The sequence below is a fragment of the Acomys russatus genome, chromosome 29, assembly GCF_903995435.1.
Source record: "Acomys russatus chromosome 29, mAcoRus1.1, whole genome shotgun sequence".
Classification (NCBI taxonomy): Eukaryota; Metazoa; Chordata; class Mammalia; order Rodentia; family Muridae; genus Acomys; species Acomys russatus.
This window is the reverse complement of record NC_067165.1, coordinates 43,829,077-43,972,105: the sequence shown is the minus strand read 5'-3', so window position 1 is coordinate 43,972,105 and position 143,029 is coordinate 43,829,077. Positions and strand designations below refer to the sequence as shown.

Here is a 143,029-nt window from a genome sequence, read left to right as displayed (position 1 = left end):
GACTGTGGCCAGGCAGGTCCCCTGGAGCAGGGGGAATCAAATGTGTTCTGACACGGTACCTGGCTTGCTTGGTGTTGGAGAGGAAACCGTATATGGAAGACTTTACTGGGGCTCGAACACTCTCCTGGCTGGGTTCCAAATCAACTCAAATCAAGACAGCAATCAGGCTATGTGTGCGAGGGAGAAACAGCACCGTCGCTTTGAAAGGCCTGGACTGGGGCCTCCAAATGCCGACCCTCCTGAGGTGGGTAACCCAGGAGCTGGGGAGCCATGAAGAGGGGAAGAGAGGAAGAGGGGAAGGGACTCTCTCTCCTTCCAAACCTCAGGTGTCACTAGGTCATAGGTCACTAGGTCATAGGTCACTAGGTCATAGCCTACCCCATGGGCTGGACTTCCCCTGGTGAACAGAGCTGCCTGTGGCAGGGCCTCTCCGTGGCCAGGCTGTGTGCCAGGCGGCCCAGCAGCAGCCAAACATCTCCCCACAGAACCCAGGCAGAGGGCAGCATGTATCTTGGGCAGAGGAAGGGTGGTGGGCAGGCTGAGAAGCAGTAAGCCTCATCAGAACCCCAAAGACTACAACAGCCTGACTCCCTACCCCAGAGCCACAGGGCCCTGGGAAGCTGGGAGCAGCGGATGTCCTGTTCGGTCTACAGCTTCAAAAGTGCGTCTTGCTGATGGAGGGCTGGTCAGAGGAACCCTCTGAGACTGTTCACTGGTCCAGGAGAGTAGTGGCCTCGAGAGGTATCAGGGAGGCATCTGAGATGCACACCTAAGCGAGAGTGAGCCAGTACACAGCATCACAAGGACGTGCACAGCCCCGTGAGCTCCCACCTCAAAAGCCAGCATCCCACAACACGAGCATGTAGCCGACTGTTGGATGCAAGGCAGGCGGGGGGAGGGGGGGAGCGAGGGAAGGTTGCCGTGTCAGGGAGAACCACGGGGCTCCTCTGGTGAGCAGGCAAGAACAGGGTAGAAGTTTTCAGCAGCTAGTTTCAGTGGGTTTTGTACCACCAGATCTAGGAACAAACCTCTGAGATCTCTGTGTCACACATGGGAGAGTCGGAGCCAGGACACACCCAACAGTCTCTCAGAGAGGGAAATAGAGGGAAAACAGCCTTTCCTGGGAGTACGAACAGTGGTCCTGGGCTGTCCAAAGCGGCTGGGGAATCTGGAAGGTGTTTAGCCCTGACAGCGTGAAATGTTCTGTTAAATTACTAAAAGGAAAGATGCAGGTTTCTTTGAACCTGAAAGATACAGTAATTACTGAACCACTACTCACAGCAGGAGATGCTTTATGGAACCTAATTAAAGCAGAACAGGAGGCAAGTCATCACATCTGTGGGAAGGAATCCATCACCAGGAGGTGAGCTGACAGAGCAGTGAGTGAGCAGCAGCCTCGGCCCGTGAGCTTGGGGCAGTCCCAAAAGATGCGAGATCATCAATGCCTTCCCAAGCTGGCCTTTCTGTGGGTGTGCCATCTGTACATACACACTTGTGCACAAGTACATACGCGTATGTACACATGTGATAAAAGTATATGTGCATAGGCCAGGCACAGTGGTGCACACCTTTAATCCCAGAACTCGGGAGGCAGAGGCAGGAGGATTGCTGTGAGTTCAAGGCCAGCCTGGTCTACAAAGGGAGTCCAGGACAGCCAAGGCTACACAGAGAAACCCTGTCGTGAAACAAAAAAAAAAAAAAAAAAAGTATATGTGCATTTATGTTTGTGCAAGATCAAGCATCATGTCACAGGGGTGCACATATATGCGACCATAACATGCACACACATATTCATATGTCTACAGAAGTGTGTCACTAGCACACCTGGATAGATAGGTGTGTGTACATGTGTGTAGCTACACATAGGCATGGTGTGTACAGGCACAGTCAGAAGGAACACCTGTTCTTCAGCTGGATGGAGAGAATGTGTCCCTCCACCTTCCTGGACCCTCAGCAAGACTCTTAGGCGTGAACATGGTCCTCCTTGGCACCAAGCCCTCCAGTGGGGGCCTGACTGGTGCCTCACATCAGCTGATACCAGGAAAAGCCAGAGCAAAGCCAAACCGTCCAGCCAGCCAGCCAGCTGGAAGCAATGATCCTGGTGTGGATGTCCTAGCAAACCAGCCAAGCCCAGGACTAACGAGCAGCCGGGTGAAAGGGGGCCGCCGTGAGGGAGGTTGAAGCTAGGCAGAGCTGCCCGGGCTGCCTGCTGCTTCCGGACCCACGCCACCCCCGCACCTGCACCTTGGCAGGCCAGCCCAGCGGGTGAGCCACCCTGGCGTGTGGTGAGTACCCATCCAGGTTTCCAGGAGAACGCGAGTTTGCAATAGTCTCCTATCAAGGAGGGAGGAGGAGTGATGGGCCTGCTGGGGTGTCTAGCTCCTTTTTAGCAGAAGACCAGCCCTGCAGGGCACACTCCATGCTCTGAGGTGTCTGTGGTGGTGCCATCCCAGGCGTGAGAGGTAGAAGGACCGTCTGGAGCCCATCTGATTGGCCTGACTGGTGGACACCGCCAGAGAGGAGAGGCTGGCACAGCCCAGCAGCAGCGACAGGGTAGGCCTCAAACACAGCAGCAAGGTGTAGCCTAATGTCCCCGAGGGAATCCAAGGGTCCTGCCACCAGTGTGTTTGCTCAGTACAGCCAATTACACTGATTAAACAGAAGGAGGGTGTGGGGGGCCATGGATGTAAAAAGAGGAAGGGGGCATGCCATGCTCAGAAGACTGTGTAGGACAGGAAGAGGCCACCTGCTCCTCGTCCTGGTCATCTGTGGCAGCCTGTGTCCTTGGCCAGGAGAGAGGTGACCATCCCAGACAGAGTAGGAAGATAAAGTAGTTAGCCACAGCGGCCACAGGGACTCCACCACCTGCCCCATTTCTTCTCCAGGGAGAATCTAAAGCCTCCAGGAAAATTCTTTACTGCCCTGCCCCCACCCTCCCCCTCCCTGAGGCCAGTGCTCACCCTACTTCAGGTCAGGGTCCCCTCAAGGCTTCCCTCACAGTAAGTAGGTTCTATCAGAGCAGCCAGGCACACTGACTACACTCTAGGAAAACCGGAGACTGTGGACTGAGGGAGAACACCCCTGCTCTATTTTTTCCATTAGACCCAGAGTCGTTTTTTTATTCCCACCATGCTTGGGAGACCGGGGTCCAGTTAGCTGTCTAACCTCCATTTACCTGGTCTCCCTAGCAGCTGCCAGCAGTAGGACACAGGGCATCTCAGAGCCAGCCCAAGGCTCCTAGGCCAGCACACCTCCATCCCTGGCCGGCTGTGTGGCCCAGAACTTGCAGACAGGGCCCTCCTGTTTGCATGTGATGACTGCTTCCTCGCTGGTAGGTATCTGCTCCACAGGGTCAGAAGCTGCCCAGTCCCCTGTGACCTCTCCCAGCGCTGATGCCAAGACTCTCCTTGCCAGTCCCTACCTAGCTATGGATCTATGGCCAGGGAGGCTCCTGTCTTGAAGGTTGTACCCCTGAATCCACTTCCTTCTCATTCTGAAAGCCAGAGAAGGCTCAGCCAGAGCCTGGGGAAGGACTAGGCTTTGGGAGGGGTGGACAGGCATGGTGGGCAGAGACGTCCCAGTGCTCTGTTGGGAACACAGAACTGGCACGTGATGCAGGCTCTCGGGTCCTCCCGGCCACAGTAGAGATGAGCTCAACCCAGCCAAGTCTGCAAGGTCAATGACGAAGGCAGCACTAACATTTCCATACACGGTGGATTCCCAGCACCCTGGGGATGCAGGGAGATACAGGGTGGACCACAAGACCCAGAGCAGGACCAAAAGGAGTGGGTGAAGACAAAGCGAGCCAGAGAACACCCAAGAGAGAGAGAGAGAGAGAGCACCAGGAGCTCTGACACCGTCTCTAGCTCTGTGTAGAGTGTACACGTTCACTGGGGCGTTCATGAACTTAAAGTAAATCTTTGTTAAGTAGTGGAAACCCAGGTGCTTTAAACGTTTCGTGTTTTTATCCATAACAGTATGGTTCACTGTGAAGGGGAGATATAAGCCAGTCTCCAGGAGGCAACAAATGAGCAAGCAGGGCTGTGAAGCTTTATTAGACCCATAAATAGTTGAGGAAGTTTGGGGACCTGCTACATCATGGACCGAAGCCAGGTACAAGAGACCGCGTTTCATTTATAGGAAATATCCAGAGTAGAGTCGGTAGGCGGAGGGGCTGCTACCAGGAAGTGAGAGCATTTATGCTTCAGTCCCCACTAAGCCCCAGAAATCTCCCGCTTTCTCAGCCTTCTATCTATTCCCACCCCAAGAAGGCAGGCTGCTTCTCCTGGACCCTATGCAGCTGGTACCAAAGTCTATGAGAAGAAGGCATCCTCTGTCTAGGGGAACTCTCTCAGCCAGCCTACACACACACACACACACACACACACACACACTCACACACACACACGCACACACATACACACACATGCACACACACGCACATGCTCACACACATACACACACATACATACATGCATGCATGCATACACATGTGCACACACATATACATATACACACATACATGCATACACAAATACACACACACTCGCACACACGCACACAAGCATGCGCACAGAGCCCCAGAATGGCACAGGAATAATTAGAGCAATGGTCTTTCTCTCACTCCTGCCACCACCACGTGCCACCTGGGCCACTGACCCTTTCCAGGAGACTGCTCTCAGCAGTGACGAGCACTTAGACATCACGCTACGGCAGTCTCCTGCACATGTCAGGATTATCGGGTCCAGTGTGGGCAATTGAAGAGACGCTGACAGGCCTCTGCTCTCCCAGAGCCTCAGTGACCAACTGGATAATGACACCGGCCCCTCGCAGACGGAGGCCAGCTTGGCAACGGGGCCTCCTCGCAGACCACTGTGGATTGTATGGGAGTCTAACTAACCAAGTGATGGGGTGGGTAAGAGCAGACCCCGTGTTCTTACCCAGAGCCCGAGGGAACAAGGTTAAGATGATTAGTACAGTCCAAGTGCCAAGAGAGGACGTCTGTCCATTTGTCCTTCTGTCCACCTATGCCCCCCTTGTCTATTTTCCATCCTTTCATCATCCACCATACTTAGCCTTTTCTTCCCTCTTTTTTTTTTTTTTTTTTTTTTTTTTTTTTTTGGTTTTTTTTTTTTGTTTTTTTTTTTTTTTTTTTGAGACAGGGTTTCTCTGTGTAGCCTTGGCTGTCCTGGACTCCCTTTGTAGACCAGGCTGGCCTTGAACCCACAGCAATCCACCTGCCTCTGCCTCCTGAGTGCTGGGATTAAAGGCGTGCGCCACCACCTGCCCTTTGTCCATCCTCACCATCTAGCCATCTCTTTGACTTGGATGCAGTCTGCAAATTTCCCTAGCAACTTAGTCCTTGCAGGAGCATCCAAGACACAACCAGCAGAACCAACTCAAGCTATAAGTGATTCCAGAAGATAGAAGTTCCAAGCTGTGCTTTCTTTGCATCGAGAACCGTGGGAACGTTCCACATGCCAGCTCCGAGAAGGCTGTGCAGGCCAGCCCTCACGATAGGGCAGATGATAAAAACCAAAGCTAATATCTGCAAAACTGAGGGACACTGCTGGCCTCCACTCACTAGGATCCTGCTCACTGCCTCCCTAAATGGGATTACTCCAAGCCTTGGACTTAAAGTGCCAACACCCCATTCCTTCAAAGCAGACATCTTACCAGCACCCATTGCTTCCTGCCAGACCTTGACCCAGCAGTCAGCTGACCATCACTGAGAAGGACACACTGTCACAGGTCCCCCGACCCCAGGATGGCAGTAATCCTAAGGCCGACTAAAGAGAGAGACAGTAACTGTATCTGAACGGTCAGTTTTAAATATGAGGCTAGGTGACCAAACTACTGCAACTTTTAATGGAAACAAGATAAATGTGTCTCGGGCTGCTGGTCAGGCTGAGAGTCTGAGGGAGAGCCTCTGAGGCCTCCTCCAGGTGTCACCTGAAGAGCGAGTGGCCCTTAGGAAAAGCCAGAATCATTGGAGCCAGCCATTGTGAGTCATTGTGAGTCACACCCTCTCCCAAACACAGCAACACATAACTGCTGTGATATTTCGCCTGCCTCCATCCCTGTCTGCAACTTGGACCAGAGTCAAGAGGCTCTCAGGCTGATCTAAGGCAGCGTCACTGTTCCACTATCGATTTCTCCTCCTGCGGAAAAGAGAAGTTTATGTCCACACTTAGCACATAAGTGCTGCATGCTGTCTAAATATTACCCCTCACTGTCACGGCGGGGCATGAAAGCAGAAACAGAGTTCTCACTGCCTTCAGACGCCTTTAGACAGCACCTTCACCCACTGGGCTGGACTCTCCTGCCTTCAGAACACAGGCAGGGACTCCAGCTGTGTGAGCTCCGACAAACAAAAAGAGGGATGGCTGGGAGAGTAAAGGTCAGGCGACATGGTCGTGAGGACCAGAATGTGGGTCCCTGAAACCCACATAGAAGCTGGGTGTGGTAACACAGTCAGTACTCCCAGCAGTCCCTAGGGCAAGTAGGAGGTGGAGACAGAAGTTCACATCCACAGCATGTACAGAAGCAAACAGCAAGAGACCATTTCAAACAAGGTGGGAGGTGAGGACTGATGCCTAAGTGTGTCTTCTGAGCTTTATACACACACACACACCACAGCACAGGCGTGTGTGTACACACACACACCAAAAAAATGAAAACACACACATATACGCTCACATTCACACTCACACAGACACAGACACGCACACACACTTTTATTTTTAAAACAAAAGTGTAGGCGGGTTTGGCGGTGCACGCCTTTAATCCCAGCACTCGGGAGGCAGAGGCAGGTGGATGGCTGTGAGTTCCAGGCCAGCCAGGTCTACAGAGTGAGTTCAGGACAGCCAAGGCTGCACAGAGAAACCCTGTCTCGAAAAACAAAACAAAACAAAAATGTATGAAACCCTTCTCCCTCAGAGGAATGTGGTAGAAGTCCTCACAGGTAGCCCTGTGGCAGATGGTGGATGGTCATTCCCACCCACCCTGAACTCCTTTTCCTCTCTTAGAATGAGCTAGGATTTTAATGAGTGGCAGCCATGCACGCATAGTCCCACACAGAGCCTGATTTCACCATCCATCCAGTCTACCAATGGAGAAGACAGTTACCTCAGGGTTAGGGTTAGCTTAGGATCCATCCACTCCCTCACAGGAAAAAAAAAGGGGGTGGGGGAGGAGAAGAAGTAAAGGGAGTAAGTGGAGTCGGAGGAAAGTCTATTTCTCATGTCTGAGCTTTAAACCATCAGTCAGTAGCTTCCTCTGAAAGGACCGGGTGTGTTTTGGACTTTGTAGATAGATCACCATAGTGTCTCTTGAAACCTGCAAGGTAGCTGGTATGCAAATGAGTGGGCGTGGCTCTGCGTTGCAATGAAACCCAGTTCAGGAGCACCAAGCCACGGCCCTCTTTGGTCTGCCCTCCTGCCTTGAGAGTTCTGAGCTTTGGGTGGAGTCAGGGGAGAGGAGAGAGGAGCCCCACACTTCTGAGTTTACAAAGACAGTTTTACATCCAGGCAATGACCCAACTGAAAGCTTTCCTTCCCTAACTCTCGGGTCTCAGCAAAGCCCTATCAATAAAGATTTTCAGTGTCTCCTGCAATTCAGCTCCCTCGAGCTTTGCTCGGCAACATCCACAGCTACAAGCAGAGATGGAGAGCGAAGATGCCTCCACAAAGGCTGGCACTCCTGTGGCCTGGAGCCCTTGGGAGGAAGTCAGCCTGTGCTGGCCCCTCAGGAGCACCCAGGGCCACGCTCACCTGGGAAACGCTCACCTGGGAAACGGCACAAGCTTGGACTCAAGGTGTGAAGGGAGGCTCTGTGGGGAGGGCAAGGGAGAGGAGGCAGAGATGGCTGGCCAAGGTCTTCAGAAGAAAGGCGCCACTCGCCTGCAGATCTCAGTCTCTCTCCCGTAATTAAACACTTTCTCAGCTAATTGGCTTCAGCAATTTAAAAAAGACTCGATTCAATTTCCACTCCTTTAAAATGCAATCTAGACAATTTATGAAAAGAAACTAAATATACTGCAGCTTTGAATAGGCTTTCTCTTGCCATCTCCCTCCTTAACGGCACTTGGCGAGGTAAAAATACACTTAAATCAAAAGAAACGTCATCCTTAATAAGATGAGAGTCGGCGTGATGAACTCTGCCGCTCCTTAGTCACGACAAAGCACGAGCGAAGGCTGCGTCCCACCTGTTGGATGTCCTCCCAGAGGATGGCATGCAGGATGCTAAATTAAAAACGAAGACAAATCAAGCCACCAAAGAGGTCCTCAGGGCCAGGGAAGGGGCAGGTAGGCAGGGTGGTGCAGAGTGCAGTCACTAGAAAAGTCAGTCGTCTTAGGCCTCTGGCTTCCAGGGGTGTACACACACACAGCACACACACACCACAATGCACACCACACACAGCACACACACACCACATGCACACCACACACAGCACACACACACCACAGGCATACCACATGCACACATGCACACCACACAAACACACCACATACACACCACACACAGCACACGCACACCACATAAACACAAACACACACACCACACAAACATCACACACATACCACAGGCATACCACACGCACACATGCACACCACACAAACACACCACATACACACCACACACAGCACACGCACACCACATAAACACAAACACACACACCACACAAACATCACACACATACCACAGGCATACCACATGCACACATGCACACCACACAAACACACCACACACACACCACACACACACACACACACATCACAGATACCACATTCCCACCATACAAACACTCACACCACACACATACCACAGGCATATATCACACACACACACACACACACACACACACACACACACACACACACACAGAGAGCACACAGAGCAAGGGACAAATCTCAGTGTACAGTTGGGGTGAAGGCAGATGGTGATTAACTGTGACCAGGATTTGTCGAGTCAGGTGCAAGGTTGAGACAACGATTCTTCAAGCTGTCTCAAGAAACATGAAAGAAAACAGGAGGCAGTAACAGGTCCCAGACGAGGCTGCAAGAGAGACACTGAGAGGTGGACACTGAGAGGTGGACACTGGGAGGTGGACACTGAGAGGTGGACACTGAGGTGGACACTGGGAGGTGGACACTGAGGTAGACACTGAGAGATGGACACTGAGGTGGACACTGAGAGGTGGACACTGAGAGGTGGACACTGGGAGGTGGACACTGGGAGGTGGACACTGAGAGGTGGACACTGAGAGGTGGACACTGAGGTGGGTTGTTGGGAGTCATGAACGGACACACAACTGCACGGCAAGGAACCTGAGAATTCAGGCCCCGCACCTGAGTCAGGCAGCATGGATGTGTCTGAAGAGAGGAGCCAGAGCCCACTAGGAGAAGAGAGGCTCTCTTCTTTTAGCTTCCTCAAGATGATGGATGCTTCACAGCACACATGCCTGTGGCGGGCCCTCCGATTCGCAGGAAGGCAGGAGGAAATGGGGTGGGGAACAGGCTGTGTGGCCACCAATATCTGCTTTGAGGTAAACTCACTCCCCAGGTGAGAGATCCCGGCAGCAGGAAGTCTGTTACGTGGGGACCGATGACTGTATCTCAGTGACAGTGAGAGGGAAAGGCTCCACGGTGACGCCCAGTCTGTTTTCTGGTCATGATGTCGAGGTTAAAACAGAAGGCAAGAGGTGTGTGCGGCAAAGCAGCCCTGATTGAGGTACGACTCTGCTCATCGTCACTGTCTCAGTTCCACTCTCTACAAGGTGGTCTGAAAGGCTGTCAGAACTGTGTGGAATGTCTTTCCAGGACACAAGTTACATTCTCTGCCTAGCTCCTCACTTCAGCCTTTTCCTTCTCCCAGCATAAAATTCCTGGGTAAATTCCAATCTCCTGGGGCCCATTGTCTCAATAGTGTCAGAGCCCAAGTGGGAAAGACACAAGTGTCTCTTTAAGACATATATCTTCCGTCCCGCCAGGATGGTCTGTCACCTCACATGCAAAATACAGGTGAATACACGTGTCCACACACAAAGAGACAGCCAATCTACCCATGCCAACTCACATGCATGGGACAACCGGCGTGCACACACAGGAGCCCTGCACAGGCGCCCACCACACGCCGAGACACAGGCACAGACAGTTCCATGGCTTGGATGCTCAGTGTCCCCAGAGGGCCATCTGGTGACGGTTTTGCCCCATGCCTGAAGCACTACTGGGGCAAGAACACATCCTTCAGGAGGTTCAAGGATGAGAAGGTCCCCGGAAGCTGGCTTGGAAAGGGGTGTTGGTATCCCAGCCCTTTTGTTTCTTGCTTCCCAGACACTATGAAGTGGTCAGGGTTCCTCAGCCACACCCACCGTGTTGCCAGGGGCTGGGAGCACCAGGCTCTGTGACCATAGTCTGAACCCAGGAGCTAACATAAACCTTTCTCATTGTTAAGAGGACTTAAGTGTTTTGTTATAGCGTGAAAAGCTGACTGATACAACCACAGCCACACTCACTGAGGCTCAGATGCCAACAGAGGCACACATACCTCTCACGGTTCCAGACATCCAGAGTCATGTATCAGCAAAGCATGGGTAGGAACACACAGCTTCAAAATGCACATATGTGTGCACACATACACACGGAGTACAGAGTGGGTGACGCGAGGCCTTTCCCTCCTTGTTGGCATGCTGTTCTGGGGAAAGAAACCTAAAATGTGGGACACACAAGGCTAAGAGAGGATGGAGAAGGAGGTGGGCTGCAAGGAAAGGAAAGGAAACAGGTCTGGGCTGGTAGGAGCCAGGATGTGCAGCAGTTAAAGGGCATAGTTTTATTGTCGCTGCATTAATTCTTACAGTTGCATTTTATTCCTAGAGAAGACATCTGCTGTGTCATTAGGGACCTTAACGCAACGCACATACATTTCTCTTTTGGAAGGTTTGTAGTTCACTTAAAAGCTGGGTCTATTTAAATGATGACAACAGTGGTGCAGGCGTTAAGGTGGACAACAATGGTGCAGGTGTTAAGGTGGACAACAGTGCTATAGGCGTTAAGGTGGACAACAGTGGCGCAGGCATTAAGGTGGACAACAGTAGTGCAGGTGTTAAGGTGGACAACAGTGCTGTAGGCATTAAGGTGGATGTAAGCTTCGCTAGCTTGCATAGTGCAGAGGTAGAGTGACCAGTGACTCAGTTGGGCAACTTCAGGGAAAGGATGTTCCCTCCCCACACACCTTTTCAGCCTGTGGATGAGGACAACGATCTGATTGATTATAGCCTGGGTATTCAGGATCCCCTAAACCTGGGCAGTATGAGATTCCTTCCAGGAGAATGCCTCCTTCTGCCCTGACCCACAGTGTGGGGAGCTGTACATGGGCTTGGTGCTAACGTTCGAGTCTCAGTCAAGGATTGGGGGCAGGCATTCTCATGGTCAGCTGATGAGACACTGTTCACTTTCCTCGGTTTCTTCAGCCTCTTCCTGGGCTGTACCAGAGGGACCTGAGCCCCAGCTCTCGCTGAAAGACTGCTCTGTTTTTTAAGGAAATTGTGTCCCCAGGAAGCATGTGCAATTTTCGGTCAGGGACCTTGGCTCTAACCCTGAGTAGTAAGAAGGATCCGGTTGGTTGGGAAACTAACCACACAGAGAGAAAATTGAACATTGCGCCTCCTCTTCTGCCAAGATGTCTATTGGCCCTCTCTTCATAATAAGAGCGCTGGAGCCCTCCCTTCACAGTAAGAGCACTGGAGTAGTGAAATCATGTCCATTTCTCTTAGGACTTGACAAAGCTGGGCATCAACCTAGAATGGCAGGTGCACCGACTGAGCACAGGAGCCAGTAGTTACAGCGCTAACACACGACCTGGCTGAGTAACCAGGAAGGCACAGTCTTACACACACACACACACACACACACACACACACACACACACACACACCTGGGCTCTTCCCCTCTGATGTCAGGTCATCTCCATCTTTGTTTGTTTCAGAGCTCACCAGGCACATGACCGCGCCTGCAGGTTGTTAGGCAAACCTGCTAGTTAGTGGTTCTAGCCTTCATTTCTTGTGCATGTGTGTACATGAGTGCATGTGTGCATGCGTGTGTGTGCACTCAAATGTGCAGATCTAGTGGAGGGATAGCTGGATTAATGTACTCTACCTGGGTCTGGTATTTTGTTTTCATTTGTATTTGGGTCTGAGCTGGATAAGAGCACTTTTGAAAATGAATCATCTGATTTTGTTTCTTACAATGCACTTTGCCATGAGGGAGTGGCCGACACAGCTGCTCCACTGTCCTTGCTCTGTGACCCCCTGAGACCCAGGGCTTCCTGAGGATGGGGTGGGGGCTGAGTGTCAGTGACAGGCAGGCAGGTGGAGTGGCATCTTTGCAGAAGCCTGTTTTTCCAGCGTCCCTGGGACCCTGTGCTGAAGGCCTGGAGGAAGGAGGGTTATTCTAAAGACAGACACTATGCCCCTCCTTGTGGCCATGAGAAATGTACCCTAAAGTATTAAAAACTTCCTGGAAACCCCCTGTGTCGGGAGAGAAGGTCTAAAGAGCCCTGGTGCAGCCGAGGAGGAACTGTCAAGCAAAAGATTACGTGCATCTCTGCCAGCTCGCTTCACAGGTAAATTAACACATTCTGCTTCCTGGCTTCCACTTAGTCTTTTGTATAAAACTGTCACTGGTATGAAAAAAAAACCTGAGAGAAGCAAAATATATTTTTCCACTGTGCCAAACTCTAAGTAAATCCAGCATCTTTTACCAATTTACGTTTCCTAAATTGCTTTAAAATAGAAAGTGGGCCTAGAGAGACGGCTCAGCAGTTAAGAGCACGGGCTACTCTTGCAGAGGACCAGGGTTTGGTCTCCATATGGTAGCTCACAACTATCTGTAACTCCAGTTCCAGGACAACCGACATCCTCTTCTGACTTCTGCAGGGGCCCAAGCACACACCCAGCACACATACCTACGTGCAGGCAAAACACATAAAATGAAATAATATTTAAAATTAATGCAGAGAAACCAAGGCAGTGGACAAAAGTGGCGTAACAGAAATAACCGCTCTACCTTCCAGGGAATAGCTGACCCAGCATTGAACCCATAGCCAAGGGCTGTCTTTGAGGAAATCAAAACCAGCGGTCACCTACAGAGTGTCTCCTGTGCCCTGGTTGTTGCTAGGACCTTAGTGTGCACTCCCCTTAGGTCCCCAGTCCTTGTGAGCGCTGTTGAAAGAATTGGGAGGAGACACACAGGGTAGAGACAGGACAGGCAGTTTATTAGAATGAACTGAAGCAGCCTGTAAGGAGTGAGAGTGAGCAGCCAGCAGCCAGGCAGGCCACCATACTGTCCCCTACACAAGACAGGCTTCGTCTTATTTTCTTTTAATCTTTCCTTCGTATTTTTATTCATTCATTTATTTATTTGATGTATGAATATTGGAGGAGAGAGAGAGAGCATATGAACACACAAGTGATTTCTGTATGGTGTGTCTATGTGTGTGTTTGAATGTGTCTGTATGTGTGGTGTGTGTATGTGTGGTGTGTGTGTCTGTATGTGTGGTGTGTGTTTGTGTGTGTGTGTGTGTGTGTGTGTATGTAGGTGTGTGTGTATATGTGTGTATGTAGGTGTGTGTATGTTTGTGTATGATTGTGTGTGGTGTGTGTGTCTGTATGTGTGGTGTGTGTTTGTGTGTGTGTATGTACGTGTGTGTACGTTTATGTATGATTGTGTGTGTGTGTGTGTGTGGCATGTGTAGGCATATGTAAAGGCCAAAGGAGGATATTATATCTCCTTCTCTATGTCTCTCCACCTCGGTTTTTGAGGCAGGGTCTCTCACTGAATTTGAGCTTGCCATTTTGTTTAGACTGACTGATCACCTGCACACATGGCCGTTCCCAGGTTTTATGTGGGTTCTGGGGCGGACAGCTGAACACGAGGTCCTCTTGCCTGCATAGCAAACACTCTTACCCATCGAGCCATCTTCCCAAATCCCTAGATTCTATAAAACCTTTTATAAACGCCTTAAGAGCAAGCAGCTTCACTGGAGAGACTTGGTCCTAGTGGTTGACAGACTCATTTGGATTGACTCTTACAGGAAGGGGAGACACATGTCACACGCCCCTGTTCTTCATTAGATTGCCTCCTGATACACAGTCACAAAGTCAGAGCTCCTGGATCCAGGACTAATGAGTACCATGTTAGTGACCACCACTCGGATGTCCTGTCTCCTCCCAGGGCCTGTGGCAGGGCTCAGGTCCCAGTTCTCTGGCCAGTAAAGAGTGCTGCAGCCTTGCTTAGTGGTTTTATAACTTTTGGCTATGAGAGTCCACTAAGCTATTAATAACCTAGGATTAGGGTGACCAGAGCATCACATGGTCACTTTATCAGTAACTTTGCCCCAAGCATGGAAAAAACCAACGACGGAGATCTGCCTGGCTGGTGTTTGGTTGGAGAAACTTCTAGTAAGCCCTCCTTACTGGAAGGCAGTACCTCTTGGTAATTATTTAGCCAACAGTTCCCTGTGGCCTTAAGCTCAGGCCTTCTGCATCCTGAAAGGTTAGAGATTCGTTCTACAGACACAGAAAGAAGGGGATAGTTCCATAGCCCAGCAGAGAAGACAGGCCCAAGGTGATGGTTTCACTGTCATGTGTCCCACTAGGCAGGTTCCAAACAACACTGCAAAGACACCTGGCCTCTCCCATTGAACTTGGAGCCCGGGGCCTGGCTTGTTCTTCAAACCTGCAGCTCCCCACCTCCTGATGCTTCATTTGCTTATTCGTGAATAAATTAAACTCTCATTCACTTTTGTTACTAATTTGTAAGATTTGGGGTTTCAGCAAAACATTGGTGAAGAGTTACTTATAAGATTGATACATTGCCAGTAACCATAGTAATGGTAGGAGATAGATAGATGGATAGATAGATGGATAGATAGATAGATAGATGGATAGATAGATAGATAGATGGATAGATAGATAGATGGATAGATAGATAGATGGATGGATGGATAGATAGATAGATAGATAGATAGATAGATAGATAGATGATGTAGATTATTAATATATAGATGATAGATTAAATAATAATGCTTGACAGATGATTATTATATAGATGGTAGGTGATACATGGACAATGATATCTGATAGATTAAATAGTTAATAATTACTGATTGATGGATGGATGATAGATGGTAGGTGATACATAAATAAGTGAATAGTGATAGATGATTAATAGATAACATATAAGTAATGATGTATGATTAACATGTGATCAATACTAGATAGATAGATAGATAGATAGATAGATGATAATTATGTACACAGTGCTCTGCCTACATATACTCCTACAGCCCAGAAGAGGGCACCAGATCACATTACAGATGGTTGTGAACTACTATGTGGTTGCTGGGAATTCAACTCAGGACCTCTGGAAGAGCAGTCAATGCTCTTAACCACTGAGCCATCTCTCCAGCCCATCTTCTGTGATATTTAGAGACAAGAGATCCCATTGTCATTGCTGGAGCTTGAGTAGACCCGTTTCAGAATCCTGACTCTATCCATGGGAGCCTTCGTCACCCCGGCATCCCATAGGACAATGTGCTGTTCCACATACGAGAGACACCACAGTGACAGAATCAGAGCGAGAAATCAAGGGCAGACCGTCTACCTTTCAAGACCTAGTATATCGAAGACTCCATACACCCTCTTGAAGACCCAGGATCCTGATCCAGGACCTGCTAAGGCGTCTCCTTCAAAGGCTAAAAACAAGCTGGCATTCCTCCTCCTTGCAACTATGCCTGGAACGAAGACACAAGGCCCCAAACCCTACTCAAGGAACCCCTAGTGGCACACACTGAGATCTGAGAGGAGGGCCACTGGCTGGCTGGGGCAGCAGGATAAACATCTGGCCTCCGGAAACTCATGGTCCTCGGGCTCCAGCAGGGCCCACGATGCCTGTGGCAGATGGGAGTCTCTGTGGAGCCTGTGCTGAACTGCAATGGAAAAATCTGAGACAAGTCCCTTGGGCTCCTGGGCAAAGCCACAGGCCCCCTTGGGCTAGATACCTAGCCCCTTTAGAGACAGCTCCGCAACTGCTCCTAGGCCCCATTGTGACAATTGTCACAACCTCCACTGTCAGAGTGATGAGATGTACCGTCGCCTGGGAGACACAGGTCTGCATGTGTCTGTGGCGTCACTTCCAGTAGGTGGGAGGAGACATGTCCTAAGTGTGAGCAGCACCAACTCATGCGCCAAGGTCTCCCACTGAAGAAAAAGGATGAGCGAACTGAGCGCCAGGCCTCCCCTGTCTCTGCTTCCTGCCTGTGGACACAGTGTAACAGCTTCCTCGAGCTCCTGTCACCCTGCCGTGTGACCATGATGGCTGTGGTCCAGACACACTTTTCCTCATTTTGGATGCTTCTCGTCAGGTATTTGGTCAGTGCGACAAGAAGGGTAGCTAACATACCACAGAGATCGTGTGTTCAGGGATCCTTAAGGAATGTATGGCACCAAGTGTAACTGACGTCTGCTGGACTAAGCCCAGGGATGTGGCACATAGTGCCCCATACATGAGATGATCGTCAGAGAGCCAGGTGGGTCCTGAAGACAGGCACGCGGGGTGAAGCAACGGGGGAGAGAGATGAGGGCCAAATCCCAGAGCACAAGCTCAGCAGGAGACCAGAGGCTCGCCCTTAAAGAAGCTTTAGCTTCGGAGAAAATGACCCAGAATTTACCAGAGCAAGTAAGTCTAGTGTTGAGTGTCATCAGATGAACCCTGCAGAGGCTGTTCAACTGTTAAAATGGAGCAATGAAGGCTCCAGATGGCCCCAAGTCCCCACAGGGAGGAGAATGGTCTTTCCAGGCAAGATGATCCTCTCAGCCTGCTGGTGAGAGGCCCCCCCCTCTGCCTACATCTGCCAGGAGTGCACATGGCCAAGGCCTCAGACAGCCACATGCTCCCATCCACCCTGTTTGAGTTCCAGAGCGCAGGAGCAATCCCCGAATCAGGGCAGCACAGGTCACACACGGTCTCGTCTACACGCAGCAATGGAGGGTGGAGGGGACACTTTCATCCCTGGAGGGTCCCAAGTTGGTCCTTGGGGAAAGAGATTAAAAAGTCGTAAGTCAGGCTGCTTCCAGACAGCCTGTAGCAAATTATCGTGTGCTGTGAGTGGAAGCAGGTCTTCGTCTCTGGAGCGAACATCTCTTTCTCCAGTGAGACTTCCTCCTAGTACAAAAAAAAAGCATCATTAAGAAGCAATACTGTGTACCGACTGTGAAGAAATTTTGTTTTGTTTTTTGAGACAGGGTCTCTCTGTGTAGCCTTGGCTGTCCTTGACTCACTTTGTAGACCAGGCTGGCCTCGAACTCACAGCGATCCGCCTGCCTCTGCCTCCCGAGTGCTGGGATTAAAGGCGTGTGCCACAACTGTGAAGAACTTTTATATCACTTGAAGCGTAGTTGTGGTGATGGTTGTGGTCTTGCACAGTCACGGTCAAGGTAAGGTTGTGAGGGGTGATGGTTTAAGACCTTGAGGCAATGGCTGAGGAGGCGATGGTGTGGGGGTGGCTGGGCATGATGGGTGATGTGGTGACAACATGGTGACATCGGTGGGCAGTAATGGTGGCTGATAGTGATCCTGTTGGCTGTAGTGATACCTGAAGTGTGGTGATGGTGGTAGTAGGATGGAGAAGAGGAAGAGGAAGAAGAAGGAAGAGGATGAGGAGGAGGATGAGGAGGACGAGGAGAAGGAGGAAAAAAGATAATGGTGATGATGATGGTGTTTACAGATGCTGACGATGATAGCAATGGTGGTGGGGTTGGTGATAATACATGGAGATAGAAATGATGATGGTGTAGGAGTGACGGTGATGATGGTGACAATGGTGGTGGTGATGGTGATGATGATGATAGTGATGGTGATGATGGTGATGGTGGTGATGATGGTGATGGTGGTGATGATGATGACAAAGATGGTGATGGTGATGATGATGGTGATGATAGTGATGGTGATGATGGTGATGGTGTTGATGATGGTGATGGTGGTGATGATGGTGACAAAGATGGTGATGGTGATGATGATGGTGATGATAGTGATGGTGATGATGGTGATGGTGGTGATGGTGATGGTGATGGTGGTGATGATGATGACAAAGATGGTGATAGTGATGATGATGGTGATGATAGTGATGGTGATGATGGTGATGATGGTGATGACGATGACAAAGATGGTGATGGTGATGATAGTGATGGTGATGATGGTGATGGTGGTGATGGTGATGATGATGGTGATGATAGTGATGGTGATGATGGTGGTGATGATAGTGATGGTGATGATGGTGATAGTGGTGGTGATGGTGACAATAGTGGTGGTGATGGTGATGATGGTGGTGATGATAGTGATGGTGATGATGGTGATGGTGGTGATGATGGTGACAATAGTGGTGGTGATGGTGATGATGGTGGTGATGATAGTGATGGTGATGATGGTGATAGTGGTGATGATGGTGTCGGTGGTGATGATGATGGTGATGATGGTGATGGTGGTGATGGTGGTGATGATGATGATGAAGATGCGAAGATGGTGGTGATGATGATGAAGATGGTGGTGATGATGACGACAGTGGTGGTGATGGCAATGACTATGGTGGCGATGGTGTGACTTTGGTGTTGGAAGTTCTATACAGATGATAATAAGAGCAGCAATGACTAGGAGGAGGGAGATGGCAGTCACAGACAGATATCACTCCCATTTGCAACAATGAATGTAATTAATGATTCTCAAATTGTACCCTGGCTTTTTAAGTCAGTGCTGGGAATCAAGACCCACATGTTTGTGTGGCAGCCACTTTATCAATTACGCTATCTCCCCGGCCCCCACCGGCCCCATTTTATAGGGGTTAAAGTGATCCTGGCAGGCTTTGCCTTCAGCCGCCAAATCTACACATAGCAACTACAGACTGAGCCAGGGCAGTTGGCTGTCTGAGCCCGGGTTTTAGCCACGGCCTGCAGTAAGACTGGTGCCACCTTGTATACATCTGGTGGGTGTTCCAGGGCCTGACATCTGAAGGGAGTGAGCCTCTGGAGGCTGGGGCCTCTGTCTACGGGACCAACATTAATTCCAGGTGGCTAGAGTCATAATTGAATAGAATCTCTGGGTTCCCACTGGTGCTGGGCAGAAAATGCTCACTGAAGGGAAGCTCAGCTGAAGAATGCCTGCGTGACCACCCCAGTAGCCCCTGGCCTGCCAAAAGTTACCTCAAGGTGAGCGGAACTAGGATATGACTCTGTTGAGCAAGTGTGGGCTGGGAGAAGACCATCTGTCACCTGCTTCTTATCTTGTGTGACACCTTTGATGCTGCTCATGGGCAGCTTCCAGGTAGTAAACTGACTTCACATCTCCCCGCGGGAACTCACCCTGTCACAGGTCCACGTCACTGTGCTCACACGTAACAGGCAGCGTCCAGTCCCTCCCCATCCCCACTCCTCACCCCTCACTGTGAACACACCTCTTCGCTCCCTCAGTGCTATGAACACTCAACTCTAGTCCATGGGCAGCGGTTGGAGAGTTGCACAGGGGAGCAACCGCACTGTTCCTGGCCCACAGTTCTGTGCAGGAGTTGTCTGAGCCCTGACACGTGCAGGTGGTTTGTTATTGCTTTGAATAGGAGCTGGATCCAGGGCAGCCTCCTGCCTTTTCCTTCGGTGCCAAGGGACATTCAAGCCGCCGTCCAGCACGTGTTTCCCCACACCACACGGCAGCATCAGAGCCTAGGTTTGTTGGCCCCACACACAGGACAGCCGCCATCCTGCAGCTGCCTTGTGGTGCCTCTCACCACCTGAAGGGGGCCGATTCTATTCTCTAATGGACTCCAGGGAACAGCCAGGACCCTCAACCCTGTTCCCATCACTGACAATCCTACACAAGTCAGTCAGACCCAGGGGCGGTCCCTGTGATACACAGCAGCATCCATGGTCGGTGCACCTGCGGTGTAAGGGTTTTCCCTCCCAGGGTTCTCCCCTCCAGGCCCCTGGCTGTTGCCACTGCTGGAGGGGACTCTGGTGTGGTAAGGACCCTATTTCTGAACTGGAAGTAGGCTACTATCATACAGTGTGCCCAGCTCAATGCAGCTCAAATGTTTTCTCTTGTCCCCATTGCCCCGTCACCAGACACCTCACATTGGTACAAGAGACGAAGAGTCTTGCACCTCTCTGGCCATGGGGCTCTGGAAGAGGAGGGGGTGGGCACAGCTTCCCCATCATGGCAGAGCCTGGAGGAGGAGGCAAGGCCCCAGCCTCAGCCCTCAGCTTGTCCTGGCCTCTGGTGGGTCCCAGGGTAGTACCTATGAGGTCTCCCACATCTACATAGAGCCATACTGGAGCAGCCTTAGCCAACTACAACTAAAGGACAGGGACACTGTAGCCGGGGGTGGGTGGGGCTTCTGGAAGGCCATCCTGCTGCATTTTTGCTCAAAGGCTCCAAGAAGCAACTACAGCCCACCCACCCCACACACACATCCACGCCTCCTGATCCCTTCCTCCAAAATGCCCTGGCCCCTGACCTCACTGCAATCATGGCAGACCATGGGCACAAGGGTACAGGAATGCTTGGAGGAGCCTCTGGGGCATCCACTCATGAGACACGAGGTTTGGGAGACAGACTTCTGCACGCCATGTTCCGCATTCCCGGGGCCAAGGATGACTTCAGTCTCTACTTATCTGGTGAATGACAGCAGTTGACAATTGCTCTGGGGAATGTGGCTTTTAAGTGTCAAGGAGTGAGGTGGCCCAGGGAAACACAGAGTTGAGGAACAGATGAGTGGCAGGGACACACGGCAGCGATGCTGCTACCGGGAGCAGTGCCCACTCGGCCCAGTGTGGCCTGGGGAGGTCTCCAAGCTGTCTGTGACTCACCACAAGAGCAAGGAGTGACTCAGATTTGTGACTTCTGATATCAAGTGGGCTCTCTACACCAGCGCTGTGAACAGACAGCTGCTGACCTGCAGAAGGAGGGTGGGGAGGATGGAAAGGTGCCATCTTGCCAAGTCACCAGTGCTCCTAGAATGTCACCCACAGGGTCAGACAAAAGTTACGGGGGTCCTTTGGTGACAAGCATTCTTAGAGTGGAGCCCTGAAAATGCTGCTCACTGAGACCTACCTGACAGTCCCCAACACAGCTCCGTCTCCAGCTTAAGGGGCTGACTGCAGCATGCAGCAGATAAGGATGTCATCCCTCACCCCCTGGATCCCCAGCAGGACATTTGCTCTGCCTTCCTGCATGGTGGCCATCAGACCTGGCTGAGCCTCAGGACGTCCTGAAACCCAGGCCTGAGCTTGGCTGGGTCCGCAGTCTCACACACCCCCTTCCAGAGTCTTCACCATGTTCACACAGTCTCTGCCTCCGCTCACAACAGGAGCCAGGAAAGAGAGCAACACAGGATAGACAGCAGGTTACCAGACTGAGTCCCAAGTCCTTGCAAACAGCTCCGCACAGGATTGAGATGTTTTCCTCATGCTAAAGGTCCATCCCTGCATCCCAAAGGATCACCATGACTTCTAATTCTTGCTCCCATTGGCTCCTCATCCTTGAGTTTACCCTGGATCCTGTGGTTCCTCCCGGGAGTGCTTTTACAGTCCTGGCTTGCGTGGGTGTCTCCCAGTGCGCTAGCTACAAAGCTCACCATGGCCGTAGAGGAAGATGCGGTCTCCCTCCCTCCATCCCCTGCCCGTGTGCTCTGAGTTTCCCCTGAACTCCTTCGCTACTCTCACATCTCTGCCACTTCAGAGTCTCTAGCCACCTTCTGGAGCTAAGGGGCAAGCTCCCGGATGATGTAGTACTGACAGAGCCCTAATGGCCTCCCTTAGCTGTGAAGGTCAGAAGACCTTCCAACTCAGACCAGATATTAAGACATCGCTTCTTAGGGAGAGCATCAGATGAAACAGCACATCCTCTGTGGAGCGTTGGCCCAGAAGATTCCACGTTCTGCTTCAGGCCAGCATCTGTTCCAGTTGTTTTTACAAAACCAAGCCTGCCTCGCCCCAAACACACACACATCCCCCACCCCCCCGGGACCCCTGGCCCACTTTCCCAGGACCACGCCATCCTCTTCTAGGACGACACGTCAGCTGCTCTCTGAACTTTCCCCACGAGGCCCCAGTAGAGGCTTAGGGAACAGTGTCTCTCACAGCTCTCCTCCTTCTGCCTCTGCTGTTGGGCATCAGCACCAGTGCTCTCTGGAACTTTCCCAAGCGTCACCTGGCAAAATCTGAGGGAATGTCAGAGCAGTGGGTTCTGGGCAGATGTGCCCCTGAACCCACATCTGCCTCATCTCGGCTTCTGTCCTCCCTACTTCCTTCTAGATCCTCCCAGGGAGTTCTTGGCCCCTTCACAGGGTTAAAGCTTAGGCCAGGGAACCATCATTGGTGAGGCACACACACCTCTCCCCAGAAGTGAAGGAAGAGAGCCCCGGGTAAGGCTTCCACTGCAGCAGCTGCGTTCTGACTTGAGCTCCATGCCGGGCACAAACGCTTTATCGAGCAGCCTTGGGGAGCTGAGCACAGCCTCTGCCAGGCAAGCAGGCTTCATTGCTAGCTAATATAGTGCGTGCTAGCTAAGCCAACCAAGATAATGGCATCTCACACAGGAACTCGGGGAGGCAGAAGAGGAAGCCTCCGTGCCCGGTTTCCATGAGTGGATCCCATCTTACAGCAATAAAAATAAAATTAGAAGAATTCGCCTCAGTGGCAGGCACGAGTCAAACTGACAACTGTGTTTTATTAGGTCGGATCTGCTAATAAGCTTGTGTGGCCTCCCCCGTCTGCGTTCCAGCCCTGGGGGAGCGGGTGGACTCTGGCAGGACATGCTGGCTACTGCCAATGGCACATTTATCAGGGCCTCAGCCATGGCAGAGGCGTCGGAAGACAGCCCACTCGTTCAGGCTCTTCCCTCCCACCATCCTGGAGAGGAAAGGAGTAGACAAGCTATCTGTAGACTTATTTGATCATTATGAACATCTAATTTCCCTCCCAATGCAGAGGAAATGGTGAGATTATAAAAGCACAAGCAAGCAGAAAGCGTAATATGACCGTGGTGTCATTACCGGGGATAACTTCATCAGCCAGCCTGAGATGAATACAGATCGGGTTCCCGTCCTCAGACCCACGAGCAGAAACGAAACTGTAAGCCTGAATGCTGGGGGTGTTTGTTTCTCGGCACTGTTGCAGGAAACTACCCGATACACCTCCCCTCAACCCCCCTCATCCTCCACCCCCCACAGCGGCTCTGAGCCCAGGGAGATAAAAGCTGCATCCGGTGGAACCTGGATCATTGAGGGAAGTGAAGTCAGGGACTGTGCGTGCGGCAACAGCTTCCCAAGCCTTCACCCCAGACAGGGCTGGAAGAGCCTATCAGCGAGGGGCAGATGTGCGCAGACCACCCTGTGCAAGGGCAGCCTGACAGCAACCACTGGAGCACATGAGCCAGGCTGAGCTGTGGGAGTCTGGGCTCCTCCAAGCACTCTGCCACGTCCCGGGGAAATGTCCCTGCCCCAGAGAAGGAGATGGGACAAGAACATCACTTGCAAGGCCCTGTGCAAGATGAACACGTGGCAGATGGGTGGCAGCCCTTGTCAGTGTTGTTATGTACAATGTGGCATCTACACTCAATAAGCCATCTGTGGAACACTTGAATGAGCCAGCCCTGGAGCTCCACAGGATCCCCATCCCAGACCAGCTGGCTGAATCCGGCCTGCAGGGAAGTGACCCTCAGTCCACCGGTGCCCAGAGGCTGGCGGCTAGGCTTCTCACCGACTCAGATCGCGACCTTTGGGAGAGATGTCACTGTTCCTACTTCTTAAGCCAGGGCCTGAATGAGAGAACTGTGTCCCAAAACCTTTGGGCAGATAAGTGATCCTACACTCAGCTAGAGCTAACGCCTCCTGCAGGTGCTGAGCATTCCACTCGGCTCTTCCCTCCACCTGGAAGAGACCACGGGGTGAAGGCACCTCACCCCTCCTGGGCACCTTTTAGAACCCAGCCCCTGCACTGTAGTGGAAGTTTTGGGTTCTTTGTAAACTCGGTCATGTTACGTAAATACGTTTTTTGTTTTAATCCCGGGTGTGGGATTTTAGTTTGGGCTTCAGTTTGATGTCCACAGCTGATAATGGCCTCCTTTGGGGCATGGTCTTTACTGGCTGGTAAGGGGCCCTCCTCCCACAGCATGGAGAGGGGCGTGGCCTAGGACTATGAGGAAGTTAAATACCAGGTCCCAGAGAGAAAGTGTGGTGTGTGTCATGTGGCGGTTTGGAGAGACTAGAAAGGGACGGTGTGGCGGATGGAGAGAAACGGTTCAATGCGGCGGCTCGGAGGAGACTGCTTGCTGTGTTTGCTGTTGACAGAGATTGGTGTTGCCCCAAAAGAAGCCATTGACCCTAAACATCTGGGAGAAGTAAAGAATCTCCCCTCCCCGCAATCTTCTTTCTCTTTCACCCAGGGTTAAGGGGTTGGCAGAAGGGAGGTAGAGGCTTCAACACCCCAAATAAAATAGAGTTTAAAAATTAGTGTCAACACCTGCACACTGCAAAGAGCTTGGTCAGACTCTCCCACCCTCAGAACATCAGAAATTCCTGGCTGCCACCACTTCTAAGTGACAGATCCAAAAGCACACTTCTGTCAGCTACCCCACCCCAGCCTTGGATCTCACTGCTTCCACATGCTAAGCAGAGAAAAAGGACCCAGGAGTCACACTCTAGCCACGTCCTACCCCTGGGAGCCTGGAGCTTTGACGCCCCTCCCTGGGAGCACAGCTTGTTTCACACATGACCAGTCCATACCACAAGAGCTTCGTGGGACCACGGGCAGCTATGACACATCCCAATACACAATTATAAACTTAAAATGCTCAGTTTTCTTTTTATCGTGTTTGTAACTTAGTTGTATGGTTCTTGAGCACAAACTTAGTAAATGACACCGTGTCACAGTGTCAAAGGTTGAACTGTGGGGCTGGCAAGATGGCTCAGCAGGTAAAGGCGCTTGTCACACAAGCCACACAGCCTGGTGAACTAAATTTGATCCCAATGTAAAAGTGGAAGGAGAGACTCAATTCCACAAAGCTGTTCTCTGATGTGTGTCATGGTATATCATGTGTGTGCTGTGACGTGTGCACCTCAACACACACACACACACACACACACACAAACCATGCACACGTTTTAAGTAATAACAAATAATTATTTTAAAAGCCGAGGTGCCTCTTACATCCTTGGACAGCAAGGCCAGTCCACTTTTCTGATGCTTTGGGATGACAATAGTTGGGAGTCGGCAGAGCTGGGTGTTATTCCTGGAAAATGACTCAGCCAGCCTACTTCAGTCTGTGCGGGGTCCTTGTACAGTGTGGCCTTTGTGGAACCAATGACAGAAATATTAGCTGTCACTTTCCATCTGACTGGAGCAGCAGGGGCACCGCATGTGCTCCAATGGGTCCCCGTTTGTCAGCTTAGCACACCATAAAAAAAAATACAACAGTGACATTCCGCCTTCGGGGTGTGTCACCCCATACCGAGGGCAGGTTTGGGGGTCCAGGAAAGACATTGAGCAGCCATAGGCAACAAGGCATGAGTGCTGTGCGCTTGCCCTCTCTGTGACTGCAGTGCTCCCAGTGGGGTCCCTCTGCCTGGTTCCCAGGACACTGTGAGCGTGCTGCTCCTGGGGTTATGACTGAGGGACAGTAAGTCTAGGGGTGGGTTGCGATGACAGCAGAGAGTAAGGGAGGGTAGGCGCTAACATGACATCACAGGTCCTAGGACTTGGCTACTGAGTAAATTAGCAGAGCGATCAGCTGACTGACCATCTCCTGGATATGCCTCCTGGATAGGGTGGCAAATACCTGCTTGCTGGCCTGGAGGGACAACTGTGATGGTTAGCAGGGGCCAGGTGGCTGTTCAGTCCTGACACCTGCCATCATTCTGAAGCCAGCAAGGGCCTGGGCCTTGGGAGGCCCTTGCTCTTAAAGAGCAGTTGCCCCAACTGGTATCTGGCTACTCGCTCTTCTCCAATCTCCATGGCCTCCATCGGGGGTCTCAACTCCAGGGCCTGTTTCTGGCTATGGTGTTTCTAGAAATGAGTTGTCTCCAGCAGCGTCTGTTTCCAAACGCTCATTGATTTTTTTTTAGCCTTGCTTTCCCAGCTTCCTGTCACAACGGGCTATTATTGCAGGTGATGGATAGGGACTCACCCTGCACTAAGCTGTCCGTGTTGTCTTGGGGACGGCTGTGGGGATTAGGGGGAGGGCTCTCTTCACTCCTCAGGGTGTAGTAGGTAGGATGTGGGCTCAGCAGGCTTGGGTGCAGCCAGCCACCCTTTTCTCCACGTCTCCTGGTGTGGCAGCCTAGAACCCAGCACCAGCTCTGAGGCTTTGCCCAGCCCAGCATGCACAGCATGAAGCTGATGAGCAGACTCTCATGGTCCCGCCTCCCTAGATGTTCTAGAGGATTCCATGGTTGTGTGAAGAGGTGATGGAAGGATGGTCAGGACAGAGCTTGGCTGCCCCATCAGGTTTGCATCTGCTCTGTGCACTCCTCGCTTCTGCCTCTGCGTGCTGGGACTATCCGGAGAGCCAGGCAAGTGTGCGATGTCCATGACGTAATCTGTTTAAGGAATTGGCTCGCAGCTAGTGGAGCATTAGAGTATAAATATGGGGGAACAGGCTGAAACGCTCGGGAGTGGAAGCCTCAGCTGGATCCCAAACATCATCTGGAGGCAGAATCTCCTCCCAGGAGACCTCAAGTCCTCGCCTCACAGGACCAGGCCCACCCGTCCTAGAGAGCTACTCGCTCAAAGTGTCCTGGCCAGAGGCTGAGCATAAGGGTGAGCCATCCCAGCTCCACAGATGCATACAGATGTGTCTGAAAAATATCTGGACACATTGGCCCAACCATGGGAACAGCCACCTGTTCCTGATGCCAAAGTCCCACCAGCAGTGTCTCAGAGTGAGCACCCACCATGGGCAGGTGACACTGAATGCCAAGTGTCCTGTGGAACCCTCTCTATGGGGATGCATTGGAGCTGGGATCTCCTCCAGGGGCAAATGAGTGACAAGGTGCTGAGTTGGAGCCTAAGGTGAGGAAGGGGGTCCAGACTTAGGCTCAGCTGTGGCGCTCTTATCCTGCCTTACAGTGAGATGGTCCAGGCCGGTGGAGGTGCTATGCAGTTGTCCTACTGTTGGGCAGAGGCGTTAATGCAACAGCAACCGATCTGAAGACCCTGGTGCATCTGGGGTGGCATCCACACCACACGCCAGTTCTCACACAGCCTGGCTCACTGTGCTGATGAAGCAACGGCAACAAAACCTCCAATGTCAGAGTTCACACTGTCCCCAGACACCTGACAACTGCCCTCAATCTGGAGTCTCTGTGAGCACCAAGTCTTGGGGACTGGAGGCTGCTTTGTAACAGGGGACCTCAGGACCCAGGCCTCCCTGCAGCCCGCAGGACCGCAGCCCAGTTCTCCCACCTGCATCTGCGCTGTCAAGCCTGGGCTTGTTGCCACGCCCGAGGCAGGACCCTGTGGCTGAGGCTTTCCACAAGAGATGAATATGACCCTGGCCGCTCTCCCTAGAGAGAACAGCAGGAAATGAGACGTGAAGACTGTCTAGTCACAGTTGTGGTTGCTGTTGGTCCTGCCCCACCTCCAGGGCTGAGGGCAGCCCACCACAGGGCCAGGCATGAAGGGAGGGATGCATGGAGCGAGGGAAAGGCTGTCATGGCCTCCCAAGGCTGTGTAGGTATCTCAGAAGGAGGCATTACACGATAGGACGCTTTACAAACATTAAACCTTAAGACAGCTTACGCCTGTGGTCAGACCCTCATCATGGGCATCACAGGCCACTCCAGATGTGCCAGGCGCTGCACTGGGCCTGGAGGGCTTCCGGGAAATGGCAGGCTCCTCTTTTGTGGAGACAACTTAAAGCATCTGCTGAGGGGATCCTGGGGCCTGTTGGCCAGAAACCACAACTCCCTGTGAAGGAGGGATGTGCACGCACTGGGCATAAGGGGGCGGGGAGCGGGCTTGACAGGCAGTAGAACAGGACAGACACTGCTCCTCATGACCCGCTCACTGCTGCTAACTTCTCTCCCAGCAAGGTGTGCAGAGAGCCAGAGCTGCAGCCTCAGGAGCAGCATGCTAGGTGTAGGAGCAGCGTGCCAGGCGCAGGAGCAGCCTCAGGAGCAGCATGCCAGCCACAGGAGCAGCCATAGGAGCAGCATGCCAGCCGCAGCTGCAACCTCAGAAGCAACGTGCCAGGCCCAGGAGCAGCATGCCCCCTTCAGGGCAGCAGTTCCTTCCCGCTCAGGACTGGGGGCTACAGGCCTCACACTCCAACAACCCAGCAGGAGGAGCCCCCGAAAACATCAGAAGAGACTCTGCAGAAGTGAGGTGCTTCATTCAATAACTTAAAAAAAAACATACAAAAGGATTCCAGTATAAAACACATAGCAAATTAAAATATACTATATTCATACAAAATCTAGTAAGAAAAAAAAACATAATTTCATCATTGGGAATGATTTATAAAACACAATTTGTTCCAGACAATGACAGCCTGAGAGGTGTGAGGTGTAACAGCCTTGTGTGTGCCACAGGCAGAGTGGGGTCACTGCTGGCGGCCACATTCGCTCATGGGATTACTCAGCATAGCTGAGGCGTTATGCTGTGACGGGAACGCCGCCTCCCTCCACTCCACGGGCTACGCAGGCCAGTCCTGAAGTCACAGCAACTGCAAGGCTAGGAGGGGTTTGCAGGATGGTCACTCTGGGATGGGCACTGGCCACGCAGCTGTCCCCTCACTGGTAGAGGACCTTCACGCAGAACGTCTCTTCGTTCTTGTCCTCATGGTCGTTGACGTAGATCAGGATCTCATCCTGCCCAGCGCTGCCGCTTGGCACAAACCGCAAGCCGATGGTGTAGGTCTCCCCTCCCGCCACCTGCAAGAGCACAGGAATGTCAGCATCCCCCCAAGCGCCTGCTCCCTCTTCTGTGGTAGCTTCCAGAACTGTGAGAAGACAGGCGACAGGTCACATGGGTGAGACACTGCACCTCAGGCACGTGCACCTGGGAGTGATGGAGGCTGTGAGGACCAGACAGCCACACACAGTCCTGCTCGTTCAGGACTGTATGAAGAGGTGGGTAGTACCCCTTTCCCAGACACCACTCTGCCAAGGAATGAGGGAGCCCTTGTCCCACTAACAGACAGTCCCCTCACCAGGTCCCACACTCCCATCACCCACTTCTGCCCTCACAGTTTAGTCACATTTCCTCAGAGGAATTCCACATGCCTGTGCTGACAGTGGAGGGCAGAAAGGCCATGAGGTGACACCTGCCACCTGAAGCACTTCCCCAGAAGGCAAAGGTGTCCCCAGATTTCTAGAGCCTGCCACCTGGGAGCAAACTATGTCCAGCCCGCAGAGGCAGCACCTGGAAGGAGTCCTCCTTGAAATGCAGCAGGTCTGGGCGGTCACTGTGCAGGTGGTAGGTCCTCCGAGAAGGATAGGGGTTGGTGTAAGTGATCCGCTTGTTGGCACCCTTCCCTTCACCTGCTGCCATGGTGATTTCAAAAGCCTGGGGAGGAATCGGAACAGAGACACAGTGGCCGCTGGCTCAACCTGAGTGCATTCTGACCACAGCTGCTCCACCTGGCCCTACAGCTACTCCACCTGGCCCCACAGCTACTCCACCTGGCCCCACAGCTGCTCCACCTGGCCCCATAGCTGCTCCACCTGGCCCCACAGCTGCTCCACCTGGCCCCAGATCCTGGGGTATCCACCAAGACAAGTCAGACTGGCCTTCTGGAACCATCCCAGAGGGGACTTGCCCCAGTCAGCCCCACTCAGAGCCCTGGATCTGGGTAGCTGAGTCCCAAGGCACAGCAGAGACCTATGGAGCCTTTGCCCCCCTCTCCACCCGATCCAATTGCTTACAGACCTTGGAAATGAGTGGCTGGCGGCAGGAGAGGCACACGAGCCATGACGCTACCAGCTGGTGATAGTCCGTGTCCACCAGGTTGAGATGGACAAAGCGGCTGCCAGCCCTCCTCGGCCTCACGCCCACATGCAGGTCCTGCACCCCGTGAGGCGGCAACACAAAGACACCGGCAGGGTCTGTCTTCAAGGACAAGGAAGAGGTCAGAGCACAGCCCTCCTGGGTGAGGCAGTTCCTGGGAGCTGCCTTTCAGTAACCCTAAAAGCCTTTGGGGTATGCACTGGTCCCTCTTCCTCAACACCACACCCACCAAAAGACAGTTTTCCTAACAGGTAGCTCAGTGGGGAGAAGCTGTGAAAGCTGCCACCAGCCACCTGGTGCTCCTCACCATCCCTGTGCCTCTACACACCAGGCAGGGCTGGGCTCAGAGCAGCAGAGACACCCCAACTCTACCTCCAAGAAGGGCTAATACCTTCAGCTCCTGCGGGTGCGAGGTGAAGGCCCTCACTTTCCTAACAGTCTGTGTCCCCCGTAGGACAAGGGACAGACGGGTCAGCTGTCCTGCGACACAGGAGACGTCCACACGCTGCAGGGAGTGGAGGCAGACCTGCCATGTCTGCACAGGCACCGCCAGCCAGCGATCCCTGCAGAGGACAGGGGCCACCCACACATCCTCAGCAGAGCAGCATCGGTGGGAAAGAGGCTCGCCAGGGAGGGCTTCAGGGGGGCTGAGAGCCGAGTGGCCGCAGGCAGAGCTAAAGGGCTGCAGGAGACCCCTGTGCACGGGGCTGGGCTAGCCACCTTCCCTAACCTGGAATCTCTCAAGCTGGGCTATGCAGTGTTTGTCTGCGCCCAGGGCTCTTGTGAACAGCATGCCAGATGATGAAAATGTGAACTTTGTCCAAGCAGGCAGCTCAGAAAAACGGAATCAAACAATGTTCCAAGGGCAGGCCTTAGGCCAGTGGGAACGATGGCTGGAGGCCACAGGCCTGAGCTCAGAGCCTGACATCAAATCTCACCTCTGAGAGTCCATGGAATTACCATAAAACGGGATGAAGTGACTGAGACACATTCATACGACATGTGTGGGGCACAGGCCCTTAACCCTGAGTACAGCTAACTCCCACAGCCCCCACTCTCAGAGCCCTACAGGAGGCATCCTAGGCTGCCCTGGTTTTAAAGGGCTCCCAGTGGGCCCTGACTGGAACTGTTTCTCTGTGTGAGAAGTCAAGGTGTGGCTTGACCAATCTTCAGGCCACCGATGGTGGGCTGAACTCTCACTACTGTCAGCGTTCAGTGCAAATCCACTGAAGGGCACGTGGTGAGAGCTGTCTTGGGCTAGCTCTAGGCCAGAAAGCAGCACTGTTCTTCCATGGAGGGCATTCCTCACACCCATCTCTTGGGCTACTGTACGTTTCTGGGATAGGACATGCTACCATGAAGGCTCGACGGCCTTGGAGCCCAGCCTCGCTCATCACCATCCTCACAGAGGCTGGGGACAGCCCGGTCCGCTGACATCACCCTGGACGGGCCGGCTTCCACCACTAGCCCGGGTCCCAGTGTTTGTGCTTACGCATAGATGATGACGAAGAAGTCTTTCATCTCTGGGCTTGGACCGCTGGCCACCTTGAGAAACACATCCCGCGGCTCACCAGGGCCCTGCCAAACACCACAGAGGGGCACGTTGGTTCCCAGGCGCCCGTGTCCTCTGCTCTGCCATACCCGGCCAGGCTCTTGCAGCTGGGTGAGGCAGGGCAGGCGTGCACAGCCCCTCCCCACGCAATGACTTCATTTTCTCTACTAGTCAGGTCTCACTGTTTTGCTCACTGAATGAGAAAATCATAGCTTCTTGATCTTATATTGATTTCAATAATTATATTCCACAGACTCTCTGGCTTCCTAAGCAGTCATAATGCAGTTAGCACCCCTACCCTCTGCACAATGGCAATTAGTAAGTGCCTCAATTACCACGCGTAGTTCATTTTGTTTCATGCCTTTTCTTACAATTTAAACTCGGATAATCAAGGAACCGATACGCTAGCAGAAAACCTGAACGCTCACCTCACAAAGCCCGCCTTAGGGTGTGAGGGCAGCCCCCTCACCTCCCCTGCACCCCCCTCACCTCCCCTGCACCCCCCCCACCCCCCCCCCCCCCCACCTTCTCCCGCCCCCCCACCCTGCTCCAATGAGAGGCTGTGGGGAATGAGGTGGGGATGGGGACGGGCGGTGCCCTGGAGCATCTGTTCAAGGTGGGGCTGAAATGCATGGCATACCACGTTCTGGGCCTCGCAGATGACATTTGGGTCACTGCACCGAACAAGGACTGGGGGTTCCTCACCAGGCATCCCCACGGTAGCGCCTGGAAGTAGAGAAAGGGTAACTCTGCCACTTGCCCAGAGCGCACAAACAAGGCCTGACTGGGGATGCAGAGGCCGCCACACTGACCCAGCACGACCCTCGGCCTCCTGTCAAGCTGTCAGTCGGGGGAATGGCGAAGCTGAGCCGTGAGGACAGCACCACCCCACACGCCCCCTCATGCTTGACGGAGATAGATCTGGGTCATGGGAGCCGTGAACCTTTGGTGGGATCAACCTTCTCACCCCAGAGAAAGCTGGAAGCTTCTATTCAAGCCATGGAGGCGGGTCAGAACTTTCAGGGTGCCCCTTGCCACCAGGGAGAGCCCCCTCTTCCCATCAGCTGAAGCCGCAAAACAGCGGCCACAGGAACGTGAGGGACCTGCCTGGAAGTGTGTGCCGCGGAGGCAGGCGGATGGCCTTTTTCAGGAAGGTGAGTTCTGGGTGGTAGAAGCGGAAGACCTGGTCCACCACGTGGGGCTGGGGCTCCACAGTCAGGCAGAGCACGGCAATGGGCCGGCCACTCTCGGCCCGGAAAAGGACCTATGGAGGCGGGCAGGTAAGAAACCCTGACGTCCTTGGCTTACACAGAACTAACACTTGAGCTAAGTGTCCAGCTACCAGAGACCTGGTGAGGGCTGTAGCTGCAGAGGGCACTGCGGGATGCTGCTGCTGCCCCCCAACAACCAGCAAAGGGGGGAAACTGCAGAACCGGGGACCTCAAGAGGGTCTTCTTGCCTGAGCAAAAGGCCCCCAGCCAGTTGGCTGTTGACAATTCCAGCACATCTGCAGCACAAAGTGATGTGTGTGTCCTTCCACACAGGCCAAGCCAAGGCTCTGCTTGCGAATCAAGTCCTCATAGACACTCCAGCCTGGTGGGCACGGTGTGAGGGCTGCACCATAGCGAGACTCAGAGACATGGCAGCCTGCGGGCCAGACTGCACTGAGCAAGGTCTTTGGGAGGAGGAGGGAGACCACAGTGCCACAACAGGCAATTTCTACAAAAAGGGGGTGGCAAACCCTCGGGCTTCCCAGGCACATCCTCTCGGGAGGCTGCGGGAGGAAGTGACTAAAGGCTCATTTCTAGGAAGAGCACCTCATCCTTCCTTCCTATCTGTCTATGTTGTAATAATTATGATTGTTAACATTTAATATTGATTCATAAGGTTGGTAATTCAGCGGTTATTATTTAACCCATTATTATAGAAATAAATGACTCAGAAACCTATTAGATTTTTAATAAGCCTTATACACTGGGGCTGGGCAGATCCTGACCCCCTGAGCTACTTTGTTTTCTCCCAGCCATGCGCCCCATCTGAGAGTCCCATGAACACTTGCACATGCTCCGTTTGGGCGGCTGCTCTCCATCACACCAGCCCTCAGAGCGAGCTCCTCCCAGCCACGTGCTTCTTGTTCATGCTGACCCACAGCGACCTGCTCCTCTCTCATTCCCTCCTCCTCGCCTACCCTCTCTCTCCTGTGATCCTTCTGCCCTCCAGGCCCACAAGTCTTAGCTCTGCCTACCTCTCTTCTGCCCAGCTCAGGTACAGGCAATTTTATTGGCCAAGCAGGGATAATTTTTTGAGGCAAGGTTACACAGCATCACTTGGTGTGTGTGAGTGTTGGCTTGTAGGACAGTAAAGATCTTGGGGAGCAAACAATTAACACTTGAATACATAGTAGCTTCATGTCAACCACAACATATCTATGTATCTACCTATCCACCCATCTGTGTATCACACACATGTACACACACACACACACACACGCACACACACATATGTACACACACACACACACGCACACACACATATGTACACACACACACACACACGCACACACACACACACACACACACACACACACACACACACACACCTTTAGAATGTTGTCCGGTGCCCATGCACTATGACAGCTGCGTTTAAGGGGCAGTACCCAGCAGTCACTAGGACCACCAACTTCCTCTACATAGAGCCAAGGCTACACAAAAGATGCAGGGTGGTCTATGCATGCTGGACCTTGCCGTGGGCTGAGCCAGTGTCTGGGCACAGCGGAGGCCCCCTGGTCCCTGCCATATCTTATTCCAGTCTAGACCCCACCCAGGAAGGAAGACAGGAGGAGGGGTCAGGACGAAACGTCTAACAGCAAACATCATATGCTTCACTTGGGGTACTCAGACTTAACTCGCTCTAAGACTACAAATGCCGGGTCATCTTGAGCCCCCCTACCTTGGCGTGCTTGGTAGGCATGGCACTGCACTTCCAAAGGGGTCCAGATGCTGTGTCCTCCTCTGAGCTCATCTCAGCAGGTGCCTGGGAGACATGGAACGGCACACGTGGGTCAGGGCGAATCAGCTGACAATCAGATCTTGGGCCAGCCAGGGCCATGAGCTCCAGAGCACCATCTTGTGTTCTCACACTCGCTCTTGCAGCTTGATGCTGCCTACGAGCCTCATCCACCAGACTTGGCCAGGGCCCTGTGGCCTGTCCATGGAGCCAGCAGGAACTGGGACTCCTCAGGCCCCTCGCAAGTGACGCTGCAGGACTACTGTTAAAGAGGTCACCCCTCCAATATGAGCGCCCCCTCACACCCACACACGGCTGCCGTGTGCCTTCCCAACACCTCTGCTGCTTCCACGCTGAGGAGTGCATGCTGCGAGGGAAGGGCAGCCACAGAGACAGTGGCAGGCGCACCCTCCCCTGGCACCCACCAGGAGAGAGAAGGATCCAGGCTGCTGCACACAACATTGCTAAGGAGTACGTGCTGAGTGACAAGTGAGGCAGGCACCCGTCAGGGCTACACCCCTGGCGCAGACACAGGGAGTGTGGACATTTGCACATACAGAGAGGGGTTCCTCCCCACTGCCATCCGGCCGGACAGCGCCTCCACGCTGTGTCTGGGGCTCGCTTCACACCTGTGGTGGAGCCGGTGGGCCCACAGAGAAGGTCTGGTACTTGAAGGGGATGTGGGCAGTCTCTCGGGGCCGCAGGTAGAGCTGGGGTGCGAGGCTGCCATGCAGGTGGAACATGTCCTCCTCCAGGGGCGTGTGCAGGCCGGTGGCCTCCTTGAAGTACCTCCACTCCTGACTGTCCAGGATGATGCTAAAGGGACAGGGACAATGGTGAGGACCATGACGTGCAAAGCCGATGCACCCACCACCCAGACTCTCCTGTGAGGAGACGCAGGCCGGCCAGCTTGGCTTCCATGTCAGAGGCGCATCAGCCTAGAGCATGCACCCCGCCCACAAACACACACACATGGCTGGCTGCACGGCAGCTCTCACCTGAGCTCAGGGCTGTCGATCTCGATGGCCACCGTGTGCTGGGTGTTGTGTGGGTTTTTAAGTGCAAACTCGAAGAACTCAGCTGTGCCCAGTGTGACGTACAGTGTGTGGTGGGTGGTGATGGCCTGGCTCAGAATGCTGGTGATGCTCTCTGCCTTGGTGCGCTCCCGGTAAGCATCAATGACCTGCAGGTCCCGTGAGTGCTGGGCACGGACACTCTGTTGGGCCTGTTCAACATGAGGGGTCATATCTTATACCCTTCCCCACTCTGCTGAGGCAGCGGATTTCTTTTGGAAACTGGCTTCCCTTTCTTTAGCCATGTGGTTTGGAAGTACTGCCTGTCTCCCCCACTCCAGGGATCTCTGTTTGTCCCAACAGGTCACAATGCCACATCCCAGCTTGCTCGCAGATCCCACATGCTCCTAAGAGAGCCCTTTAGCCACCAGGGAAAGATACCAGGCATAGCATACGGGAATTAGGAACAGTGCTATCAAGTAAGTAAGAACCACATGGCCACTGAACTCACCCAGCAGGTACCCCACAAGGAGCCTGTCTGGGACAACAGTTCACAAGAGGAGATGCAAACCCAGTGTGATAGCCCAGCATCCAGCTGACCTCGGGCTGGGTCCACATCTGACAACCAGTCTCAGTGGGGTTTAACTGCCTCCTGCCTCACCCTCCTGCCTCTGCCCTCCTGCCTCGCGCTCCCTCCTGCCTCACGCCCTAGCAATGCAGGGGTTCTCCAGTGATGTGTGCTCCAGTTTGCACTATAAGGTGAGGGTACCCTGAAGGGCTCATCCACCCCTATGCTAGGGCTCCAGGGGTACAGATACACCCCGAGTCCCTCAGATCCAAAGCTAAGGAGGCTGACCTGGCAGAGGGGGCAAGGTACCTGCCTAAGAGGACTTTGGACTTGAACTCGTTTGAAGGAAGGACGCAGGGTGTGAGAGGGAGGTGAGAGAGGACTGTGGGGAGGGGTGAAGTCTGTGAGGATGAAGGAGCAGTGCTGGACATTCCCCTCACCAGCAAGCTGATCCTGCGACTGTCACACTCCCCTCCGGACTCCTGCAGGCGCACCAGCCGCATCCTTTCCAGCTTGCGCTGGTGCACAGCATCTGCCTCCCCGCCTGCAGCCTGGGGACCCTGGCTGGCTGGAGTGTGTGTCAGCAGCATGGCAGCCAGCTCACTGTCCACGTCAGCCAGCTTCTGCGCTTGCACCACATGTTTTCCTATAGAAATGGCCAGAGGGAGAGTCAGGGGGCAAAGCTACTGGCTGGTCCCGGGTGGATCTGCTCTGTGTCCTTCTATGACAAGATGCTGACGCAGAGCCTGGTCTCTCCCAACAGCCCCTCAACCCTACGGAACTCTAACCCTAGTCCTTAGCTAACACTGGTAGATGATTTTCTAGATCTGTGTGGGTTTATACTTGCACAATTACACCCTCTCCTGAACTGTGGCCTCACATAGGTGGGGGTGCGACTGGTCACTGCTGCTGAGGCCTGCCTCTTGGGCATATCTGCATCAGTCTGGGGCGGGGGGGGGGGGGACCCGGGCAGCCCAACCTTGTTCATCTCAGAGCCAACCTGGTTCCAGTCCTGCTCTCAACAACTACCCTTTGGCTGCCTGTGCCCCAGAGTGGCAACCTCCTATGGGTAAAGGCTCAAATCTTGGATACGATGAGCAGAGGCTGAACTGGCCACAGACTGCAGGCAGCAGGCAAACACTGCCTGTGTCCCTTCCCGCATGGAGCTGGGGCTCACAGTGCCTGTGACAAGACCATGTTACTTGCTGATACAGTAAAAATCCAATTGGTGTAGGTGAAAGGGGGGGTGGGTCCTACCTTGAGACTTAGGTGACAGGTTGTTCAAAAACTAATCCCAGCAGAGCTTCCCAGAGCCTTGCTCCACAGAGCAGGCCTCCCGCTAAAGTGCTCTGCACGGCACAGCACGGCAGTTACTCTACTCACCTGCCACCCTCTCTGCTTCCAGGCTTCTCACCACTGTTCTATCTTAAATCCACCTAACTGTCTTCGATGCCACGAGTTGGCTTAGACATTTTAAGTGGTCACCTGAACGAGCACTTTGTATGTCGGAGCAGGAAGCCCAGCCTGGAATCTGGCCTGAGCAGTCTCTGGCTGCGGCCCAGGAGAAAACAGCCGGTTGGGGGCCGTCACACAGCAAGATTCAAGACAGGACCCGGGGATCAGCACATTCACCCCAACAGATGACTCCCCTGGCTCCAAAGCCACCAGCAACGAGGTTCTGGAGGGGTTCTGTGGGACCACACTTTCCAAAACATAAGAAGGACCTAGAACTTCTCAAGGTCTTGCCTAACTTCTAATCCAGAGCTCCATCTGGGAAACATGGGCTCTGGCCGGGAACTCTGTCTGGGGCTGCCCGTCGCAGAGGCTGCGTGGCCCCTGACTCCACGGTTCCTCTTCTCACAATGCACCCTCACTTGAGCCAGCTTCCTGTGCTGGTCAGAGGGCTCCCTGGGAAGGAAGCAATGATTCCAAGTAGGGAACCCAGGCTCCTCATCAGCAGCATGGTCACGTGACCTCCCTCGCCTGTGAGGGGCTGGCGCAGGACAGACTAGATACACATGGCTCATGGGTCCCCCTGAGCACCCGCAAAGCACAGCCCCCTTCTGTGGGAGAAAGTACATCTGTGGAAAGGGCTACCCAGAGAGCGCGTCCCACTTCCCCTTTAAATGACGGCAGCTCTCACACTCAGGCCTGTGGCCTTTACATCTGAGGGTCTAGAAAGCCCCCAAAGACTCCCATGAAAGGTTTGGTCCCCAAACCTAGGACTTTGCTGTGCAGAGTAAAGTCTCTCATTCTGTAGATCTATAAACAGTTGGGGAACAAGTAAGAAGTTTCTAATTTGCTTTTAAAAATCAGTGTCAAGGCTGGGGAGATGGCTCGGTGGATGAGATATTCACTGTATACCTACTGAACACTCATGTACATGCCAGAGGAGGCTGCTGCCTGTGATCCCCGCATGGGAGGGGTGACAAGAGGATCCCTGGGGCTCATAGCTCAGCAGTCTAGCCAACAGGTGGGCTCTAGGCTCAGTGAGGCCTCAAAAAATAAGGCAGAAAGCTATAGACACTCAACACTGACCTCTAGCCATCACACACACACATCACACACACACACACATGTACACACGCACACATGTGCACACACACATGCATACACACATACACAGGCACATGCACTCATTCACTCACGCATGCGCTTTCTCATCTCTTCCCTGCGTCAACAGCTCAGACTTAAGTAATTAGCAGAATTAACATCTTCCTGTAAGACAGCATGGTTGGATGCACAGCTCAAACCAGAGGAGCTCAGAGGTTCAACAGCCCTTTAAACTCCCGGAGGCCATTGTCAGGGACTGCAGCTTGACACAACCAGCCAATCTTGGGCCCAGACACTAGGGCAATGGAGGGCAATGTGAACACACACATACACACACGAGTGCACACATACACGCAGGATTCTGCCTCACTGAACCACACACACCCCATGTTCCACCCAGCATGGGACCACAGTCGTAACTCACGTCTGGGGCCTCCTGGTATGAGGAGGCTTCCCCCAGAGAAGAAGCTGGCTCCATCATTTGAGATGACCCGAGACCTGGATGGTGGCAGCGAGCTGGAACCTCTTGCTCTCGGCTCACACATGTGACCTAAAGGAAAAGGACCCTCATAAGACAGGGCCCAAAGTGGGGGCTTGTAGGTCACATCGGCTCTCTCACATGGAGCCCGGCATGCAGACGCCTCTGCGCTCTCAGACCCACTAGTATGCCCTGTGTCTGCTACTGCACACCGGACGCACCCTGCAACAGGACTGCGGGCATCTGTCTGCGCATTCTGTCTTCTACAGGTTTGGTCCCTACTGCCTGTGAGGGCTCTCCATCTGATCACACACAGTTCCTAGTCCCCAGACAACCACGCAGACGCCTTGGGAGAGCCGAGGCTCTAGGACAGGCCTCTGAAGGCACAGGAGACTCTGTAATGGAGGCTTCTGCAGAGCAACAGGGGCCTCAGAACATGCATGTTCCCAGAGACAACTCAGCTATGCTGCCTGCCGGCAGATCGAGGTTACACTTTGAGGATGCTAAAAGCGGCCAGAGCCCGGAGGAGGCAGCATCTGAGCACAGGCCCACAACTCCACAGGCATCATTCAGATGGGGTGAGGCAGAGCGTAGCCAGTGAGTCACGTCCCAAACTCCAGCTCCAAAGCACACCTATGCTGTGCATTCTGTCCACCCACCCCTGTCCTGGCCCCCACACACCCTCAGAGCTGATCCAGGCTCCTCACCCTTGCTCTCTCCCATGTGACTTCAGTGCAGAGGCCTATTCTCTGTCACATCCCAAGGAATCACTCCAAGGTGGAGCACGCCTGTCACCAAGCAGTGGGGACATGCAGCTGGCACACTGAGTTGGCAGGGGATTTGTCCCACTAGGGGAGCAAGTTCAGGATTTTCCCCCGCTTTCCTGGCCACCATCACCTGGTGACCAGATGAGGCCTCTGATCTATCCGCGTCCCACCATGGTGACACAGGCCTATGATAAGCCAGCAGACAAGCACTGCCTCGGGAGACAGAGACTAAGGAAGACACTTCAAGGTCAAGGTTCATCTACATGGCATTGGGTAGGGTCACCATGGTGCTTAGACCTCAGGGTGGTAGGAGGGTGGGCGGCGACGACAGCTGCAGCAGTGAGAAGAGCTGGACACACGGTCACCCTGGGGACAAGGGATTCTGCTGGCCTTGGTGCTGTGCCACTTGCGTCATCCTCACTCACCCATACAGAGTCAGTTTGTCGATGACAGAAATAAACCGTGTGAGATGAACTCACCTCCACGTGCGTTGTCAGAAACAGCACAGAAGGCATTGCCATTGGGTACGACCTGCCATGCTAAGTTGGCCCAGACTTTCTTCCCCTCTTGGGGGACAGAAGGCGACGCTGGGGACACCAACTCATGCACAGCAGGAGTAGAAATACCCTCTAGGCACACAGGGCTCGGAAAGCAACTCCACGGGAAAAGCAGAGCAGGCCACCACCAGGCGTCGGCCCCACACCAGAGCACAGGTTCATCACTTGGACACTCGAAAACCGAACTTTGCCACCGCAGGCCCCAGGGACACGGACACCTGACATCAGCCCTGCTGCCTGCCTCCCAGGAAGGCTCCCAGCTGGCCCCTCCCCCACCTGCCCACTTCCCCAGCACGCTAAGTGGGTGAGAGAAAGCACTGTGGGTCATTCGATCCCTACAGGACAAAAGACAGCATGAAAAAAAAAATCAGCGACGAGAGCCCACGGTCTGTCCAGTCAGTTCCGGAGGAGAAACCCCAGAGTGAACAGGAAAGCCGGTTTGGGAGAGCTCTGTACTAGGCCATGCAGCCGTCCTGCAGTGAATGAAGCTCCCAGCAACCAGGCCAAGGTGCACGCAGGCTTTATGTCTGTCACCCTGAAGTTTCACACAGCTGGCATTCAATTTGCTGAGACCTGACCGCTACACCAGATGGAATGGCTGGTTTTATGAAGAACTGAAGGCTGTACATTTCCCCTCCCTAACAAAGAGGGGAGGGAGTGGCCCCCCCGCGGGGCTGCGGCACACTTGTCCTTCCCTGGCAGCGCACACCAGCGTCCCCTGTGCTGGCTATCTCGGGGCTCTTCCCATAGCCTTATCTCCCTCTTGCAGGCAAAGTATGAAAATGACAGTTTAAGATAACATATAACGGAGCCCATCTTTCTTCCGAGATAAGATTTGCAAACCCGGAGTCGCTGCACATCTGTGGTCCGCCAGGGCTGGGGCTGGGCACATCCTGCGGCTCCCTGAGTTGCACGGACTCCTGGGTAAAGTCTGCTTCTCACGGGAGCCTCATTTATTTAGCCAGAACCTAATTGAGTTTTGCTGTTTCCATGTTGTCTATTTTCCAAGCTGCCTTGGATTTACATTTGTAAACAAGCAGCCAGAAACCTCCAACCAGACTTAATGAGCTGTGTGCTCCTACTCTGCCACCGGCGCCCCGGAAACCGGTGCTTCAGCACATGCTGGATGTGGCCCGTGGGGCTCCAGGACTTGAAACCAGGCTGGGTTTTGAGGAATGGAAAAATACCTAATAAGATGGCAGAGATCTTCGTCCCATCCTCGCAACGGCCTCCACAACCAGTCTTGCATTTTCGATTTTACCAGGAAACTCACCCACCCTTCGGGGTTCACTCAGTGAGTGTTCTGCTAGCTCTGAAGGGTCCCCTACTGGCCCACCTTCCCCCAGGGCCAGTGTTGGCCTTACACCTTGACACCTCTGTCTACCAGCCCCTCAGCCTCTCAGTCCCTGGTGAAAGCCTCCGGAGAGTCCCGGGCAGGACCACCAAGCGCCTGCCTAGAATCCCACGCGGCTGCCCTCACTGGTCCAAATAGGGGCAGTAACATGAGCAGGCTGTGCTCAGTCGCTCTGCTGAGCCACCTTGACACAATGTCACTGAACTGAGAGAAATGTTTTCCTCCCTATGCCACCCCCGAGCTTCACAGAGAATTCACAACAGCTCTCTTCTGGTGAGCAGGCCCCAACTAGGATCCCTCCTGACACACAGTCATCCTGTGACTGGTGATTCCAAGCTCCCATCAGAAGGCAGGCAGTGAATGTCTGTTACCAACGCAGGTGCTCACCCAAATCTTGTTGGCTTCCTACAAAGTGTGGGGTGCCCACAGTGGTGCTCCCCTGCTGCGCAAGCTGGGGAGACGGGTGCTGGAGAAATGGCACAGAAGCAGGTGAGCCATCTGAAGCTCCTGGGGTTCTTACCCACGTTGGCCAAGGTCAGGTGCAGCCGGCCCTTCACCACTGTGTGGACGCCAATGGGCTTGACGCTGCGGAAGCCAGCCATGTCGCCACTCAGCACCATCGTCTCCTGCTCATACTCAGTGGCCACGACCTCCAGCTCATGTGAGACCTGAACAGCTGGGCGCCCTTGGCGGAGGAGGTGCTACAGAGGGAGAGAGACAGTGCTGAAGAAGAGCCAGGGTCTAACCACAGCCACCTCCAACAGTACGTATAGAGAGGGCGGCTCCTAGGCCACCCAGAGAGGTCCTGGAGGAGGCGGAAGGCAGGTCCATGAAGGGCACCAGCTACAGAGGTCTAGTCACCTGCCACACTGAAGGGGAGATGAGGCAAGAGGCCAGCTTCTCAGAGGCATCAGCTTTAACAAAGCACAGCCCAGTCTACCCCAGGAACAAACACTGGGTGCACTGCAGAGCACCGAGGGCCTGGCAGCTGCCTGAGAGGAGCCAGCCAACAAGGCAGGTGCTGGCCAAGCCCCTCTCTGGACTTGAGCAGAATTTCAGAGCAAAGATGACCTCTAGAGGGGAGCCAGACCAAGGTGCACAGCAGAGCCCACGAGGACACGACTCGCGTTTCAGTGTGGCTGATGGAGGAGGGGCCAGACGGGGCCACAGGACACGGGGACCTCTGGACCCGGGCTGAGGCAGCATGAAGCCCAAATGCCAGGTGAGGTGGATGAGCAAAGGGAGTGGCACAGAGGCCTCCCCAGGACAGCATCTGCAGGGCTCTCGTGAGGGTGCCTCTCCAGCTGTCAACCTCCATGCCTCTGCATGGCCCCATGCAAGGCTGGGGGCCTAGTGTTGGAACACAGGCTCCAGGCCAGCTTAGACCTTGTCAGCTTTGCGCCTTGGGGCTTCCTGGACAGAAGTACGGAACCAGACTAAGGCCAAGCTTCTGTAAAGCCCGAATCTCTCCCACAGCCAAGAGAGCACATCCTCTGGGAGTAAAGAGGCCAGACCTGAGCGGCTCCGCACTTTGGAGGCTGCCAGCCCAGTGATGAACGCACATCATACAAGTGTACATATATCCAAGGTTCAAGAGGCCCTGATACTGGAAAATGGGGCGAGGCCTTTGGAGAATGGCCCAGAAATATAGGAACAGCAGCTGGCATTTGCAGGAAACAAGGAAATGTGAGCCCAACAAGGCGTCAAGTCCTGTCACGGCGGAAGGCTGACTGCAAAGATAATGCCTCTAGACGGAAGGGCCTGGCTTCTCAGAGCACACTGTGAGCAGCAGGTCTTGCTGGTCCCAGCTGCTCCGTGCATCTGAAGGCCTCGCTCTGCTGCTTGGGAGGGATCTGACACCAGTCACCCAGAGGACAAGAACATGAGTGTTAGGTAGGGAAAGCCCAGAATCCCAACTCCGAGGGTTCTCAGTGTGTGACTTTTCTCTCCCTGAAAGAGGCCTGGGGTCCACCAGCTCTAGCCACACAAAGAGCCTGAAGTGCAGCTACGATTCTTCTTTGCCTGTCAGTTTCAAAACTTAAGCAGAGGGGCTAGAGAGGCGGGGCTAGAGAGGCGGGGCTAGAGAGGCGGGGCTAGCATTTGCTGCTCTTCCAGAGGACCCAAGTTCAGTGGCCCAGCACCCACAGGCAACTCGCAGCAGAGAGCTGCCTATAGCTGTAGCCTTGGGGGATCCACTGCCCTCTTGTGGCCTCTAAGGGGATCTGCAGACACACATACACACACACACACACACACACACACACACACACACACACACACACACACGGAGGAAATTCCAAGGAGACAAACACAGTAAGGTAATGTGTGGCCGGGGCTAGCCGCACTCTCACTGCGCTGTTCTGGCTGCCCTGTGAAGTCCCTTGTGTCACCCCTGACTCCTTCCAGCTGCAGACCCTGTCTCCAGCACCCACACACCATCCATCCCCACCCAAGGAACACCATGTTCACAAAGGACATGGAGGCCAGGGATGCTGAGTGACAGGGGCAGGACAGAGGCAGGACAAGGTAAGAGAGGGAGAAGATGGGAACAATGTGAAAGTGGGGAGCATGGCAGTGTGGCTGGGATCCGGGAGGGACCTCGGCGGCCGCCATGATTGCACAGGGCTGAGGCCAGCCCAGGGGTTTCCATGGTGATCTTATGCTGGTCCTCTGGAGTCCACTTCACAACACAGAGAAAATTGGGAAGAGAGTCCAGGGCAGAGTGATGGGTCTCAGCGCAGCACAGGGAGAGGGCAGAAGAGCAGTCAGAGGTTTCTAACTAAAATCATAGCGTATGGTTCAGAGGTGTGGGTGTAGCTCAGTAGTAGAGTGCTTGCCTGGCATGTACAAGGTCCTGGGTTCGATTCTCGTATAGGAAGGGAAGGAGAAACCCATTGTTGCCAATAGGACGCCCTAATCTCCCCATACCTCAGTCAATTCCCCCTCTGATGGGCCGGCTCCCAGCACCGCAGAGGACAGGCCACTGGTACCTGCCCTGAGACAACCTACATCATCACTTTGGAAGGACAGATGGTGGCATTACCTGGAAGGCCAGTGTGCGAGAGAAGCTCACCAAGAGAAACATGGCTGTAGAACTCAGCCCCATGGAGAAGACTCTCCCCTCAGAGGGGCAGAGAACACTGCACCATTTGCCATGGGGAAACAAGGGCGCGGCCTTTCCTTGAGGGGACAGGCTGAACAGTGACTTGTCCCACATCACTGAAGTGCCCGCCCCATGCCTTGGGTAGGCCGCTACCTTCATGTGGACGCCAGCAGACCCAATGAGGAGCAAGGAGTCTCCATCCCAGACGTCGACTTGCAGCGTCTGAGCAGCCAGGTAGTGGGTGAACCAGCGCTGCTCGCCCGGTTTCAGGAAGCCGGGATCCACCATGTACCTCCGCTGGAAGCCCGGGGAGCCTGCACAGGGGAGGCCGGGGTGAGAATACAGCGACCGGAATCATTCATCATCTTTTCATGTTGGAGATATTTCTGCTCTGGTCATGATCACTCATTTCTGCTTCCGTCACAACGACAGTTTATAAACACATTAATCAAAATCATCGTAAAATATCCAAATTAACAAAGCAAAGAGCGGTGTTCAGAAGACTGTACCTTCTTTCCAGCGTGCACAATAAGCTCCGAAAATAAGACTTATGGATTCTACAGAGTCCTTGTAAAACAGTTGATGATGGATGGGGACAGCGCCCCATGAGGCTCGCCGGGGCATTTATTATTCTGTACACAGAACTTAAGGAAGAGAGCACCCCACATGTACTGTCAAGGCTGGGTCACATATGTGCGCACATGCATACACACACACACACACACACGCACACACACACACGCACACACGCACACACACACACAAACAAACACACGTTTTGACCCTGCCCCTACTGGGCTACCTCAGTGCAGGACAGCAGCCTAAGAAATCCAGATGCCTCTCAGAGGCTGCACCTACCTATCAAGCTAATGTGGTAGCGAGGCTGCGGCCTGCGCCTTCACCTTCCTGGAGAGACAGGGTCATTAATTCTCAATTGACAAAACTGACACTGAGATCATCATTATTTAAGGCGCGTGGAGCAGCAATGCCAAGGCATACTCAAAGCAGCATTTTCCCCTTCCATCAACAGCACCGACGGGGGTGTGGTGGTGGTGGTGTCTCTCCTCCCTTCGTGACACGCTCTCTAATACCTCAGCTGCATGGGATGCACAGACCAGCATACTGTCTGACCTCAAGACAGATGGCACCTTTTTGTGCAGGAAGAGCGTGTGATGTGAGACAGGCACAGCCTGTGACACTGGGCTCCAGCCCTGAGGAACAGGGGGAACAGAAAATGGGTGATCTGGGGCGGACCCCAGGCAAGTGTGGTGAGGCCTGGCCTAGGCCATCTCTAGGGCTGGAAAAGCTAGGGCGGAACCAGGAAGATGACCTATGAGGAGCTAAGTGAAAAATCATCACACAAAAGATATGCTCCGTGTGGCATCTCTCAGGAGACCAGACAAAGCCACCAGCAACCCTAGCCTGGCCCTGTCGGCTGGTCCTCACTTTAGGAACTACTTACAGGTGAGGACCTGGTTGGCTCCTCATGCCTCTCAGAGACACGTGGGCTCTGGAGCAGCCCAGTGAAGACCAAAGCCTGTGCTTACCACACAGAGTCAGATCAAGGCTTCGGAGTGGTGCCAGCCCTCAGTGCACCCCAGCGAGACTCTGTGCAATGCCTGCAGAGCTCACCACATCCTATCTTCCCCTGCACACATGCCCACCCACCTTCCTGGGACACCCTGAGCCCAGCATGTCCTAGGCTGGACCCCTGTGTCAGCTCCTTCCCACTCACCTGGCTGGCTCCCTGGCCCCATCATCCTAATATTCACCCAGCTGCCAGGCCCTTCGATGCTACCACCAAGTCAGTCTCCCAGCAAACACTAGCTGTGCCCTGCCAGGTGCCAGTTCTCACACGAGGAACATGAGGAAATAGGGCACACAGTGCCCATGCCCATGTGGCGCTAAGGTAGATGATTTTCCACTGAGCGCAGAGCTGGAGCGTCAGGCCCAGGGCTGGCTGTTGTGGCACCTGCTGGCCATTCATACCAAGCTGGCCACGTCTTCACACTGCAGGCACAGCCCACTGCATTCCTGACCAGTCAAGGCCTTGTCACTGTGCAGCTACAGAAGGACTTCCCCTGAGGGTCCTGTGTCATCCCTGATGGCTCAGAAGCTGTGATGCCACCAGCCACACCAAGAGGGGATCCAACAGGGTTCATTCCTCCCCAAGCTCACAGCCGTCACCACTCACTGCTCCACGCCCATCCTGCCTAGCTCCTTGTGGCCTCCTCACCCAGCCCCACACAGGCCGTAGGCATAGGACTATTGTATAAGTCAAATGCTGACTTCTATACCCCCTACATCTGGTCCCAGTCCTGGTTCTGTGAATCCTCTGTCTCAATGAGTGTAAACACTGCTCCCCAACTGTCCCCTTGTATGTCAATAAAGCAGCTTGCAGCCAATCACTGAGCAGGGGAGAGAATAGGGCTGGACTTCCTGCCTGCCAGGGGAGGAGGAAGTGGGGGCTTCAGCAGGGGATGCAGCTGCAGAGAGATGAAGGTTCAGCTGGAGCAAAGAAAGAACTAAAAGGCAAGTTAAGTTGGGGGTTTTGGCAAAGATGGAGTCAGGATGACAGACGGCGAAGAACAGGCTTAACCTGCTCAAGATTGTGTTGTAAAGCCTTACAAACAAATACAAAAGACTCTCAGTTATTTGTGTTAAGAGAGAAACAAACCCAGATCTATAAAAATAACCATAATGACAGTCCCAGCCACAGAGGACACATTTCCCTCTCTGTCAACGCCGCCATCCCTTTATGATCCAAATGCCTCCTGCCCTGGACAGATGTTCCCAGCTCCAGCAAGCGACACTTCCTGTCTAGATGGTGTCTGAAGCTCACAATGAGCTGCAGCAGCTGTGAGCACCTTGGCAGAGAGGCAGAGGCACACAGGGAGCGAAGGGAGCAGCAATGGCACACACCCACTTTCTACTCAAGGGCAGATCTAACAGCCCACAAGAAAGGGAGGACCCAGTACACGGGGTCTACCTACCCTGCAGGCACCTGCGGAGAAGCACCAAGCAGCGCACCCAGGAAGAGAATGTGGGCACATCAGGAAAACATGACTACATTAAGCCACAAAGAAAAGCTGAACACACCCCAAAAGCAGAGTTACTACAACCCCAGCTTCCTGAGTACAAGGCCACAAACTACAAGTCATTCATAAAACTTTAATCAAAACTAGTTCACAACTTCGTCCTAAGTAACTACATGAAAGGGAACATAAGAAGGTTTTCTAGAAAGCCTGACTTGGTGCCACATGCCTGTCATCCCAGCATGGAGGAGGCGGAAACTGGAGGACAGGAGTTCAAAGCCATCCTGGGCTACACAGTGAGTTCAAGGCTAGCCTGGCTACATGACATCCCTTCAGAAGATGGAGGAGGAGAAAGGAGGAGGAAGAAGGAAGAGGAGGAGAAAGGTTTCTAGGGAAACAATGAAAGCACGGCTCACCAGAATGAATGAGACACAATACAACCATCAAAGAAAAAAGCCATAGCTCTACATACCGTAGATTTACAAAACCAGACGATCTAAGAAAAATAAATTAAGTGAGTCAAGAAAATTGGGAAACTAATGATCAAAAATACCGAAAGGAGGGGCTGGAGAGGTGGCTCAGAGGACAGGAGTGCAGGCTGCTCTTGCAGAGGACCCAGGTTTGGTTCCCAGTGGCAGCTCACAACAGCCTGTGGCTCCAGTTCCAGGCCATCCGACGCCCTCTTCTGGCCTCCACAGGCACTGCATGCACGTGGTGCACATACATACACTGATTTTCTTTTCTCTCTTTACTTCAGTTATTTTACTGCAGAGGAAACCGTGCACTTAGTCTATAAATATCAGTGGCATAGTTTAACCCTGGAGTTTGTTAATCTTCAGTCTGGATGACCTGTCTGCTGAGCCATTACCTGCTAAGGCCTGTCTTTTCACCTCCATGAAACACTGCATGCTATCAGCATCTTTTAATCAGACATTTAATACGCTGACTGCAGTTGAGTGGGATTCTCCTGCCTGTGTGGTTTCTGGGGTGGTACATACACACTCTCCTCCGTTACCGTAGCTTTGTTGTGTGTTTTGGCACCTGCTACTGTGATGTGCCCAAGTTTATTCTTCTTCCTCAAGATCAGTCGGCTGACTCCTGTCATCTGCTGGATGTTCCTCTGTCACCTGCTGGCTGTTCCTCCATTACCTGTTGGCTGTTTCTCTGTCACCTGCTGGCTGTTCCTCTGTCATCTGATGGCTGTTCCTCTGTCATCTGATGGCTGTTCCTCTGTCACCTGTTGGCTGTTCCTCTGTCATCTGATGGCTGTTCCTCTGTCACCTGATGGCTGTTCCTCTGTCATCTGCTGGCTGTTCCTCTGTCACCTGCTGGCTGTTCCTCTGTCATCTGCTGGCTGTTCCTCCGTCATCTGCTGGCTGTTCCTCTGTCACCTGCTGGCTGTTCCTCTGTCATCTGCTGGCTGGTCCTATTGTTAGTTCTTTCTCTCGTGTTCACACCAAAGCATTACGGTTTGCTCTGTCAGGAGTCGCGGACTCTTCCTTAGCTCTCTTTTATACATCACTGTCTCACGTGAATTTTGCTCTTTCCTGCGCTGACTTGGTTGAGGCTGTCTTTCTTCCTCTATGTATTCTATTTAAGTATCCCATGCAGTGCTGGCTTCGCAGCCACGGGTTCCTTTGGTCTGTGAAATGTCATCATTTCGTTCTGAGACGTCTTTATCCTTCTGTCAATTCTAAAAGGCGACTTTACTGGATATGGCCATCTCAGCAGCCAGTTGCCTCCTCACAGGGCTTGACATACATACAGCCCAGGCTGGCTGTGAACTTATGAGTGAAGGCCAGAGTTGAGAAACCAACGTTGCCCAATGCCATCCTCCCCTGGCCTTGAGCCTCTGTGTGGAGCAACTTCCCTGGCTTCTATGCTCTTGTTCCTCAGGACAGGGGCAGCAGGGGGAGGGAGAGGGACAGCGCTGTCCCATTCTCCTCCATCCAGGCCTGCTGCAGGAGGAGCAGAGGCTAGTGTCCAAAAGGGCTCAGGCAAGCAGAAAGGCTGCACTTGTCCACAGGGTGATGGGCTGCTGTTACAGCTGTGTCCAACTGTGTCTAAGCACCTCAAGGGTGAGAGCCAGAGGTATAGCTGGCTGTTGGGGTGCACACTGGCTGTCAGGGTGCACATTCTCACACTGCTTTGTTATAAAAAAAACAAAAAACAAAAAAACAAAGAGAAGAGACGTTTTCACCTGTACCATCTGACTCCATTAATTGACCTTGGAGAGAAACAGTGAGCTTTGCCTCTTGTGCCTGGAATCCCCAAGGCAACCACCCGGATGAGCCCTCCAGCCTTTACGTTCACCCTCCTGCTACATCCCTTTTGCTCGGGTTGGGCCTAGGCCTGTCTGCTGCCCGCCCCCACCCCACGCCGCCTGCCCCACCCCACGCCACCCGTCCCCACGCCACACGCCCCCACCCCAAGCTGCCTGTCCCCACCCCAGGCTGCGGTCCCTTGAAGGACACCCTTTTTTCCCATCAACATCAGCCTGAAAGCACAGTTTGCTCCCATCTTGGTAAGTCTCCGCGTGTGACATCACTTATTCTTCTGTTTAAGATAATTAGCCACTTCTACTTTGATTTGCTCAGTGACTCATCACTAGGTGTCTGTTTTAATTTTTTTTTAATCAGCTCAGAGTTTGGGGAGGGGGAATTAGTTGAAGGCTTCTGACCTAGTGGATCCGTGCCAGAGAATGGTATACAATTTGATTTAGTAATTTTTCGGTTAGTATACAAAGTTAACAGAAGTTGCAGCCTCTGCATTCCGTACAAGTTCTATGAGGGCGTCTTTCCAGCCTTCACTTCCGACCTCGGCTCTGCCCAACAGGGGTGTGGGACTCACCTGTGCCAGAGGGCTTGCCCTTTTCCTTGAGCCTGGCAATATTTCCTTCCCCACTTGGGCCGTGTGTGTGAGTGCCTCTCAGACTCAAATCATTTCCCTTGCTCAGTACCCCATACACACACCACGGCCTTCCACCCTCCTGCACCCCTGAGCCACACCAGCTGCCTGTCTCTGAGTTCTGACACCAATTCAGTGAAGCTGCTTTTCCTGCTGTTGGAATTTGAGTGTCGTTTCCTCATCACTGTCCACTTCAAGGGACAACAGAAGCTCAGACCCCAGCATGGTCTCATGAGCTGTGTCACTGAGCTAAGGTGGGACAATGTTACCAGGTATGTTTTGCCTTGTGAGGTTTAAATCTGTTAGTTGACAATGACACCAGGAGCAGTGAGCCACTGACTGCCCGGAAGATACCAACATAGCCTGTCACTGTTTTCTCAAGTGTCCCACGTGAACCATGTCTCCTCACAGCTGGTGAGACACACAGATCATGGGAGCATTTGCCTGTCAAGCAGAGGCATCCAGTGCAGACAGGGGCTCTTGTGTGCTCTCCAAAGAAACACTCACCCATATGCAGTGGGCACAGTCTGCGGCCACAGCGCCATCGTAAGAGCCCCAGTGCTGCAAAGGAGGTGTCACACACCGCAGCCACACAAGCTCTCGTGAACACCCGAGACCTCACCCCCAGTGCCCAGGAGAGGAGCAAACAGAGACATTGCCATGAGACAGAAAACACATCTAGGCTGCTGCAGAAGTGCTGGACAACATGGCTCATACTGAGGAAAGAGACTGGTCTCACTGCAGAGCCAGCACAGGCTCCACCCAGCAAAACAGGGCTACGCCATCTCTGTTTCTGTCTTTAATTACAATTAGTGTGTGTGTGTGTGTGTGTGTCTGTGTGTTTGTGTGTGTCTGTATATATGCATAAGTGTGTGTATATTTTCTGTGTCTGTGTGTGTTTGTGTGTATGCACGTGTGCACATGTGTGTCTGTGTACAGCATGCTTTTTGTGTGTGTTGCATTTGTATATGCATGTGTATGATGCCCACATGTGCACACACACACACATGTCATGGTACACACACAGAGGTCAGAGAACAACTTGAAGGAGTCGGCTCTCTCCTTCCACCGTGTGGGTCCTGGGGATGAATTCAAGTCACTGGGCGTGGCAGAAAGCACCGTTACTCACCGAGCCACCTAACAGCCTGAGACCTGATTTCTGAGAAAATTAAGTTTTAACCTATGAATATTTGCAGCAACTGTAACACTGGCGAGATAGCTGATGGTACTGGGAAACCATTTTTAATTCTTACATGGGATTATGCTATTGAGTTTATGTTTTTCAAGAACTGAGTTTAAGGGGCCCTGTGTAAAAAAGCACTTGTAAACCGAGGCTGACATGAACAGAAGGCTGACTCTGGAGGTCCTGGGCAGCGCCAGCCACGGAGCTGGGTCATGTATGCACACCCACCACTCCGCTCTTTCAAGCTCCGCACATGTGGCAAACAGCACACAATGCACCTCTCCTAAGAACAACACTTATGGGACTGAAGAGGTGGTTCTGCAGTAAGAGGGCCTCCCGCTTTTACAAGGAAGGGCGACTGCAGCCCACACAGACAGCTCGCAGCCACTGTGACCCAACCCGGAGGACATCTTCTAGCCTCTGGGGGCGCTCTCACATGAATGGCAGACACACACATACACACAGACACACACATACACATAGACACACACACACACAGACACACACACACCACAAACACACCACACATACCACAAACACACCACACACACTTACACACACCAGAGAGACACACCCACACACATACACCCCCCCACACCCCACACACACACTGACACACACATACAGACACACACACCACACACACCACAAACAACAAACACAACCCACACACACACCGCATATACACACCAAACACAACACACACACACACATACACACCCCACATACACACATACACACCCCCCCACACTACATACACACACATACAGACACACACACACACACACACACACACACACACACACACACACACATTACAGAGACACACACACGCAAATAAAAAGAAATTATGAAACAACAGTTCCACACAAAGCACTTCTGTGCTCACCACTTACCAGCATCAAAGGAGCCATCTTTATTGATGGGGACGAGGATGTGGGACAGGGAGCTGGAGCTGGTCTTGTCCACCCCGTCCAGCTTGACCAGCTGCAGCCGTGGTGTGGTCTCAGGTGGGAAACGGTAAAACTGGAAGGTGAAATACACAGTCTGTGGCCACGGTGCTCCTGGACAGTCCTGGGCCGCTCTGAACACAACGACAGGGCACCAATAAGACATCCACAGAGGAGCTCCCAGAGTGTGACGGGCCCAGGGACAGGACGGCGACCGTTTCAGGTGCCATGACCTCCTGCCCCTGGAGGCGCTGCCCTCACCAACACTGGCATTTGAGAACTGGGCACACTTGGGGCAGGTTTTTTTTTTTGTTTTTTTTTTGTTTTTTTTTTTTTTTGGTTTTTCGAGACAGGGTTTCTCTGTGTAGCCTTGGCCATCCTGGACTCACTTTGTAGACCAGGCTGGCCTCGAACTCACAGCGATCCGCCTGCCTCTGCCTCCGAGTGCTGGGATTAAAGGCATGCGCCACCACGCCAGGCCTTCGGGCAGGTTTTAATTAGCCTAGAAGACTTCACAAAGCAGGGCTTCTGGCATTTATAAAGGAAGGTCCACCCAGAATAATGTAAAAATAGATGGCAGGTCTGAGGTCAGCATGAGACAACCACCATATAACATATCCGATCACTAACCACCCCATAAACACATGATAACATATCAGATCACCAACCACCCCATAAACACACACAAGTACATGTGTCAATTAACTTAGAAAACAGATGTCCATGCTCCAGCTGGTGAGAGCGGAACACAGAGCCTGTGAGTATCGGACCTTCAGCATGAGGGAGCCAGGGAGCACGGTGCATCGGCACCCAGAGACGCTACCTGCTGAAGGCAAGAAACTGCAGCACTATCTCATTCCCTCGAAGACCATCTGATTCCTCCTTCTGAGGGCTGAATTTCACAGGATCTGCAGGACTGACGACTGCTACCGGGTTCCGGCTGGCATCGAGAATCTCAGGGAAGCCGGAAGACTGCAGGAGCGCCATTGCAGCTCTGGAGAGCTGGCTTCTGGAGCTGAAATGGAGAAGCCCTTCAGCCCAACTGCCGGTGCCATGAGACCTCATCAAAGGCAAAGGGCCCAAGCCTCACCCACCTCCTGGTCTGGGCTCCCACGACAATGGGGGCGTGTAGAGGAGTGAAGGGAAGTTCCTGCAGATGCTCGGCAACAGCAGGTGCTCCCAGGACAGAGGCCGGCTGGCTCAGGTCCGCTTCCAGGTGAGAGATGCTGCTCTCTAAAACAGACTCCTGCTGAGCAAAACCAGGGGTCCCAGTGAGGCTGCAAGAAGCCACCAATGGCGGACCCTGAGGATGCTTCTGTCTCAGCATGTCAGCACATCTGTCCCCTGCAGTACTTGGGCCAAACTACAAAAACTCTTTGCTTTCACCTGTAATTCAAGTTTAGCGGGTCATTCTGTATCTTATGCTGCACCCTCATCTGTGAGCTACAAAGCAATGAGGAGGAAAGCACTGGGCACAGCAGTACTGCCGAGACACCTGATGTGCAAGGCCTCAGCTCCCAGCCCACATCACACAAAACCCCAAGTACCAAGCAAGCATCAGATTTCCTTCCCATCAGGGGTTGATCAGCCTGTGTGGGAGAAGGAAGCAGGACAGGGTGGGGTCAACTTACTGCCTGGATCTGGGGTCCCTCCAGGGACTTGAGACTGTCCAGGGGTTGAGGAGGGGGCTTGGAAGAGCTCCGTGGAGCCAGAGACTGTGGGGAGGCTGCCAGCTGGGAAAGCGACAGCTGCAAGGCAAGGGTTCTTGGGTGAAATGCCAGCCCATTCACGAGGCCACCAGCTCACAGACACACGAGGGTGCTTGCACAGACCCCACGGGAGAGGAATCCCTGCGGGCAGTGATGTCAGCAGATGCTGTCAAACCCAGAGGCATCCAGATTCCCTTCATTCATTATTATAAGGAGGCCTGGCGCTGTGACCTCCCAAACATCACAGGTGGGTGGAGAGGAGAGGGCGTCCTGCTGCAGGACAGACACTAGCGCACCTCCTATCCTTCATTCCTATCCTTGCACTGAACGCCTCCAAGGCCCTGTCCAGCTCCCTGTCCACTGAGTCTCCCCACCAAGGCAGTGACCACACCAGCCGCCCATCAGGGGCCTAGGGACAGAATTCCCACCCTCACCTCCTCAGACGACGATCTGTGCCTCAGTCTCCTCACTGCTGTAAAAATAGGCTCAATGGCTGGGCTAAGCCAACTATAAATGTTTATGTTCACAAGTGGAAAACGACTGCTGATACCAGAAGCTACGAGTGAGATGGGGAGGGGAGGGTGGGGTGGGGGTGGAATGGAGTGGGTTGAGGTCAGGTAGGGTGGGATACGTAGGGATGAGTAGGGGTGGGGGAGAGGTGGGATGGGGTGGGGTAGAATGGGTGTGGCTCCAAGCTGCACTAGAGCATGTGTGTTGCAGCTGGACTGTACTTCCAGGGTGCACTTCTGAGGGGCGGTGGTTCCAGCAAGGACAGCTAGCCCAGAGGAGAGCTCAGTGGGATGAGGGCAGGAGCAGTGAGCACCATGGGAAAGGTCTTTAGGGTCCACTCGGCCCCCTTCAGACTACTAGGCCGGCAGGTGGTGCTCAGACTGCACCTTGGATCTGGCTTCTCTAGAAGCCAAGATGATACTGAACGTCGTGAAGCCAATGCCACCCCAGGGCCAGGGGACACAAGAGCCTCCAGCCCACCCAGCTGCCAATGACACAGCCAGGAAGAACTAGAAAGTTCTAGACTGTGGAGATGAATGCTGGCTGGTAGGCAGATGGCTATCCAGATGTCCTGCCTCTGTCAGCTGTGGTCCACAATGTGCCAGCACCAAGAGCTTGGCCCATGGGCCTGCTGCTGCCTGGTGTCTGTGTCAGTCTGGGAGAAGTGAAGGCCAGGTTCCCGTGTCTCAGGCAGTCAGTGGCATTGGCTCAACAAGCGTCACCACAGGGGGAATGTGGTGGCAAGGTCCAGGATCAGTAAGCTACCAGATTGGCTGCTGGACCTGGAAGCCAACTAGCTGAAGAAGGTCGCAGGACAGAGCAGGGGGGACCAAAGACACCCCCAGCCCCAGCATGCACAGAGTCCTTTCTTAGGCCCCAAACACCCTGAGCCCATATTCTAGCATGTGTAAGAGACCCCCTGAGCCTGGACTTACCCCTGGTCCCACAGGAGAGTCCTGGATCGCAGCAAGATCCTGCACTGGTGCTGGCGTGCCTGGGGTAGGGGAGCACAAGGGGCCATGAGCCTCTGAGGGCCCAGAGCCCAAGATTCCAGTCCAATCAGGCCCACTGTTTCTCTACCTCATCTGTAACTGGCTGTGTGCGTGAACTGTGGCCAGCATAGTTCTTCCGTACCCGAAGGGACTAGAAGCGTGGCCACAGCCTCCTCACACCTACTCTGCCACGCCCTTCCCTCTGCAGCAAACAGCCTTCCTAAGTGTGGACCAAGTGAGACAGGACCATGGTTCCTAGACCCTCGGGTCCCTGGGTCCTCGAGCTCTGACACATAACTCCACTACTGCAGGCTCTCTGCCATTCATACCACTGTCTTGGGGTACCCAGCTCTGAGGGATCCCTAGCACAATGGTTCCAAGGCTGTGGCTTGTCTCATGGTCCCGGTCCCACCTACGGAGCACAGCCCGTGCACCAGGCCCTCTTCATTCATGGTGCAGGTGCCCCTTTGGGAAGTGTAGGCAGAAGTCAAGGCCAGCCCTCTACTGAGTTCCCCAAGCAAGGGGCTAGGAAGAGCTGTGGCCCTTGAGAGGCCAACGCAGTGTCCAGTGGCCCAAGGAGCCCTCTGCAGACTGACACTCTCCTCTACTGGGGCTGCCTGCGCTCACTGCCCTACAGCAGTGGTCAAGCCAGAAGTGAGGCTGCGGTTGCTCTGTGTGGAACACCACAGCCACGTTCCATCTTATAGCCACGTCACACAAGCCACCAGTGGCCTTCACCTCCAAGGTCACAACCTGCTATCCACACTGGGGGCTGCCTCGATGAGGCCCCAGACCATCATACAGGGAGGGCCACCTCTGCCTGCCCCCAGAGACTAGGGTATGGCCAGAGTGGCGTTTCCCTGTGGAGTGGCGCGACTGCAGTATTAAGATCAGAGCTCCCGTCTCCAGCTTCCGGTCCAGCCCTTGCCTGGATCACTACAGTCCCCAGTTGTGGGACATTGCCAAATTCCAGGGGACCTTATCCCTGAGTGGACTTCAATTTCTGGAAAAATTGTGCCCTCTCCCCAGGGCCTTCAGTAGCCAACACTCATGGGGCCAACAAGAGACACTAGCCACTCACATACCTCTCTCTTCCTCCCCTGGGCCCCCCCGCTGCCCTGGCTCCATATGGCCCCCAACTGCCATGAATACGTCTTTCATACGTGCCAAGGTCCCCTGGGGCCCCCACAGCTGACAGCCTGGTGTCCCTGTCTCTGTACGACCTGTGTGGAGAAGGCCCAACAGCCTCCTGCTGCACTCTGGGTAGCAACAAAACAAAAATGAGGCCAGCACACTCACTACTGAGGACGAAACACGCAGAACAAAGTGCTTCAGCCTACACGGCAGTGGCTTTCGGACCACACACCGCCTAGCTTCTCCTGGCTGCTTTCCAGAGGGTCCCCTAGGCAGCTTGTCCTGGGCCTTGTGAGGGCTCACTGATGGGGACAAGATGATAGGGAGTTGTGGGTGCCAGTCAAAAATGACTTCTGCCTCAGGTGACCCAACTGTCTAGCCTGTCCGGTACTGCGCATGGCCCAGCTGCCACCTGGTAAGGGTCCACTCACCTACCAACTCTCTCCTAACATGTCGACCAACAGGGTTCCCAGAGACCCGGACACTGGCGTCCGAGGAGCCTGTGGTGTGAGGAACCAGCTGCATTGCTTTAGGGGAGCCAGAAGACAAGCCCAGCCGACTGTTTACCCTAGGATAGTCTCAGCTCTCCGGTGGGGCAAATGTGGGTGCTGCCAGCCAGCTGGCCATCACAGGGTGCCTGGCCCCAGTCCCCAGACCATCTTCTGTAGCTCCGTCCTCTTCCAACAGCCTAAAGATCAAACAGGAAAGCTCTACTTTGTTCCGCCCTAAATGGGGACTTGGAAAACTCTGCAGGCTGATTTTAGTAAAGAGGAAAAATTGCAGGAGATGGCTCCATTATCCTTAGCTGAGAGAACGCCAGCACTTAGGCTCGGGCCTGTGCATCCTCCGGGTGAGGGAAAGCTCGGTGGCTGGAGGCGACACTACCGGGGCCCATTACCGCTTCTCCCCCACAGGCTCAAATTTGGGTATTGTATGGTATGTTTCTTCATGTAATTCTTTATATTGTGGCTTACCATGCAATTTTACCTTCTGAGAGAGTTAAAACAGCCTTTAAAAGGCTCTGGCAGCCCTCTTACGACACCTGCTGTGAGCCCAGGCTGTGAGGGCCCAACCCACACCCCAGAGAAACACAGGCTTGGAAGAAATGCATCCAGACCCAAAGAGGCTTATTTTCCAATCTTTGCTTCGCCCCTCCTTGGGACCCCACAGGAAGGCTGCGTCTAATGAGAAGACCCACTTCCGCAACAGCACACAACTGGGCAGGACCCCAGGCAGCACAGCTACGTGCCACACCTGCCTGCAGAATGCCCAAGGGCACACACTGTCCCTGAACCCATACAACATGACTGACCACTTACAGCAAGGAGGCCTCGGCCAAGCAGGGATGCTGTGTGCTGACCAGGGCAAAGGCAGCAAGGTGGCCTTACAGTGAGAAGAGCAGGTGACCAAACACATGTGGCTGGCTGGCCTGCGGCAAGCTCCCTGGCTCCCTGGGCAGAGTGGCCCGCAAGGCTCTGGCCCCACCACGGCATCCATCTGCTAGCTTCAGTTCCCACGTGGCCACGGAATGTATAAGCCTTTAGTTCTAGCTAGGTGCTTCTTGTCAGAACCCCATGATGGGTGGCCCTGCCGCAGCTAGAGGCCCTTGGCTGCACCAATGGCAGCGATCAGCCGAGCCTTGCACAGGGTCCATGAGCAGCTGCCAACGTGCCCACCGCTTCTCTGAAGAGTGTGCCCTTGGAGCCTGGGCTCCATCCCTGGACTGAGATAGTGTTTGGCCGTGCCTGGGCTGCTGGGCTTGAGAAGAGACCTGGCCACTATGGGGAGCAGGCAAGCATGCGGACGCAGAGGATCCTGGGAACATGTGGCCAGTGCAGCTCAGCTGCACACAAGCTGACAGAATACAGAGAATAGAGTCAGTGGGTCCCCCAGACACCAGCAGAGGCCGCTGGCCAATTGCCAGAAACAAGGAAAACAGTTCCCTGACCTCGGCAGGGCCCGTGTCCTGCTGGAACACCGTCTACCTGTTCCTGACACTTTCTTACTCTTTGCCAGTCTCCACATGCCAAGAACTGCCATTGCGAAGTCTCCATTGTCCGCCCCAGGTGTGTCAGTTCAGCCTCAAGAAGCCCTAACGTCCTCCACCTGACTAAGCCAGGCAGCAGCCTATGCTCTGACCCCAATCTAAGCTGTCGCAGGTCTCTTCAGGTCACTCAAAGACCCAAGGCCTCCCTGTGCACGTTAGGGAGAAGGGCTGCAGTGTGGTCAGAGGGGACACTTGCCTGCGACACGCTGGGCTGCTTCCTTCCAGCCAGGACAGATGTCAGCGTGTTTTAGCCTGACCACACATGGTGGGCACTGTGCTCTACCATGTCCACCCATACAGCTGGCTGGTATCCATGTCCACCCATACAGCTGGCTGGTACCCATGTCCATCCCGCACAGCTGGCTGGTGTCCAAAGGGCGAGTGCACACTGAGCTTTTCTGCTCATTCACAGCACCCTTCCAAAAGATGGGATTGAGGCACGAGGCAGTGCCCTCCCCACAACCCTCTCACTTCCACTGTCACATTGTTAATGTATAGGGGCTCAGGAGAGCAGGAGCTGCCCCCACCGCATCACTCAGCCGCCCATGAATGGTCATTTGTCCCTTGAGCATCATGTGACAGTGCACAGACAGGATGGGCAATGTCTTTCTCATCTTTAATCTCCAATACCTCTGATTCCTGTGTCCCAATTTGTCATGTGCTTGTACTTAAGCAAAGGCCATAGAAAGATACCAAGACAAGGAAGTAGCTGGCAGAGGACAGGAAAGCCACATCCACCACTGTCTCAGGGCTGCTGGCCCTGGGGACGCCCAGTACAACAGAACCTGTGGAGCCTGGGCGTGTTTTTTATTCTGGAAGGATGGATGGGTTACCATGGCAATCTCTGCTGATGGCCTTGGGTTGGGGGGGGGGCGGCAGGGGGGTGCCGGGGGTAGAGGATAGTGGGGCACTGCAACAAGGCAGCCCAGGGCACTCTGTCTCTGAGCACTAGCTCCCTTACTGAAGGAGCAGCAGGCATGTGGGGTGGGGGTGGAGGAATGTGGGTAGAGGAAAGCACTGGGGTTGCTGAATGCCCAGCCCGTGGTCACCTTCGGCCAACCACAAGACAGGGAAGCAAAAGCCTTGAGGGTGGAGCAGAAAGGAGAGAGGCAGGAGACAGTTGCCTAGCAACAGGCAGCAGCTGGAGAAGGGTGGAGGCAGAGAGGGCGGGTGACAGTGTGGCCCATCACAGAGAGGGAGAGGAACGAAAGGCCTGGGCCCTAATGAGATGGTAGTTAGACCTACAGAAAGGTAGCAAAAGTGGCTCCGTGTCACCAGACTGTGGGGATAAAGGATGAATCACTACTAATGGGCTCCGTCCGGGTGCCGGAATTCACAAGGCAAACCCATCCAAACAGCCTTTATTCCTCGCTGAGAGTAAGCCATCCTTCCTGAGGCTTTGATCACTGGGATGGAAAATGGGAAACTAAGAGATAAAGGTGACAGGGCGGGTGTGGGCCTCCACCTGTGTGGACTCAGACCACAGCCCTCATGGAATGGAAAAGCCAGGTGATCCATCCAGAGCCCCGAAGGTCAGCTCAGCTCAGTTTACTGACAGAGACCACGCTCCTCCACGGCCCTGTGCCCAGACTCTTCAGCACATACAATGGAGACTCTGCTGCTGTGTCCAAGGCAGGCCAAAAACTCTCCCCCAAGTTGTGTGGGCAAGCAGGCTCCCCCAATACATGGCCAACTGTCCATAGGGGCTACATGGCACAGTGGCAAGCCGGCGGGATCTAAACCACACACGGACCCTGGGAAACACGCAGTGCACGTGGCGATGACCCCTGCTACAGGACTGTTTTCAGATCTACTGAGCAAACAATCCAAAATGCTGTCGCCACGAGAACACTCAAAAAGCAAAATATATGGGTCAAGGAAATTCCAAGTTTAATCGAAGTGTGACCTGAGCGCCCTCTAGTGGCGATGTGTTTGCTCTCCCGCTGCCAGTGATGAACAGACCTCTGCCTCTCTGTCAACTTTATAGGAAAAATAAAAACGATGATGCATAAGGGAAGGCCCAAATACCTCACCTAAAGTGACGGCCACACGCCATTAAGATTTCCAGAGGAGCTGTGTAAGCTGGTGTGACACTGAGGTCTGCAAAGTTGTCCTCATAAGTTAGACACTAGTGGATATTTAAAGTTTCTTTATACTGGGGTCTTGGGAGGCAATGATTTTTAAGCCTAGAGTAGAGTGGAGAGATTGTATTAACACGACATGAGTGCAGCCATAAATCCAAATTAAATAAGCCAAACAAAATCAGGTCCCAACCACAGTCATGCCAGCCCGACACTGTACTCCAAAGCCATTCCTGATGCCTGCAGAAACCAAAACAGATGCCTCTCTGTGGACACAGCGAACCTTTCAGCAAAGACCTCAGAGTGTGCATGACAGCTCTCCTGCTCATGTGTCCCAGAGAAAACACGCCCGGCCGGCTCACTCAGGAGAGCCCTAACCTGATAGAAGACCCTCAGGGGCTGGGCTGGGCTAGGCTGGACAGGTGAGCTGCCGCCCTGCTGTTGGTCCAGCCCCAGCACACCTGTTCTGCTGACGGACAGGCCGCTGGCTGCTGGGTTCTCTACCTCTCAAGCTGAGGGAAAGCCTAGCAGCTAGCAGCCGGCAGAGAAAGGGGGGGGCAGACCGAGGTGCAGTGTGGCCCCACAGACAGCGAGCTGGGCAGAGCTGAGATGATGGAAGCCTATATAGCCACCAACACCTCCCAACTGCTCTCCCTGAGCCCACACCCTCCCTTAGGACTTTGCTGTGGACAGCTGCCCTGTACCCCTCACTACACACCCAGAGTAGGTGTGTGACCGTGTCCCCACCCCCACCCCCGTCCTCAGGCCCCTGTCATCCATAATGTTCATGAAGGTGGATAACACAGCCAGGTGCCTATCTCCACCTCAAAAGTCTCCTGGAACAAAGAGACACACGCTCTGTTGAGACTCCTAACCCAAGGATTATCCTGGAGCGCCTTGGCTCAGAGCACAGAGAAACTTCTGGCAAGGAGCCAGTTCTGCAGAAAACAGAGCTGAAAGGAGGGGAGAGAGCACAGGGTGGAGGCAGGAGGACAGATGGGGTCTCAGTGACATTGTTCTGGGATCCGGCCTAGCTGAACATCAGTGCTGCCTCTGGCTTTTCTATCACAGGAGCCAATGAGATTCTTTCTTTTATCTCTTTCCTTCGTTTGTCTGGCAAATAGAGCAGCTCACTTACCCACTCCTGGCTGGGGAGGAGAGGGCATCCTTCACACTCCTCACTACTGAGCGGTCCTGGGGCTGGGGAGACGGCTCACCCGGTAAGAGCACTTGCTGCGCAAGCATGAAGATCCAAGTTCAAGTCCCCAGCACGCATGGAAACTGCCAGGCATGAGTGTGCACCTGCAACCCCAGTGCTGTGGGAAGCAGCCAGGGTCCCTGGGCCATGCTAGTCACCAGCCTAGCTCCAGGTTCAGAGAGAGACCTTGTGCAAAGGCACTAACGCACCAGAAGACCTGACGCCCTCTCTGGCCAAACACACGTCTGTCTGTCTGTCTGTCTGTCTGTCTGTCTGTCTGTCTGTCTCTCTGTGCTGAGAACTGGAGTTAGGGCCTCACACATGCTCAGCCATTAAAGCCATATTCCCAGCTCTACAGGCACAATTTAAAATGCATGGGCAGGAGTGGCAGGGGCAGGGCTGGAGAGATGGCTCAGCACTTCAGAGTGGGTATGGTTCCCACAAAGGACCTGGTTTAGTTCCCAGCATCCCCATGGAGGGGCTCTCAACTGCCTGTAACCCAGCTCAGGAGACCCAACACGCTCTTCTGACTACTACTGGCACTAAACTCACAAGCACACACACACACACACACACACACACACACACACACACATACACACACACACACACACAATTAAAAAATAAAAATAAAATCTTAAAAAACAATCACAGTCAAGAATGGCCAGGCTGCTGGCATGGTGGCGCACGCCTTTAATCCCAGCACTTGGAAGGCAGAAGCAGGTGGATCACTGTGAGTTTAGGGGCAGCCTGGTCTACAAAGCAAGTTCCAGGACAGCCAGAGCTACACAGAAAAAAAAACTGTCTCAGGAAAAAACAAGTCTAAGGACAGCCAATGCCACTCTGGCTCCCCAACATGAGGGTAACAGAGTGTACTGCTGGGGTCTGTGCCTGTCTGCTGCAGCAGATGTCACAGTCCTGAGCTCTGCATGCTGGTGTACATCATTTCTGCCGTTACGTTGTGTTAATCCATTGTCCTACAGTTTCTAAAGCATTGCATTTTAGTTCATCTGGAGTGTGTGTGTGTGTGTGTGTGTGTGTGTGTGTGTGTGTGTGTGACATGAAGTTATTTTGCAACCTTTGAGTGACATGAAGCTAGGACTGGATTTTACATTTTCTGTACAACCAAGTATGCCAGCACCATCTACTGGCTGGTCTGCCCTGACTCCCTGTGGTCAGCTCCGTGACTAACTGCTCCCACCCCTAAGGCAGTCACTTCCTGATCCACAGAAGCTACTAGTGAGGGGTCAGTGGCTGCTGGTCCAGCAGACCCTGAGGCATCACTTGGCTGTAAGTACAGGGAGAAAGAACGGAGATGCTCCCGCTGCCGGGATGCAGGAAGGATGGGGGGGGGGGGGGGGGGGTGGGGGGGGGGCGGGGAGGACGGACAAGCAGCCTCTAGATGTTAGGGGAAGGAGAGGAAGGAGGAAGTGGGTTCTCCCTGCAGCACTGTGAAAGGCACGCAGCCCTGCTAAGCCGCACTGAGGATGTGTGGCTTCTGGATAGCAGTAAGGTAATAAGGCCACGGTGTTTTAAGTCACCACGTGTGTGTCAAGTTGCTGCAGCAGCAACAGGAACCCAGGACTCCTTTCTGCACAGCGACGTCCATCACCCCATGGATGCCACACTGTTCTTGGGCCTCAAACTTTATGGGGAAATCTGTAAACCAAAACAGCAAGTCTCCATTCCTCCCAAACTGCTTTCGCTGCCCTTTACTGGTTTTTTTTTTTTAATTAGCATATATCTAAAAAAAAATTAAAAACACAGTGTGTGGGTACAACACACTCTAGGCGGAAATCACAAGCTAAGGCAGCAATGCAAGGGCACAGAGGATGGCTCCAGCAGCCTGGAGAGATGCCTCAGTCCCTGGACCAAGAGCAACGGAAGGGTTAGAGAGGCGGGGCCATGTCAGTAGCCTTGACCCCAGACAACAGCAAGGACTTCTCCAGGTAGACCCGCCCTCCGCCCATGTGAAGAAGAAAGAGGGGGAGAAAACCAGGGAAGAGGGGGTGGAAGGCAGGACAGGAGGAGAGAGGAGGAAAGTGGGAAGGAGGGGAGATGGGTGAAGGACGGGCAGGGGGTGGCTGAAGACCGTGTGCGCCAGGGAGCAACGGCTGAGGTCCTGAGTGGCCACCGAACGCTGCCTGTCCAAGAATTTGCAGGTTAGAGAGAGCAAACACAGTAAGCACAGTGGACAGGCTTGATTAAAACAGAGCCAAGAGTGCAGGACACCAAGCCGGTGACAGAGGGACAGAGCAAACAGCTGAGTGAGGAACACAGAGCTGGAAGGCAGGGGATAGACACTGCCAGGAAGATGATCAGGAAGTAGTGGGCTCCATTCACGTTCCCCGCCAACCTCAAGTCTCATTTGGGGAGCGCAGGCCACGCTTGTGAGGGGTCTGGTCATCTACATGGGAATTAAGCCCCTGCCAGATCAGGTCCCAGCCAACCCAGCTGAAGAGCAAAGCCCAAACGATCAAAGTTGCCCCAAGAGCGCTGAACACCCGTTAGACACACAAATAGTCAACAGCCAACAAGAGAGAACTCCAAGTATCTGTATCCAGCCAGAGTTCATCAGACAAGGCCACCGTCCCCATAGACAGCAGGGACAGCTGTGCGGTGAGAGGGTTATGAGGGCGGGAGGGGTACTGGAGAGGGGACGAAGTTACAGGGATCAGGTGAGTCTTGTACACCTCTGCCACACACAGGTTGGTGACCACCATTAACCAACCATTAAACATTGAAAGAAAAATGGGGGTATTCTTAGCACAAAGATGGGCACACCCACCGCCCTGAGCCCAGGATGGCTCACTACGGACACACTTTGGAAGGTCACACACCACCTCATGCAGCTGCTCTGTATCTGAGACAAACTTGAAAGAGAACTGTCCGAGACATTCCCGCTTAGGCAACAAGAGCATTAAAGTCCTTAAGGCTGTATTCCACACACAAAGAGGATTTATTCTTGAGTGCTTCTGTCAGAAAGTGCACGCCTGCCGCCCACCACCCCAAGGGATCCTGCGGACTTCTTGGCAGCACCCCAAGTACAGGGGATGCTGCATACCCCGATTCCACTTATGTAAGATGGCCCTTTAATGTACACAGTGCAGGAACAAGCCTGAACAGCCTGCTAAGCACTCAATTCAAGCAACTAGGAAGGAACTTCACTGCTCTACAGAGAGGGAGCCTTCAACACGGCCTGTCACCAAGCCATTAGGTTTTGGTCCCTGTTTCTAGACATTTCAGAAAATCCCAATGACTGGAAAACGGAGGTCTTCACACCTAGCTGTAGGTCAGTGGGTCAGTGGGTCAGTGGATCAGTGGGGTCACTGGTCTATCAGAGAGAAAAATTACAGTCAAGGGGACCAGGCTTCACAAACCTGTTCTCAAAATGCAGAGAATACCCTAGACCAGGACCTGGGCACTGAACGGAATAGAAAATGACCAGTCAAAGCCGTCCATTATCAGAGGCTGAGTGAGACGGCAGGGAGATGCTACTGAGGGACATGTCCTCCATAGCTGTGTGACATTCCCTGCTCTTGGGCAGCCAGAGGGATTGTGGGAGCACAGCGAGAAGGAGGGAGCACAGTAGGGAGGGGAGGACAGCGTGATGGTGGGAACACGAGGGAGGATGGGAGCACTGAGTGAGGGTGGGAACACAGAGGGAGGGTGGGAACACAGAGGGAGGGTGGGAACACAGAGGGAGGGTAGGAACACAGAGGGAGGGTGAGAACACAGTGAAGAGGGAAGGACAGCAGGAGGATGGGAGCACAAAGGGAGGGTGGGAGCACAGCTGGGGGGAGGGCAGCACATGGCTCTGTTCCACGAGCTCACAAACTGCTCATTCCCCATCTGTCCACCTGGATCAGTCATGAAGAGCTAGACTGTGTCCAAGGCCCCTGCAGCCCTCTGTTACCAGGAGACAGACCTGCTCCAGGAACCTAGGCCACAATCAAAGCCCACCTATGGCCTTGCTGTGCCTGCCTTTCCTCCCTCACCATGGCTTCACCACAGGCCTCGGGCCTAAGCAACAGGCCCTGAACACAGACAGGCCCAGGCCACACAGAAGGTGCTGGGCCATCCAAGGTCAATGACACACACCTGTGGACCTGTCACTCACAGGGCAAGGACTGATGCTCTGTTGGGGACCATTGCCATTTGCATCTCATTATGACCCCTTTCCTGAAGGGACACCCCAAAAGCCACACATTAGAAGTCAATGCAATAGAAGGATGACAACACAAACAAGGTGGCGGCTGGAGCTGGCGGCCAACACTTCCAGCTGGCCTTGAATTCCCAGGCCCCATGTTCGCAGGCTGCCCCTGTGGAGTACCCTTGATGACGTCACCCTGCAGGCTGCCCCTGCAAAGCGCCCTTGATGACATCACCCTTCAGCAGCAGATACACGCTTGCTTGGGGAGCCATTAAATAACTGAACCAATTTGCACCGAAGGCTGGGTGGCAAACAGCTGGACCACACATTGTCACACTGTCGAAACCCACATCATCACCGTAAGGGATGCCAGCTGACTGCGTCAATAGAGCAACCGTGCAGGGTTGGAGCAAGAGGGAAGGCTCTCTGGAACTCACCTGAAGGGGACACGGGTGTCTTCCTGGAGGAGCGCCGCCAGGCCTTGGGGCCGCTGGCATGCTGTGTGGGCGTGTCCGAGCCCCTGGAGAACTGGAACTGGATAGTTCCCGACTCCACTTGCTTTACCTGTGATTGACCCCAGGAGAGCAACAATGGGGCCCTCACTGGCACAGACTCACCTACCGCCAAAGCCCCCCTCCCCCCACCACCCACCCTCGAGAAAAAGGTAAGCAAGAGAGCAAAGATTCTGGAAGCCACGTGTTCTTGAATCATAAACAAGTAATCCTCTGAAAAGAAAATTACTTGTGGCTTTAAAATCCCAGGAGATCATTATTATCGGGGAATGACATTTGCCCAAGCTGAAGTATAGTTCAAGGTACTTACAAACCATGACGTGCACGGTTTTTAATTAGCGTGTAATACTGACTGACTCGTGTTCAGTACAGTCCTACAGGTGTTAACCCATGTGCAGAGTCACATGACCAGCCTCCTTCCTCCCTCAGCTGGCCCAAGCCACTGACCCCTGCCTCCTCAGAACTAGGCTGTCTTCTTGAGACTCTCATGTAAACACAATCAGGAAGCACACAGCCCTTGTGAGCAGCTCTCTCTCTCTCTCTCTCTCTCTCTCTCTCTCTCTCTCTCTCACTCACCACAATGCCCATGGGCCTTGCCTGCCCACACTGTGGAACCCATATTGACAGGCCATGCCTCTCCTAGCTGATTCCTGTCCTCTCACACTGGTGTCCACTCACTGGGCACATCTGGGTAGGTAGTTGCCAGTCTCCTGACTGGATCCAGAGGTGCCACAGTGCTGGACAAGTTGCTGGGTGAACCACACATTTCTGTGGGAATTGGCTGCTACAAGGTCACTGTAGACACCATGTTTTGTAAATATAAAATATTCAGTTACAGAGGCTATAGAGATGGCTCAGCAGTTAAAAGCACTGGCTGCTCTTGCAAAGACGCAGGTTCAAGTCCCAGCACCTGCATGGTGCTCATACCATCTGTAACTGCAGTTCCAAGAGGTCCAACGCCCTCTTCCAGCCTCCTTGGGCATGGCGAACTCATGGTACACAGATGCACATGCAGGCAAAACACTCACAACACATAAAATAAAAACAAACAGACCTCTAAATGATTTCCTGAGCTGGGCTCTCCTCTGCTCTCGACTTTGACTCATGTTAACACACTAGAGTTTTGTTTTAGTCCATGTTTGCACAGAATTTCCCCTTCCTTTATTCTCAGCCCCGCATCGTCACTTCAAGCCGAGGTCCTCACAGACCATGCAGGGTGAGCCCGTGTCCGTGCGGCCTGGACAGCTCTTACTTCACGTGGCTGGAGTGTGGTCTACGCTGCCGGCTCTTCCTCGGGCTCTGCTCTGCTCTTCCTGCCTTCTGCAGAATCGTCCCACTTTATCTACTGTCTACTGGGTTTAAACTGTTGTGGGTTGAATCTGAAATGTTCCCCAAAGGCTCATGGGAAATAGAGGGATGTGTGGGATAGTTCAGAGTTGTCTTGAAGGCCTGTGGGCCTTTAGTGGGTGGGGCTTGGCTGTTGCAGACGGCCATTGGAACCATCTTTGGCGATCATATCCACCTCTGACTGGACTTAATGCCGCCGCCCCAACACACACACACACACACACACACACACACACACACACACACACACACACACCACTCCATGCACTCCACCCTGCCTTCCCTGCCAGGACACACTGTATTCCCTCTGAGGCTGGGAGACACAGCCTTTTCCCTTACCTCTGCCTGGTATTTTGGTCACAACAAAATTAACTGTAACTGACATAGTGTCCTACTGTCAATGACACTCTCTAGGTTTTGTAATCCAGCACCCAGGAGGCTGAGCGGAGGGTCGCCACCAGTTTGAGGCCAGCACAGGCTACATAGTGAGACCCTTTCTCCAATAAGTAACTAAACAAATTCAATAAAAGTACTTAGCTCTCCTCGGTCTGATTAGCACTGGCAGCTCACTCCCTCTGTGGATGGAACACAGTCACTCTCACCTACCCCCTGGCTCCTAGTGTTACACACAGCCGCTCTCGGGCTCTCACCTACCCCCTGGCTCCTGGTGTTACACCGTCTCATCCTACGTGTCTGAAAGCTTTGAAGCCCTCACGGGATACACATAACTCTGCCTCTGCCTCCTGTCAGGCCTACTCAGTCCTCATGTCTGCTCTTTCTCATCCCCATCTTCCTCTGTCTACAGCAGAAGTTCTTAACCTGCGGGTCGCCTAAGACCACCGGGAAACACACATATGACGTTACAGGCACAACAGTAGCAGAATGACAGGAAGCAGCAATGAGAACACATTTTTGGTTGGGGTCACCACGACATGAGGAACTATATTAAAGGGCCACAGCATTAGGACGGTTGAGACCCGCTGCTCTGGAGAAACACCACGGTGCTCCCCAACCCCCTTCCTTCAGTTCACTGGAAAGTATTGCCTGTGCTTCCGGCAACTCCTGATGGGTACAGAACTCTGGGTTCTGTGATCGATTCCGTGATCTTCCGCTTTTCCCCCTTTGGCCCTCATGGCTTCTGAGAGGAAGTTTCTATTTCTGATCTCTACTCTTTTTCTTTGCTCTTAGTTTTCAGTGACTCACAGTGTCTGGCTGAGGTTACTTTCCATTTATCTGTGGACTTTGCTGAACTTCTGGAAATCTAGGTTTGTGTCTCTGGCCAGGAGCTTCCTGCCGTCATATCTTCAGAGGTGTTTCTTGCACCAGGTGCCTCCAGTCTCCTGGGACTCGGATGACTCACTTGGGGGCTGGACTCGAGTGCTGTCCCACTGCTCAGCACGGGGCTTGGCTGCCGCCGCCAATCAACTCCTGCAGCCCTGGTGGCCCAGGTTCCACTGCCTTATCTTCAGGGTCACAGACCCTTCCGTCATCCATCCCGCTGCAGAGCACATTTCTCTCTTCACAACACTATTAGCACCTGTGTGCCTGGCCATCTTCACACCGGCTGTTTTAAGAGCTTTGGTAAGCAGCCTTTGAGCCTTTCCAGTGTTGCTGTCAACTAACCACCTTTTCTCTGCTGGGCTCCTGATATACAAATTCGTTCTGATTTTATTGCACTCATTTTTTTTTTAATATTTTTATTTAATTTTAATTTTTGTGTGTTGGTGTGAGGGTGTCAGATCTTGAAGTTACAGGCAGTTGTGAGCTGCCATGTGGGTGCTGGGAATTGAACCCAGGTCCTTTGGAAGAGCAGGCAGTGCTCTTAACCACTGAGCCATCTCTCCAGCCCTTATTGCACTCATTTTAAAGACGATATTTTAAGAGTCTATGGCTGCTTTGCAGTCCATGAAGAAAGGCGACACTCTGTGTCACCAGAAATCAGCCCGCTGGGTTCAGGCCGCAGCTTCTGACCACAGTGCCTGTAGGTCCCAGTGCCTGTAGGACAGCGGTGTCCACATGAGTGTTCCTGTCAAAGGCTGCACAGCGTCCTCTAGATCTCCTGCCTTCGCTCCTTCCAGTGGCAGCCCTGGGATGGACAGAGTCCACCACACATATACAGCTCAGGTCTCAAAGGCCTTGGCCTGCTGTTTAAGGTCAGATCCAACCCATGCAAGCTTGGGGTAAGCTCTGGAGCACCTCCTGTGAGTGCTGCCCAGTTCTGGGGACCCTTCAACTTTCCACTCAGGCCTGCTGTGTGCATCATACTGAAGGCCAGGTGCTTCGTAAAGAGGACAGGAGAGTGGAAACAGCCAGTGTCATCATCATCAGCCAGGAAGTCAGTGCGTGATGTCTACAGCTGATAAATTAATAGCATGGGAAGCACAGTTTTTCAACATCAAAGGCGGACAACTGTAAATCACAGCTAGGAGCTGGGAGTGCCGGCTTCGGGAGACATAAATACTTTTAGAGAATTTTCATCCGAAGGAAAAAGGAAAAAGAAGAAAAGCCAAGAGCAGGAAGGAAACAGCCATGAGATGGTCCCTGCTTCAGAGCAAACCAAGAAGTGACCGTTGGCAACGTGAACCTCAAAACACGCTTCCAAGAAACAACGTAGCTTTTCCATGGTCGCTTTTTTCTTGACTGACAGCTGCCATTTCTGCTCAGCTGTGAGCCCATGGGCTCTCAGTATCCATGTGTATGTTCAAAAGACAGTCGCTGAGCATGGAAGGGCACCGGAGCTGGCTGGGGGAGGGCACAGGTAAGGCACACCTGGATCCCAGATGGTCTCGCCTGGCCAGTGTTGGAGCCATGAGGAAGGAGCACATGGAGAAGCCACGGTGCTCTCCCAGTGCAGGAAGACAGAGCCTGTGCCACCTCCACTCACTGCTCTCGTCCACTCTATCCTAACCACAGACACTTCTGGCTCTGAAAGCCTTCAGCAAGGTCTGTAGACATTTTGTCTGCCACAATTGGGGGTGCTGCTGACATCTAGTGGCAGATGGTGGGGATGCAGCCCTCTAAAGTGACAGTCTCCAGAGAAAAGTTACCCTGCAGAAAATGTCAGCTGTGCTGGGATTGAGAAATGGAACTCAGAAGTGGTGTTCTTCATGGAAAATGAAAATGTTCTACATGTGTGTCACCAAGCAAGTCAAACTCTCAAAGTGCTCACGCCTGATATGGTTTGCAAACACAAAAAGGGAAGTCGATGACGTGACAAAACCAGCTATACATTGAACAAACATTTACACCAGACAAACACACAGAGAGGGAGGGGGAGGCGGAGAGAAAGACAGGAACAGAGAAAGAGATAGAGAAATAGACAGACAGACAGACAGACACAGAGAGAGAGAGAGAGAGAGACAGACAGACAGACAGAGAGACAAGAGACAGAAAGACAGAAGACAGAGAGACCACATAGAAACACACACAGGGAAGAAGGAGAGAGAAAAGAAGGAGAGAGGGAGGGAGGGAAGGAGGGAGGGAGGGAGGAAGGAAGGATGGTAATGGCTTTGAGATTTCTGGTGGTGATTTCATAATAAGGGTTCAAATTAGACCATATGGAAACGCAGCAAAATGTGGTCCCATAATGAGAGACATTTCTCATAACAGGGAAACTGCACAATCAGCTGCTCCCTGATGCAGGTCCCCAAGTACCAGCCAGATCGTAAATAAAACACTGGAAATAATAGCTGTCGCTAGAGTCAGCATAGACGTGACACTGTGAAATGACAGGTACAGCCCCTTTACCTGAGAAAGGGGGAATGCGTGTAAGGGCGCCACGCTGCTGAGGCAGGCGAGCCGGGACCAGACGGACCCCAGACACTAGCCTGAGCCAAGACATGGTTCCACACCTGTCCACAGTGCCAGCTCACCTGCCTTCCAACACCACACCTGGGCGGGGCAGCCAGGCCAGGCAGGTGACAACACACATCCTTCAGCCTCTCCTGACAGTACTTGCTTTCCAGGTTGGAGCTCAGAAAATGCCACAGCCAGAAGCTTTGTCAACCTCTGAGTCCACTGTGAACCCGCCAGTCTGCCTCCAGCTGAGAGCTCAAGGTCCACAGGGTTTGAGCTGGGTTTAAAGCCCAGGGAGGAGAAGGAGGAGGAGGAGGAAAAGGAGGAGGAAGAGGAGGAGGAGGAAACAAGCATATTAGTGGCCTAACCACGACTCAGCAAACACCAAGGCACAACCAGGACAGAAAAGGACACACTGGCCAATGTGGAGTTTTAAAATAAATAAACTTGGACTTGGTGGATAAAGTGCTTCTGTGCAAGTGCGAAGACCTGAGTTCAACCCTAGGACCCCACATGAAGCTAAGTGGTAGCTCATATCTACAGCCCTAGCGTGTGGGGCGGGGGGGAGGGAAACAGGTGGATCCCAGGGTAGCCAATCAGTAAGCTCCAACTTAGTAAGATTCTGTATCCAACAATAGGATGGAAAAGAATACAGGAAAAAATCTGATGTGAACCGCTGGCTTTCACATGCACTCTCACAGGTGACTGTACCCACATATCACACCCCACACACACATGAACTTGCCAGATGTGCGTGAGAATCACACCTATAAAGTATTTACCTCCTCAGAGCTCATGCTAGCTGAAGGCACCTTATAGACCAGACATCGTGAAGGGTTGTGCTGGACTCCACCCTGAAGCGGCAGCATCACCTTTCCTGAGCCCGCTTCCAGCTCGGGGTTCCAAACGGCCCAGCGAACCATGTGCATACAGGCCAAGTTGGAGAGAGAGGTGGACGAGCCTGCCTGGAACGGAAACAAAGCACAGCCATGTGAGTTAGCGCAGCAGCCGCTGAGGCGGCAGATTGGCATTGTGATCACACAATGCTCGGAGCAGAAAGAGGCCAGGGCCATCCATCCCACTCGAGGAGAAGGGCACAGCCTCCACAGTGGAAACAACCTGTCCTGAGACCAACCAGTCTTAGGACCCCATCAGCTTCCTCCTGTGGCGCAGGGCTCTGAGGACCACTCTAAGACTCCAGTTCTCAGGGACCTTCTGAAGGTCTGTAAACCCTCGGAAACTTGCCAACTTCTCCTCAAATATGTCAGGAAAATTAAAAAGTGGCACCTGCATTGCTGAAGTGAAGCTCTGAAAGATAATGGTGTGTGGGGGTGTCTGTCTGTCTGTCTGTCTGAATAAGTGAGGGAGATGTACATGTGTATGTGTGTAAGTATACGTGTGAAGGCTGCGTATGTGTGCGTGTGTGGGTGTGTGGAAGGCGTATATGTGGGGAGAGTGTGAGTGCATCTGTGTGTATGCACAGATGTACGTAACATGTATGTGTATGAGATGTGGAGACGCATGATCAACTCCATCAGAGACTCAACAGAAGATGAGCGTGTCATACCGAAGACTCCACACGGAGCTGGAAACGCAAGCTGGGCTTTGTGCGTCACTCCTTCCACCTTCTCAGTGAGTGGCCGGACAGAAAGGCCTGAGGGAACCCTGGGCTCGCTGACATCTGTCATTTGCACAAAGTTGCCTCTACAAACAGACGTGGGGCTTGGCTTGGCAATGTATCCCAAAGATGTCACTTTAATCTTTTTATTCTTTTAAGGAAGATTTCAGCTGAAGCCCAGGTCTTCATGGAACCAAGAAAAACCACAAGGCCCGTCAAGAGGTGGCTGTCTGAGTGCAAGTCCTGACTGGCAGACCTGAGGCTGCCTGGGAAGGTGACAGGAAACCCTCAGACCACAACAAGGTCACGTGTGCAGAACCACTGACCCACACTCCCATCTGGACGGCCCAGAAAAGGAGTCACCCGCCTCGGCCACCATGTGCTCCTAAGCAGCATGCCAGTGGCACTGGGAGGTAAAGGAGTTTGAGCACAGCGCTGCCCCTGCCTAACATACTTCATGGGCAGCCCATCGGTGGGATGCACTAGCTAAGATGGCTCACTGCCCAAGGCAGCAGCTTTTGGTACCTGGAGGCCCAGCCCCAGGGAGCCAGCACAGCTGTGGAGTAGAGGACACACACCTGGGCAAATGGAAGTGCGCCTCCCTCTCCGGTGAGGTCAGAAGGCCACACCTGCCTGAGATGGACACATGAAGCGCCATCCTCAAGAAAAGGACACCAAGGGACAAGAAGGCATACGCTTCAGGAAGCACAGCAGCAGGGGTCTAGCAGGGGCAAAGTCCTCACAGACCCTGCTCATGTGACTAGAAACAAGGAGTGGCCAGGCCACTGTCCCTGCCAGACGTAAGTGCACCACAGTCCCAGGAGGTACCACACACAACCAAGATCAAGGGCCAACCAGGCTGAACAATAGGGGAGACTCTGCCTGCCTGGGACTCCTTGTACCCACAAGACAGAAGTCCACACCAGCGGTCTTGACGGCAGTCAAATTGTGCAGCTCATTCGGGTGTGGCTGGTCCTTCCCCACGATCAGGTGCTGGGTCTGGGTACTGCCACACTCACATCCCTGTCAGGATTAATGGGGTCTGGGTCTCTGGCCATTGGGTGAGGAGAAACCCTAAAGTATAAGCAAAGAATCCAGAAAGTGGGACCCTTTAGCATCAGACTATGCCATACACGAATCTGCCTATTTCTACCCTGCCCAGCCTCCACCCTGCCCAGCCTCCATTTTGACCCTGCCTCCACCTTGGCCCTGCCTCCACCCTGCCCTGCCTCCACCTTAGCCCTGCCTCCACTTTGACCCTGCCTCCACCTTGGCCTTGCCTCCACCCTGCCCTGCCTCTACCCTGCCCTGCCTCCACCCTGCCCCTGCCTCCACTTTGACCCTGCCTCCACTTTGGCCCTGCCTCCACCCTGCCCTGCCTCTACCCTGCCCTGCCTCCACTTTGACCCTGCCTCCACCTTGGCCCTGCCTCTACCCTGCCCTGCCTCTACCCTGCCCCTGCCTCCACTTTGATCCTGCCTCCACCTTGGCCCTGCCTCCACCCTGCCCTGCCTCTACCTTGCCCTGCCTCTACCCTGACCCTGCCTCTACTTTGACCCTGCCTCCACCCTGCCCTGCCTCCACCCTGCCCTGCCTCCACCCTGTCATTGCCTCTACCCTGCCCTGCCTCCTCTTTGCCACTACCTCCACCGTGCCCCTGCCTCCACCCTGCCCCTGCCTCCACTTTGCCACTGCCTCCACCTTGGCCCTGCTTGGGCAGGACAGATTTTAGGAGGCGCTGGGTAAGTGCATGGTACCAATCAGCACTGGTGATGGGTCTGCTCCTCTCTGAGTACACTGCTACACAGGGAGTAAGAGCACTCGCCTAAACTCAGGAGCGGCTGGGCAGCTTCTGTAAACACACCCGCTCATGAAATCAGAAATAAAACAGGAATCCAAATGCTCATGCAATTGGTGCGACGCCTTCTGGCTTCGTTTCTCAAATTAGGTGATCCTGACATCTAATTTTCCAATTTCACGGTTCTCTGTGGTGATTTGGTTCTCGATCAATAAAGCCGGAAGACCTGCAGGAAGCGCCATTGGTGCAGCTCTGAGAGCTGGCTCTGAGCTGAAATGGAGAAGCCCTGCAGTCAGCCCAACTGCCGGGCCATGAGACCTCATCAAAGGCAAAGGGCCCCAAGCCGCAACCCACCTCCTGGGCTGTGGGCTCCCCCCAGAAACATGGGGGCGTGTAGATGATGAAAGGAAGTTTCCGCAGATGTCCGCGGCAACAGCAGGTGCTCCCAGGACGAGGCCGGCTGGCTCAGGTCCGCTTCCAGGTTAGAGATGCTGCTCTCTCTAAAACAGAATCTGCGGAGCAAAACCAGGGGTCCAGGAGGCTGCAAGAACCACCAATGCTGACCCTGAGGATGCTTCTGTCGCAGCATGTCAGCACATCTTTCCCCCTGCAGTACTTGTGCCAAACTACAAAAACTCTTTGGCTTTCACCTGTAATTCAAGTTTAGCGGTCAGTCTGTATCTTTATGCTCACCCGCAATCTGTGAGGCTACAAAGCAATGAAGGAGAAAGCACTGGGCACAGCAGTACTACTGCCGAGCACCTGGATGTGCAAGGCCTCAGCTCCCATCCCACATCACACAAAACCCCAATACCCACCAAGCAAGCATCAGATTTCCTTCCCATCGAGGGGTTGTCATCCCTGTGTGGGAGAAGAAGGCAGGACCAGGGGGGTGGCCAACTTACTACTGCATGGATTGGGGTCCCCTCCAGGGACGTGAGACTGTCCGGGGTTTGAGGAGGGGGCTTTGGAAGAGCTCCGTGGAGCAGAGACTGTGGGGAGGCTGCAGCGGAAAGCGACAGCTGCAAAGGCAAGGTTCTTGGGTGAAATGCCAGCCCATCACGAGGCCACCAGCCACAGACCAACGAGGGGTGCTGCACAGACCCCACGGGAGAGGATCGCCTGGCTGGCCAGGTGATGTCCAGCAGATGCTGTAAAACCCAGAGGCAGCCAGATTCCCTCATTCATTATATAGGAGGCCTGGCGCTGTGACCTCCCAAACATCACAGGTGTGGGGTGGAGAGGAGAGGCGTCCGCTGCGGACAGACACTAGCGCACCTCCTATCCGCCCTTCATTCCTAGCCGTGCCTGAACCCTCCAGGCGCCTGTTCCAGCTTCCCCTGTCCACATGAGTCTCCCCAACCAAGCTGACCACACCAGCCGCCCATCAGGGGCCTAGTAGAATTCCCCACCTCAACCAACCTCAGACGACGACTGTGCCTCAGGCTCCTCACATGCTGTAAAAATAGGCGCAATGGCTTGGCTAAGCCAACTATAATGTTTATGTTCACAGTGGAAAACGACCTGCTGATAACAGAAGCTACGAGTGGAGATGTGGGAGGGGGAGGGTGGGGGGGGGTGGAATGGAGTGGGTTTGAGGGCAGGTAGGGTGGGATACGTAGGGAATGAGTAAGGGTGGGGGATAGGTTATGGGGTTGGGTAGAAGGTGTTGTGGCTAACCAAGCTGGGCGCGAGAGCCTGTGGGTTGGCAGCTTTACTGTACTTCAGGTGCACTTCTGAGGGGCGGTGGGGTCCGCAAGGACAGCGTACCCAAGGAAGCATCAGTTGGATGAGTCCGGAGCATGAGCACCATGGGAAAGGTCTTTAGGTCCACGCGCCCCCTTCAGACTACTAGGCCGCAGGTGGTGCTCATACTGCAACCTTGGATCGGCTTCTCTAAAGCCGAGATTATACTGGAACGTTCGTGAAGCCAATGCCACCACCATGGCCAGGGGACACAAGAGCCTCCAGCCCACCCAGCTTCCAATGAAAAACACAAACCAGGGAAGACTAGAAAGTTCTAGACGTGGAGATGAATGCGGGCTGGTAGGAGATGGCTATCCGAAGGTACCTGCCCTCTGTAACTTGGTCACAATGTCCAGCACCAAGAGCTTGGCCATGGGCCGGCTGCGCCTGGTGGTCTGTGTCAAGTCCTGGGAGAATGAAGGCCAGGTTCCCCGTTTTTTGGCTAAGCAGGCAGTGGCATTGTCGCAACAAGCGTCACCACAGGGGAAAATGTGGTGGCAGAGGTCCAGGATCAGTAAGCTAACAGATTGGCTGCTGGACCGGGAAGCCAACTAGCATGAAGAAGGGTCGCAGGACTGAGCAGGGGGACCAAGACACCCCCAGCCCCAGCGATGCACAGAGTCCTTCTTAGGCCCCCAAACACCTGAGACCATATTCTAGCATGTGTAAGAGACTCCCGAGACTGGACTTACCCCTGGTCCCACAGGAGAGTCCTGAGACGCAGCAAGAGCCTGCACTGGTGCTTGCGTGCCTGGGGGTAGGGGAGCACAAGGGCCATGAGCCTCTGAGCCCAGAGCCAAGATTTCCAGTCAATCAGGCACCTGTTTCGCCTTCTCTAACCTCATATGTAACTGCGTGTGGCGTGAAAACTGTGGCCCACATAGTTCGTCCGTACCCGAAGAGGACTAGAAGCGTGGCCACAGCCTCCTCACACCCTACTCGCTCTGCCACGCCCTTCCCTCTTAGCAACGCCTTCCTAAGTTGGACCAAGTGAGACAGGACCATGGTTTCCTAGTACCCCTCGGTCCCTGGGTCCTCGAGCTCGGACACATAACTCCCACTACGGCAGGCTCTCTGCATGCATAACCACTGTCTTGGGGTACCCGCTCTGAGGGAGTCCCTAGCAAAATGGTTCCAAGGCTGTTGGATTGTCTCATGGTCCCCCCGGGTCCCCACCTAACGGAGAACACCCGTGCACCAGGCCCTCTTCATTCATGGGCAGGTGCCGCCCCATTTGGAAGTGTAGGCAGAATCAAGGGCCAGCACTCTACGGAGTTCCCCAAGCAAGGGGCTATGAAGAGACTGTGGCCCTTGGAGGCCAACGCAGTGTCCAGTGGCCCAAGGAGCCCGCCTGCAGACTGACACTCTCCTCTACTGGGGCGCCTGCGCGCACGCCCTAACAGCAAGTGGTCAAGCCAGAAGTGAGGGCTAGCGGTGCTCTTTTTGGAACAAACCACAGCACGTTCCATCTTATAGCCACGTCACACAAGCCACAAGTGGCCCTTCAACCTCCAAGGTCCAACCTGGCTATCCACACAGGGGCTGCCTCGATGAGGCCCCAGACCAGCATACAGGAGGGCACCTCTGCCTGCCCCCAGAGACTAGGGTAATGGCCAATTGGCTTGCCCCTTGGTGGCGCGATGCGGATGAAGATCAAGCAAGCTCAACCGGTCTACCAGCTCACTTCCGTCCAGCCCTTGCTGGATCACTACAGTCCCCAGTTGTGGGAAAATTGCCAAATTTCCAGGGGACCTTATCCTGAGATGGACTTCAAGTTCTGGAAAATTGGTGCCCTCTCCCCAGGGCCTTCAGTAGCCACAGCTCATGGGGGCCAACAAGAGACACTAGCCACTACATACCTCTCTCTTTCCTCCTCCCCTGGGCCTCCCCCCCCGCTGGGCCCGGGCTCCATATGGCCCCCAACTGCCATGAATACGTCTTTCATACGTGCCAGGGCCCCTAGGGGCACCCACAGCTGACAGCCTGGTGGTCCTGTCTCTGGACGACCTGTGTGGAGAAGGCCCCAAACACCTCCTCTGGCACTCTGGGATAGGCAACAAAACAAAAATGAGTCCAGCACACTCACTACGAGGACGAACACCAGCAAAGTGCTATAGCCTACACGCGTGGTGTCGGACCCACATCCGCCTAGCTTCTCTTCTCCTGGCTGATTTCCAGAGGGTCCCTAGGCAGCTTGTCCTGGGCCTTGTGGGGCTTCACTGATGGGGACAAGATGAGAGGAGTGGTGGGGCCAGGCAAAAAGACTTATGCCTCAGGTACCCAACTGTATAGCCTGGCCGGTAGCTGCGCATGGCCCAGCTGCCCCTGGTAGGGTCCACTCAACCTACCAACTTTCTCGTCGCTAACATGTCACCAACAGGGTCCCCAGAGACCGACACTGGCGTCCGAGAGCCTGTGGTGTGAGAACCAGCGCATTGCGTTGAGGTGAGGCCCATAAGACAAGCCCAGCCGACCGTTTTAACCTAGGATAGTCGCAGCGCTCCGGTGGGGCAATGTGGGTGCTGCCAGCCAGCTGGCCCATCACAGGGTGCCTGGCACAGTCCCCAGACCATCTGCTGTAGCTCTCCCGTCCTCTCCAACAGCCTAAAGATCAAACAGGAAAGCTCTACTTTGTTCCGCCCTAAATGGGGGACTTTGGAAACTCTGGCGCAGGCTGATTTAGTAAAGAGGAAAAATTGGCAGGAATGGGATCCATTATCCTTAGCTGAGAGAAGCGCCAGCACTTGGCTCGGGCCCTTTGCACCCTCCGCGGGTGAGGGAAAGCTCGGTGGCGGAGGCGCCACTACCGGGGGCCCATTACCGGCTTCTCCCCCACAGGCTCAAATTTGGGTATTGTAGTGGTATGTTGTCTTCGATGTAAAATTCTTATATTGGGGCTTACCATGCACTTTTTACCTTCTGAGAAGAGTTAAAAACAGCCTTTAAAAGCTTCGGAAGCCCGCTTACGACACCTGCTGTGAGCCCAGGGGCTGTGAGGGGCCCAACCCACACCCCAGAGAAACACAGGCTTGAAGAAAGGCAAATCCAGACCCAAAAGGCTTATTTTCCAATCTTTGCTTCGCCCCTCCTTGGGAACCCCCCACAGGAAAGGCCTGCGTCTAATGAGAAGAACCCATTCCGCAACGCGCACACAACTGGGCAGGACCCAGGCAGCACAGCTACGTGCCCACCTGCCTGCAGAATGCCCAATGGCACGACACTGTCCCCTGAACCCATACAACAATGACTGACCACTTTACAGCAAGGAGGCCGTCGGCCAAGCAGGATGCTGTGTGCTGCCAGGGCAAAGGCAAGCAAGGTGCTTACAGTGAGAAGAGCAGGTGACCAAACACAATGGTGCTGCTGGCCTGCGGCAGCTCCCTGGCTCCGGGCAGAGGGGCCCTCAAGGCTCTGTCCCCACCACGGGCATCCATCTGCTAGCTTCAGTTCCCCGTTGCCACGGAATGTATAAGCCTTTAGTTCTAGCTAGGTGCTTCTTGTCAAAACACCATGATGGGTGGCCCGTGCGCAGCTAGAAGGCCCTTGGGCTGCACCAATGCAGCGATCAGCCGACCTGCACAGGGTCCATGAGCAGCTGCCAACGTGCCACCACACACGCTTCTCTGAAGAGTTTGGCGCCCTTGGAGCCTGAGGCTCCATCCCGGGACTGAGATAGTGTTTGGGCCGTGCCGGTCTCTGGGCTTGAGAAGAGACCTGGCCAATAGTGGGGAGCGGCAAGCATTAGGCTGACGCAGAGGATCCTGGGAAACAGGTGGCCAGTGCAGCTCACTGACCAAGCGTGACGAAATACGGAATAGAGTCAGTGGTTCCCCCAGACACCAGCAGAGGCCGCTGGCCAATTGCCAGAAACAAGGAAAACAGTTCCCCTGACCTCGCATGGCCCGTGTCCGGCTGGAAACCGCCTACCTGTTCCTGACACTTTCTTACTGCTTTGGCCAGTCTCCCATGCACAAGAACTGCCATTGGGGTGTGCTAGCGTGGTCCGGGGGTCCATTGGTCCGCCCCAGGTGTGTCAGTTCAAGCTCAGAAGCCCTAACGTCCCCACCTACTAAGCCAGGCAGCAGCCGATGCTCTGACCCCATCTACTAAGCTGTCGCATGCTCTTCAAGGTCACTCAAAGACCCAAGGCCTCCTGTTGCACGTTAGGGAGAAGGGCTGCAGTGTGGTGCAGAGGGGACCTTGCCTGCGACAACGGCTGGTCTGCTTTCCTTCCAGCCAGGACAGTGTCACGTGTTTTAGCCGTGACCACACATGGTGGGTCATGTGCTCTACCCATGTCCCACCCTAACAGCTGCTGGTAATCCATGTCCCCGCATTACATCTGGCTGGTACCCATGGTCCATCCGCACAGCTGGCTGGTGTCCCAAAGGGCGGAGTGCACATGTCTTTTCTGCTCATATCACAGCACCCTTCCAAGATGGGATTGAGGCACGAGGCATTGCCCTCGCCCCACAACCCTCTCACGTCCACTTCACATTTTTATGTATAGGGCTCAGAGAGCAGGAGCTTGCCCCCCCGCATCACTCAGACCGCCACTGGAATGGTGCATTTGTCCCCTTGAGCCATGTGAACATTGCACAGACCAGATGGGCAATTTCTTTTCTCATCTTTAATCTCCAATACCCTGATTCCTGTGTCCCAATTTGTCATGTTGCTGTACTTAAGCAAAGGCCCATAGAAAGATAACCAAGACAAGGAAGTCGCTGGCAAGGACAGGAAAGCCACATCCACCACTGTCTCAGGCTGCCTGGCCCTGGGGACGCCCATACAAAAACAGACCTGTGGAGCCTGGGCGTGTTTTTTCTGCAGGATGGATGGGTTAACCATGGCATCTCCTGCTGAGGGCCTTGGGGGGGGGGGGGCGTCCAGGGGGTGCCGGGGGGAGTGGAAGTGGGCACTGCACCAATGCAGCCCAGGGCACTCTGTCTCTCTGAGCACTAGCTCCCTTACTGAAGAGCAGCAGGCATGTGGGGTGGGGGTGGAGGAATGTGGGTAAAGAGGAAAGCAATAGGGGTTTGCTGAAGGCCCAGCCCGTGGTCACCTGCTGCCAACACAAGACAGGGGGAAGCAAAAAAGCTTGAGGGTGGAGCAGGAAAGGAGAGAGGCAGAGACAGTTGCCTAGCAACAGGCAGCAGCTGGAGAAGGGTGGGAGGAGAGAGGGCGGGTGACAGTGGTGGCCCATCAAGAGAGGGAGAGGAACGAAAGGCCTAGGGCCTAATGGAGATGGTAGTTAGACCTACAGAAAGGTAGCAAAGTGGCCTCCGTGTCACCAGACTGTGGGGATAAAGGATGAAATCACTACTAATGGGGCCTCCGTCCGGGTGCCCGGAATTCACAAGGTGCAAAACGCATCCAAACAGCCTTTATTCCTCGTCTGAGATTAAGCCATCCTTCCTGAGGCTTTGATCACTGGGAAATGGAAAATGGGAAACGAAGAGATAAGGTGCATGCGGGTGTTTGCCTCCACCTGTTTGGACTCAGACCACAGCTCATGGAATGGAAAAGCAGTGGGTTATGGGGCCATCCAGAGCCCCGAAGGTCAGCCTCACTTCAGTTTAACTGACAGAGACAACGCTCTCCACGCCCTGTGCCCAGACTTCGTTCAGCACATACAATGGAGACATCGTCGGCTGTGCTCCAAGGCACCAAAACCTCTCCCCAAGTTGTGTGGGCAAGCCAGGCTCCCCCAAGATACATGGCCAACTGTCCCATAGGTGCTACATGGCACGTGGCAACCGGGGGAATCGGAACCAGCACACGGACCCTGGGAAACAACGCAATGCCCGTGGCGATGACCCTGTCGACAGGACTGTTGTCAGATCTACTTGAGCAAAACAATCAAAAATGGCTGTCGCACGAGAACACTCAAAAGGCAAAATAATGGGGGCAGAAATTCCAAGTGTAAAATCGAAAGTGTGACCTGAGCGCCCTCTAGTGGCGATGTGTGTGCTCTCCCGCTGCAGTGATGAACATACCTCTGCCTCTCTGTCAACTTTATAGAAGAAATAAAACGATGATGCATACGGGAAAGGCACAATACCATCAACCTAAGTGGACGGCCACACGCCATTAAAGATTTCCGAGGAGCTGTGTAAGCTGGTGTGACACTGAGGTCGCCAAGTTGTCCTCATAAGTTAAGGACACTAGTGGATATTTAAAGTTTTCGTTATATGTCTGGGGTCTTGGGAGGCAATGATTTTTAAGCCTAGAGTAGAGGGAGAGAATTGTATTAACACACATTAGTGCGAGCCATAAATCCAAATGTAAATAAGCAAACAAAATCAGGTCCCAACCACAGTCAGCCAGCCCGACACTGTACTCCAAAGCCATTCCTATGCATGCAGAAACCAAAAACAGATGCCGCTCTGTGGACACAGACAGCGAACCTTTCATGCAAGACCTCAGAGTGGTGCATGACAGCTCTCCCTGCTCATGTTCCCAGAAGAAAAACACGCCCGGGCCGGCTCACTCAGGAGAGCCCCTACCTGATAGAAAGACCCTCAGGGTCTGGGCTGGGCTATCTGGACAGGTGAGCTGCCGCCGCCCTGCTGTTGGTCCAGCATCCCCGCACATCCTTTTCTGGCTGAAGGACAGGCCCGCTGGCTGCTTGGTTCTCTACCTATCAAGCTGAGGGAAAGCCTAGCAGCTAGAGCCGGCAGAGAGGGGGGGGGACAATCCAGTGGCAGTTGGCCGCCACAGACAGCGAGCGTGGGCAGAGCAGATGATGGAAGCCTTATATACCACCACACCTCCCCAAACTGCTCTCCCTGAGCCCACACCCTCCCTTAGGACGTTGCTGTGGACAGCTTGCCCTGGACCACTACTATACGCACCCAAGTAGTGGTTGGGGGGGGGGGTGGGGTGGGGGACCGTGTCCCCACCAAGGCCCACCCCCCGTCCTCGAGCACCTGTCATCCATAATGTCATGAAGGGGGATAACAACAGCAGGTGCATACTCCACCGCAAAAGTCTCCCGCCCTGGACAAAGAGACACACGCTCTGTTAGAGACTCCACCCAGGATTATCCTGTAGCGCCTGTGGCTCAGAGCCAGGAAAACTTCTGGGCAAGGAAGCCATTTTCTGCAGAAAAAAGAGCTGAAAGGAGGGGAAGAGAGCCCAGGTGGAGGCAGGAATGACAGATGGGGTCTCAGTGACGATTGTCGGATCCGGCCTAGCGAACGCAGTGCTGCCTCTGGCACTTTTCTTCACAGGAGCCAATGAGATTCTTTCTTTTAAAATCTCTTGCATCGTTTGGTCTGGCAAATAGAGGCAGCTCACCTTACCCACCCGGGCTGGGGAGGAGAGGGCAATCCTTCACACTAGGAAACCTCACTACTGAGCGGTCCCGGGGCTGGGGAGACGGCTCCCCGGTAAGAGCACTTTGCGCGCAAGCATGAAGATCCAAGTTTAAAGTCCCCCACGCATGGAACTGCCGGGCGATGTAGGGATTATGCACCTGTCACCGTGATGTCCAGAGTGCTGGGATATGGTGGAAGCAGCCAGGGTCCCTGGGCATCTAGCACCAGCCGAGCTCAGGTTCAGAGAGGGTGCCCGGGTGTGGTTGTGTGTCTCGGTTTAGGCACTACGCACCAGAAAGAACGCTGACGCCCTCTCTGGCAAAGTCACACGTCTGTCGGTCGTCTGTCTGTCCTTCTGTGCTGTCTGGGATCTCTGGCTGCTCTCGAAACTGGTGCTGAGAACTGGAGTTTAGGTGGTGCGGGACTCACACATGCTCACCATTAAAGCCATATTCCCACTCTACAGGCACAATTTAAAATGCATGGGCAGGAGTGGCGAGGGGCAGGGCTGGAGAGATGGCTCAGAACTTCATAGTGGGAATGGTTCGCCACAAAGGCCTGGTTTAGGTTCCCAGCCATCCCCATGGAGGGGCTCCTCCAGCTGCCTTAACCCAGCTCAGGAGATCCCAACACGCTCTCTTACTAGGCTAAGTGTTCGACGATGTGAACTCACAAGCAGCGCGCAGAGGGGGGGCATGCAGTCGCACGGGTTGGCTGCTCTAGTTATGGAGCACACACTCGTGCTCGACACACATAACACACACACACCACAGTTTAAAAAATAAAAATAAATCTTAAAAAACAATCACAGTCAAGAATGGGCCAGGCTGCGGCATGGCGCACGACTTAATCCCAGCACTGTGGAAGGCAAAGAAGCGAGTGGATCACTGTGATTTTAGGGGCACCCTGGTCTAAAAGCAGTTCCAGGACATCAGAGCTACACAGAAAAAAAAACTGTCTCAGGAAAACAGTCTAAGGACAGCCAATGCCACTCCTGGCTCCCCAACATGAGGGTAACGAGGGTACGGCCTGGGTCGTGCCGTCTGGCTGGCAGCAGATGTCACAGTCCTGAGCTCCTGCATGCTGGTGTACATCATTTCTGGTCCTGTTCCTTTTCTGCCCGTTACGCACGTTGTGTTAATCCATGTCCTACAGTTTCTAAAGCATTGCATTTTAAGTTCTCTGGAGTGTGTGTTGTTGTGTGTGTGTGTGTGTGTGTGTTTGTGTGACATGAAGTTATTTTGCAACCTTGAGGACATGAAGCTAGAACGGATGGGTACATTTTCTGTACAACAAGTATGCCAGCACCATCTACTGGCTGGTCTGCCCTGACTTCCCTGTGGTCAGCTCCGTGACTAACTGCTCCCACCCCTAAGGCAGCACTTCCTGATCCACAGAAGCTACTAGTGAGGGGTCAGTGCTGCTGGTCCAGCAGACCCTGAAGGCATCAGGGCTGTAAGTACAGGGAGAAAGAACGAGAGTGCAGCCCCGCTGCGGGATGCAGAAGGATGGGGGGGGGGGGGGGGGGGGGGGGGGGCCCCCCGGGCCCCCCCGGGGGGGGGGGGGGGCGGGGAGGACGGACACAAGCAGCCTTCTAGATGTTAGGGGAAGGGAGGAAGGAGGAGTGGGTTCTCCTGCCGCACTGTGAAAGGCACGCACCCAGGGGGGCTGCTAAAGCCGCACTGAGGAGGTGTGGCTTCTGGTAGCAGTAAGGTAATAAGGCCAAGGTGTTTTTAAGAAGTGACCACGTGGGTGGCAAGTGCTGCAAGGCAGCAACAGGAACCCAGGACTCCATTTCTGGCCATGACGTCCCCATCACCGTCCATGATGCCAGCACTTTTCTTGGGACTAAACTTTAAGTGTTAAATCTGGTAAACCAAAACAGCAAGTCTACAGTCCCCCAAACGGCTTTCGCCTGTTCGCTGGGCCCTTTACACTTACCGTACTACTGTTTTTTTTTTTTTTTTTTTTTAATTAAGCATATATCTAAAAAAAATTTAAAACACGTGTGTGGGGAAAAACACACTCTAGCGGAAATCACAAAAGCTAAGGCAGCAATGCAAGGGCATCAGAGTATGGCTCCAGCAGCCTGGATAGATGCCTATCAGGCCCCTGGCAATAGCAACGGAAGGGGTTAGAGAGGCGGGCCATGTCAGTAGCCTTGACCCAGACAACAGCAAAGGACTTCTCCGGTAGACCCGCCCTCCGCACATGGAAGAAGAAGAGAGGGGGAGAAAACCAGTGAATAGGGGGTGGAAGGCAGGACAGAGGAGGAGGAGGAAAGTGGGAGGAGGGGAGATGGTGAGGAACGGGCAGGGGGGTGGCTTGAAGACCGTGTGCGCCAGGGAGCACGGGGCTTGAGGTTCCTGAGTGGCCACCGAACGCTGCCTGTCCAGAGAATTTTCAGGTTAGAGAGAGCAAACACAGTAAGCACAGTGGACAGGCTTGATAAAACAGAGCCAGAGTGCAGGACACCAAGCCGGTGCAACACCATACAGAATAACAGGACAACAAGCGTGAGTGGGAACACAGAGCGGGAAAGGCAGGGGATAGACACGGCCAGGAAGATGATCAGGAAGAGTGGGCTCTCACACTGCCCCCGGCCAACCTCAATTTCTCATTTGTGGGAGCGCAGGCCCGCATTATGTGAGGGTCTGGGCATCTACATGGAATAGGCCGGCCATATCAGGTCCCAAAGCAACCCGCGAAGAGCAAAGCCCAAACGGACAAAGTTGCCCCAAGAGCGCTGAACCCCGTTAGAACACACAAATAGTCAACATCCAAACAAGAGAGAACTCCAAAGTTCTGTAATCCAGCCAGAGTTTTCATCCAGACAAGGCCACGCTCCCCATAGACAACAGCAGGGACAGTGTGCGGTGAGAGGTTTATGAGGGCGGGAGGGGTAAATTGGGAGAGGGGAACGAAGTTACAAGGGATCAGGTGAGTCTTTGTAGCACCTCTGCCAAACACAGGTTGGTGACCACCATAGCCAACGCATTAAACATTAAAGAAAAAATGGGGTATTCTTAACAACAAAGATGGGCACCCCACCGCCCTGAGCCCAGGATGGCTCACTACGGACACACTTTGGGAAGGTTCACAACACCACCTCAATATGCAGCTGCCTCTGTATCTGAGACAAACTTGAAAGAGAACTGTCCGGTACCTTTCCCGCTTAGGCAACAAAGAGCCATTAAAGTCCTTAAGCTGTATTCCACAGCACACAGAGGATTTATGCTTGAGTGCTTTTCTGTCAGAAGTGCACGCCCTGCCGCCCACGCACCACCAATGGAGCCGGGGACTTCTTGGCAGACACCCCAAGTACAGGGATTGCTGCATACCCATTCGCAATTAGGAAGAAGGGCCCTGTGAATTGTACACAGTGGCAGGAAAAAGCCTAACGCCCTGTCTAAAGAGCGCCTCAATTCAAGCAACTAGGAAGGAACTTCAACTGCTTCTACAGGAGAGGGAGCCTTCAACACGGCCGTCACCAAGCCAGGTTAGGTTTGGCCCTGTTTCTAGACATTCAGAAAATCCCAATAATGGAAACGGAGGTCTTCACACCTAGCTGTAGGTCAGTGGGTCAGGTGGGTCAAGTGGATCAGTGGGTCAACTGGTCTAATCAGAGAGAAATTAAAGTCAAGGGGACGCAGGCCTTCACAAACCTGTTCTCAAATGCAGAGAATACCCTAGACATGACCCTGGGCACTGAACGGAATATAAACTGGACCAGTCACAAGCGTCCATGTATCAAGGCTGAGTGAGACGGCGGGGAGATGCACTGAGAGGACATGTCCTACAATAGCTTGTGACATCCCTGCTCTTGGGCGCCAGATGATTAGTGGGAACAGCGAGAAGGAGGGAGCACAGTAGGGAGGGGAGGACAGCGTGATGGGTGGGAACACAGAGGGAGGATGGTGGAGCACTGTGAGTATGAGAGGGGTGGGGGGGGGGTGGGGAACACAGGGGGAGGAGGGGGGAAACACAAGGGAGGGATGGAACACACCAGAGAGGAGGGTAGGAACACAGAGGGAGGGTGAGAACACAGTGAAAGAGGGAAGGACAGCAGAGGAGGGAGCACAAAGGGAGGGGTGGGGAGCACAGCTGGGGGGGAGGGCAGCACAATGGCGCTGTTCCACGAGCTCACAAAACTGCTCATGCCCATCTGTCCACCTGGATCATCTAAAGAGGTATAGACTGTGGCCAAGGCCCATGCAGCCCTCTGTTAACCAGAGACAGACCTGCGCTCCAGGAACTAGGCCACAATCAAAGCCCAACCTATGGCCTTGCTGTGCCTGCCTTTCTCCTCACCATGTGGCTTCATTCACCACAGGCCTCGGGCCTAACAACATGCCCTGAACACAGACAGGCCCAGGCCAACACAGAAGTGCTGGGCCATCAAAGGTCAATGACACACACCTGTGGACCTGTCACTCACAGGGAAGGACTGATGCTCTGTTGGGGACCATTGGCCATTTGCATCGCTCATTATGAACCCCCTGTCCTGAAGGACACCCCAAAGCCACACATAGAAGTCAATGCAATAGAAGGATGACAACACAACAAGTGGCGGCTGGAGCTGGCGGCCAACCTATCCAGCTTGGGCACTTGAATTCCCAGGCCCCATGTTCGCAGGCTGCCCCGTGAGTAACACCTTGATGACGTCACCCTGCAGGCTGCCCCTGCAAAGCGCCCTTGAGACATCACCCGTCACAAGAGCAGATACACGATTGCTTGGGGAGCCAAGTAATAGTGGAACAATTTGCACCAGAAGTGGTCGGTGGGTGGCAAGGCATGTCTGACGCACACATTGTCACCGGTGTCGAAACCCAATCATCACCGTAAGGATCCAGCTGAAAAACTGCGTCAATAAGCAACCCGTGCAGGTTTGGAGCAAGAGGAAGGCTGCTCTGAACTACTCCACCTGAAGGGGACAAACGGGTGTCTTCTGGAGGAGCGCCGCCAGGCCTTGGGGCCGCGGCATGCTGGGGGCGTTTCGAGCCCCTGGAGAACTGAACTGGATAGTTCCCGAACTCCACTTGCGTTAAACCTGTGATTGACCCCAGGATAGCAACATGGGGCCCTCACTGGCACAGACTCAACACTACCGCCAAAGCCCCCCCTCCCCCCACCACCCCACCCTCGGAAAAAGGTAAGCAAGAGAGCAAAGATTCTGGAAGCCACGTGTTCTTGAATCAGAAACAAGTAATCCTCGAAAAAGAAAATTACTTGTGGCGTTTAAAATCCCAGAGATCATTATATCGGGAATGACATTTGCCCAAGCGGAGTTAGTTTCAAGTACTTACAACCATGACGTGCACGTTTTTAATTAGCGTGTAATACTGACCGACAATCAGTGTTCATACGGTCCTACAGGTGTTAACCCATGTGAGAGTCACATGACCACAGCCTCCTTCCTCCCTCAGCTGCCCAAGCCACGGACCCCTGCCTCCTCAGAAACTAGGCTGTCCTTCTTGAGACTCTCAGGTAAACACAATAAGGAAGCACACAGCGCCTTGTGAGGCAGCTCTCTCTGCTCCTCTCTCTCTCTCTCTCCTCGCCTCGCTCTCCTACTCTCTCATCTCCACTCACAATGCACATGGGCCTTGCCTGCCCCCACTGTGGAACCCATATTGACAGCCATGCCTCCTCCTAGCGGATTCTGTCCTCTCACATGGTGTCCACTCACTGGGCACCAATCTGGGTAGGTAGTTGTGCCAGTCTCCTGACTGGAATCCACCAGAGGTGCCACGTGCTGGAAAAGTTGCTGGGTGAACCACACTTTCTTGGGAAAGGCTGCATTTTTACAAAGTCACTGTAGACAAACCATGGTTTTGGCCATATAACATACTTCAGAGTCATTACAGAGGCTCTAGAGATGGCTCAGCAGTTAACAGCCGGCTGGCGGCTCTTGCAAGAGCGCAGGCGGGCCGGAAGACCACACGCAGGTTCAAGTCCCACACCTGCATGTGCGCATACCATCGGTAAACTGATTCCAAGAGGTCCAAACGCCCCTCGTCCAGCAGCCTCCTTGGGCATGGCGAAACTCATGGTACAACACAGATGCAACAATGCAGGGCAAAACACTCACACACATAAATAAAAACAAACAGACCTCTAAATGATTTCTGAGCTGGCTCCTACTCTGCTCTCCCGCTCGACTTTGACTCATGTTAACACCGAGAGTTTTGTTTTAGTCCATGTTTGCAACAGAATTTCCTCCCCTTCCTTATTCTCAGGCCCCGCATCGTCAGTCAAGCCGAGGTCCTCACAGAACAGGCAGGGTGAGCCCGTGTCCGTGCGGCCTGGACAGCTCTTACTTCACGTGCTGGAGTGTGGTCTACGCATGCGGCTCTTTCCCGGGCTCTGCGCTGCTCTCCGGCCGTTCTGCAGAATCGTCCTCAATTTACTACCTGTCTACTGGGTTTAAACAACTGTTGTGGGTTGAATCGAAATGTTCCCCAAAGCTCATGGGGAAAATAGAGGGATGTGTGGGATAGTTCAGAGTTTGTATTGAAGGGCCGGTGGGCCTTTAGTGGGTGGGGCTTGGCTGTTGCAGGACGGCCATTGGGAACCATCTTTGGCGATCAGATCCACTCTGACTGGACTTATGACGCCCGCCCCCAAACACACAACACACACACACCACACACACACACACACACACAACCACACCACTCCATGTCACTCCACCACCCTGCCTTCCCTCCTACACACTGTATTCCCTCCTGAGGCTTTATACACAATCCTTTTCCCTTACCTCTTCCTTGTATTTTTTTTTCACAACAAATTAACTGTAACTGACATAGTGGTCCGACTGTCCCAATGACACTCTCTTAGGTTTTGTAATCATCACCAGGAGGCTGAGCTGAAGGGGTCGCCACACAGTTTTAGGCCACCAGGCTACATAGTGAGAACCCTTTCTCCAATAAGTTATCTAAACAAATTCAATAAAAGTACTTTAGCATCTCCTCGGTCTGATTAGCACTGCAGCGCTCACATCCCTCTGTGGATGGAACACAGTCCACTCTCCACCTACCACTGGCTCCTAGTGTTACACACACCGCTCTCGGGCTCCCACCTACCCCCTGGCTCCTGGGGTTACACCGCTCATCCTACGTGTCTGAAAGCTTGAAGCCCTCACGGGATACACATAACTCTGCCCTCTGCCCTCCGGTCAGGCCTACTCAGTCCTCATGCTGCCGTTCTCACCTCATCCCCATCGTCCTCTGTCTAAAGCAGAAGTGCTTAACCGGCGGGTCGCCTAAGACCACCGGGAAAACACACATATGACTTACATTACAGGCACAACGGTACAAGAATGACAGGAAAGGCGGCAATGAGAACACATTTTTTGGTTGGGGTCACCACGACAATGAGGAACTATATTAAAAGGGCCCAGCATTAGTGACGGTTGAGACCCCTGCTCTGGAGAAGCACCACGGTGCTTCGCCCGACCCCCTTCCTTCAGTTTCACTGGAAAGGAATTGGCCCTGTGCTTCCGGCAAACTCCTGATGGGTTCAGAACTCTGTGTTCTGTGATCGTTCCCCGTGATCTTCCGCGTTTCCCCCTTTGGCCCTAATGGCTCTGAGAGGAAGTTTCTATTTTCCTGATCTCTACCTTTTCTTTGCTCTTAGGTTTCAGTGACCACAGTGGTCGGCTGAGGTTTACTTTCCATTTATCTGTGACGTGGCGTGACGTCTTGAAATCTAGGTTTGGGTCCTCTGGCCAGGAGTTCCTGCCGCATATGCCTTCATAGGTGTTTCTTTATTGCAGCCGGTGCCTCCATCTCCCTGGGACTCGGATGACTCACTTGGGGGCTGGACTCGAGTTCTGTCCCCGACGCGCTCAGACACGGTGCTTGGCTTCCGCCGCCAATCAACGCCTTCAGCCCCTGGTGGCCCAGGTTCCACAACTGCCTTTAAAATCTTCAGGGTTTTTTTCACAGACCTCCTTCCGTCATCCATCATCCATCCCGCTGCAGAGCACATTTCTCTCTTCACAACACTATTAGCACCTGTGTGCCTGCCAACTACACCGGCTGTTTTTAAGAGCTGTTGGTAATCAGCCTTTGAGGCCTTTCCAGTGGTTGCTGTCAACTACCACCTTTTCGCTGCTGGGCGCCTGATATACAAAGTCGTTCTGATTTTATTGCACTCATTTTTTTTTTAATATTTTTAGTTAATTTTAATTTTGTGTGTTGGGGTGAGGGTGGTCAGATCTGAAGTTACATGCAGTTGTGGGAGCTGGCCATGTGGGTGCTGGATTGACACAGTTCCCCTTTGAAGAGCAGCAGTGACTCGTACCACTGAGCCGCCATCCTCTTCCAGCCCTTATTGCACTCTTTAAAGACGATATTTTAAGAGTCTAGGGCGTCGTTGGCAGTCCTAAGAAAGGCGACAGCTCTGATGGTTCACCAGAAATCACCCGCTGGTTTCAGGCCGCAGCTTCTGAGACCAAAGTGCCTGTAGGTCCCCAGTGCCTGTAGGACAGGGTGTCCACCTGAGTGTTCCTGTCAAGGCCGGCACAGCGTCCTCTAGATCTCCTGCCTTCGCTCCTCCAGTGGGCAGCCCTGGGACGGGACAGAGTCCACCAGCATCATATACAGCTCAGTCTCAAGGCCTTGGCCTTGCTGTTTAAGGGTCAGTCCAACACCCATGCAGCTTGGGTAAGCTATGGAGGAGCCCCTCCCGGTGAGTGCTTGCCCAGTTCCTGGGGACCCTGTCAACTTTTCCACTCCAGGCCACTGCTGTGTGCATCCTACTGAAGGCCAGGGTTCTTCGTCAAGAGGACAGGAGAGTGGAAACAGCAGTGTCCGCGCAATCCATCAGCCAGGAAAAAGTTCAAAGGTGCGTGATGTCCTACAGCAGCTTGAATAAATAATAGCATGGGAAAGCACAGTTTTTCAACATCAAAGGCGGAAACACGTAAATAACAGCTAGGAGCTGGGAGTGCCGGGCTTCGGAGACATAAATACTTTTAGAGAATTTGCATCCGAAGGAAAAAGAAAAAAAGAAGAAAAGCCAAAGGCAGGAAGGAAACAGCCATGAGATGGTCCCTGCTTCAGAGCAAACCAAGAAGTGAACCGTTGGCAACGTGAACCTCAGAAAACACGCCGTCAAGAACAGTAGCTTTTCCGAGGGGGGGGGTTCCCCCCCCACAAACCCACACCCACCCCCCCCGCTTTTTCTTGACTACAGCCTGCCATTGGGGTTGTGTTTTTTTTGGTAATTTCTGTGCTCAGCTGGAGCCCCATTGGGATCTCAGTATCCATGTGTATGTTTCAAAAGACAGTCGCTGAGCATGGAAGGCAACCGGAGCTGGCTGGGAAGGGCACAGGTAGGCACACCTTGGATCCCAGAGGGTCTCGCCTGGCCAGTGTGGAGCCATGAGGAAGGAGCACAGGGAGAAGCCACGGTGCTCTCCCTGCAGGAAAACAGAGCCTGTGCCACCCATCCACTCACTGCTCTCGTCAACGCTATCCTAACCACAGACACTTCTTGGCTCTGAAGCCTTCAGCAAGGTCTGTAGACATTTTGGTCGGCCACAATGGGGGTGCTCTGACATCTAAGTGGCAGAATGGTGGGGATGCAAACCTATAAAGTGACAGTCTCCAGAGAAAAGTTACACTGGCAGAAAATGTGGTCAGAGCTGTGCGTGGGATTTGAGAAATGGAACTCAGAAGTGGGTGTGCTTCATGGAAAAATGAAAATGGTCTACATGTGTGTCCAAAAGCAAGTCAAACTCCTCAAAGTGCTCCAAGCCTGATATGGTTTGCAATCACAAAAAGGGAAGTCCATGACGTGGACAAAACCAGGCTATACAGTGCAAAACATTTACACCAGACAAACACACAGAGAGGGAGGGGGAGGCGGAGAGAAAGACAGGAACAGGAAAAGATAGAGAAAATAGACAGACAGACAGACAGACACAGAGAGAGAGAAGAGAGAGAACAGACAGACAGACAGAGAGACAAGAGACAGAAGACAGAAAGAACAGAGAGAACCACATAGAAACCCACAGGGAAGAAGGAGAGAGAAAAGAAGGAGAGAGGGAGGGAGGGAAGGAGGGAGGAGGGAGGGGGGAGGGAAGGAAGGATGGTAATGGGCCTTTTGAGATTTCTAGGTGGTGATTTTCATAAGAGATTCATATAAGGGTTTCAAATTAGAGCCATATGGAAACGCAGCAAAATGTGGTCCCATAAATAGAGACATTTCTCATAACAGGGAAACTGCAACAATCAGCTGCTCCCTGATGCAGGTCCCCAAGTACCAGCCAGAATCGTAAATAAAACACGGGGAAAAATAGCTGTCGCTAGAGAGTCAGCAGAGACGTGACACTGTGAAATGACAGGTACAGCCCTTGACCTGAGAAAGGGGGATGCGGCGGGTAAGGGCGCCACGCTGCTGAGGCAGGCGAGCCGGGACCAGGACGGACCCCAGACACTAGCCTGAGTCCAAGACATGGTTCCACACCTGTCCACAAGTGCCAGCCTCACCTGCCTTCCAACACCCACACCTGGGCGGAAGGCAGCAGGCCCAGGCAGGTGACAACACACAGTACTTCACCTCGCCCTGAACAGTAACAAATTGCTTTCCCAGGTTGGAGCTCAGAAAATGCACACCAAGAAGCTTTGTCAACACCGTGATCCACTGTGAACCGCCAGTCTGCTCCAGCTGAGAGCTCAGGTCCACGGGGTTTGAGCTGGGGTTTAAAAAGCCCAGGGAGGAGAAGGAGGAGGAGGAGGAAGGAAAGGAGGAGGAAGAGGAGGAGGGAGGAAACAAGCATAGTAGTGGCCTGGGTGTGCCACGACTCAGGCGAACACCAAGGCACAACCAGGGACAGAAAGGACACACGGCCAATGTGGAGTTTTAAAATAATAAACATTGGACTTGTTGGATAAAGTTGCTTCTGTGCAAGTGCGAAGACCTGAGTTCAACCCTAGGACCCCACATGAACCTAAGTGTGGTATCGCTCATATATACAGCCCTAAGCGTGTGGGGCGGGGGGGAGGGAAACAGGGGATCCCAGGTAGCCATAGTAAGCTCCAACTTAGTAGATTCTGTATCCAACATAGGAGATGGGGGGCTAGAAGATACAGGAAAAAATCTGATGTGAACCGGGGGGGGGGGGGCGGGCTTTCACATGTGCACTCTTGGACAGGTGACTGGGTGTGGCCCACATGCACACAACCGGGGCACTGCCCACACATGAACTTGCCAGATGTGCGTGAAATCACAACCTATAGGGTATGGGTGGATTAAATCCTCAAGCTGATGCTAGCTTGTGGGTGCACCGTTATAGACGCACAGACATACGTGAAGTTGGTGCTGGACTCCACCCTGAAGCGGCAGCCAATCACCTTTCCTGGCCCGCTTCCAGCTTCGGAAGCTCGGGGTTCCAAACGGCCCAGCGAACCATGTGCAATACAGGCCAAGTTGGAGAGAGAGGTGGACGAGCCTTCCGGGAACGAAACAAAGCACAGCACATGTGAGTATAGCGCAGCAAGCCGCTGAGGCGGCAGATTGGCATTGTGATCACACAATGCTCGGAGCAGAAAGAGGCCAGGGCCATCCAGCCCACTCGAGGAGAAGGGCACAGCCGCCACATGAAACAACCTGTCCGGAGACCAACCATCTTAAGGACCCCATCGCTCCTCCTGGGGCTGTCACACACCGCAGCCACACAAGCTCTCGTGAACAACCCGAGACCTCACACCCCCCAGTGCCCAGGAGAGGAGCAAACAACATTGCCATGAGACAGAAACACATCTAGGCTGCTGCAGAAGTGCTGGACAACATGGCTCATACTGAGGAAAGAGACTGGTCTCACTGCAGAGCCAGCACAGGCTCCACCCAGCAAAACAGGGCTACGCCATCTCTGTTTCTGTCTTTAATTACAATTAGTGTGTGTGTGTGTGTGTGTGTCTGTGTGTTTGTGTGTGTCTGTATATATGCATAAGTGTGTGTATATTTTCTGTGTCTGTGTGTGTTTGTGTGTATGCACGTGTGCACATGTGTGTCTGTGTACAGCATGCTTTTTGTGTGTGTTGCATTTGTATATGCATGTGTATGATGCCCACATGTGCACACACACACACATGTCATGGTACACACACAGAGGTCAGAGAACAACTTGAAGGAGTCGGCTCTCTCCTTCCACCGTGTGGGTCCTGGGGATGAATTCAAGTCACTGGGCGTGGCAGAAAGCACCGTTACTCACCGAGCCACCTAACAGCCTGAGACCTGATTTCTGAGAAAATTAAGTTTTAACCTATGAATATTTGCAGCAACTGTAACACTGGCGAGATAGCTGATGGTACTGGGAAACCATTTTTAATTCTTACATGGGATTATGCTATTGAGTTTATGTTTTTCAAGAACTGAGTTTAAGGGGCCCTGTGTAAAAAAGCACTTGTAAACCGAGGCTGACATGAACAGAAGGCTGACTCTGGAGGTCCTGGGCAGCGCCAGCCACGGAGCTGGGTCATGTATGCACACCCACCACTCCGCTCTTTCAAGCTCCGCACATGTGGCAAACAGCACACAATGCACCTCTCCTAAGAACAACACTTATGGGACTGAAGAGGTGGTTCTGCAGTAAGAGGGCCTCCCGCTTTTACAAGGAAGGGCGACTGCAGCCCACACAGACAGCTCGCAGCCACTGTGACCCAACCCGGAGGACATCTTCTAGCCTCCTCTGGGGGCGCTCTCACATGAATGGCAGACACACACATACACACAGACACACACATACACATAGACACACACACACACAGACACACACACCACAACACACCACACATACCACAAACACACCACACACACTTACACACACCAGAGAGACACACCCACACACATACACCCCCCACACCCCACACACACTGACACACACATACAGACACACCACCACACACCCACAAACAACAACACACAACCACACACACACCGCATATACACACCAACACACACACACACACATACACACCCCACATACACACATACACACCCCCCACACTACATACACACACATACAGACACACACACACACACACACACACACACACACACACACACATTACAGAGACACACACACGCAAATAAAAAAATTATGAAACAACAGTTCCACACAAAGCACTTCTGTGCTCACCACTTACCAGCATCAAAGGAGCCATCTTTATTGATGGGGACGAGGATGTGGGACAGGGAGCTGGAGCTGGTCTTGTCCACCCCGTCCAGCTTGACCAGCTGCAGCCGTGGTGTCTCAGGTGGGAAACGGTAAAACTGGAAGGTGAAATACACAGTCTGTGGCCACGGTGCTCCTGGACAGTCCTGGGCCGCTCTGAACACAACGACAGGGCACCAATAAGACATCCACAGAGGAGCTCCCAGAGTGTGACGGGCCCAGGGACAGGACGGCGACCGTTTCAGGTGCCATGACCTCCTGCCCCTGGAGGCGCTGCCCTCACCAACACTGGCATTTGAGAACTGGGCACACTTGGGGCAGGTTTTTTTTTTTTTTTTTTGTTTTTTTTTTTTTTTTTGGTTTTTCGAGACAGGGTTTCTCTGTGTAGCCTTGGCCATCCTGGACTCACTTTGTAGACCAGGCTGGCCTCGAACTCACAGCGATCCGCCTGCCTCTGCCTCCGAGTGCTGGGATTAAAGGCATGCGCCACCACGCCAGGCCTTCGGGCAGGTTTTAATTAGCCTAGAAGACTTCACAAAGCAGGGCTTCTGGCATTTATAAAGGAAGGTCCACCCAGAATAATGTAAAAATAGATGGCAGGTCTGAGGTCAGCATGAGACAACCATATAACATATCCGATCACTAACCACCCCATAAACACATGATAACATATCAGATCACCAACCACCCCATAAACACACACAAGTACATGTGTCAATTAACTTAGAAAACAGATGTCCATGCTCCAGCTGGTGAGAGCGGAACACAGAGCCTGTGAGTATCGGACCTTCAGCATGAGGGAGCCAGGGAGCACGGTGCATCGGCACCCAGAGACGCTACCTGCTGAAGGCAAGAAACTGCAGCACTATCTCATTCCCTCGAAGACCATCTGATTCCTCCTTCTGAGGGCTGAATTTCACAGGATCTGCAGGACTGACGACTGCTACCGGGTTCCGGCTGGCATCGAGAATCTCAGGGAAGCCGGAAGACTGCAGGAGCGCCATTGCAGCTCTGGAGAGCTGGCTTCTGGAGCTGAAATGGAGAAGCCCTTCAGCCCAACTGCCGGTGCCATGAGACCTCATCAAAGGCAAAGGGCCCAAGCCTCACCCACCTCCTGGTCTGGGCTCCCACGACAATGGGGGCGTGTAGAGGATGAGGGAAGTTCCTGCAGATGCTCGGCAACAGCAGGTGCTCCCAGGACAGAGGCCGGCTGGCTCAGGTCCGCTTCCAGGTGAGAGATGCTGCTCTCTAAAACAGACTCCTGCTGAGCAAAACCAGGGGTCCCAGTGAGGCTGCAAGAAGCCACCAATGGCGGACCCTGAGGATGCTTCTGTCTCAGCATGTCAGCACATCTGTCCCCTGCAGTACTTGGGCCAAACTACAAAAACTCTTTGCTTTCACCTGTAATTCAAGTTTAGCGGTCATTCTGTATCTTATGCTGCACCCTCATCTGTGAGCTACAAAGCAATGAGGAGGAAAGCACTGGGCACAGCAGTACTGCCGAGACACCTGATGTGCAAGGCCTCAGCTCCCAGCCCACATCACACAAAACCCCAAGTACCAAGCAAGCATCAGATTTCCTTCCCATCAGGGGTTGATCAGCCTGTGTGGGAGAAGGAAGCAGGACAGGGTGGGGTCAACTTACTGCCTGGATCTGGGGTCCCTCCAGGGACTTGAGACTGTCCAGGGGTTGAGGAGGGGGCTTGGAAGAGCTCCGTGGAGCCAGAGACTGTGGGGAGGCTGCCAGCTGGGAAAGCGACAGCTGCAAGGCAAGGGTTCTTGGGTGAAATGCCAGCCCATTCACGAGGCCACCAGCTCACAGACACCGGGAGGGTGCTTGCACAGACCCCACGGGAGAGGAATCCCTGCGGGCAGTGATGTCAGCAGATGCTGTCAAACCCAGAGGCATCCAGATTCCCTTCATTCATTATTATAAGGAGGCCTGGCGCTGTGACCTCCCAAACATCACAGGTGGGTGGAGAGGAGAGGGCGTCCTGCTGCAGGACAGACACTAGCGCACCTCCTATCCTTCATTCCTATCCTTGCACTGAACGCCTCCAAGGCCCTGTCCAGCTCCCTGTCCACTGAGTCTCCCCACCAAGGCAGTGACCACACCAGCCGCCCATCAGGGGCCTAGGGACAGAATTCCCACCCTCACCTCCTCAGACGACGATCTGTGCCTCAGTCTCCTCACTGCTGTAAAAATAGGCTCAATGGCTGGGCTAAGCCAACTATAAATGTTTATGTTCACAAGTGGAAAACGACTGCTGATACCAGAAGCTACGAGTGAGATGGGGAGGAGGGTGGGGTGGGGGTGGAATGGAGTGGGTTGAGGTCAGGTAGGGTGGGATACGTAGGGATGAGTAGGGGTGGGGGGAGGTGGGATGGGGTGGGGTAGAATGGGTGTGGCTCCAAGCTGCACTAGAGCATGTGTGTTGCAGCTGGACTGTACTTCCAGGGTGCACTTCTGAGGGGCGGTGGTTCCAGCAAGGACAGCTAGCCCAGAGGAGAGCTCAGTGGGATGAGGGCAGGAGCAGTGAGCACCATGGGAAAGGTCTTTAGGGTCCACTCGGCCCCCTTCAGACTACTAGGCCGGCAGGTGGTGCTCAGACTGCACCTTGGATCTGGCTTCTCTAGAAGCCAAGATGATACTGAACGTCGTGAAGCCAATGCCACCCCAGGGCCAGGGGACACAAGAGCCTCCAGCCCACCCAGCTGCCAATGACACAGCCAGGAAGAACTAGAAAGTTCTAGACTGTGGAGATGAATGCTGGCTGGTAGGCAGATGGCTATCCAGATGTCCTGCCTCTGTCAGCTGTGGTCCACAATGTGCCAGCACCAAGAGCTTGGCCCATGGGCCTGCTGCTGCCTGGTGTCTGTGTCAGTCTGGGAGAAGTGAAGGCCAGGTTCCCGTGTCTCAGGCAGTCAGTGGCATTGGCTCAACAAGCGTCACCACAGGGGGAATGTGGTGGCAAGGTCCAGGATCAGTAAGCTACCAGATTGGCTGCTGGACCTGGAAGCCAACTAGCTGAAGAAGGTCGCAGGACAGAGCAGGGGGGACCAAAGACACCCCCAGCCCCAGCATGCACAGAGTCCTTTCTTAGGCCCCAAACACCCTGAGCCCATATTCTAGCATGTGTAAGAGACCCCCTGAGCCTGGACTTACCCCTGGTCCCACAGGAGAGTCCTGGATCGCAGCAAGATCCTGCACTGGTGCTGGCGTGCCTGGGGTAGGGGAGCACAAGGGGCCATGAGCCTCTGAGGGCCCAGAGCCCAAGATTCCAGTCCAATCAGGCCCACTGTTTCTCTACCTCATCTGTAACTGGCTGTGTGCGTGAACTGTGGCCAGCATAGTTCTTCCGTACCCGAAGGGACTAGAAGCGTGGCCACAGCCTCCTCACACCTACTCTGCCACGCCCTTCCCTCTGCAGCAAACAGCCTTCCTAAGTGTGGACCAAGTGAGACAGGACCATGGTTCCTAGACCCTCGGGTCCCTGGGTCCTCGAGCTCTGACACATAACTCCACTACTGCAGGCTCTCTGCCATTCATACCACTGTCTTGGGGTACCCAGCTCTGAGGGATCCCTAGCACAATGGTTCCAAGGCTGTGGCTTGTCTCATGGTCCCGGTCCCACCTACGGAGCACAGCCCGTGCACCAGGCCCTCTTCATTCATGGTGCAGGTGCCCCTTTGGGAAGTGTAGGCAGAAGTCAAGGCCAGCCCTCTACTGAGTTCCCCAAGCAAGGGGCTAGGAAGAGCTGTGGCCCTTGAGAGGCCAACGCAGTGTCCAGTGGCCCAAGGAGCCCTCTGCAGACTGACACTCTCCTCTACTGGGGCTGCCTGCGCTCACTGCCCTACAGCAGTGGTCAAGCCAGAAGTGAGGCTGCGGTTGCTCTGTGTGGAACACCACAGCCACGTTCCATCTTATAGCCACGTCACACAAGCCACCAGTGGCCTTCACCTCCAAGGTCACAACCTGCTATCCACACTGGGGGCTGCCTCGATGAGGCCCCAGACCATCATACAGGGAGGGCCACCTCTGCCTGCCCCCAGAGACTAGGGTATGGCCAGAGTGGCGTTTCCCTGTGGAGTGGCGCGACTGCAGTATTAAGATCAGAGCTCCCGTCTCCAGCTTCCGGTCCAGCCCTTGCCTGGATCACTACAGTCCCCAGTTGTGGGACATTGCCAAATTCCAGGGGACCTTATCCCTGAGTGGACTTCAATTTCTGGAAAAATTGTGCCCTCTCCCCAGGGCCTTCAGTAGCCAACACTCATGGGGCCAACAAGAGACACTAGCCACTCACATACCCTCTCTTCCTCCCCTGGGCCCCCCCGCTGCCCTGGCTCCATATGGCCCCCAACTGCCATGAATACGTCTTTCATACGTGCCAAGGTCCCCTGGGGCCCCCACAGCTGACAGCCTGGTGTCCCTGTCTCTGTACGACCTGTGTGGAGAAGGCCCAACAGCCTCCTGCTGCACTCTGGGTAGCAACAAAACAAAAATGAGGCCAGCACACTCACTACTGAGGACGAAACGCAGAACAAAGTGCTTCAGCCTACACGGCAGTGGCTTTCGGACCACACACACCGCCTAGCTTCTCCTGGCTGCTTTCCAGAGGGTCCCCTAGGCAGCTTGTCCTGGGCCTTGTGAGGGCTCACTGATGGGGACAAGATGATAGGGAGTTGTGGGTGCCAGTCAAAAATGACTTCTGCCTCAGGTGACCCAACTGTCTAGCCTGTCCGGTACTGGCGCATGGCCCAGCTGCCACCTGGTAAGGGTCCACTCACCTACCAACTCTCTCCTAACATGTCGACCAACAGGGTTCCCAGAGACCCGGACACTGGCGTCCGAGGAGCCTGTGGTGTGAGGAACCAGCTGCATTGCTTTAGGGGAGCCAGAAGACAAGCCCAGCCGACTGTTTACCCTAGGATAGTCTCAGCTCTCCGGTGGGGCAAATGTGGGTGCTGCCAGCCAGCTGGCCATCACAGGGTGCCTGGCCCCAGTCCCCAGACCATCTTCTGTAGCTCCGTCCTCTTCCAACAGCCTAAAGATCAAACAGGAAAGCTCTACTTTGTTCCGCCCTAAATGGGGACTTGGAAAACTCTGCAGGCTGATTTTAGTAAAGAGGAAAAATTGCAGGAGATGGCTCCATTATCCTTAGCTGAGAGAACGCCAGCACTTAGGCTCGGGCCTGTGCATCCTCCGGGTGAGGGAAAGCTCGGTGGCTGGAGGCGACACTACCGGGGCCCATTACCGCTTCTCCCCCCAGGCTCAAATTTGGGTATTGTATGGTAGTTTTTCTTCATGTAATTCTTATATTGTGGCTTACCATGCAATTTTACCTTCTGAGAGAGTTAAAACAGCCTTTAAAAGGCTCTGGCAGCCCTCTTACGACACCTGCTGTGAGCCCAGGCTGTGAGGGCCCAACCCACACCCCAGAGAAACACAGGCTTGGAAGAAATGCATCCAGACCCAAAGAGGCTTATTTTCCAATCTTTGCTTCGCCCCTCCTTGGGACCCCACAGGAAGGCTGCGTCTAATGAGAAGACCCACTTCCGCAACAGCACACAACTGGGCAGGACCCCAGGCAGCACAGCTACGTGCCACACCTGCCTGCAGAATGCCCAAGGGCACACACTGTCCCTGAACCCATACAACATGACTGACCACTTACAGCAAGGAGGCCTCGGCCAAGCAGGGATGCTGTGTGCTGACCAGGGCAAAGGCAGCAAGGTGGCCTTACAGTGAGAAGAGCAGGTGACCAAACACATGTGGCTGGCTGGCCTGCGGCAAGCTCCCTGGCTCCCTGGGCAGAGTGGCCCGCAAGGCTCTGGCCCCACCACGGCATCCATCTGCTAGCTTCAGTTCCCACGTGGCCACGGAATGTATAAGCCTTTAGTTCTAGCTAGGTGCTTCTTGTCAGAACCCCATGATGGGTGGCCCTGCCGCAGCTAGAAGGCCCTTGGGCTGCACCAATGGCAGCGATCAGCCGAGCCTGCACAGGGTCCATGAGCAGCTGCCAACGTGCCACCGCTTCTCTGAAGAGTGTGCCCTTGGAGCCTGGGCTCCATCCCTGGACTGAGATAGTGTTTGGCCGTGCCTGGGCTGCTGGGCTTGAGAAGAGACCTGGCCACTATGGGGAGCAGGCAAGCATGCGGACGCAGAGGATCCTGGGAACATGTGGCCAGTGCAGCTCAGCTGCACACAAGCTGACAGAATACAGAGAATAGAGTCAGTGGGTCCCCCAGACACCAGCAGAGGCCGCTGGCCAATTGCCAGAAACAAGGAAAACAGTTCCCTGACCTCGGCAGGGCCCGTGTCCTGCTGGAACACCGTCTACCTGTTCCTGACACTTTCTTACTCTTTGCCAGTCTCCACATGCCAAGAACTGCCATTGCGAAGTCTCCATTGTCCGCCCCAGGTGTGTCAGTTCAGCCTCAAGAAGCCCTAACGTCCTCCACCTGACTAAGCCAGGCAGCAGCCTATGCTCTGACCCCAATCTAAGCTGTCGCAGGTCTCTTCAGGTCACTCAAAGACCCAAGGCCTCCTGTGCACGTTAGGGAGAAGGGCTGCAGTGTGGTCAGAGGGGACACTTGCCTGCGACACGCTGGGCTGCTTCCTTCCAGCCCAGGACAGATGTCAGCGTGTTTTAGCCTGACCACACATGGTGGGCACTGTGCTCTACCCATGTCCACCCATACAGCTGGCTGGTATCCATGTCCACCCATACAGCTGGCTGGTACCCATGTCCATCCGCACAGCTGGCTGGTGTCCCAAAGGGCGAGTGCACACTGAGCTTTTCTGCTCATTCACAGCACCCTTCCAAAAGATGGGATTGAGGCACGAGGCAGTGCCCTCCCCACAACCCTCTCACTTCCACTGTCACATTGTTAATGTATAGGGGCTCAGGAGAGCAGGAGCTGCCCCCACCGCATCACTCAGCCGCCACTGAATGGTCATTTGTCCCCTTGAGCCATGTGACAGTGCACAGACAGGATGGGCAATGTCTTTCTCATCTTTAATCTCCAATACCTCTGATTCCTGTGTCCCAATTTGTCATGTGCTTGTACTTAAGCAAAGGCCATAGAAAGATACCAAGACAAGGAAGTAGCTGGCAGAGGACAGGAAAGCCACATCCACCACTGTCTCAGGGCTGCTGGCCCTGGGGACGCCCAGTACAACAGAACCTGTGGAGCCTGGGCGTGTTTTTTCTGGAAGGATGGATGGGTTACCATGGCATCTCCTGCTGATGGCCTTGGGTGGGGGGGGGGCGGCAGGGGGGTGCCGGGGGTAGAGGATAGTGGGGCACTGCACACAAGGCAGCCCAGGGCACTCTGTCTCTGAGCACTAGCTCCCTTACTGAAGGAGCAGCAGGCATGTGGGGTGGGGGTGGAGGAATGTGGGTAGAGGAAAGCACTGGGTTTGCTGAATGCCCAGCCCGTGGTCACCTTCGGCCAACCACAAGACAGGGAAGCAAAAGCCTTGAGGGTGGAGCAGGAAAGGAGAGAGGCAGGAGACAGTTGCCTAGCAACAGGCAGCAGCTGGAGAAGGGTGGAGGCAGAGAGGGCGGGTGACAGTGTGGCCCATCACAGAGAGGGAGAGGAACGAAAGGCCTGGGCCCTAATGAGATGGTAGTTAGACCTACAGAAAGGTAGCAAAGTGGCTCCGTGTCACCAGACTGTGGGGATAAAGGATGAATCACTACTAATGGGCTCCGTCCGGGTGCCGGAATTCACAAGGCAAACCCATCCAAACAGCCTTTATTCCTCGCTGAGAGTAAGCCATCCTTCCTGAGGCTTTGATCACTGGGATGGAAAATGGGAAACTAAGAGATAAAGGTGACAGGGCGGGTGTGGGCCTCCACCTGTGTGGACTCAGACCACAGCCCTCATGGAATGGAAAAGCCAGGTGATCCATCCAGAGCCCCGAAGGTCAGCTCAGCTCAGTTTACTGACAGAGACCACGCTCTCCACGGCCCTGTGCCCAGACTTCTTCAGCACATACAATGGAGACTCTGCTGCTGTGTCCAAGGCAGCCAAAAACCTCTCCCCCAAGTTGTGTGGGCAAGCAGGCTCCCCCAATACATGGCCAACTGTCCATAGGGGCTACATGGCACAGTGGCAGCCGGCGGGATCTAACCACACACGGACCCTGGGAAACACGCAGTGCACGTGGCGATGACCCCTGCTACAGGACTGTTTTCAGATCTACTGAGCAAACAATCCAAAATGCTGTCGCCACGAGAACACTCAAAAGCAAAATATATGGGTCAAGGAAATTCCAAGTTTAATCGAAAGTGTGACCTGAGCGCCCTCTAGTGGCGATGTGTTTGCTCTCCCGCTGCCAGTGATGAACAGACCTCTGCCTCTCTGTCAACTTTATAGGAAAAATAAAAACGATGATGCATAAGGGAAGGCCCAAATACCTCACCTAAAGTGACGGCCACACGCCATTAAGATTTCCAGAGGAGCTGTGTAAGCTGGTGTGACACTGAGGTCTGCAAAGTTGTCCTCATAAGTTAGACACTAGTGGATATTTAAAGTTTCTTTATACTGGGGTCTTGGGAGGCAATGATTTTTAAGCCTAGAGTAGAGTGGAGAGATTGTATTAACACGACATGAGTGCAGCCATAAATCCAAATTAAATAAGCCAAACAAAATCAGGTCCCAACCACAGTCATGCCAGCCCGACACTGTACTCCAAAGCCATTCCTGATGCCTGCAGAAACCAAAACAGATGCCTCTCTGTGGACACAGCGAACCTTTCAGCAAAGACCTCAGAGTGTGCATGACAGCTCTCCCTGCTCATGTGTCCCAGAGAAAAACACGCCCGGCCGGCTCACTCAGGAGAGCCCTAACCTGATAGAAGACCCTCAGGGGCTGGGCTGGGCTAGGCTGGACAGGTGAGCTGCCGCCCTGCTGTTGGTCCAGCCCCAGCACACCTGTTCTGCTGACGGACAGGCCGCTGGCTGCTGGGTTCTCTACCTCTCAAGCTGAGGGAAAGCCTAGCAGCTAGCAGCCGGCAGAGAAGGGGGGGGCAGACCGAGGTGCAGTGTGGCCCCACAGACAGCGAGCTGGGCAGAGCTGAGATGATGGAAGCCTATATAGCCACCAACACCTCCCAACTGCTCTCCCTGAGCCCACACCCTCCCTTAGGACTTTGCTGTGGACAGCTGCCCTGTACCCCTCACTACACACCCAGAGTAGGTGTGTGACCGTGTCCCCACCCCCACCCCCGTCCTCAGGCCCCTGTCATCCATAATGTTCATGAAGGTGGATAACACAGCCAGGTGCCTATCTCCACCTCAAAAGTCTCCTGGAACAAAGAGACACACGCTCTGTTGAGACTCCTAACCCAAGGATTATCCTGGAGCGCCTTGGCTCAGAGCACAGAGAAACTTCTGGCAAGGAGCCAGTTCTGCAGAAAACAGAGCTGAAAGGAGGGGAGAGAGCACAGGGTGGAGGCAGGAGGACAGATGGGGTCTCAGTGACATTGTTCTGGGATCCGGCCTAGCTGAACATCAGTGCTGCCTCTGGCTTTTCTATCACAGGAGCCAATGAGATTCTTTCTTTTATCTCTTTCCTTCGTTTGTCTGGCAAATAGAGCAGCTCACTTACCCACTCCTGGCTGGGGAGGAGAGGGCATCCTTCACACTCCTCACTACTGAGCGGTCCTGGGGCTGGGGAGACGGCTCACCCGGTAAGAGCACTTGCTGCGCAAGCATGAAGATCCAAGTTCAAGTCCCCAGCACGCATGGAAACTGCCAGGCATGAGTGTGCACCTGCAACCCCAGTGCTGTGGGAAGCAGCCAGGGTCCCTGGGCCATGCTAGTCACCAGCCTAGCTCCAGGTTCAGAGAGAGACCTTGTGCAAAGGCACTAACGCACCAGAAGACCTGACGCCCTCTCTGGCCAAACACACGTCTGTCTGTCTGTCTGTCTGTCTGTCTGTCTGTCTGTCTGTCTCTCTGTGCTGAGAACTGGAGTTAGGGCCTCACACATGCTCAGCCATTAAAGCCATATTCCCAGCTCTACAGGCACAATTTAAAATGCATGGGCAGGAGTGGCAGGGGCAGGGCTGGAGAGATGGCTCAGCACTTCAGAGTGGGTATGGTTCCCACAAAGGACCTGGTTTAGTTCCCAGCATCCCCATGGAGGGGCTCTCAACTGCCTGTAACCCAGCTCAGGAGACCCAACACGCTCTTCTGACTACTACTGGCACTAAACTCACAAGCACACACACACACACACACACACACCACACACACACATACACACACACACACACAATTAAAAAAAAAAATAAAATCTTAAAAAAACAATCACAGTCAAGAATGGCCAGGCTGCTGGCATGGTGGCGCACGCCTTAATCCCAGCACTTGGAAGGCAGAAGCAGGTGGATCACTGTGAGTTAGGGGCAGCCTGGTCTACAAAGCAAGTTCCAGGAACAGCCAGAGCTACACAGAAAAAAAAACTGTCTCAGGAAAAAACAAGTCTAAGGACAGCCAATGCCACTCTGGCTCCCCAACATGAGGGTAACAGAGTGTACTGCTGGGGTCTGTGCCTGTCTGCTGCAGCAGATGTCACAGTCCTGAGCTCTGCATGCTGGTGTACATCATTTCTGCCGTTACGTTGTGTTAATCCATTGTCCTACAGTTTCTAAAGCATTGCATTTTAGTTCATCTGGAGTGTGTGTGTGTGTGTGTGTGTGTGTGTGTGTGTGTGTGTGTGACATGAAGTTATTTTGCAACCTTTGAGTGACATGAAGCTAGGACTGGATTTTACATTTTCTGTACAACCAAGTATGCCAGCACCATCTACTGGCTGGTCTGCCCTGACTCCCTGTGGTCAGCTCCGTGACTAACTGCTCCCACCCCTAAGGCAGTCACTTCCTGATCCACAGAAGCTACTAGTGAGGGGTCAGTGGCTGCTGGTCCAGCAGACCCTGAGGCATCACTTGGCTGTAAGTACAGGGAGAAAGAACGGAGATGCTCCCCGCTGCCGGGATGCAGGAAGGATGGGGGGGGGGGGGGGGGGGCTGGGGGGGGGGGGGGGCGGGGAGACGGACAAGCAGCCTCTAGATGTTTAGGTGGAAGGAGAGGAAGGAGGAAGTGGGTTCTCTCCTGCAGCACTGTGAAGGCACGCAGCCCTGCTAATCCGCACTGTAGTCTGTGTGGCTTCTGGATAGCACGTAAGGTAATAAGGCCACGTGTGTTTTAAGTCACCACGTGTGTGTCAAGTTGCTGCAGCAGCAACAGGAACCCAGGACTCCTTTCTGCACAGCGACGTCCATCACCCCATGGATGCCACACTGTTCTTGGGCCTCAAACTTTATGGGGAAATCTGTAAACCAAAACAGCAAGTCTCCATTCCTCCCAAACTGCTTTCGCTGCCCTTTACTGGTTTTTTTTTTTTAATTAGCATATATCTAAAAAAAAATTAAAAACACAGTGTGTGGGTACAACACACTCTAGGCGGAAATCACAAGCTAAGGCAGCAATGCAAGGGCACAGAGGATGGCTCCAGCAGCCTGGAGAGATGCCTCAGTCCCTGGACCAAGAGCAACGGAAGGGGTTAGAGAGGCGGGGCCATGTCAGTAGCCTTGACCCCAGACAACAGCAAGGACTTCTCCAGGTAGACCCGCCCTCCGCCCATGTGAAGAAGAAAGAGGGGGAGAAAACCAGGGAAGAGGGGGTGGAAGGCAGGACAGGAGGAGAGAGGAGGAAAGTGGGAAGGAGGGGAGATGGTGAAGGACGGGCAGGGGGTGGCTTGAAGACCGTGTGCGCCAGGGAGCAACGGCTGAGGTCCTGAGTGGCCACCGAACGCTGCCTGTCCAAGAATTTGCAGGTTAGAGAGAGCAAACACAGTAAGCACAGTGGACAGGCTTGATAAAACAGAGCCAAGAGTGCAGGACACCAAGCCGGTGACAGAGGGACAGAGCAACAGCTGAGTGAGGAACACAGAGCTGGAAGGCAGGGGATAGACACTGCCAGGAAGATGATCAGGAAGTAGTGGGCTCCATCACGTTCCCCCGCCAACCTCAAGTCTCATTTGGGGAGCGCAGGCCACGCTTGTGAGGGGTCTGGTCATCTACATGGGAATTAAGCCCCTGCCAGATCAGGTCCCAGCCAACCCAGCTGAAGAGCAAAGCCCAAACGATCAAAGTTGCCCCAAGAGCGCTGAACACCCGTTAGACACACAAATAGTCAACAGCCAACAAGAGAGAACTCCAAGTATCTGTATCCAGCCAGAGTTCATCAGACAAGGCCACCGTCCCCATAGACAGCAGGGACAGCTGTGCGGTGAGAGGGTTATGAGGGGCGGGAGGGGTACTGGAGGAGGGGACGAAGTTACAGGGATCAGGTGAGTCTTGTACACCTCTGCCACACACAGGTTGGTGACCACCATTAACCAACCATTAAACATTGAAAGAAAAAATGGGGGTATTCTTAGCACAAAGATGGGCACACCCACCGCCCTGAGCCCAGGATGGCTCACTACGGACACACTTTGGAAGGTCACACACCACCTCATGCAGCTGCTCTGTATCTGAGACAAACTTGAAAGAGAACTGTCCGAGACATTCCCGCTTAGGCAACAAGAGCATTAAAGTCCTTAAGGCTGTATTCCACACACAAAGAGGATTTATTCTTGAGTGCTTCTGTCAGAAAGTGCACGCCTGCCGCCCACCACCCCAAGGGATCCTGCGGACTTTCTTGGCAGCACCCCAAGTACAGGGGATGCTGCATACCCCGATTCCACTTATGTAAGATGGCCCTTTAATGTACACAGTGCAGGAACAAGCCTGAACAGCCTGCTAAGCACTCAATTCAAGCAACTAGGAAGGAACTTCACTGCTCTACAGAGAGGGAGCCTTCAACACGGCCTGTCACCAAGCCATTAGGTTTTGGTCCCTGTTTCTAGACATTTCAGAAAATCCCAATGACTGGAAAACGGAGGTCTTCACACCTAGCTGTAGGTCAGTGGGTCAGTGGGTCAGTGGATCAGTGGGGTCACTGGTCTATCAGAGAGAAAATTACAGTCAAGGGGACCAGGCTTCACAAACCTGTTCTCAAAATGCAGAGAATACCCTAGACCAGGACCTGGGCACTGAACGGAATAGAAAATGACCAGTCAAAGCCGTCCATTATCAGAGGCTGAGTGAGACGGCAGGGAGATGCTACTGAGGGACATGTCCTCCATAGCTGTGTGACATTCCCTGCTCTTGGGCAGCCAGAGGGATTGTGGGAGCACAGCGAGAAGGAGGGAGCACAGTAGGGAGGGGAGGACAGCGTGATGGTGGGAACACAGAGGGAGGATGGGAGCACTGAGTGAGGGTGGGAACACAGAGGGAGGGTGGGAACACAGAGGGAGGGTGGGAACACAGAGGGAGGGTAGGAACACAGAGGGAGGGTGAGAACACAGTGAAGAGGGAAGGACAGCAGGAGGATGGGAGCACAAAGGGAGGGTGGGAGCACAGCTGGGGGGAGGGCAGCACATGGCTCTGTTCCACGAGCTCACAAACTGCTCATTCCCCATCTGTCCACCTGGATCAGTCATGAAGAGCTAGACTGTGTCCAAGGCCCCTGCAGCCCTCTGTTACCAGGAGACAGACCTGCTCCAGGAACCTAGGCCACAATCAAAGCCCACCTATGGCCTTGCTGTGCCTGCCTTTCCTCCCTCACCATGGCTTCACCACAGGCCTCGGGCCTAAGCAACAGGCCCTGAACACAGACAGGCCCAGGCCACACAGAAGGTGCTGGGCCATCCAAGGTCAATGACACACACCTGTGGACCTGTCACTCACAGGGCAAGGACTGATGCTCTGTTGGGGACCATTGCCATTTGCATCTCATTATGACCCCTTTCCTGAAGGGACACCCCAAAAGCCACACATTAGAAGTCAATGCAATAGAAGGATGACAACACAAACAAGGTGGCGGCTGGAGCTGGCGGCCAACACTTCCAGCTGGCCTTGAATTCCCAGGCCCCATGTTCGCAGGCTGCCCCTGTGGAGTACCCTTGATGACGTCACCCTGCAGGCTGCCCCTGCAAAGCGCCCTTGATGACATCACCCTTCAGCAGCAGATACACGCTTGCTTGGGGAGCCATTAAATAACTGAACCAATTTGCACCGAAGGCTGGGTGGCAAACAGCTGGACCACACATTGTCACACTGTCGAAACCCACATCATCACCGTAAGGGATGCCAGCTGACTGCGTCAATAGAGCAACCGTGCAGGGTTGGAGCAAGAGGGAAGGCTCTCTGGAACTCACCTGAAGGGGACACGGGTGTCTTCCTGGAGGAGCGCCGCCAGGCCTTGGGGCCGCTGGCATGCTGTGTGGGCGTGTCCGAGCCCCTGGAGAACTGGAACTGGATAGTTCCCGACTCCACTTGCTTTACCTGTGATTGACCCCAGGAGAGCAACAATGGGGCCCTCACTGGCACAGACTCACCTACCGCCAAAGCCCCCCTCCCCCCACCACCCACCCTCGAGAAAAAGGTAAGCAAGAGAGCAAAGATTCTGGAAGCCACGTGTTCTTGAATCATAAACAAGTAATCCTCTGAAAAGAAAATTACTTGTGGCTTTAAAATCCCAGGAGATCATTATTATCGGGGAATGACATTTGCCCAAGCTGAAGTATAGTTCAAGGTACTTACAAACCATGACGTGCACGGTTTTTAATTAGCGTGTAATACTGACTGACTCGTGTTCAGTACAGTCCTACAGGTGTTAACCCATGTGCAGAGTCACATGACCAGCCTCCTTCCTCCCTCAGCTGGCCCAAGCCACTGACCCCTGCCTCCTCAGAACTAGGCTGTCTTCTTGAGACTCTCATGTAAACACAATCAGGAAGCACACAGCCCTTGTGAGCAGCTCTCTCTCTCTCTCTCTCTCTCTCTCTCTCTCTCTCTCTCTCACTCACCACAATGCCCATGGGCCTTGCCTGCCCACACTGTGGAACCCATATTGACAGGCCATGCCTCTCCTAGCTGATTCCTGTCCTCTCACACTGGTGTCCACTCACTGGGCACATCTGGGTAGGTAGTTGCCAGTCTCCTGACTGGATCCAGAGGTGCCACAGTGCTGGACAAGTTGCTGGGTGAACCACACATTTCTGTGGGAATTGGCTGCTACAAGGTCACTGTAGACACCATGTTTTGTAAATATAAAATATTCAGTTACAGAGGCTATAGAGATGGCTCAGCAGTTAAAAGCACTGGCTGCTCTTGCAAAGAACGCAGGTTCAAGTCCCAGCACCTGCATGGTGCTCATACCATCTGTAACTGCAGTTCCAAGAGGTCCAACGCCCTCTTCCAGCCTCCTTGGGCATGGCGAACTCATGGTACACAGATGCACATGCAGGCAAAACACTCACACACATAAAATAAAAACAAACAGACCTCTAAATGATTTCCTGAGCTGGGCTCTCCTCTGCTCTCGACTTTGACTCATGTTAACACACTAGAGTTTTGTTTTAGTCCATGTTTGCACAGAATTTCCCCTTCCTTTATTCTCAGCCCCGCATCGTCACTTCAAGCCGAGGTCCTCACAGACCATGCAGGGTGAGCCCGTGTCCGTGCGGCCTGGACAGCTCTTACTTCACGTGGCTGGAGTGTGGTCTACGCTGCCGGCTCTTCCTCGGGCTCTGCTCTGCTCTTCCTGCCTTCTGCAGAATCGTCCCACTTTATCTACCTGTCTACTGGGTTTAAACTGTTGTGGGTTGAATCTGAAATGTTCCCCAAAGGCTCATGGGAAATAGAGGGATGTGTGGGATAGTTCAGAGTTGTCTTGAAGGCCTGTGGGCCTTTAGTGGGTGGGGCTTGGCTGTTGCAGACGGCCATTGGGAACCATCTTTGGCGATCATATCCACCTCTGACTGGACTTAATGCCGCCGCCCCAACACACACACACACACACACACACACACACACACACACACACACACACACACCACTCCATGCACTCCACCCTGCCTTCCCTGCCAGGACACACTGTATTCCCTCTGAGGCTGGGAGACACAGCCTTTTCCCTTACCTCTGCCTGGTATTTTGGTCACAACAAAATTAACTGTAACTGACATAGTGTCCTACTGTCAATGACACTCTCTAGGTTTTGTAATCCAGCACCCAGGAGGCTGAGCGGAGGGTCGCCACCAGTTTGAGGCCAGCACAGGCTACATAGTGAGACCCTTTCTCCAATAAGTAACTAAACAAATTCAATAAAAGTACTTAGCTCTCCTCGGTCTGATTAGCACTGGCAGCTCACTCCCTCTGTGGATGGAACACAGTCACTCTCACCTACCCCCTGGCTCCTAGTGTTACACACAGCCGCTCTCGGGCTCCTCACCTACCCCCTGGCTCTGGTGTTACACCGTCTCATCCTACGTGGTCTGAAAGCTTTGAAGCCCTCACGGGATACACATACTCTGCCTCTGCCTCCTGTCAGGCCTACTCAGTCCTCATGTCTGCTCTTTCTCATCCCCATCTTCCTCTGTCTACAGCAGAAGTTCTTAACCTGCGGGTCGCCTAAGACCACCGGGAAACACACATATGACGTTACAGGCACAACAGTAGCAGAATGACAGGAAGCAGCAATGAGAACACATTTTTGGTTGGGGTCACCACGACATGAGGAACTATATTAAAAGGGCCACAGCATTAGGACGGTTGAGACCCGCTGCTCTGGAGAAACACCACGGTGCTCCCCAACCCCCTTCCTTCAGTTCACTGGAAAGTATTGCCTGTGCTTCCGGCAACTCCTGATGGGTACAGAACTCTGGGTTCTGTGATCGATTCCGTGATCTTCCGCTTTCCCCCTTTGGCCTCATGGCTTCTGAGAGGAAGTTTCTATTTCTGATCTCTACTCTTTTTCTTTGCTCTTAGTTTTCAGTGACTCACAGTGTCTGGCTGAGGTACTTTCCATTTATCTGTGGACTTGCTGAACTTCTGGAACTCTAGGTTTGTGTCTCTGGCCAGGAGCTTCCTGCCGTCATATCTTCAGAGGTGTTTTCTTGCACCAGGTGCCCCAGTCTCCTGGGACTCCGGATGACTCACTTGGGGGCTGGACTCGAGTGCTGTCCCACTGCTCAGCACGGGGCTTGGCTGCCCCGCCAATCAACTCCTGCAGCCCTGGTGGCCCAGGTTCCACTGCCTTATCTTCAGGGTCACAGACCCTTCCGTCATCCATCCCGCTGCAGAGCACATTTCTCTCTTCACAACACTATTAGCACCTGTGTGCCTGGCCATCTTCACACCGGCTGTTTTAAGAGCTTTGGTAAGCAGCCTTTGAGCCTTTCCAGTGTTGCTGTCAACTAACCACCTTTTCTCTGCTGGGCTCCTGATATACAAATTCGTTCTGATTTTATTGCACTCATTTTTTTTTTAATATTTTTATTTAATTTTAATTTTTGTGTGTTGGTGTGAGGGTGTCAGATCTTGAAGTTACAGGCAGTTGTGAGCTGCCATGTGGGTGCTGGGAATTGAACCCAGGTCCTTTGGAAGAGCAGGGCAGTGCTCTTAACCACTGAGCCATCTCTCCAGCCCTTATTGCACTCATTTTAAAGACGATATTTTAAGAGTCTATGGCTGCTTTGCAGTCCATGAAGAAAGGCGACACTCTGTGTCACCAGAAATCAGCCCGCTGGGTTCAGGCCGCAGCTTCTGACCACAGTGCCTGTAGGTCCCAGTGCCTGTAGGACAGCGGTGTCCACATGAGTGTTCCTGTCAAAGGCTGCACAGCGTCCTCTAGATCTCCTGCCTTCGCTCCTCCAGTGGGCAGCCCTGGGACTGGACAGAGTCCACCACACATATACAGCTCAGGTCTCAAAGGCCTTGGCCTGCTGTTTAAGGTCAGATCCACACCCATGCAGCTTGGGGTAAGCTCTGGAGCCCCTCCCTGTGAGTGCTGCCCAGTTCCTGGGGACCCTTCAACTTTCCACTCAGGCCTGCTGTGTGCATCCTACTGAAGGCCAGGTGCTTCGTAAAGAGGACAGGAGAGTGGAAACAGCCAGTGTCCTCATCCATCAGCCAGGAAGTCAGTGCGTGATGTCTACAGCTGATAAATTAATAGCATGGGAAGCACAGTTTTTCAACATCAAAGGCGGACAACTGTAAATCACAGCTAGGAGCTGGGAGTGCCGGCTTCGGGAGACATAAATACTTTTAGAGAATTTTCATCCGAAGGAAAAAGGAAAAAGAAGAAAAGCCAAGAGCAGGAAGGAAACAGCCATGAGATGGTCCCTGCTTCAGAGCAAAACCAAGAAGTGACCGTTGGCAACGTGAACCTCAAAACACGCTTCCAAGAAACAACGTAGCTTTTCCATGGTCGCTTTTTTCTTGACTGACAGCTGCCATTTCTGCTCAGCTGTGAGCCCATGGGCTCTCAGTATCCATGTGTATGTTCAAAAGACAGTCGCTGAGCAGGGAAGGGCACCGGAGCTGGCTGGGGGAGGGCACAGGTAAGGCACACCTGGATCCCAGATGGTCTCGCCTGGCCAGTGTTGGAGCCATGAGGAAGGAGCACATGGAGAAGCCACGGTGCTCTCCCAGTGCAGGAAGACAGAGCCTGTGCCACCTCCACTCACTGCTCTCGTCCACTCTATCCTAACCACAGACACTTCTGGCTCTGAAAGCCTTCAGCAAGGTCTGTAGACATTTTGTCTGCCACAATTGGGGGTGCTGCTGACATCTAGTGGCAGATGGTGGGGATGCAGCCCTCTAAAGTGACAGTCTCCAGAGAAAAGTTACCCTGCAGAAAATGTCAGCTGTGCTGGGATTGAGAAATGGAACTCAGAAGTGGTGTTCTTCATGGAAAATGAAAATGTTCTACATGTGTGTCACCAAGCAAGTCAAACTCTCAAAGTGCTCACGCCTGATATGGTTTGCAAACACAAAAAGGGAAGTCGATGACGTGACAAAACCAGCTATACATTGAACAAACATTTACACCAGACAAACACACAGAGAGGGAGGGGGAGGCGGAGAGAAAGACAGGAACAGAGAAAGAGATAGAGAAATAGACAGACAGACAGACAGACACAGAGAGAGAGAGAGAGAGAGACAGACAGACAGACAGAGAGACAAGAGACAGAAAGACAGAAAGACAGAGAGAACCACATAGAAACACACACAGGGGAAGAAGGAGAGAGAAAAGAAGGAGAGAGGGAGGGAGGGAAGGAGGGAGGGAGGGAGGAAGGAAGGATGGTAATGGCTTTGAGATTTCTGGTGGTGATTTCATAATAAGGGTTCAAATTAGACCATATGGAAACGCAGCAAAATGTGGTCCCATAATGAGAGACATTTCTCATAACAGGGAAACTGCACAATCAGCTGCTCCCTGATGCAGGTCCCCAAAGTACCAGCCAGATCGTAAATAAAACACTGGAAATAATAGCTGTCGCTAGAGTCAGCATAGACGTGACACTGTGAAATGACAGGTACAGCCCCTTTACCTGAGAAAGGGGGAATGCGTGTAAGGGCGCCACGCTGCTGAGGCAGGCGAGCCGGGACCAGGACGGACCCCAGACACTAGCCTGAGCCAAGACATGGTTCCACACCTGTCCACAGTGCCCAGCTCACCTGCCTTCCAACACCACACCTGGGCGGGGCAGCCAGGCCAGGCAGGTGACAACACACATCCTTCAGCCTCTCCTGACAGTACTTGCTTTCCAGGTTGGAGCTCAGAAAATGCCACAGCCAAGAAGCTTTGTCAACCTCTGAGTCCACTGTGAACCCGCCAGTCTGCCTCCAGCTGAGAGCTCAAGGTCCACAGGGGTTTGAGCTGGGTTTAAAGCCCAGGGAGGAGAAGGAGGAGGAGGAGGAGGAAAAGGAGGAGGAAGAGGAGGAGGAGGAAACAAGCATATTAGTGGCCTAACCACGACTCAGCAAACACCAAGGCACAACCAGGACAGAAAAGGACACACTGGCCAATGTGGAGTTTTAAAATAAATAAACTTGGACTTGGTGGATAAAGTGCTTCTGTGCAAGTGCGAAGACCTGAGTTCAACCCTAGGACCCCACATGAAGCTAAGTGTGGTAGCTCATATCTACAGCCCTAGCGTGTGGGGGCGGGGGGGAGGGAAACAGGTGGATCCCAGGGTAGCCAATCAGTAAGCTCCAACTTAGTAAGATTCTGTATCCAACAATAGGATGGAAAAGAATACAGGAAAAAATCTGATGTGAACCGCTGGCTTTCACATGCACTCTCACAGGTGACTGTACCCACATATCACACACCCACACACACACATGAACTTGCCAGATGTGCGTGAGAATCACACCTATAAAGTATTTACCTCCTCAGAGCTCATGCTAGCTGAAGGCACCTTATAGACCAGACATCGTGAAGGGTTGTGCTGGACTCCACCCTGAAGCGGCAGCATCACCTTTCCTGAGCCCGCTTCCAGCTCGGGGTTCCAAACGGCCCAGCGAACCATGTGCATACAGGCCAAGTTGGAGAGAGAGGTGGACGAGCCTGCCTGGAACGGAAACAAAGCACAGCCATGTGAGTTAGCGCAGCAGCCGCTGAGGCGGCAGATTGGCATTGTGATCACACAATGCTCGGAGCAGAAAGAGGCCAGGGCCATCCATCCCACTCGAGGAGAAGGGCACAGCCTCCACAGTGGAAACAACCTGTCCTGAGACCAACCAGTCTTAGGACCCCATCAGCTTCCTCCTGTGGCGCAGGGCTCTGAGGACCACTCTAAGACTCCAGTTCTCAGGGACCTTCTGAAGGTCTGTAAACCCTCGGAAACTTGCCAACTTCTCCTCAAATATGTCAGGAAAATTAAAAAGTGGCACCTGCATTGCTGAAGTGAAGCTCTGAAAGATAATGGTGTGTGGGGGTGTCTGTCTGTCTGTCTGTCTGAATAAGTGAGGGAGATGTACATGTGTATGTGTGTAAGTATACGTGTGAAGGCTGCGTATGTGTGCGTGTGTGGGTGTGTGGAAGGCGTATATGTGGGGAGAGTGTGAGTGCATCTGTGTGTATGCACAGATGTACGTAACATGTATGTGTATGAGATGTGGAGACGCATGATCAAGTCCATCAGAGACTCACAGAAGATGAGCGTGTCATACCGAAGACTCCACACGGAGCTGGAAACGCAAGCTGGGCTTTGTGCGTCACTCCTTCCACCTTCTCAGTGAGTGGCCGGACAGAAAGGCCTGAGGGAACCCTGGGCTCGCTGACATCTGTCATTTGCACAAAGTTGCCTCTACAAACAGACGTGGGGCTTGGCTTGGCAATGTATCCCAAAGATGTCACTTTAATCTTTTTATTCTTTTAAGGAAGATTTCAGCTGAAGCCCAGGTCTTCATGGAACCAAGAAAAACCACAAGGCCCGTCAAGAGGTGGCTGTCTGAGTGCAAGTCCTGACTGGCAGACCTGAGGCTGCCTGGGAAGGTGACAGGAAACCCTCAGACCACAACAAGGTCACGTGTGCAGAACCACTGACCCACACTCCCATCTGGACGGCCCAGAAAAGGAGTCACCCGCCTCGGCCACCATGTGCTCCTAAGCAGCATGCCAGTGGCACTGGGAGGTAAAGGAGTTTGAGCACAGCGCTGCCCCTGCCTAACATACTTCATGGGCAGCCCATCGGTGGGGATGCACTAGCTAAGATGGCTCACTGCCCAAGGCAGCAGCTTTTGGTACCTGGAGGCCCAGCCCCAGGGAGCCAGCACAGCTGTGGAGTAGAGGACACACACCTGGGCAAATGGAAGTGCGCCTCCCTCTCCGGTGAGGTCAGAAGGCCACACCTGCCTGAGATGGACACATGAAGCGCCATCCTCAAGAAAGGACACCAAGGGACAAGAAGGCATACGCTTCAGGAAGCACAGCAGCAGGGGTCTAGCAGGGGCAAAGTCCTCACAGACCCTGCTCATGTGACTAGAAACAAGGAGTGGCCAGGCCACTGTCCCTGCCAGACGTAAGTGCACCACAGTCCCAGGAGGTACCACACACAACCAAGATCAAGGGCCAACCAGGCTGAACCATAGGGGAGACTCTGCCTGCCTGGGACTCCTTGTACCCACAAGACAGAAGTCCACACCAGCGGTCTTGACGGCAGTCAAATTGTGCAGCTCATTCGGGTGTGGCTGGTCCTTCCCCACGATCAGGTGCTGGGTCTGGGTACTGCCACACTCACATCCCTGTCAGGATTAATGGGGTCTGGGTCTCTGGCCATTGGGTGAGGAGAAACCCAAAGTATAAGCAAAGAATCCAGAAAGTGGGACCCTTTAGCATAAGACTATGCCATACACGAATCTGCCTATTTCTATCTACCCTGCCCAGCCTCCACCCTGCCCAGCCTCCATTTTGACCCTGCCTCCACCTTGGCCCTGCCTCCACCCTGCCCTGCCTCCACCTAGCCCTGCCTCCACTTTGACCCTGCCTCCACCTTGGCCTTGCCTCCACCCTGCCCTGCCTCTACCCTGCCCTGCCTCCACCCTGCCCCTGCCTCCACTTTGAACCCTGCCTCCACTTTGGCCCTGCCTCCACCCTGCCCTGCCTCTACCCTGCCCTGCCTCCACTTTGACCCTGCCTCCACCTTGGCCCTGCTCTACCCTGCCCTGCCTCTACCCTGCCCCTGCCTCCACTTTGATCCTGCCTCCACCTTGGCCCTGCCTCCACCCTGCCCTGCCTCTACCTTGCCCTGCCTCTACCCTGACCCTGCCTCTACTTTGACCCTGCCTCCACCCTGCCCTGCCTCCACCCTGCCCTGCCTCCACCCTGTCATTGCCTCTACCCTGCCCTGCCTCCTCTTTGCCACTACCTCCACCGTGCCCCTGCCTCCACCCTGCCCCTGCCTCCACTTTGCCACTGCCTCCACCTTGGCCCTGCTTGGGCAGGACAGATTTTAGGAGGCGCTGGGTAAGTGCATGGTACCAATCAGCACTGGTGATGGGTCTGCTCCTCTCTGAGTACACTGCTACACAGGGAGTAAGAGCACTCGCCTAAACTCAGGAGCGGCTGGGCAGCTTCTGTAAACACACCCGCTCATGAAATCAGAAATAAAACAGGAATCCAAATGCTCATGCAATTGGTGCGACGCCTTCTGGCTTCGTTTCTCAAATTAGGTGATCCTGACATCTAATTTTCCAATTTCACGGTTCTCTGTGGTGATTTGGTTCTCGATCAATATAAATCTCTTCTGAGTGGAAGTATCTGCCAGTTAGGTAAACATCCACTCTTCCTCCCTCGCCTTCATCTTTAACAGGAAGAGATGGTTTGGGAGCCACTGATCACTTCTGAGACCCAAAAGGATAACTGGGAGCTCGTGGCAGCCCAACTCCACACACCCACCCAGAGGCTCCTGCTTTGGGGCCCTTCCCCAAAATTAACTGCTTTCAAGAAGAGGCCAGGTACATCCAGACACATGCATGAAGACAGAATAGTCACTCAGCCAGCTTCCGCTGCCCAGGATTTGGGCTAGCTGTCCCACACGGCACCCCTGCAGCCCCAGCTCCTCAGGAGTCAGAGGTGGAAGGGCTCCCTGAGGCAAGGAGTTCAGGGACAGGCCTTAGCAATACAGGGCAACCCCATCTCCAACGTAAAAATAAAAAAGATTATCGACTTTATAATTCCTTATACTGCCAAATCTAGATCGGAATTCATGTATCCTCAGAAAAAAGGGGGAAAAGTCCAAACCACTCGTAAATGAATGGTTTCCACGTCGACTTTTAACTATAATGAATGATATAAAAAGACAAAGGAGCACAGAGGGGTCATGAGACGGCTTTGTTGTGGGACTGGAGGGTCAGCAAAGCCACAAATGTAATTCTGACACTGTCCTCTGGAGACGGTCCAGCCCAGGTCGAGGTGGCTCACAGGTCTGCCCCTCCCACTCCCTGGAGCGTGGGGTGTGTGCACAGGTGTGTGCATCGGGGTGTGAGCTACTGGGAGGCAGATGGTAGGAGCAGGAGAGCAATCTAGGATGGAGCTAGGGACACACAGGGACAAGGACAGCGATGTGCTGGTGGGGCAAAGATGGCAGGAGTGAGGACTAAGCCAGAGCTAGCCCACAAAAGCAAGGAACGGGCCTTGCCCAGAGAAACATCCCTGCCAAACCTTGCTGTGCCCGGTGGAACTGACAGAGGCTGTAGCTTCCGGAGGTGGGAGGAAGTAAATTCAGCCGCTCTAAGACACCAGCCTTGGGGCTGTACACGGTCCTGGGTGGCTCTCCTCAGATTAACATGAGGAGAGGCAGGCTGAAGCCTCTGTTCCCTTGGGAGCTTTATCTCCTCAGATATTTGCTGAGGGCTCTTCCCTGCTGCCTAGACCACCATGTCGCTCCCAGAGTGTTATCTGCTGAGGCCTTCAGCTCCATTAACCGGGAACACAGGTGATGGTGGTGGTCTGTCTGGGGAGGGGAGAGGAGCCCCCACACAGTGCTCACACTTGCAGCCACTGAAGCCACTTCCAGAGGAAGGGATGGGCCCAGGGACGTGGAAACCTTGATGCATAAGACCACATCGGGGCCCTGGGCTGAACACAAATTAAAGGACAAACCACCATGGCAGGTTCACTAAATGCTCCCAACATCGCACCCATCACAGAGGGAGGGCTGCACTAGAGAAAGCTCAGTGACTTAAATGCTTGCTAACCCTGATCTTCAGAAGCAGAGTTTTAAAAAGAAAAAAGCCATGCATGGTACCCATGCTGGTAATCCCAGCTCTGAGTAGGTAAGCCAGCAAAAGACACACGCACACACGCACGCACGCACGCACGCACGCACGCACGCACGCGCACACGCATGCACACACACGCATACATCATAGCACACACACAGACACACACATATCATAGCTAGCACACATGCACACACTCACGTGCAGGCACACACATCATAACTAGCACACACGCGTGCACGTGCGCGCACACACACGTACACACATACATCGTAGCTAGCACCCTAGGATGACAATCAATCAAGGTGCCCTAAGCGACTTAAGGAGTCATCGCCCCTCTGAGGGCAGCAACAAGAGCGCATGGAGCATTGTGAGGCCATTGTGAGGCCACAGCTCAGACCCCAGCCATGGCCCTGAGCAATCTGGCTCATGGTGGCAGAGAAAGGTTCTGTCCTTTGCACTCTAGCTCAAAGCCCACACCTAGTGGGTGATGTGAGACCTAGACAAACAGAACAGGAGCTGGAGCCCAGGACCCACCGCCTGCCCACCTGCCCCTGCACAGAGGGACTCAGACAATGTGGATCCAGGGACTGCCTCAGAAAATGTGTTTCTGCAACTCCTTGGAAAGGACGCAAGCTCTGGGCCACCGACCAAGGGAAGGCTAAGACCCACCGCGACAAGGCCTGGAAACAGGTGGTGGCAGCATCAGCCTCCACCCCTCCTCCCTGCCCGCCCTCCAGCAGAGGGTCCCCAAGCAGGCAGCATCAACTACACACTGCAACCTAGCGCAAATGGAGGCGCAGTGAACTTGGCAGCTTGGCCAGCTAATCCCCCTTCACTCATTCACAGCAGCAAAGGAAGCCTGAGAAGCCATAATTAGAGTCATCTGCTCTTCTGTGTGTGACCCTGCATACGAGGTGTCACTTAAGCGCACAGTGATCATTTATTAGGCAGCGTTTTCAGCTCATTCAACTAAGTGCAGTAGTTATTTTTAGTCATCTATATAAGCAATGAAAGCAAGTTCCACAGCCTAGAACAACACTCCTGATTGGCTAAAGGGCTACCAAGACTTCAGCTCCTTTTTTTCAGCCTGTCAGGGGTGGGAAAAAAAAGCAAGAGAGGTTGGTTGTCCTGGGTTGTGGATCTGACTGCAAGGTAGAGAGGCAGGGCCACTGCCCATGAAGCCAGAGTCGGACCCAGCACCTGCGTGGGTAGCACTGGTCCCTGCCTGCTCTCCAGTGAGGACCTGTGGGCTAGCGCACTGGCTCTCCAAAGGCCTGCTGCCGCAGCATCCTGACAGCAAGAACTCCATCCCTGGTACTTGCAAGCAGCCCACTGGAGGGGTAACTGGGAGGCCATCTCAGGCTCCATGTCAACTAGAACCCAGGGCCTGTAGGACATGGGAACTCTCACTCAGGGGTCGCCAGCTGACCCGGAAGTGGAGCAGGAGAGACGAGGACAAGGCAGAGAGAAGGCAGGACAAGCAAAGAGGTGCATGCGCATGTGCACACTTGGGCCGGCAGAAGAGACGCATGTGCGTGCACACACTTGGGCCGGCAGAAGAGACATGCATAAGCAGATAGGAAATATGGTGACAGCAGGGTTTGATTTGAAACCTGAAGCTCTCCTTATGTCACCACAGGGACCATGCGTACCACCTGCTCTCCTCTCCTCCTCCCAACACAGAGTCTAACTTAGGGGAAGGTGCGCGGTCTGAGAACTGGTCATCTGTTCAAAGCGATGACTATCCACCCAAACACTGCATTTAAGGTAGACACTAACAGAGAGGAAATACTGCACGCAGAACTTCACATGTAAAACAAAATGCCTGTGGAAAAACATGGTAGGAAGCAGTCAAAATCCATATCTGTAACTATACAAAGTCAAAAGACACAAAAATAGGGGCTAGGGAGACAGCTGCTGCCCAGACAAGGGGACAGGAGTTCAGATCCCCAGACACTGCGTCAATGGGGAGCAAGCTGGCTAGCCCGCTAGCTGTACTGGTGGTGAGTGTCCTGCCCAGCCTCATGTCAGCTGGACACATGCTAGAGTCACCTGAGAGGAGGGAACCTCATTGAGAAAAAGCCTCCATAAGATCAGGCTGTAGCCTGTAGGACATTTCCTAATTAGTGACTGATGTGGGGGCTACCCACCAGTTCATTGTGAGTGGGGCCACCCCTGGGCGTTTGTTTCTCGGTTCTATAATAAAGCAGGCTGAGGAAGCCAGTAAGAAGCACCTGTCCATGGCCTCTGCGTCAGCTCCTGCCTCCAGGGCTGAGTTCCTGTCCTGACTTCCTTCCGTGATGAACAGGATGTGCGAGTGTAAGGCAAACAAACCCTTTCCTCCCCAGGCTGCTTTGGGTCATGGTGTTTCACCACAGCTACAGTGACCCCAACTCCAGGCTTGCCTGAGAAACCCTGCTCAAAGGATAAAATGGAAAGTGATCAAAGAAGACTCCAGACACCAACCTCAGGCCCCAAACATATGAGCACACACATGCAAACATGCATACACACATGCAAGCACACCACACACACACACACACACACACACACACACACACACACACACAAATAACAGTTTTATTGCAATGCCCGGCACAAAGTGTTTGCACAGTCAAGGGGGCAGGGCCACAGGCGCTTGGTCACCTGACTGGCTCCCAGGCCCAGCGGTCCTTGGCTTTTCCTGACGCCAGGGAAAGAAGATGCTCTCAAGGGAAGCAGGGTTCAGGAAAGTCTACCTGAGGGGGATGAACCTGGTATGCACAGACACACATTCTGAGCGGTGAGTGAGAGAGATGAAAGATGCTCTCAGCTGGGTCCCTGAAGCAGTGTGAGGGACCGAAGTCAACTAAAGGTAAGGGACCTTCAGCTGCTGTCAAGCAGAAAATCGAACAGGTTTCTTCTTCAAATCACAGGCCCATCGCAGAAGGACCTCTGGGGCAGTCTCTGTCTACAGATCTCAACTCATCTCAAAAAGAGACAAGAAGACACACGAGCCCCGTGTTTAGCCAACAGAGCAGAGGCAGCTACGAGCAGGCAGCTCTGGTATCCTGGGCTCCATCTGGCCTGTGTGGGGGTCTTTCCCCCTGTTCTCTGAAAAAAAAATCCTCAGTGCTCAGCCCAAGTATCAGCAGGAGCCGTCACCACAACAGACACCAAGCCAATTCTACAGTGAGGGGCCAGAGGCAGAGGCCTCAGCCGTGGACCGCAAACAAGGCCCAGTTAAGTTTGTGATGCTTCGTTGCAGCTCTCCTCGTGGAAGGCTCAGCAAGTGACGGCTCTTGTGCCACCTCTGACACCTGTGTTTGGCCCGCAGGACCTACACTGTGAAAGGAGCAAAGCAACTCCCAAAGGTGTTCTTTGACATGTGTGCACACGCGCACACATAATCACAAATAAAATTAAAAAGAAGATGTCTGTGCCCTCGAGGCACACTTCCGCAGATGGGTTAACTAGGGGAATGAGGGCAGTGCGCCTGGGGAGCCAGGCCGGATGACAGGGGTCAGGAGAAAAGGAGCTGCTCACACATCCCTCGGCTTCCTGGGCCATCAGCGTGAGCAAGCAGCCTCCGCTCCTGAAGCCACCCTGCAAGCCATCGCTGTCACCATGCCATCCCTACCACGACAGGAGCCCTCAAACCTGGAGTCAAAATATCAGCCCTTTCTTGCCTGGCCTGGTGAAGCACACCTTGTGTGGTGGAGCACACCTTGTGTGGTGGAGCACACCTTTAATCCCAGCACTCAGGAGGCAGAACAAGGGAGATTTGTTAAGTTTGAAGCTAGCCAGGGATCCACAGTGAGACAGTGTCTCAAATACATAAATAACTCTTCCTCCTTTAAGTGTCCTTTGTCACAGCAACGATAACAAATACAAAGTCCACAAGACAAACGCTATGGCGATCACTCTCACTCGGTCACACTCACTCGGGAGACAGCGCCACCTGGAGGCCACACATGGTGAACACTCTTTAACATCTCTGCTAAACCAACTTCCTTTGTTTGAAGAACATCAGTGATATGTAAATAACAAATTAGAACAACTTCTCAGCAATTTGGGAAGGGCGCTATCTTGACACGTGACATGTAATGTTTTCACTCCGACATGCCTAGGGAACACACAACAGGGGGCTGCCAGGAAAGTCTGCAGTTGGGCCCTCACGCAGTCCCCACACTTTGGGGAGCGTGCACCATCATACGGTCAGTCGGCAAATATTCTGGGGACCACGGCTACATGCACTTGATAGCTTTGCAGAGAGGCAGGTCCCTGGGTCCTGACAAGGTTCAGAGTCCCCAAAATCCTGACAAGGAAGCCTTCTCCCTGAGCACCGCCTCTTGGGCAACTAACATCCCAATTTACGCCCAAAGGCAAAATGCAATGACAAGGCTTTGGCCGCTCTGACGATGTGTGGTTCCCAGTTGGTTTTCAATAATGAACAAGTGCTGAAGGCCAAAGCCTGCGCTGAGACCCAGGTGGCTGGGGTGGAGATGGGTTGGACTTGGAGACGGAGCCCTCCCTGACCCAGATGGTCCCCCTCCTGTGCGGATGAGCCGTTTGCAGACATGCTGCTCACAAAGGAGGTCGCAGCTCTCGGCTCCTACTCTGAAGACAACGCCGAACCAGAAGCCTGGGACAAGGGAACAGAGCAAAGCCACTGTGGGAATGTGTCCCCCGCAACAGTGAGGAAACATGTGTGCCTGGCTCAAGAGAGGACGCTGTGCAGAAATCGGATTGCTAGAGCAAAGCAGAGCTTTCGGTCACCACAGGGATGAAGGAGCAGTGTCCATCCAGGCTGACCACTCCACGCAGTGGTGGCACCCATGGTGAAGAGATGAGCCCATCTTTGGGGACAGCTGCCAGCTGTTTACAGAAATGGTGAAAAGATCACATGTGCTTTCAAGTAATCTGGGAGAAAGAACAGGGAAGAGAGACAAACACAGAGCCAGCGATGGGACACGGGGACTGTCACATGACACGGGGTCTGTCACATGCTGCTCTTTATCCTGGTCTGGGTCAGTTTTCCATAACTAAATCACACACACATACACGCATGCACACACACACACACACACACACACACACACACACGCATGCGAATACACACATGCACTCATGCACTCACACGCTTGTACCCGCAGAAGCCATGAAGAGCACAGGCAGGCGTGGTGACACTGATAATCCCAGCACTTAGGAAGCAGAGATGGGGATCCCCAGGATCTGCTGAACTCCGGGTTCAGTGAAGGACTCCTGTCATGAACTTCAGGCCACCTCACACATCCCTGCACACTCATGCATCCACATGAGAACATGTGTACACGCCCCCACACACACACACATACACACACACTTGATAAGTAGGCATGCAAAAATATCGGTAGATGAAACCAAACTATGCCAGCAGTTTGCCTCCAGGTAATTCCACAGGGGCACGCGGAGAGGCGGCGATGAAGGACCTGCCCATCAGGCTGGCAAGCGCTCAGCCTGCACGGGGTGCACCTCACTATCCTGTCGACTCTTTCTACACTTAAGATTCCCAACATGCAAAGCGCCTTGTGAGAGGAAAGGAAGGGAAGCAGGCAGCCCACATCCTGGGTGAGTAGCTGAAGCTGGGGCTTCCATGGGCAGCGTGCGGGCTGCGGCGCTGGGCGTGGTGTGCGCCTCTGACCGTGGTGTGCGCCTCTGGGCATGGTGTGCCCCTCTGGGCATGATGTGCCCCTCTGGGATTGGTGTGCCCCTCTGGGCATGGTGTGCCCCTCTGAGAAGGTTGTGCCCCTCTGGGCCACTAGAGCTTAAAGACAAGGCTATGCAGTGGGTAGGTCTCATGTAGACCAGGCTGGCCAGAAACTCACTACACAGCTGAGGATGGCCCTGAGCACCTGGTCCTCCTGCCTCCAGCTCCTAAGTGCTAAGGTCACACTGGCCAAGGCACCTGCTGCCTTGCAGTGCCCCACAGGCACCCCACGGTGACACACACACACACACACACACACACACACACACACACACACACGCACCCACCTACACAGCACATTTTAAATAAAACAACTACGGAGTGGGTGATGGATGAACTGTTCGCTAAGGTGGCCAACCCCCGAGGTTGACCCCTGGAAGGCCTGGTGTGTGAGCAGGAGACAGAGGGGTCAGGGCTCTGCAGCAAGAAAGGTCAAGAGCACAGTGGAGAAGCAGACTCCACCCTTCCCCTGCCAGGCTCACCTCCCTTCTTCAGAAAACTGCCCGGGCCTTTGTCACCTTGTCCCATTGGCCTTTCACTGCATTCGCTGTTAAAATGATCTTGTCTTTTCCAAACAGAACCTGAATCCTAAGAACAGCGTGATCTGTGTTTCCGGGGAATCTGCATCCGCATGGACGCTATCTACCCACTGCATTTCTCTCCACCAAACCTGCAGCTCCTTACTCTTAACTATGATGTAGATGCACATAACGCTCGCTCTAGAAAGCCATTTATCACGCATGCAGATTCAAGCTTTACCATGCTTAATAGTGAATGAAAAATATAGCAAAATGGCCTCGTTTTTCAAGATAATTACCGGTTCCATAATTATGAATTAAAGCTGTCATGATGCATGAAGCTTACCGGGCTGTGTCCTCCCATCAGCCCGCAGAATGTCCGATGCCCGGGAAGATGATGAGATTGGAACGAGGCTGTTTCCCAGCACCAGGGGCTGTGCTCGCTACCAGGCTTTTAAGGTAGAGGAGACACTGCTGACCACCAGGCCTCTCCTCAGCACAGGGCTGACTGTGCAACAGCAGACACAGAGGGAGACCCACACTGCTGTCCACCCCTGCGGGGCTGCCAACAGCAGGCACAGAGGGAGACCCACACTGCCGTCCATCCCTGCGGGGCTGCCAACAGCAGACACAGAGGGAGACCCACACTGCCGTCCACCCCTGCGGGGCTGCCAACAGCAGGCACAGAGGGAGACTCACACTGCCGTCCACCCCTGCGGGGCTGCCAACAGTGGGCACAGAGGGAGACTCACTCTGCCATCCACCCCTGCGGGGATGGCAACAGTGGGCACAGAGAGAGACCCACACTGCCGTCCACCCCTGCGGGGCTGCCAACAGCGGGCACAGAGGGAGACTCACACTGCCGTCCACCCCTGTGGGCTGCCAACAGCGGGCACAGAGGGAGACTCACACTGCCGTCTACCCCACGGGGCTGCCAACAGCGGGCACAGAGGGAGACTCACACTGCTGTCCACCCCACGGGGCTGCCAACAGCGGGCACAGAGGGAGACCCACACTGCCGTCCACCCCTGCAGGCTGCCAACAGCAGGCACAGAGGGAGACTCACACTGCCATCCACCCCTGCGGGGCTGCCAACACTGGGCACAGAGAGAGACCCACACTGCCATCCACTCCTGCAGGCTGCCAAGAGCGGGCACAGAGAGAGACTCACACTGCCGTCCACCCCTGCAGCGATGGCAACAGTGGGCACAGAGGGAGACTCACTCTGCCATCCACCCCTGCGGGGATGGCAACAGTGGGCACAGAGAGAGACCCACACTGCCGTCCACCCCTGCGGGGCTGCCAACAGCGGGCACAGAGGGAGACTCACACTGCCGTCCACCCCTGGGGGGCTGTTGAACACGTACTCCAGCTGGAAGACAATGGCGAACGCCGGGTGACTGACCATCTCCGGGAGTCGCAGGTGACTTCTCAAGACCAGAACCTGGTTTGCAGAGCTGGCCGGAAACACAAACCAGGAGCTGTTGGAGTAGGGGCTTCCCCACTCCCCCCACCTGTGCCAACCTCCCCACCGCAGGCTGCAGCGAAAAGGAGCAGCAAAGGCCCCAGGACACAGTGCATCCTCTCTGCTCAGGCCACAGTGTTCACTGTCTGAAGTCACAAGCAACAGCTCCAGACTTCTGGAGGAAGCTTGGAGGGAAGACCGTCAGGCCACTGAGAGGCCACAGAGGCGAGGTGGGTCCTCCCCAGCCACATAGCCTGCATGACATCTGAGTTCTGCAGAGCACTGATAGATGCGGCGTGACACCCTACAGTGACGTCTCCATGGGGCCAGGACACATGGGACTCAACAGTGTAGGACTTGAAGCCTTGGAAAGGGTACACCCAGGTGGCTCGCAAGGGGCTCTTCGGACTCTCAGCTGGAAGCTTCTAAAGCTCCAAAGTTGTCACAGCAAAACACAGGGGTTTTTTCTAAGTAATAATCCTGAGGTTATGCCTGATGGGTGCGACTGAGTAAGAAGAAACTGGGGTGATGGAGGGACACCCCACAGGGCGAGCCCACACCGTATGCTCGACACCCTCATTTCACCACGGTCCCTTGTACCTTCCCTCATCCTCTTACCACCTTTGGGGGGTGAGGGGTGTTGCTTGACCTTGGCACAAGGAGATACCTGTTCTTAGAAGAGGCACCGACTCTCCTGCTGAAGCTGGCTGAGCGCGTCAAAGCCACGTCCATCTCAGGTACAAGCACGACCACCTGTGGCCTGTGCACAAAGCCCAGGCCATTGTGGACAGCGACATGCAGGCGCCGCTCCAGGACCTCTAGGGTGCCGCTATCCAGCGGGCTGACCCCCTACAGGAGACACAGGACAGAGAGAATGAGTCCTGCACGGCCTGGAAGCCTGGGTGAGCTGAGCAGGCGAGCAGGTGGTGGAGGCCAAGGTGAAGTCTACAAAAACGCAGGTGGAGGAGCAACACTGAGGAAAAGTGAATTCACTCAAAGGGCAGATGCAGGCCAGAGCTGCTGGCCACGGACAGAGGCTGAGTATTTCCCTCAGCATGGCCTTCCCCACATAGCACACACTGACACAGGGATAGCTTAGCTGACAGCTCTCGAGGTGTAGCGGCCTCGCATGCCATGACCTCAGATCATTCTGTGGGTCCAGATGAGCATCGTGATGATGGAAAGAGGTACCCAGAGGCGGGACCCACCCAAGTCTCACTCTGTCAGGCTCAGGAGGGAGGCGAGTGGGAAGAGGACGAAGGCTCAGGTGAAAAGCCGTAAGCTGATAGAAACAGAGTCCACCCCAAAGTCACAGCTGGGGACCACAGATCTAACAGATGACAGGGGTCCCTCCTGGCTCTTGGTGCTTATGAAAATGAATGGTCTTTACTCATTATCTTGAACTTTTTTGTTCTCCACTGCCCATTAATCAAGATGAATGAGCCAAATCTTGGCCTGTTAGCCTTTGGTTAGCAAAAATAAAACAAAGGAGATATGTGAGCCTGCCAGCTGGGAAGGAAGGACAGCAAAGCAGTAGAGTCCCTCCAGGTATCTGTGAGACTCTGTCAAGCCCAACCAAGCTGTTCTTTGCCACAGCAGCCTTAACTCTCTCAACCTGCTCCGCAAAGTCAGAAGGCAGCAGGTGCTGTTTCAGCCCCATCCTCGGCCCTGTGCTATGTGTTATATGGAACACAGCCTCCTCATCTGCATACGCACCCCACTAATCACCAGCAGAATGAGAACCAGTGGAGCCGCCCACTTATTCTCAGCTCATGGCAAACACCATTAACACACATCTCAGGCACAGTGAACAAAGCAGCCATCTTCATGGGACAGACGCTCCCACGAGGGGACTGAAGACAGCCCCAACAGAGAAGATGTCCCCAGAAGGTGCACATGAGAGAAAGTGAAGCTGTAATTTTTTGCCTGACCCTGGAGAAAGTCCATGCAAAGATCTGCAAGAAGGAAGCCCAGGGCGTGAGCACAGGGTGGGCCAAGTAGCCCAAGGAGGCAGCTCAGAGTGAGGGGAGAAGGGTGAAGGCAAATCCATAGGGTGACAAGTCTGGATGGATCCTGTCTCATAAGAAGCTCACAGAGGCTTGTCAACTAGACGCATGCTTCTGAAAGACCACGTGGACCACAAAGTAAATGAAAAATTTCCACAGGATCGCTAAGAGAACACAGCATACAACACCTCCTTAGCCAGCCATAGCCAACAACCACGGAAGGTACCACTGGAACACTGTAGCCTTCCAGACCTTCTGTGAAGACCCGGCCCAGCCTCTGGAATTCTCTGGGCAGAACAAGCAGGTCACACCTAGCACCACCTCCACCATGACATCCACACCCAGCACCCTCCATGCTAGACAACCTAGGAGCTTTGGCCTAGGAGGCCACAGCCATGGCAGACAGGCGCCACAGCCACAGCAGCTGGGATCCACGGCCATAGCAGACGGGCATCATGGCCACGGCAGACGGGCTCCACAGCCACAGCAGACAGGCGCCATGGCCACAGCAGCTGGGCTCCACGGCCACGGCAGACGGGCGCCACAGCCTCATGCTCACAGGCATCTGCATCTGAAGAATGGAAGTGTTTATGTCTCTGTATGCACTAAGCCTGCTACTGTCACCATGGCAGGGGCCTTCACTATGATCTAAGAGTGTCACCACCAGCTCACCCCAGGTAACCTGCCAGGTCTTCTTCCTACTCAAGGCCTCACTACCTAAGTGCCCAGGCACAATCAGAGTGTTCCCCGCTGGTTAATGAAGGCCCAGACAGCCAAGGGGACCAATGGATACATCACAGCACACTCACACTGAGGAGCACAACAGAGTGAGCAAAGGAGCAATACCAACTGCTGACAGAACGGCCCCATAGGGCCACGGGCGGGAGAGACAAGCAGAGGAAAGAAGCCAATGGTTCCAGGGAGGTCAAGGTCAAGGCCAGCAAATGGACAACGTCTGGAGGTGCATGTAAGGTGACAGAATGGGAGCAGAATGGGAGCAGAAGACGGGTGTGCTGACAATAAGGCTAGGGCCTGGATGGGAGGAACACAGTAGAAAGAAGGCTTTCTTGAGGTGCTCCCTGCCCAACACACACAGCGCTGTGCCCTGCGCCCTTCTGCGGCTTGGCTGGGGCAGGGAGGAGACGCTCCTGTCGTGCCCTGTGATGAAAGTGTGCTCTCTTCAGAGGTCAAAAGCAAAGCCCCGCCTAGTCCTAAGAGGGCAAGATCTGCCCACAGTCGAGAGCCCCGAGAACGGACAGGGGCATCCATTCCCCCAGCAGGGGGGGGTTCCACGTGGCTGCCAGCCAAGAAGTAGGAAGAGGCGATGCTGGCGCAGGCGGAATGAAGCAGTGCAGGATGGTTTCACGCCGCTGGGCTTGGCAGGCCACATTCTGAGCACATGTAGGACAGAGAGGGCAACGATTCAGAGAAAAGGGAAAACAGGAGTCCCCCAGCTGCAAATGTATCCCGAGACTCTCGTGGTACACTAACAGGCTGCGGCATGTCTGAGAGGACCAGTTGTCAGAGCAGCGGGACCCAGAGGATGAAGCTGAGTGGTCAGCAACAAGACAGGAGTGGAGAAGAACCGCAGTGCACCGGTGTGCAGGAGAGCCTCGACCGAGAACGTAGCCAACATGTGAGCTTCATGTCCTGCTCTCATGACTGTGACTTCAATGTCCCTGTGCAAAGTGATCCCCCAGCCGCCCACCCGAGCACCTGGACAAACACATGTTTCAGAAGCGACAGACAAGAACAGCAGCATGCGCCTGAGAGAGGCTGGTGGATGAGGTCATAGGGCTGTGTAGACACAGCCAGGCAGAGCTCAAAGTGTCTCATGGGAGTGCACCACTGACAGAGGCCACCATGAGGGGCCACTTCCAGTCATCTCCTCAATAATAAGCATCCTCGGTAGCTGCAGAGTCTTCTATGTTTCCTCCATTTGGTGCGGTAATTTACTTTTAAATGAGAACTATCTCACATTCAATGCAAATTAATTGCAGGCTGTCAGCACCTTTTACAGACTAGAGGGCCTCCTGCTGAGGGCGTGGCCTGAGGAAAATGGGCCCACTTAGACCCACTTTATCAGGCAATCCAAGGAAATAAGTATCCTCTTCAGCCACTGAAAAGAGGAGAGGGGATGCAAAGGCAGAACCATCTCCCAGGTCGTACTGCCACACCCAGCAACACAGATGCTGGCTACCCCAGCCGTGCCGCCAGCCACATCTTCTCTGTCCAGATTAAGCCACAGCAGGGTGAGACATGAAATGTACCTCGCGGAAGCGGTCGGCGATGAGCACTTCCAAAAGCTCCTCCTCAAACTTCTCCAAGGAGGGGTACAGGGTGAAGAAGAGGTCATGCAAGTGCCATGTGGTGGGCCTCTGAAATCGAGGCTTCCTCAGGGCATCACCTGGAAAGGGAAGAGGGTGCGTGTTGTCCTCAGTGAACGAGCAGAAGCCACACACCATGCTCCCATGGTGATCAGCACTTCCAGACAGGAGAGCTGCTCAGACAGGAACACCAGAACCTCCTCAGGGCAAGGTGGGCTGAGCCACTATAGGTGGTGAGGGCCCTGCCTTGTTTCAGCTTTACCACCCGTGTCTTTGGCAGGACCAAGCCAGCTGTGCTGTTTCTCACACTACTGACTTACTTAGCCTGAACCACCTAAAGTATGCAAGAATGTGGTGTGCATTTCACAGACACAGGAAGCAGAACACCAGCCACAAGGAAACCCTCTGCTCTTACCCAGAAGCACCTCCTGAGGCGGCCTGGGGTCAGAGAGGAGGAGGCTGGCCCTAGGATGGGGCTCGGTGTCCACGCTGAGGGCAGGATACACTAGGGACGTCTCCTCAGGGCCCCGTAACCCATGGAACCTGTACTTTGTTGCTGCCACCCCACTTGGTCTTATCTCTGCCTCTTCCTGAGCTTTCTGTGACTCCTTATGCACTTAGATATAAGGTCTTGGGGAGTGGCGGTTAGAAGCCACCTTCAAAGATAAAAAGGACATTTGGACGGGTGTGGTGGTACACCCTGTATGAAGGCCGAGGCAGGAGGCTAAAGCTGGCCTAGACTCCCTTCCGTTAGGAGAAACAGAGAGGAGGAGGAAGGGAGAAGAAGAGGAGAGGGAGGACAGGTAGATAGAGGAGAGGTGGGAAGAGCCGAGCTAACACTTGGTACTGAGGAAGCTGCCTGGGGAGCGCTGTGGAGGGTCAGCGGTGTGGTCAAGCTTCTGTCTTGGCTCCTCCAAGGACCTCAGAGATAGCGGCACAGCGTCTCGCAGCAGCATGAGTGTGCCTGATGCTGCATTCATGTGCCTGTGTGTGCATGGGCACACTGCATGCGTATGCACGTGTGAGCGTGTATCTGCACGTGTGTATGCACCCGTATGTTTTGATGGTGATCAAATCTAGTGCCTCGTCTGTGCAAGTGAACACCCTATAGCTAAGCCGTATACCAACAAAGTCTGAGTGAGCATCTGACTTGGGGACCTCCCTGCACTACAGCCAGAGGGTAAGGGGGGAACTACTGCCCTCAATGGGTCCACTAAGCCCGAGAACAGAGGCAGGAAGGCTGCTGTGTGGCTGCTCCTCAGACAGCTTCTAGGAAGATGAGGCAGGGAAGCCACAGGGCCCCTGTGGTGGGCGTGGAGGTCCCAGGGGCACATCCAGCACCCAGGCCACGCCTAGGCAAGCATCACAGCAAAGTGGGGCCAGATATGGAAAAGGGGAAAGAAAGGAGCTGGGTTGGGAAGCTCGAAATGGAAGAGAGGCAACAGCTCTTTTTCTGCAGACTCCTTACTCTCTACTAAACAGACTGCTATGTTTGGCAAATTACTTTATTATGTTCACAGAGGCGCAGGCAGGAAATGGGGCTAGGAGCAACCTCAGCACTTCTGTCAGGACAGCGCTCTTCTCACCGCTCGCTGGCAAGCAGGGTGCCACTCAGACATCGATCACACGGGCAGCCGAGATGGAGGTACACACCTCTACACCTACGCCTTCTGTACTGAGCCCCCACGGGACCAGTCACAGTGCCGCCCATCAGACCCCGGGGTTTCAGGGCGCTCAAGACATCCCCCCACTGCACTTCCTAAGGGCTGTGGGGGCACTGAGCAGCTCTTGTGGCCACTGAGCACTTCAAAAGGACTGACTATGAGCAACACCTGCCATTTACGTCTCTTCACAGCACAGAAAAGGTGTCCCTGCACCTCGAGCCACCACCCGACTCAGGGCAATGATGGCGGACCTGTCTTCTCACGGTGCTGACCCTGAATAAACAGTGTCTGCCTACACAGAAAGAGGAAGGGAACTCAGCACCCTCTTCATACGGCTTACCCTGTCTCCGGCAGCTCTACACCATGGGCATCAAATGTCCACAACCAGACACAATAATGAAAGACAGGCGGCCTGCCTGGCCTCGCACAGGCTTCAGTGCCAACAGACAAGAACAACAGTGGAGGATGACAGACCGCCCGGGGTCCACGGCAAAAAGAGAAATAAAGCTACAGGGGAGATAGAATGGGGGATGGGGGAAGAGAGGGTCACACCAGAGGAGGCCACACCCCAGTGTCCAGCAGCATAGGCAGGCCAGCTGCAGCAATCCGAGGCCACAGCTGCCAGAGCTTAACAGCGTAGAGCCCAGTGAGGAGTGAGCAGAGGTGCTGCAGGCGCTACGGGAGCCTCTCACATCGCTTGGCCAGACCACCCAAAGGCGGGTCACCAGAACAGGCCAGCCCGCAGGAGACAGGTAGGGTCTGGCCAAACCTCCAACTGAGGAACAACTTCTTAGGGTGTTACTGAAACAAGGGAGGGCTCAGGCTCAGGAACCGAGCTAGAGGATGGACTCTGACTCTCCCTGCAGCCCTGGACCAGCCCCTCCCATTCTCAAGAGGTCAACCTCTTTAGCTGTGCAACAAGCAACCTTCAACACATACACGCAGCAGTGGGGGCCTCCTATGCAAGCCACTCCAGTGAACCACCATGAGTCATCAGCACACACCCCACTTCTGCTCCTGGGAAGGACACATGTGTGTTCACATGTCTCCAAACGGCCCACCCCAGAGGACTACTGTCATTCAGCAAAGGAGACTACGGGGATCAAAAACTTCTGGTAGCTCACCAGAGGCCACTCTACCACCAACAGGTGCCATCCAGCACGGCTGGTGTTCCTGGCCAAGCCCTGAGGTAAGAAGGAAGTGTCTCTGCCCTACCTGGGAACTTGCACTGTGAGGCTCACAACAGGGAATGATGGGAAAACACTGTGAGCCACAGGCTGAGAGCGGGAGAGCTGTTTTAGTGAACCAGCAGTGGGTACACAGGGAGCACACTGGATGCAGCAGCAACAAGAAACCCTTTCAGAGAAAGCCAGTAGCCTTGTGCTGTCACACACATGGGTGAAACAGAAGACAGGCCCACGTTTGCCATAGCTGCAGCCCATCCTAAGAGCCAACCCACAGAGTCACCTCAATACATGCTGCTTAAACAACACAACTAAGACAGTGCTGGGTGACAACCAGTGCCACATACCCAGCTTTACATGGCAACAACACAGGAGAAAGGCTGCTATGAAGCTGGGATGGTGGCAGAGCCCAGTACTCCTGGAAGGGGTCCCATGGCCAACCCCACCAAGGGCCCAGTGCTATGACCGTGACCAGGACCCTGCTCGGCACAGAGGTACACAAGGTGATCCCATGCACAGAAGCGGCATAGGTCCTGGATGTCACTGGTACCTCCTCTCCCACCACACCACTAGGCCACACTGCTGAGTGACTAAGGGAGGCATGGGCAACCCAGCCACCTTCACCCTTCAGAATGAGCCTGAGCTAACCCACTCACAGTGGCAGAGCCAAGGGCAGCTTACCCGTGTCCCCGTGAGGCAGGAGGAGGCCGGGGATCTGCTGGAGACCTGACACCAGGAGGTTCTCGGGGATCAGGTGGAAGGCAGGCTCCAGAGGCGGGTGTGGCTTCAGGGTGTACTGCAGGCTGCAGCTCTCCATCAGCGTCATGTGCTTGCTCTCTGTGGGAGGAGCACCGGACAGGGGCTGACACCGAGGCCATTTCCAATCAAAGAGCCAGAACCCAGGAATTGACAAACATCATGAGTAGATGGCTTGTTTTCCTATGAAGTGAGAACTACATGTGACATCAGGCATGTGGCACACAGCTTTCCTCTTAGTGCTGGAGAATGTGAGTTCCAGGCTAGACCCAGACACACGAAGCAAGCCTTGTCTCAAACAAACAAACAAGAATAAAATACAGACAAAAAGGACCAGACCACAATAGAATCAACAGAATCTTGTTTCTTGGCCTTTGTTTGTACTGTGTGCACATGCATGTGTATGTGTGTGACACATGCGTGTGTGTGTGTGTGTGTGTGTGTGTACACGTATGTGCAGGTACACGTGTGTGTATGCTACAGGGAAGGGAAGCTGAAGGACAATCTTGGGTGCTGTTCCTCGAGGTTCCTTCCACTTTCTGTTTCCAGCAGGACCCCTCAAGGCCTAGAACGTCACCGAGGGTTAGGCTGGCCAATAAGCTTCTGGGATCCACCTGTCTCCATCACCCACCTCACTGCTGCTGGAGTTGCGAGAAGTGCCAACGTGACAGCTTCTTTACCTGGGTTCCAGGGACCCAGCACCTCCACGGCTCTCTGTGTGTTTCCTGTGAGTTTCACTGTCTATTGCTCAGGCTGACCCTGGACTGCAAGAATTAAGTGATCCTCCTGCCTCAGCCTCTCAAGGGGCCACAACACCGCTGTGACCAGCTCTGCAATAGCCAAGTTTTATTCTGACAAATTCAGCCCTAAAACAAGCCTTGCAGTTTCCATGTGTGGCTGGGAGACAGGAAGATGCTTCCGCTGACAGTCTGAGCCTCAGCCTTGCGGGAGACAGGCCCCACAGAGGCAAGCACAGGAGGGCATGAGGACCAGCTGGAGGCAGAGCCAGGTTCCTCCTTTGTCCAATACAGAATCAAAGCCAAGCCTGTCAAACAGGTGCCTGGACCCACTACAGAACCTGCTAGGCCAGAAGGGTTCAGATTGAGAGAGATGATCAGACAGGGCAGGGCAGAAAGCCCTCAGGAAGGACAGGAGCTGGAGACAGACACCAAGACCAAGCCAGTCCCTTACGTTCTACAGGATCCTGAAGAAGTGGGTGCAGGAGGGCCCTGGGGGTGCCATGGTACAGCCTCAACCTGAAAAACAGAACCAGGAAGCCATGTGAACGTTTCATGAACACACCACTCACCAAAGACCAGGACGGCTCCTGGGCCCCTGCTTCCCAGAGCCAGCTCAATGGTGTCAGTCCCATCTGCTGCAGAAAAAGAGATGGCTAGGGTCAGTGCCAGCTCTCCACAGCGTGACAAACACGCCCCAAAGATCTGCAGCCCAGGGGCTCAACAGTAACCCTCACTCACTGCTCACCCAAAGAAGCCATGAGGAAGAAATAACAACAGAAACGATTTTTAAGGCTAGAAAGCAGGAGAAGTGGCCTGAGAAATGCCAGGGACACAGTATCCAGCCCCATCTCTGGAGCAGAGTCCTCACACAAGAACGGCATCGCCATGCACATGTCACTGGGCAGGGGCTACTCCTGGCATCTACTGGTGGAGGCCAGGGTGCCGCCAAGAATCCTACAGTGCACAGGATGGCCCCACAGCAAAGAGTGGTGCCAACTCCGAGAAACGCAGACCAGGAGATGCAGCGCGACCTCCGGCTGGGAGGACTACCCAGGGTATATCCGTCTCTCCACATCCAGTTTCTAAACAGCCCTGCGTGCAGCAGGTGCTCAACTGTCACCTGCTGGATGATGACCACACAGTCAAGACCTCACAGCTGCCTCCCACGCCTCCACCAATGAGTGGGTGGCCGCAATCCCACACACATCAGTGATATCAGGCCTGTGTGCACACCACATCAAACCCGACACTCGGACCCATAGCCATTCTCTGGCTGACGCAGACTTACCACCAGACACACACGTGTGGTGGAGACATACTTGCAAATAGAACAGCCATATACATAAAATAAAAATAACTGCATCTTTAAAAGAGAGAGAGAAGAAAAGAAAGAGACCGCAGAAGGTACCGTTTGTCCTGGGCAGTGGAGGTGGGAGACTCTGGCTTACTGCCGAAGAGGCGAAGAATCCCAAACCCACATGACAGCACCTGCAGGGCGCCATCCCTCTTCCGGCCTTCAGCCACCACTTCTACCACAGCCACGATGTTCGAGTGGTTCAAGGTCGTGTGGAAGTAGAAGGGCTGCAAGAGAGAAAGCAGAGGCTGCTGATGGGGGTGACAACATACAGAAGGTTCGACACCTGCGAGCAAGAGGCGGGGAGAGTAGAGGAGCTGAGGTGCTCTCCCCTCCAGACCCCATCACGGGCACACACAAGCATCAGGCCCCACCCAGCCCTGCGAGAAGAAGAGCATGGCACCACGGCAGAGGAGGGATGCCCTGAGCCAGCTGGCTAGAAGACTAGGCACATCGGTGAGCTCTGGGCTTGATTGAGGGGCCTTGCCTCAACGAGCAAAGTGGAAGAGCCATCATCCCTTCCTAGCTCTGTTCAACCTACTTGTTTTGAGTGCAAACTGGCCAAGTCACATTCCCAATGTCAACCATAAGGTTCCCAAATGCATTCACACAAGTGTGTATATACACCCACACAAATATGTACACACACATACAAACGTGCCTACAGATATGCACAACACACACACACACACACACACACACACACACACACACACACACACACACGGGAACCTCCTCTCCCAGTTCAGTTCAATGCACTTGTCTTCACTTCTAATTGGCCACATCATAAGCACAAGAAGCTGCCATGGAGCTAGGGGCTGGGCTAGCCAACCACAGGGCCTCATATCCACACCCTGAGGAGCAGCACTGGCCTGGCTTCCAAGTGCCAGACACCTTTTAGTGTCTGTTGTCAAGCCCCCAGCCAAGCACAAAGATGCCCCCTGCAGACAGTGCCCAGCACAGCAGCAGCCGGCCAGTGCCTCGTGATTGAAATTCTGCTAACACTCCTATTAAGGAGTCATTACCACGGTGTCACCCGGAAAGCGGTTACTGTAATCACAGACTGTCAGCTGGGATAACAGAAGGATGCATTAAAACATCAGCCACCAACTATCAATCGTTATTCTATTATCTTTTATTGCAAAATGATGAAATAATGACCACTTGGAGCTGACAGGTGGCTTGCTGAGACAGAGTTATGGGAGAGGTCCACAGACCTCTGCACGGCTTGCAGAGGCCTGCTGGTCCACTGAGCCTGGCACGACCTCACCTGCATATTTACACCTGTGCATGTTGATTTTCTGAGCACATCCCTCCTTCCCTTTCAGCAGTAAAACAAACATTTCCATTCTCATATGAAGCTGGAGGTATTGTCCGGCTTGGAGGTCACCTTGAAACTACTCCACCCGAGCAGTGGGACCAGTGGGGACAAGACCAGCAGAAGCCAAGGGCAAGCATGCCGTACCGTTAGGTCCCTCCTGTCATTCCCACCATAACCTTGATGACATCTTAGAGGGGAAAAAAACAAAACACCAAAACCAGACCTCCTCATCTTCGCAGTCCCAGCATCTCTCATGTCCGTCACAAACTCGCTGACAGACGGTCCACGCTCAGGCATGTGGGCCGCTTCCCTGCTGATAGGAACCTACGCGTGCTCTTTTCCAAGCACCACCTGCTGTCCTTCCAGTACCTGGCAAACACTAGTTCAAGGCTCAGGGGGTCTATAACGGGGGATCAGGCAGCTGTGAAACACTTGCATCGCTCAGGAACAAAGACCCTGAAGAACTGAGGAAGAAAACGCCTCCCAGGGGTGGACACGCAAACACAGGCTCTGTTCTGGATCACCTATGCCCGAGGAACAGGCCTGCCAGCCCCAGCTTTCTAGACTGCAAAAGGCTTGGGCAAAATCCCAGACAGCACACAGTGAGTGGCACACCTGTAAACAAACAAACAGGCAGCCTCTAAACCGGGGCAATTCAATTAACATGACGCCATACATTTTGAGAAGAAAACTCCAAGTGTCAGCTGAAACATCATGATTAAAGTCTGAGTCAAACCCATCAGATCCCCCGTGAGGAAAGCCACTGACAACAGAAGAGGTGGCTGCCACCTGCACCATGCCACAGCTCTGGCACACGCATGCCCTGGCAAAGACTCCTTCCTGATGAGGTAAAGATTAATAAAATATCTGTGTCCCTGATGCCTTCATCTTCAAAAACAGACACCGTTTGCCTGGGGGCTAGGTTTCCATTTTTTCTGCCACTGACAGTCTTGAAAACAACCCTGACAGTCTGTCTCTAAGAAGAAGCCGTACTTGGCATCCTCTGCTGACAGCCAACTTGACCTGCTCCCGGCGCTCACAAGACCAGCAGGGAGCTGAGAAAAAGTGAACCAGCATCGTGCAAAGACATGGTTCACGATCAGCCATCGGTGG

General features: G+C 53.8%; 3 protein-coding genes across 3 annotated transcripts; all 3 read right to left on the bottom strand.

The window, feature by feature from the left end:
* Positions 1-28,529: 28,529 nt before the first annotated feature.
* LOC127211597 (nephrocystin-4) lies at positions 28,530-67,456 on the bottom strand. Its single transcript, XM_051171567.1, has 19 exons — positions 67,334-67,456; positions 54,704-54,820; positions 54,167-54,318; positions 53,896-54,087; positions 53,019-53,206; positions 45,151-45,311; positions 42,415-42,595; positions 39,163-39,288; positions 36,626-36,831; positions 35,603-35,829; positions 35,234-35,420; positions 34,548-34,631; positions 32,706-32,862; positions 32,239-32,324; positions 31,539-31,624; positions 30,438-30,609; positions 29,969-30,148; positions 29,462-29,605; positions 28,530-28,971 (listed from the first exon to the last, which is right to left on the bottom strand). The coding sequence occupies exons 1-19, from the start codon at positions 67,391-67,393 to the stop codon at positions 28,831-28,833; spliced, it is 2,847 nt and encodes a 948-aa protein (XP_051027524.1). The 5' UTR covers positions 67,394-67,456; the 3' UTR covers positions 28,530-28,830.
* A 5,907-nt stretch (positions 67,457-73,363) lies between these two features.
* Positions 73,364-99,245, bottom strand: LOC127211292 (nephrocystin-4-like). Its single transcript, XM_051171110.1, has 3 exons — positions 99,058-99,245; positions 98,189-98,373; positions 73,364-73,515 (listed from the first exon to the last, which is right to left on the bottom strand). The coding sequence occupies exons 1-3, from the start codon at positions 99,219-99,221 to the stop codon at positions 73,364-73,366; spliced, it is 501 nt and encodes a 166-aa protein (XP_051027067.1). The 5' UTR covers positions 99,222-99,245.
* Positions 99,246-99,853: 608 nt separating this feature from the next.
* LOC127211291 (nephrocystin-4-like) lies at positions 99,854-141,871 on the bottom strand. Its single transcript, XM_051171109.1, has 11 exons — positions 141,866-141,871; positions 140,650-140,822; positions 139,693-139,757; positions 138,427-138,582; positions 134,841-134,977; positions 131,232-131,413; positions 130,430-130,556; positions 118,515-118,697; positions 112,494-112,620; positions 101,384-101,442; positions 99,854-99,979 (listed from the first exon to the last, which is right to left on the bottom strand). Exons 1-11 carry the CDS (start codon positions 141,869-141,871, stop codon positions 99,854-99,856), a joined length of 1,341 nt encoding a protein of 446 aa, XP_051027066.1.
* Between the last annotated feature and the right edge of the window lie 1,158 nt (positions 141,872-143,029).

Bases quoted from the DNA above. Each gene is read 5' to 3' on its own strand.
- LOC127211292 (XM_051171110.1), bottom strand. From the start codon at position 99,221: ATGGCGCTCCTGCAGTCTTCCGGCTTCCCTGAGATTCTCGATGCCAGC. The intron at 98,374-99,057 runs GTAGCGTCTCTG...CGTTGTGTTCAG, and splicing joins CAGTTTCTTGCCTTCAGCAG to AGCGGCCCAGGACTGTCCAG. The intron at 73,516-98,188 runs GTAAGTGGTGAG...TTTCCGTTCCAG, and splicing joins AGATGGCTCCTTTGATGCTG to GCAGGCTCGTCCACCTCTCT.
- LOC127211597 (XM_051171567.1), bottom strand. From the start codon at position 67,393: ATGCCAGCGGCCCCAAGGCCTGGCGGCGCTCCTCCAGGAAGACACCCG. The intron at 35,830-36,625 runs GTGAGGGGAATG...CATGTTGAACAG, and splicing joins GTCGCAGGATCAGCTTGCTG to GCCCAACAGAGTGTCCGTGC. The intron at 32,863-34,547 runs GTAGGGGGGCTC...CCGCCTCCATAG, and splicing joins TGCCTACCAAGCACGCCAAG to GTCCTTTTCCGGGCCGAGAG.
- LOC127211291 (XM_051171109.1), bottom strand. The intron at 130,557-131,231 runs GTATCTCCTTGT...GTTTCCGGCCAG, and splicing joins GGTGCCTCTTCTAAGAACAG to CTCTGCAAACCAGGTTCTGG. The intron at 99,980-101,383 runs GTAAGTCCAGGC...CTTGCCTTGCAG, and splicing joins ACTCTCCTGTGGGACCAGGG to CTGTCGCTTTCCCAGCTGGC.